Genomic DNA, 144,179 nt, shown 5'->3' with positions numbered 1-144,179 from the left:
ATTTCCATTGTTTCAAATAGAAAGGGTTTTGTGGGTTCTTCTTATTCCATTCTTTATTTTGGAGAAGATCTGGAATGAGGAATCTAACATTCATTTTTACTTTAATGACAGAAAGAAAAGGTACTCCTGGATTCCCAGCAGGGTTGGACAACAACAATTGTGCAACGTGTATATTTAAGAGGATGCCGTGAGATCCAAGGCAAAGATTGAAGAGGTTGCTTAATAAATCAAAATGAGGCAGTTCCATACAGCCACACAATAGCAAATATAAAACTTGTAACTACAGACAAGAAAAATTATTGTCCAAAAACTCAACAATATTAATGGCCTGATAACCTTAAAAATTAGGACTTGAAACTAATGAAAAATTACATTAAAATCCTTCATGATTTTACTAAAGGTAAATCATACCAGACCCCTTCTTCGATAAGATCACTGGAAGGAATCTGAGATGATTTTTAAGATTAAGTTGTCTCCAACAAATTTTCCTGTGTTCACAATATGAGACATCACTAGGTAAAATGAAGACAGGGAAATAACTACAAGAATTAAAGGTAGGGAAGAAACTGACCAAAAACAAAATAGTGAGTTGTTCTGAAAAGAACAGTTGTTGTAGTGGAATTCCTCATTAAACAGTCACCATGAATGACCACATGGTCGTATTTTCAGTACAATAACTGAAAAAAATTATATGGTTGGATGACTGGCAACTTGCACAGGAGAAATTATATACTAGGAAACAAACTGAACTTACATAGAAGAAGGTACAAAGACCCACAATCAGGGCATCACAAGTATTTCACAAGCCATAACTTGGGAGCTCATTGGTAGGAAAATACTTAGAAGGAAGGAAAAGAAATACTAACAAGGAAGGAAAAACAAGGGTGTCTTGAACTGTTGGTCAGTTTTAGACAGGATTTGCCTACTGCTGCAATGCCTTCATGAAAAGCAAACATGGTCCCAGGTTATATGAAACAAATCAGTATTCCTGTGGGAATATGGAAAATTACTGCTATTTTACCAGATGTCAGTGAGGACTTATCTAGGTGGACATGTTTCTTTTCAACAAATATGAACTTGAACTGGAAGGAATCTGAGATTATTTGGAGGCTAGAGGAAAAAAGTGCTACTAGGGAACACTACAAGGATTTAGCCTGTTTATCTTAGCAAAAAGAAAGTGAAGAGTGAATAAGATGGGTCTCTACATTAGAAGGATAAACACCAGAGAAAAGAATAATTAATGTGGACAAAATGCAACAAATACACTGGAATAAATGGATAAAAAGTGTTTAGGAATTTAATTAGGAAATTAGGACAGTTTTTTGCCTACAGATGAGTGATGGTTAAATTCAGAATTCAAAACATACCCTTCAAATCAATTTCTGGTTTAAGATACGAAGATACAGTGACGTATCTTTGGATTGCTCCTGTCTTCACGTAATCTTGCAGAACATACTACACCCATGGTATCTAATGGTCACTATGTCCACAAATAAGAATTTTATCTCCGTAAGGACAACAGGTTAAGTCCTTACCATATAAAAAGGAAGTATTTATATTTGAAGGAGAAAAAGGCTTACACAAATTGGGTATCAGGAAACTTACGTGTTAAAAATTCAGACATTTCAGGCTCCTCTAGTTCTTAGACTCAGTTAGAACTCACCAGCAAGTCCTCTGCTTTCTCAGTATTTCCTCCTAAAAAATACTACTGTATTGCATCTGTAAAATTACTTGCAAACTTTGTGGGATAAAGATTCAGTTTCTATTTCATTAACAGAGCCCTTTGTGAATCTGTTGGCCAAAAAAATACCTCTAGCATCCTTTGGCTGTTAACCAAACCATTTTTTTAATGTAATGGATAAAGTGTTTGTGGTATATTTCAAAAACTGTTGTGTTCATGTCCTGCTGGTGTTCTATTTTTATTTAAAATTCTTTATGTTTTTCTTTCAGTGTCAAAGAGTTGTCAACATACCCACTTATTATTTATTAAACATTTTCAGCCTTCCTCTGTTTTTATCTTTGTTTTTTTAATCAAACCAAACAAATTGTGTCAACACAAGAAAAAAGTATTAAACATGAGAACAGGTGAAAATATTCTCTCAGTGATTGGATGCCTGTATATTGCACACAGAACACAGTAGTCCATCTTCACTGATTAATATGATACACACTAAAACAAACAAAACAGGGCAAATAAAGTCAGAGACAAAACCACACAAAGTGAAGAAGATGGAAAAGAATGAATTTAACTCCAGGTGTTTGTCTAAGTCTCCAACTACAAAATCCATTTAATGAACTCAGAGGGACTAAGGTTCCTTAGCAATTGTTCATTCAGTATTCTTCTTTTTCACATCTCATAATCACCAAAAACTCAGTAAACTGCCTGTTGCATGCTATATAGAGACACCATTTGTTAAGGTCAAGTAAGTGTATTAGAATTATACTATGCTAGTAGCACACCAGAACTTTGGAAGACAGGGTTTGAACAAAAATCTACATGGTATTTCCTCCCCTACACCTTCAATCTCAGTCAGGTGGTTCAGCTTTTATATTATAAAGCCCCTGAAATAGCCAAGGCATTAAAAGATTATTTCTATTAAAACTGAATAAGATAGATATGATGGTCAAAGATTATTCCTTTTATCTCACAGGTTGCTCTTTTTCATTCAAAGTGAGCAAAATGTTTCTTCCCAATACTTGTTACGTTTTATAACTTTATATGTGTCTCTGTATACAGGTGCATGTGCATATATGTGTTTACAAATTATCCATATATATATATTTTTAATACATAAATTTATTTCTATATAAGCATCTTTTTATCATTTTATAATACTTGTCTGTGTGAACTTTGGAGTGTCAGTGGAAACTAACACTGTGTAGCTGGCAGTCTGTAGATCTAGTATCATTTTCAGAAAGGAGGGGATTTGAGTATTTCAGTGGCATGAATATTTTGGAACTTTATTCTGATGTGATATATCTAAACATATTTCCTTATTTAAGTACATCCTAGAGTTCTTGGCAGCTCAAGATAGGTGGAATCCAGGCCTCAGTTACTAACAGAGAGATATTTTTGGAGGTGTATATACACACGTGTAACAGCCAGTATTTTCTCAACCTTTTTCAGTTTTAACTTGAAACTTTCTCCACAAGGGATGTTGATACACTAATCTGTCCTTTATTCTACAGGTCCAATGAATACTGAAGATTAACTAGCATTCAAAGTCCAGAACCATAAATAAAGGAACTCGAGCATATAGGCATTTCATTTGTGATAGAAAATAGACATTTTATGGCCTGGTTCATTAAAAATATGATACCACTACAGCTTTAGAAGCCACATACCATCAGGGTAAGGGTAAGAAGGCACTCCCCATTTTTAAGAGTATTCTTGATTTTCTGAAAACATTGTTGAGGTAGGAATCACCCTGAGGTTTATCTAATCTCAGTAGATATAATAATTTCCATCTTTCTTTTCTCAGAGAATCTCAGTGGAAATACCTTCATTAAACCAATTCTCACTGTTTGGTGTAATAATGGCATTGATTTTGTGTGCTGGTTTTCCTGGAGTGAATTTTCTTCATAATAGCTAGCATGGACCTGTGTTTTGGATTTGTGCTGAAGACAGTGTTGCTAATGCAGAGATATTTTCGCTGTTGCTGAGCAGTGATCTGTTCTCCGCCCCCACTCCCCTATCGTCTTCCCCCAGCTTTATATGCTGAGAATGACAGCACATGGTCTGGGATATCCCTTGGGTCTGTTGGGGTCAGTTGTCCCAGCTGTGTCCCCTCCAAACTCTTTGTGCATCCCCAACCTACTTGCTGGTGGGGTGGATTGAGGAGCAGAAAAGACTTTGACACTGTGTAATAGCAAAACCTCTCTGTATTATCAACACTGTTTCTACCACAAATCAGAAACACAGCCCCATACCACAAAGCACAGTTACTGTGGAGAAAATAAACTCCACCCCAGCCAAAACTAGCACATTGAGATACTTTCATTTCCAATGTCCTTTGCTAAACCTCAAATTTGTATTTAATCTATCCTATATAGCAAAGAATTTTCTGCAACATTTGCACAAATATTATGTACACAGTTTTCAATGCATTCTCATAATTTGGAAACTCTGTCTTCATGGTTTTAGAAACAGCACATCTTCTGCATAAAACTTCTTCTTAATTTGTTGCATGCATAATATAGCTCACAGAACACAACAGCTGTATTGCCCTCAGTTGTCCCTACCAGCACTGCCAGCAGGATCTGGAAGACCAGCAAGGATTTTCCCTCTTTAATGAAACAGATTCTGTTATCTAATTACCTATTATTTGCCATAACAAGGGTTTAGTATACAACAATTTAGTCTGACTCTTAAAAGGGACGCTGAATTCCTGTCCTTCAAGGGTTAGGAAAAAAATCCCAACCAACCCTATCTTTTTTTAGTGCCCATCAGCAATGCTACAAAACATTCCTTCAAGCACAGTTACACTTATATTTATGACTTGTCCATATCTTGCCAAAATTTAATAAATCTGACCTGATTTACATGTCTAATTAGAGTAGTAAGAGGTTGGGCTTTTTTAGCTTACAAGCCAAGGGCTCTGGCAAGAGCCTTTGTGTCATAATAGATCAAATAAATTGAGTAGTAATTTGTGCCATTCACAGGTACCTTCTACACTTCTGTAATGAAGGTTCTTCAACTTCCTTAATTGTTGTAACTGTAGTAAATTCTGGTTTTGCTTACCAAAATGTCTTTATGGAGGCTTGGCAGGTATAATAGTTAATTCTAGCCAGCGGGTTGAATACTGTTTGTATTAGCACTCACTCAACATTGGGGTTTTCACCAGCATCACCCTTCCTTAATTTAATTTTAACATTTTTCTTTTTAAAAAATTCCAGGTTCACAGGAGGAAATTTCACTAAATCTTGGCATATCTACCAAATAATGCTATATGTTTGAATGTTTGGAATACATGAGAATATCCACAAATAACAGAAAGACTGCACCAAGTTTGTGTTCTGTAGTTGCAAAGAGACTGAATTAGAGGCTTTGAGGGGAGGGGGAGGTGGAATTATAAAATAAAAGTTGAAAGCTACCGTCGAACTGAACTCTTTGAGTTAGGCGTGGTTTCAGGCCAAATCCCCAAACAGTTATATTTGAGGATAAAAAACAAGTTAGCTACTGTAGTTTGAGTCTACTTCAGTCCAACTGAGTCTGTGAAAAAGTCTTGAAGGAACCTGTTTCATTCCACACACTTCATGGTAAGATACCTCCATGGCCTGCTGCCTTTAGAATGGTTATCCACTGGACTGATTTCTGTATTTAATAGCCTGCTCAAAAACATTATTTGTGTGCAGATTGTCCTAAGGAAATTTCTTCACACAGATTCTTTTTACATTCAAAGAGATTATAAATACCCAAATTCTCAGCTTCACCCAGACTTACCCTATAATACTCTATGCGTATTAAAGCTTAAAGCGCAAAAAAGCTAGTTTACGAAGATAAAGGTCACACAGTTAATTACAAACTTGTAAACTGGATTGCAAACAGTAAATTTATTTTAAAATGCATACGAAAATTTTAGCAGCAAAATGGTTTCTTCTTAGCTGCTCAAGAAATAATAATCACCCAAAAACTCTTTTTGCAGAAGCTAAGGGTGCAGAATTCATCAAATTACTCCATCTGCCGGCTGACTCCCTCCAATCCTGGATGATTTCTCTTAGACTGTGTATTCTTGTCCCTTTTTAATGCAAATGAAACATTCAAAGCTTGATCAGTGTCCTTTCAAAGCAAATGCAATATTCAGGATTTGCCTTTGATATTCAAAGCACTTCCTGGAATCATGACTCCCTCTTTTCTCTCTCCATTTCCAGTTTAAGACCTTTCTGTTGCAATTTTAACATATTCTTTCTTCCACAGAAGGCACAAGACAAATATTTTAACACTTTAGTGACTTTACTAGCTTTTCAATATTACACACCATAAAAAGTATAAATTATCCAACAATTTGACTAATCTTAGGATTGCTGGTGTTTTTCTGGTTGTTCTATGGAGAACATTCATGATACATTAGAAATAAAGATCTTCCGCTCTGTAACAGAGCACTCAGGCATTGTGGCTGTTTCCTATCCTTCACACATAGTTACCCTCCTAATGAATAGTCTTCCCTGGACCCTAAACTCAACTATTCATAGCAATTCTACTTCTTCATAAGCCTGGGTCTTCCTGTATCTTATATTCAGTCATGCTCTCCCAAGTATTCAATTAGGGCAGCCCCATTCACTCCCTCTTCAGGATTTGTCCACAGGTACACAATTTTCTGAACAGCCTTCTCTTCATCGTGCTTTTCTTATCCTTTTCTGAATACCACCACTGCCACCCATCTGCAAACACATTGTGAATTATTTTTGCACTGGGCCCATCCATAATGTCACATCAATATACTTGTACTTAACCTGATTGCACTTCTGTTTTATTCATGATGCTAGTGCATGAGTAAATAAAAGTGTAGCTCTAAAGAACCAATTGTGAAAGCTGGAAAGTATAATTTTCCATATTGAATTATCACAATCCTCATATGTTCTAATTTATATGAAAGCTTTGAGGGAGATGCAGCTCTAAGATCAAGGCTTTTGTGGTCACCAATATGTTTCCTTGTAATTTCAATTCCTGCAGGGCAGGGTATATTCTGCTGAAATAGCAAAATGCAATGAGCAAAAATATTTGCAGTCTTGAATCAGGATTAGGCAAAGTAACAACCAGAATTTCATTCTGGAAGTTCAAATTGATCATGGCAACAACTGCTAATTGCAGACACATAAGCAAGCTGCTGGAAGTCATCTGCTTCACTAATAAAATAACAGCACATTAAATTAAATGCACCTGGGCTTGAAACTGTCTGAGTGAATGCCTAGGTTTCTTCGGCATTAAAGGAATTTTGCAAACTACTTTGGTGTTTACTCATAATCACCTACAGACCTACCAGCCAGCAGTGGTGGAATGAGGTACTCTATCTTGCTTGATCTCAGTTCAACTAAGCAAGGTGTCAGGCGTCTCCTGATCTTCCTGTGCTGTTTTCCCATTGCAGTTCTGAAAATGCTCCCCTTACAGGCCATGATTGCTATGGCTGTACTAGAGAGGACTCTAGATAAAAATCACATCTTTCTACGGGTTTCATCAGAGGGACCAGGTTCAAAACACCACAAAGACAAGTGATCCAGCACACAGATAAGGCCTAGCCCTGAACTTCACAAACATTTTTATCATTTTATGTCCTGATGAGGTTGAGACCAACACTCACTCATATGGAAGATCTGGGTCAGTGTTTCTCTGCAAAGAGACTTGTGTAACCCAAGCTGTGGATCACATTACTTCAGGGAGGAAAGAAATGCAGAACACAGATAAGAAACTGAGTCAATATCCTTCCCTACCAACCCACACAGAGCAAATTAAAGCTGCCCTCCCATTTTACAAGCCACAGAGAATAGTGAGACAGAATCATATATATTGCCTTGAAATTAATCCCCTTAGCACACAGCTGGAGCAGCACAACAAAATGTAATTTATGTCTGTTACCGAAAGCCTGACTTAGCACAGCTCAGGGACGCAAGAAGATAAAAGTTCCTGACAGGAATTTTTGGGCAAGAAAGCATCCTTGTTCAAGTGAAGCCACTGCTACTTCTCTATGCACCAAAGGGATGGAAGAAACTTATTGTTGGGAAAGAAATATGGGGAAATTAAGACAGAAAACACACAGGGCAGATCCAGTGAGGGCATTTTATGTAAGAACTTGGTAGATTGCCTTCCACGCCCAAATAAGGGTAGCACCTATTCAATGGTGGTATTTCTTTAATTTACTGCAACAATTTTACTACATCTCAGGCACTTATCAACAACATACTGAATTCTGACTGTAAAACTCAACATTCTGTGCAGTTTACTGATCCAAATTGTGCAGAAATAATCTGTCTGTAAGGAAAGTATCTACCAGATTGAAGACAGCATATCAAGTTCACATGACAACACCTTTAACATCCCTTTGCAACTCGTCTTATGGGATGTAGTACATGAAATTGCATTTAAAACAGGTTTAGATGCAAAAGGTATGTTAAATATGAAGATAATACCATGTGAATTCTTCATAGAAATCTGTACTATAATAGTCTCTAACAAAAAGTCCTTGGTAGACTAGTTAAAGGAGAAGACGCTGAACTGGGACACTGAAGAGTCTTTCCAGTGTCTTTATTTTCATTTTACTTCAGGAAATTTGCATAATTGATTGAAAACACCCTCAATGAGACAAACTGAAACAATGCCTCTTCTTTGCCTAGGAAATGAGTGTTTTCTCCATTTAGTTTAGAAGGAGTAAAAAGCTTTCATTAATATTTACTGGTTGCCATGCTCAGGAAATATAAAGGACACATCATGTAAATGCCTCATGCTTGCATGTGCACAGATATGCGTGTATTTATAAAGTACCCCAGTTTCTTATACATACATAAATATTTCTGACCCAAACCAACAAACAACTTGCTTTGACTGAAAGGATGAATTTCAATCTCTTCACATGATCAATATATTTTCTTTTCCCAGAAGATCAAGTAGATTACATGTGAGTGAGACATTTTCTATTCCTGGAAAGGTCAGTGTCTCTGACCTTGCAAGGGGATCATCTTATGAGTATTGGACACTGATATGTCTGTGTATCACCAGTCCATCTGTCCATGACTACTACATGGACAAGGATTCAAGCAGTTCAGCCTAAATGGACAAGTCTCAATGTACCAGTGTGAACTCATCAGTTGACATAGTCAAACAAGGGCAGATTATGTAATGGTAGTAGTTGAAAAGAAGATCACTGGAGATCTTGGGACAGAACATAGCTATGGAGGATTGACTAATGAGCTTACAAGCCTAATACTTAGCTCAGTTTATACCTTCACCTGACATGAATCAGAAGCATCTCATATCCACCTAGAAGCAAAGTAATACTGAATATGGGTGAAAAGTAGAGTTGGCATCGGCTAGAAGAGGTGTGAAAGAATGTAGACTCAGGTTGTTCTAGTTTGTACAGAGGGGATTAGCCCAGTGGTAGTTCTAAGTCTGAGCTTGCTTGCTTGCTTTGGCAGCATAAGAATAAAGAGGAGGAAAAAGAAGCAGAGTTACCATGGCCTCAGAATGTCATGAAGGGTGCTCTCTGTACCAATGGCATTTACTCTCCTGGCAATAAATACACTTCTTCTCCTGGCAATAAATACACTTCAATTTCTGCAATTGACAAACATTCAAGTGCATCAAACAAGATTCCTTGACTATCACTGTTCAGTTGTCCTGTGTGTACTTCTTCCTGTCATTCATGCATACCATATGGTTTCTAAATGGTATCTTATCACCAGCACATCAGTCAAGCCAACTCCAAAATCATTTAACTAACCTTCTGAAAGGGAATCACCATGCTCTGCAAAAAGCTCATCTGCAGGTACTGAAGTGCACTGCATAAATAAAAGCTTTTCAGATCTACTACATGATAAAGCACTACAATACTAGTATAGTTTTCCAATTTCCTTTTAGGTAGAACCTTTGAGTTACACCTTTCCCTAGTGCAGTTCTTTAATTTAAAATTGATTTTCTCATCCAAAAACGTGGCCTAATTGCATAAAAGGCTCCTTAGTGCAATGAACAATTAGTAGTATTCAGCGTGTTTCGGTCTCAAAGCAGAAGATGTCAACACCCTTGCAGATTTCAGACTCACAAATCAATGACACCATCAAAAAACTAGAAAGAGCTTGGTTTATATTAGTCTAACAGCTAACAAGAGCTTAGCTTATATTTTGAGAAAAATGCACTTGAAAAGAACACATCATTTCCCACTTAGAAGTTGCATGTTCATTTCATTTTGCTCTTTACCTTCACCCCCAAGGAGTAAGAAGTAAAACGTTTTCAATAGGAAGAAAGGTGAAGTCTGCTTTAGGCTCTCAACATGAAGTCTTATACCACAGGTATAAGAAGGAACATAAGAAGCTGGACAAAAGGGCTTAGTAATAGCTTAAACCAGAATTAAATGTTAATAAAAGTGAAATGTTTGGGAAAAAAATTAGATGCTCCTGTTGGCAAGGAGGGATCCAGCTAAGATAAGCTGTGCAAAAAAAAAGTACCTTGTTATCACTAAATGTTCATAATTGGCAGGTCTAAATTGCTCTTTCTTTATCCCTCCTATATGCTGCTTTCCTGGTTGCAACATTATTGGCTGCTAATTTTATTTTTGTCCTGTGATAATGTATAAAAGTTACTGTGAAACTAATGTGACCATACTGTGAGTTTAATGTGCACTTCTTGCTGTTATTAGATGGGGCTGCAGGGCAGGCCTGCTTGGGTTTGCTGCTGATAGCAGCTTTAGATAAATATCTAATTGAAGATATTTTTCTGTCTGCAGGGGAAAGTAAAAAGCATTCACTATACACCTTGAGAGGGAAATAAACAGCATGAACTAAGGAGGATAACCTGAAAAGATATGTATTTTGTACACAACAGGACAAGCTAAGCCATCAGTCCTTTGCATTACAGAAGTTATAGACAAAGATTATAATAGGACAATGACAATAACAGGAGTTATTATGCAAAGATTTATTCAAATCAACCATTACCCAGAGATTCTCTATGTCCCAGTTTGAAGCTTTAGCAGACACTGATAAGTGTTGCCACCCCCTGACTGGGCTCCAGCTATTTCATAAAAGCTACATTTACTTTGCAGATTCCCTGTCCTTTCAAGTTCCCAGTCATAGGCACAATTTACAGCACAGTCGAGCTCCTTATCAGGACTAGATCCAGGCATGCCTCTAGTCAACTCTCAGCACTGCAGCTTTCACAGAGGGAAATCCAGGCATGCTGGCCAAATGGATGTTATCAGCTAAGCATAGCAGCAGGCAGTGCTGATTCTTGGCATTGCTGATGCTGATATTGTGTGTGTGGCAGTAGGTAAAACTCTGTTCCCAGTCCAAGTTTTACATATTCTAAGGAAAGCCATATCTGAAATATTAACCAAACTTTTAATATAAAGTGCAGTATTGCACTTTAAAGGGACTTTCTATATTCTGTAACATGCTGAAAATCAGGTTAGTAGCATATGAGTTAAAGAAACATGCTTTAGATTTGTAATTTTCACTTTAAAGGGACTAAAAGGGCAATATTAAGGGCAATATATAGTTAGGTAACAGTTCCAAAAGAAATTCACTAAAATTCTAGTACCAGTATCTTTTTGACATTTCAGCTTATACTATAAATTATCTTTGAAGCAGCTCTAAAAATATCACAGATTGCTTTCCTTTTCTGAAATGGTCTATATGAATTTTCCTGCTCTAATATATTTTCTTCTCTACAAGAAAATCCTTCCCTCTCCATTCAAATGTGAAAAATTTATCTGTTTTCATTCACATAAATCTCTTTCCAAATGACTGGATTTCTTTATCTACTATATAAGAGAAGAATTTCAGATCACCAGTGACCTCCTCCAAAATCTTTAAAATTAGGAATTACTTCAAGTTTATATGGAACAGTAGCAATAAAAGCAAACACTTTTTAATTTTTTTAATTGAAAGACTGCTTGAGATTTCTGACAAAAAATCTCCAGAAACTACATCCCACTGTTTTTTGGCAGCTGGGGAATAAAAATGGTAGTTTTGTTGTTTTCAAATAATTATTTTACTGTTATAACTAGAAAGGTTATTTTTTAGAAATACTGTTTATCATTTGCAGCCTGCCTTCCAGAAGGCAGTAGGTTCCTGTACCACTAATTGTAACACACAAGAGGAACAACGTTGTATAAAATACTTCTTACACTTGGAATAAATTCAGAATATGACATTCTGTGTCTTATCCAAAACATTGTATTTTGTCTTCCTTTTTTTTGTTAATTCCCAGCACCCAGCTATATTTTCCAATGGTTACCAAAGCTTTCTATATACACTTTAAGTAGATTGCATTTTTAGGAGGCAGCAAAGGAATCAAAAGTCAAAGTAGGCCCCAGCTGTCTTGATCAGATAGCAAGGGAAGATTATACCCAATCAGAAAGCAAAAAGAAAGGGGCTTACCCTCCTCTAGGGATGAGTCCCATTTGCTGCAAGGATGCTGGCAAGAACATGGTGGTGTTTTCTTAATTCCACAAAGGAATCTGAGCTCATTTCAGCACTCAGTTTCCCCATGGAGGGGAGAACCAACCACTTTGTCTCTTTCCAGCCTCAACTGGATATGCTCACAGCACATCCTTCCTCCACTTCAAGAGCTTTATTCATCCTACAGGACATGGGAGAGAGTGAAATTAATGCCACTGAGACACCCATAGGTTTCCTTAGAGCCACATCTGGCTAGAGAACTCTGCAGTTGCAGGAAATTCACAATAAAAAGTGCCATCTCAGGAAGCCAAATCAACTGTGCTGTCATTTTTTCCCTGTCACACAGCACAGAGGGAAAAGCACATTGATACAAGCAGAGCTAACAAAGGAGGCTACAGCCATCTCACACATATGTCCACCTCCAGGCATTTCCAGCACCCATTCCGGTGGGGAAGCAGCTTTACTAACTCTGAACCAGCTCTGAATTTAGCCACCCCAATAGTCCCAGTAGTCTCCTACTTGAAACTTTTATATGGCACCTTTACTCTGACTGATTAACACACACACAAAAAAAGAATTAAAATTATATAGCTCAAAAGGTGCCTCAGCATGAACTTAACAAAAATAGCATTTCCATGTGTCAGTCTCTGCAAGTATTTAACTATATGTTTCTGATATCTTCATCCTCTTGATTTCATTTCATCTGTTCAAGGTTCATCAACAGTTTTCAAAGAATTTAATTAGGCAAGTTAACTAAGTATTTGCAATTATCATTAAAACTGTACAGACATTCCAAACTGAGCTAATCTAAGAAAACTACAGCTGTGAGTCCTTGGAAGAACAAGAAACCCAAGCCACAGAAGCTCTGTAGCATCTTCATTTAATAAATTCAAAAAATTTATTATTCAGAAAGAGACGTGGTTCAAGTAAACACATTTAATGTATCTCATGTAAGTGGCTCCCCCAGTTGTCTTGAATTGTAGCAAGAAGAAAAAAAATTCTTATATAAATATACCAAAAACTGGGAAGACAGGAAAAGCATTTTCCCATTCCTGGTGTGAAATTAAAGGATTGCTCCCAGGAGCATAAGGATTGATTTTCCCATCCTCAACGTCAAGCTAATTTGTTTCTAATTTTAATGGGGTTAGTCTACACAAATTATCCATTGGTTTCTAAGAATACAGCATCTTCGAACACTGCAGCATTTGTAGGTTTATCTTCCAGCTTATTACAGGCTTAGAAAATAGTGGGACCTGATGAACATCATGTGATGCCAAGGAAATCTGGTCTGCATGGCCATTGCAGTTCCATTGCAAAGAAAGTTATCACACAGTGATGCAATTTCCCAGTTTTTTAAACTGGCTGGATCACATATTCAGTAGGGTACTGATTAACGGTGTTATTTAACCTTTTTTCACATGGAGGACCACTCACAGATTTGTTGAAAGAGGATTCTCACAACGCCTTCTAATTTTCAAACAAATAAAAATTAGGCTAAATCTTGAATATTCAGGTTTTAATTCATGTTTCCCACTATTTTGTTTGCTTACTTCCTTGTTTATATACAAGGACATTGTAACTGGTTTTAAACTACTTTTTTTCCAAGACAAGTAGTTGATGTCTTATAGATCAAGCGACCCATGCATTAGAAGTTGTGAAAAGTAACCATACAGATAAATTAATCTAACTTTCATATATAAATAGCCCTAGTTTCCATCATATATTTTACTAATGTTCAGGTGAAAATACTCAGAGCCAACAAAAGATTGGAATTTGACCTTGCCAATGGGCTAAACTGAGACACAAAATCTGAGTGCTTCAGCGATGACATTAATATATATGTGTGTGTGCTTAAAATTTTATATTTCTGTACAAGTGAGGAACAATTTAAGAACAGAAAAGGAAACTAAGCCCTAGGGCATTACTAGTTGAGGAAGAAGCTATCTGTTTAATTATTATTTTCCATAGAGCATAAATAGATTTTTTAGCTACAGTCATAACTTATAGGATAATAAAGGAAAGATGTTTTTAAGACAAAATCAGTTTCTGGGGCAAAAGAATGCACTATCATATGTGTTACTTAACTGCAACAACCCTGTAGGTACAGCAGAGGAAAGGCATAGATGATGTGCCCACATCATCTAGTGAACCAAACAACCTCACAGACTGCAGCTGACAGCACAGCATACACAGATTTCACCATGGTCTGAAGACATCAAATGTTGGCTGACCCCTTGGCTCCCAGAGCCAGGATCAGAAGGGCAAAAGAAAGGCCATTTAGACATGTAGAATGTACACTAGGAATGATAGATAAGCAGTGCCTTGGGTGTTCCCAGTTCAATTAGAAGAATCATCCGAGCTCTCTGTCATCTATTCTCTGAGTATCAGGAGAATATACCAAGGCAAAGCCACTCTTTTCCTGTATTACACACAGTTCACACAGGCCAACAGCAGGCTTTTATGAAAGAGAGAGTAGGCTTTCATCAAGCAGTGAGTTATTTCAGTGACTCAAACAACTTTTGGAGTTTTAGGTTACTTTAACATGCAGCCCAACTGGTAATTTTTTTAACAATAGTGGTCTTAAAGCTTAGGTGAATTAAACTTTTCTTTTAAACTGTTTATTATTCAAATGAAGGATTGTGTATTTTTACGTGTCTTCACTGCCACCTAGTGGTCAAATATTTTTCTTATTGCTTTTTTTAATTAATTATTTTTTATATTTTTTTTACAAGCTATACACAAAAAGCAATGTTACAAAACAAACTACCACTCAAAACAAACAAACAATTATATCCAGTATATCTAAAAGTATATCCAGAGCAGAAGAAAGTGCAAGATGATACAAATAGAACTTTTCAGTCTCAACATTTTCAAAGTCTAAACTAAAAAACAGAAAGGAAATAAAAGAAAAAAAAAATCAGACAAGAAAAAAGACTAAACCTATTTTATCCTAAAGTCAGTTACAGAAAGGTTCATTGCTGTTCATTCACAGCCCTCCTACTCTGATTGAATACAAATTTATAAAGCTGTCTCTGGATATGCTGACTTAAGAGCTAGTGTCTACTTGTTTTCTCTCCATAGATCAATGGCTCCCACTATATAACTGTTTTTTTCTGATGCTTAGCTACTCTTTCAGCATTATCAGAATTCACATTTGTTCTCTGTTAATGTACAGCAGAATCCTATTTCAGAATGAAGGCTCCTTGGTGTCACAGAAAAGCACATATAACGTTTTAATAAATTATTACTACCAATATATTAATATCAAATATAAACAACAACAGCTCTTAAAATGCAACCAGAGAAGAGTTCACTGTATACAGACATAAAGTGCTTATTTACGATCAAAGTATTTACTATTCCAATCAAAATGCACGATATTATTACATTTGTTGATTCCTCATAGTAACCCGTAATGGTCTTCAGTGCTGAGAAGCCTCAAAAATCATAGAACTGGCACTCAGTTCTCTCCCTTTACTTCCCGTAGTCTCAGCAGAGAAACACCAACAGTCGCTCTGGGAATGCTCCCTCAGGACACCACCCACCACAAGCAGTCTGCTGGCTTAGGAAACAGGCATTCAGCTGAGAAATGGCATACTCTGAAGTAACTGGGAAGCATTGTTGTTGGGGTTTATTCTTCTGTACGTCTTGTCTGGATAAACAAAGTGAGCATCATGAAAGATATCATTCTGAAATCTCTCTCCAGCATTAATGCTCTGGGATTTGTCAAAAGTTTTGATGAGCAGGGTATGCTGACTCACATGCTGGTACCTTTCTTTTCAGCATCTGATAGATAGGTGAATGTCTGTTCATAGTGCATTTATGAAGTAAACAGCTATTGTAGAAACAATAAAATTAAATAACCTCTGAAAATACTAGTTTGCTTTACTTCTTATTTTACCTTGCTGCCTCCTTCACATTAAGTTTAGGTCTCCCTTATGCAGTATTAATTACAGAGATTTCAGTGCTTAATTCTAAGTGTTTATTACTTCAGGAAGCCTGTTTCATGTCATCCTCTTAGTTTATAAGCAAATAAGATGTTTTCACTGTGGTTTTATTCTTGTTGGACACAACTTTACCCATTTCAGTAATTAGAAACAGATTTACTACTGCTATAAAAACCATAATTGATACAACATTTTTATTTCCATTTGTTGCTGGGAGTGGTATTTGTATTCATGCTCAGACTTAAAGCCTTGTTACAATTTGATAGTTCAGGAATATCAGCTGAGTTACGGTAACTTTATATGTGCCTGTTCTTAGTGCACAGCAGATGTGAGATATTGCAGCATAACATAAACTTCAAACTTCAGAGGGAGCCAGACAAACCCCAGCCTTATACCTCAGGTGCCTCTGCTGAGTGTCACCAAGGCGCTGTGTACAGCTACTTTATTGTCTAGTTTCAGCTTCAGAGGAAAGCAAGCATTGAGTCTGACACCAACCTTCATTTTGGAGCTTTTGGTGTAAGAGCTTCTTACAAAGGACCAGATTCAAAGTTTGTTGAAGACAGTGGAAAAATATTTGCCCTTGACCACAATGATCTTTTGATCAGGCCTTCAACCCTACAAAAACTATGTGCTATTACAGTGTGAAATTGGTTGGTGAAATAGTGACACAGCCTCTTCATTCCATCAGATGTCCCTCTCCAAGTATCATGTTCCATCACAACCAGCCTCTGGAAAGCAAGGACTACTGACTTTTCAAACCACTTTAACTGAAAGCTTGGCTGCTGCAAACTGGAAGTTCTTATGGCTATATTAGGATGTGGGCATGTTCTTACATCGTAGCTAATTTAATAATAGTACTGGGGGTGCAGAAAAAAAAGAACTTTTCAGACAACCCAAACTAGATAGACCCAACACTGGGTATTTGTTTGTTTCTTCTCACCCAGAGCTTTTCCTTGTATTGTTAGAGATAGACTTTGTGCAGGTTTTTTTTCAAAATACAGTTACCCAAGTTTCATTTTCTCACAGATAAAACAAAACATATGTATTAGGACAATGGAAATTATTTCTTCAGTTTGTTTTTAGTCTTAAACAATAAGAACAACAAAAAAACCCACACTGACATTGAAGACTTACTCACCAGGCTACAGAAGGTGGCCAAGAAGGAGACTAAAAGCTGTTTCCCAGAAATAGAGTAATTCACAGTTTCCAAAGTATGTTCTTCTGAAGAGGGAAGGTTGTCACAGGGAAACAGCTGGCCACATGTGGAAAAGCCAACAGATGGAATGAGGAGAGAAAATATACAGGAAGCAGTTGCTGTTGTTTTTTTTTCCTTTAGTCAAAATATAACTTTATGTGTTTCAGATAGATAGCTAGATAGCTGGAGGAGGGCATGTGTGTGGCTGCATATGTAAATACACATTCAAGCACACATACATTGCCTCAGCACTGTTGTGGCAGCAGTGGCCAGTAAAATATTCAGGATTTGTTAATGAAAGTAGAGATGGACAGCATGGCAATAAGGGGAAAAGCTATTTCGTGGGAGAGTTTTGTGATTTGTCCATACCATGAAACCTCTAAAGCCTTTCTAGCAGAAAAAGGGCCTGGTAGCATATGGATTAACATTCCAGCTGTGTATTACACCATAAAGTGCTGCTATTCAAGGGCAAAAGTTAAACTAAGAATATTTTTATAGAAAATTTTAAGAAGGACTGAAGCAACTTCTTTCAGTATTGAATATTCCATTATCTTAGACATGAATTACATTGTCCCATAATTTACTGAAGAATTTCCACAGAGGAAACACTATACAGGTAAGCCATGTTCTGTTGTGATGCTAAATAAGGAACAATTCCAGCAACAATGACACAACACTAGTATCAAGCAGATGTGATGCTGAATCAAGTCCACAACAGTAGAATTAGGCATCACTACCAATCATTTTCAAATTACTGATTTAATTTTAAATACAAGCCAACTTCTTTCTCTGGTCTGATGCAGATCCATTTATTCTAAACCACATGCACCGCTCTATACCAAACAGCTTCAGAGTTTCATTTAATACTTCTGACTCTACAATATAACTAAGCAGCAAGAAAGACTTGTATGGGAAAAGAGTATTTCTTTTTCTCCTGTATAATTCCTAGCCCTTAATTACAATTGTATGTATATACAGTTAATACTGATACAGTATTTGACTCATTTATGAGAATTTTTGCAACATCTGAATGTTCTGTGTGAAATTGTATTTGAAATTAATATATTACCCAGGGAATTTATTTCATTACCATTTTACTTCACTCTCCTCATCTATTTAATGTGTTACACCCCTCTTCCTTTCAAAGGCATTAGAAAAAAGACTGACCTGTCATTTTTTCTAGAGTTACGAATAGCTGTGTGTGCTTTATACAAATTAACTATGCAAGAACATACAAAGGCAGCAATAATAGGGCAGAACTCGGTATGAATATAACCAAAATTGGATAAATTTATATAATTTATTTTTATAACTTTACCAGCACCTTTATTGAAATGTTATAAATCCCTTCAACTATTTTTATACCAGTGACTTTTAGATAATATAGAAACACATATTCTGAGTTACTTTTAAACAAGATAGTCAAGATAAATAATGAAAACCAAGATTTCCAATTTCTGTCAACATAAAATACTCCTTGTGAGTTTTAAAATTTAAGTTACATTCTAGACTATAAAACACAAAGAATACTAAATTACATCTGTTCAGAGTACTTTATTCTAACTTTCCCTTCTAAGTTGTGTTTTGGGACTGCATATTAGGATGATTTTTGTTGTGCTGAGAGCTCTAAATTTACAAGAAATTGCAGTTCGTAGAACTGGGAAAAATTTGGTTGTGACTCAACCAAAAGGAGTACCTTCTTACAGACACAGATAAAAGATTTATAGTTCACCACACCAGTTTATCAAAGAACATTCATTAAATACTGCTACAGCAGTCACTTAGGCAAATTCCTCAAAAGACACTAAGGCATCCTTAAGAGTATCAGCTTCCTACGGTTTCTTAGGCGGGCAAAGCACCACAACATCTGAAAATCTGATAGATGTGTTGCAGAATGGAATTCACAAAGCTCCAGACAGTTGTTTTAGGCAGTAAGAAGAAAGTGGTTATAATCATAGGGGCACTTATTAAGTGAGAGTAAAGGATAAATAACAACACTCAACTCCTTCTAGATCACCTGATAATATTCAGGAGCATAATTCCTGTCTTTGAAGTCTCTATTTTTTTCATGAACTGTTGACTAAGGAAGTCAGAAAGATGACAGTTGAAGCAGATTAGGAAGGGGGAGTGGGGGAAATCATGGTGTAGCTTATGCCAAAGCCAGGAGTGTTACAGATCTGTATTGAAAATCAAGGAACTATAATAATAAATCTTTTCAAGAAAACTTTGTCTCCTTAGCTTTGCTGCTCTTTATGAATGTTCAGAATGAGTTTCTCAACACTGCTTCATCTTCTGACATTGCTTTTGAAAATAGACAGGAGAAAAGACATATGCAATTTTTTTACCAATTAGTTTGAAGACCTTCTGGCTTGACTCTCATCTTTTTGTGAAGGTATTGCCAGGAGTTAATTTGGTAGCCTGCCATGATTAAATCCATGCCAGTGTCTGTCTTGGCTTTCACTACACTCTCCCTGCCTCTACTTTCACGAATAATCTCAAGTAGAATTGGCAGCACCATTATTCTCAGAGGAACATTAATGCTAAGTTACCTTAGATCAACAACTGTAGTAAAACAAGTGTGCCAAAGTGAGTAGCAAAATAGCAGAAAACCAGACTTCTACTGTAGACTTCAAGTAAGGGCAATAACAAAACAAAAAATTACCTGAAAGGAGATTTCTGAGTACACTTCCTCTGACATGGAGTTAAAATTCTCATCAACCTCTTGCACTGTCACTCAACCTCTATATTCAAGGTAGTGCACTCTCAAGTCCAGTAGCTGAAACCATCCATAGCCACTAGGGTGGAGTTTGATTTCGGCCTTTTCACAATCAATGTAGTCTCAAAAATAGCTAATCCAGAATATTTCACTTAAGTTTAAATGGAATTTCCTGCAATTCAATTTGTTCCCACTGCCTCTTGTTCTGTCCCTGAGAGATGTCTGTCTCACCTTTACTCCCTGGTATTTATACACGTAGGTAAAATGTGCCCCTGCCCTCACTTTTGCAAGCTACGCAGTCCATTTTCTCCCATGTCAGACATTCCAATCCTTTAATTGTCTTTGGCACCCTTTGCTGGACTCATTCAAGTGCATCCATGTCTCACTCATACTGGAGAGCCCAGAACTGTACTCAGCACTCTAGATATAGACTGATGAGTAGAGAAGAAGGATAACTTCTTCCCTCAACTTGCTACCAATTCACTGCTTGCTGCAGCCCAGGAGACTGTTGTCCTTTTTTCCAAGGGTGCTCATTTTCATTTGGTGTCCACCAGGACCTCCAAGGCCTTTTCTGCCAAGCTTCTGTCCAGCTGGTTGGCCACCAGCCTGTTCTGGTGCACCGGTTCATTTCTTCCCAGGTGCAGAAGTTAGCTGAACCTCATGTTGGCCCATTTCTCCAGCCTGCTGAAGTGACTCTGAGTGGTAGCACAACCCTCTGATACATCCACCACTCCCCCTCAGTGTTTGTGTCTTCTGCAAAGCTCATTTCTGACAGGATGGCTGTTAGATGGAAGTTTATGGTTTTTCTCTGGTGTTTGCAGCATGCTAGAGCCTGCTGTTCTTGCTCTGCTTGAGTTCCCTGTCTCTGTTCCAGTCCTGCCTCATTTCCTGCTCCAGTTATTTCTTGAGTCCCTGCTCTGCTTCTAGAGTAGACCAGTGCCCCAGGCAGCAGGATTAAGTCCAAAGAAAGATCTCATTTTAGATATAATCTCTTGGATTATTTCTGGCAATTAACTTCAGCTATCCAGTGTTGTTTGTAGTCTGAAGTTAGTCACACAGAATAAGTAGCACTTCTGGATGACAGGAACATTTTCATTTTGACCATGGATAGTATTCTTGAACAGTCAGAATCTTAAACTAGAATTCCAGTATTTAGTTTTGGACAAAAGGTCTTCTCCTTTGTAAGTAAGAAAACTGTTTGGATTTTAAAATACTTTTGCTCTAAGAATTTATAATTGGTATAAAATATCAATATTAGTACTTAAATTGTGGAAAATTAGTTCCAAATCTGGCCAAATAACCAACTTAACAAGCTCTAATTAGCACAATTATTTCCATATCGAAGACATATTTGTAATTGTGTTGTCAGTCTTTGCATATGAGCAACAACCCCTTTAGCAGTCAACCATAACAAATGTATTAATGCAGTACTTCCACATAAAAAGTATTTTCCCAAAATCTGATGGGAGAAAACCTTGAAGCATATATTGCTTATTTAAATTAACTATGGTATTATTTGATTAAAGCATTTAAGTAATTTCAAATTTATTGGCAGGCTCTGTTCCACATTAGATTGTATCAAATCCATACTTACTGACAAACTCAGAGGTTTTTTTAAGTACCTCAGTACCCTTAACATAGCTTTTCAAGAATTTCTCCCAACTGCCCACTTCACAAAGACATCTTAGTAACCAAGAAATGACTTATAAATTCTGACAAAGCCAGTTCGTTGTCTTCTTTCAAATCCCTATTTAAAATTAGGAAGCTGTTGTTATTACAATGACATCCAGCATTTGAGACTGCTGTGATCACACTGGACCGTTATCACTACAGCCTGACATCCAAACTTCTGAGGTAGAAGACCTAGGAAAGAACACAGTTGTGGGAGGGATCCTACAACATTTTGACAGTTTTGTGGTCTCACCACATGCCTTCATAAATTCACATGGAAAATACAGTTACATTAGAATACCATTCCTAAACCACTGTGCTTGTATTGGCTGGGGTAGAGTTGATTTTCTTCACAGTGGCTGGTACAGGGCTGTGTTTTGGATTTGCACTGCAACCAGTGTTGATAATAGAGATGCTTCTGTTACTGCTGAGCAGCGCTTGCACAGAGCCAAGGCCTTTTCTGCTCTTCGCACCACCCCACCTGTGAGTGATCTGGGGATGCACAGGAAGTTGGGAGGGGACAGAGCCAGGACAGTGACTCCAGCTGACCAAAGAGCTATTCCAGACCATATGGCATCATGCTCAGCATATAAAGCAGGGGGGAAAAGAAGGAAGGAGGGTTATCTGGAGTGATGGCATTTGTCTTCCCAAGCCACTGCTACATTTGATGGAACCTTCCTTTCCTGGAGGTAGCTGAGCACCTGCCTGCCTGTTGGAAGTGGTTTTGCTTTGTTGGGAGAGTAGCTTTTGTTTTACCTATTAAAATGTCTTTATCTCAGCCCATGAGTTTTCTTTCTTCTATCTTTCTGATTCTCTCCCCAATTCCACTGAGGGCGAGTGAGCAAGCTGCTGCCTGTAACTTGGTTGCTGGCTGGGGTTAAATCATGCCAACCACAAAATCTCTCCAAGAGCCATAGAGATGAACAATAAGCCACACCAAACATTTTTCACAAGACACGTTCCAAAGCATCTTAATTTCAAATTATTCTTTTAGAAATATTGAAAAATATTATCTTTTTTAACAATTAGAGGTAATGAATACCCATATACACCACAGGAGAAACTATACCACTGCTATTTGCTATTGCTTTATCAGACTTAGGCAAAATGGTTTCCTGTAAAAAAACCTGCATGCCCAATATTGTCTCTTTGCTCAGTAACCCTTCCCCTGTGAGTCCATTCCTTTTCCTGTATCCTTTACATTTTGCAGCCTTGCTGCAGGGCTGTTGGTTTGTGGGTTTTTTTAATTAATCTGTATACAAATTATTTTTATTATCAGTGGTTTCATTATTTATAAGTATTTTAAGGTAACCAGCTCTATACTCTAGTGACGTGTGCAGTAATACGCTGAAATCAGCAAAACACCAGAGAGAAGTACCATAGCTGCTTCAAGGGATAACAGTACAATTTTAGATGTTATGTAAGCAAAAGTGACAAACACGATGGGAAGGGCAAGAAATACTTAAAGAGTATGTGATTATACACAAAGAATATAAATATAAATATACAATATGAAACAAATTCTTCTGTGTTGATTCCAAGCAACATGATGCATTATCAGAAAGGAATACTGTGAAAGGTGTTAGTTTGACAAATTAGGAATGGAAGTGCGTTCTGCATTTGTCTATAAATTACATACTTGAAATCCAGAATGTAATTTTTTTACAGTAAATGAGAAAACAAAATACTGCTATTCTCCTCTACTTGGAGTTGTGTTTCAACTCATTTAATTGAACTTTAACTGAAGCAGTCATGTGGTCTTTACTTGTACTTTCAACAATATCTAAAAGTATCACTTAAAAAAACATTTGAGTGTCATGTGGCTTTATTGATTTCTCATAATTCAAGAGAAGGAGTATATAATTTTGTTTCTTATGCATGTTGGACTAGATTGAACAGTCCTCTCAAACAATCTTGAGCCTCTGGGTTTTTTCACTGTATTTATTTTCCTCAGCTTCCCGTTACTTGGCAGCACTGACTTAAATTCTCCAGGGGAATTCAATTGTTTCAAGCAGTTTGAGTGCCACTTCTTTGAATCAGAATTTGTGTGAAAAATCCAGGCCAAGTAAGAATCTTGTTTGACTTTAACAGTGTTACTCACTAAGAACAGCTGGTCCTTTACTTCATATTCATTCAGCAGGGAATACAGCACTTGTCTACTTATCTGATCTCTTTCTGACATATTCCCTTGGATAAAGAAGCTTATTAAATGACAGTAAACCAATGACAGTAAACCGAATATGTTGTCTGGTGTCCCGGTTCTCAAATGGCCTTAGTCCACGAGAGACAAGCATTCCCTGCCAGGTGCATCTGCAACTCCCATTCATGATATGAACAGGGGGCACTTGCCACTTCCATTCCCAACTCAGCTGCATTCTATTTAGCAGTCAAGACTGTAGTTACTTATGCTGTTATTTCAAAAATCAGGTTAGATTTGATAGCATTTCAAAATAAGTTTCCAAATTCTTTCATAATTTTCCAAGTTCTTTCATGGTTCTTTGTAGCACATACTTTTTAATATTCCTTTTCAAAGACTGCTGGGTTTGGGGATTTTGAACAAGAGTCTTCTTGCTGTCATCTTACATATTTTCATAGACAAAAATGTTAGTGCAGTTAAATTTTGTGTTTGCTGTCCCACCCAAAGGAACATCCCTGTCAATACCAGAAGTCCTAAGCTGCACGAGGAAGAACATTGCTATCTGGGCAAGACAGGTGATCTTTCCCCTTTCCTCAGCCCCTCTGAGACCCATCTGCAGTGCTGTGTTCAGTTCTGGACTCTCCAGTACAAGCAAGACACTGATGTACTGAAATTGCCACTGTGCAGGTCACCATAAAGATGAGTAAGAGACCAAAGCATTTCTCCTACAAGGAGAGATTAAGAGAGCTGGAACTACTTAGCCTGGAGATCAGAAGGCTCATGGAAGCTCTTAACATTACATATAATTATCTGAGGGAGGAGGAGAGTTAAGAAGATGGAGCCAGACTCTTCTCAGTGAAGTCCAAGGAAAAGACAAGAAGCAATGGACACAATGAGGATTTTCACTATCTTCTCAGTGAAGAATTTTTCCCTAATATCCACCATAAGCATCTGAACCACAATTTGTGGTCCTTTACTGTTTTTACACTCCCTGGCACTACTAACAAGAGTTGGGCTTCCTCACCTTTGTACCTCCCCTGTAAGTGTTTGAAGGTTGCTACTATGCCTCCCCTTGGTCTGCTCTTTACTAGACTAAGCAAGCCCAGTTTCTCCACATCTCTACCCAGGGAACATGTGCTGTAAGCCCTTTAACACCTTGGTAACCCTCTACTGAACCCCTTCAAGTGCCACCCTGGAAACACAGTCACTGTTTAAACATTTCAATCCAGTTGAACCAAGTCCATTTTCATTTGGTTAAATTACAGGGAATGGTTTCCACCCTTCCACACCAGTTCCCCCTATGTAGCATCATTTCTGAGTCACTCAAGGGCATGCTAGAGTCATCTTGCTGACAGTAATAGTTACACTTAGCTTACTCAACAAGTTCTGAGCGAGAATGTTAGTATGATTATATGCAAGTCTGTGTGTTACTGGAAGACTGCATCACTTTTTCAGCCATTTGGCAAGTTGTTTTGAGAGCTCCTAGTCTAAAGAGCAGTTGCAGAAGCAGACAAATTGTCCCAGCCACAGACTTCTTCCCATATGAACTGTGGTGAAAATGTTATCAAGATTAAACCACTGTCAGGAAATCTTGTCAATGACGCAATATTTTGTTCCTCCAGAAAATGCAATATATCATTCCCTCACATCCTTTGTCAACATCACTCACAAACTCTGTCCAAAATACAGAATGAATAAAACACAGACGGGCTAAGATAGAGTCACCAGAGTATTTTTCTTCTCTGGAAAATACTACACTTCAGCAACCATAGAGGTATTAATCTTTCTACCCCAAATCCTGCAATAGTTAAGTAATACTGATGCTCTTCTAAATGTCTGGAGCTAGCCAAATCTGCACAGCTTTAAATTCTTGTCAATGAGATCATCCCCATTCGGCATGTGCCAAGAGAAATTACCTCACTTTGAATCAACTCCTGATTCTTGTGGTGTTTCCTACCTTCAGTCTCACACTTCTTGCAAAGCACTTTGCATAAATATCAGTTCAAAGCTGTGAGCATGCAGTGGTATCATCTAGGTGTAACAATCTGCAGGACTGCCACATAGTTTGCTTCCCAGTAACCACTCTAACACAAGTAGGTACTTCAAATGACCTGGAAGTCATGCCTTAGGACAGCCATGAAAGGAAAGATTTCCCTAGCATTTGAATGTATTTCCACATTATCAGCAGCCACACAGAATGAGCTTTCCATTTTTATTCACAGACAGGCACCTAATAGCACTCAGAGACTAGAGAGGGGATTGCTTGTCCAGAGGTACTAGAAGCATCTATGCAGAGCAGCTTACTAGGTACTTATAGCCAGGTTCACTTTGCTTGGCTTTTCGTCTCATCTGAGAATGCTCCTGCAGGAGCTTAGCTCTTGTGTGTTTTATGAAAAGGTTAACGATACCTTAAGGATATTCTATCTTGAGCTACCTTGAGCATCTTGAGCTATTTCTTGGTCTATAAATCTAGTCCCCATAACTCTAACTTACACCAGAACTTCTAAGGAGAGCTTTACCATGGAGTTCATTAGGAACATGTCAATGCTTTTAGCCCTTTGCACTACAAATTCTCCTTTGGCCGGAGTGTAGGAACGGCCTGGCACACATCGCCGCAGGCAGCCTCCTCCCCTGCACTCCCACCGCCAGGCGTCACCCTGATGATGCTACACTCCGGGAACTGGGAGAAATCCCAAAAGGACGGTGCAAAAACAGGAGTAGGAAAGAGAACCAAACGGCACTTTCCCAGAGTGAGAGCATACACAGGTTAGCAGCCCTTGCAAAAAAAAGTAACTAATGGAAAGCAAGTGGAAAATAGCCTTTATGAAAGACAGAGAAAAATTTCCTAATGAAGGCAATTAAAAAAAAAACAAAACCAAAAACAAACAACACCAAAGTTAAGGTTTTGTTTTAACACAGGAGATACAATTATTCTGTCTTCTATTTCTTCTAAGGCAATCTCCTCTTTTCTGCCAGATGTAGCATTCAGCAGGAGTCTCTGTCCATTTAACATCTACTGAAAAGGAGCTAAAAATCTACTCCCAAGATGCAAAGACATGGAACTTGGCATCATTTTTGTGAAGAAATCCTGAGGAGGATACAATGAGCTCTGCATGAAAACATCCTTGAGACAGACTGACCGTGTGTTCTGCAATGTCACTAAGGCACTAAATGTCAAAATATCCACTAAAACAGAGATTTCACAAGATAATGATAGTTCACGTCATTGAATGACTAAACTTTCAGGAGACATCTGCCTTTTCAAAATCGCCAGCACAGAGAAGGGAGGGGAAAAAAAAATAAAGGAGATCATGGTATTTGGGGAAAAACAAACTAAAGTGAGGACTGCTGGTATGAGAAGCAGGAATTAACAGAGCATTTTGTCAGGCTCGGAGAGTGACACGTTTGAAAGAACCGGCAGGGAAGGGAGAACGCACTGAAGGGAGAGGTGTCCCGGGATCCGAAGGGCTGCGGGCCGCTGGCGGGACTGGCAGCCCCCGGTCCCCCGGCGTGTCCGGTGCACCCACGCGTGTCCCGGCAGGGACAGCGGGGCTGCCGGCAGAGGCCGGGCTGGGGGAGGCGAAGGGAGCCCGTGGAGGCACCGCACCCCGGTGCCTCTTCCTCCTCCTCCTCCTCCCTGCGGCGGGGCGGGGAGGGCGCAGGTGAATGCGCCCTTTGTCCGGCCCAGGGCCCAGCGGACCCACGGGCGGGCGCTCCTTGGGGTGGCCGGGGCCCGAGGGGAGACCCCGAGGCCGCGCCGCTCTGCCGTCCTGCGGTGCGCGGCTCGGGACGAGGGAAGGGACAGCGGCGGGACCCCGGCGGCGCGGAGGGGAGCGGGAGGGGAGCGGGATGGGCGCGGAGGGCGGGGCCGGCAGGGGAGGTGGAGGCTGCGGCCGGACTCCCCCCCGCCGCTCCCCTCCTTAGAGTCTGGCGGGCGCTCCGGTGCTGATCTGGGGCAGCCTTGCCGCCCGAGCCGCACCGCTGCCCCGCTGCCCCGCACCGCTGCCCCCGCGGACGGAGCCGACCCGGAGCCGCCGCTGCCGCCGCCCCCCCGCCGGCGGGAGCTCCGGCGGGAAGGACAGGCCGGGCTGCCAGCGGCCGAGGTGGGTGAGCCCTGGGCGGCGGGGAGGGGGCGGCCGTGCCCGGAGCCGCCGGGGAGGCGGCCGCGTGGCCGCGCTGCGGCTGCGGCTGCGGCGGGTTCCGGGTCGGGCCCCTCCTGACCCACGGCCGGGCCGGGACGGGACGGGCCGGGCCGGGCCGGGCCGGGCACCCCGGCGGGCTCGGGCTGCCCGAGGGGCACGGCCCCCGGCGCACTCTGGCCCAGGAGAAACGCCGAGCGAAGCTCTGCGTGTCCCATCTGCCCCTGGGCTTTTATTCGGTTTTCCACCGAGCTCAGCAGAATTTCTGAGGAACGGTGAGGAAAGTTGTCGCCTCGCGTGCCGGGAGCTCACAGCGCCCTGCAGGATGCAGCGCGCACTTGGGAAGCGACAGTCATGTCGTGCCCAGCGCTTTCACGCTGTCATTTCCCGATAGTGCCAAGGGAGAGACATGCAGTCACTATCCCGTGCCTCTTCCATCACCTCATCCTTATTATCACAGCCTGTTTATTTTGTCCGTTTTATTTTTTTTCGTGGAGCCGGCCCTCAAACCCTTTACTCAGGAAAACTTGTCATTGACTTGGGATGATGTTTTCTCGTGGTAATGTCTACACAGTGGGGATCCCTGTTGGTTCTTCGTTACAACGAGCCTGTTTTATTGGTACAGAATGCAGTAGTGCGCTCACAGCGTTGGAAACTTGGCTTTCTGCAGCAGGACATCCTCTATCCTCGCTGACAGCTGTTTCCCAGAGCAGAAGGGGTCTGCACTGAGAGTGGACATAAATAAAACTGTTTTCTTTCATAACAGTTGGGACTTAAATGGAACAATAACTGATCAGCCTCTTTTCTCTCACAGGGCTCCTAATATTTTTTCTTCAGACGTGTTCCAAAAAGACACATGCTCTAGATTACTTCTTTCTGGCAATTTGTAAGGCATTGAATAGTGGAATTGTTTAATTATATGTACTTTTTTAGGGTTTCCCAAAACTATTAGTGTGCTTTGTTATTGGGAAATAATTTTGTATTAGCTGGTATCAGAAGCCAAGTGGAGTACCATGGTTTGGAACCTGTGTTTCCTTGCATGCAGTGGCATGGCTGTAACCCATATTTCCATGGATGACCACAGGCATTCATGCACACACACTTTTCTTTTTGTCTTCTGCTCCATAAACTAATAACACTGTATTTAACATGGTCTTGAACATTGTATCCCAAAAGAACTAATAAATCAGCTTTTAGGATCAGCAGCTGGCCGCCTAGCTCATGGTTATTTTTTTTCACATCATGTTGTCATTTACTACATCCTCATCAATACAAACCTTTAGCTAGAAGCTATTACTGAACTCTTAATTTTCTAAATGAAGAGTAATAGCAGCATGAGAATCAAGTGAATGAGGCTCTCCCTTACAGAGCTTCCCAGTTTAAATTATGCTTTTGGACCCCTAAGAGAGTGTGGTAGCTAGAACATAGGCCTCAAAAACAATGTGACTGCCCTTCATATTATGAGTTCTTTAAAAATAGATCTAGAGTTCCCTGTATTGGGGTTTTTTCCAGGTAACTACATCATACTGAGTTCTGTTTGTCAACTATTTGTCATTGTAACAGCTACAAATTCTGTATATTGAAACATATAGAAGTAGAAATTCCTAATTAATCATGGGACTGCGGAAGCTGAGGTTTTATGAAGATATCTGATACACCAAAACTTGTGGTAAAATTACTGGGACTAGCCCTAGGAATAGGGGGAAAAAAATAGAAATGTGCCTTCATCTGTCCATGCTTTCTTATGTGCAGGATATACAAACCCTCTATTAGCTGGTATAGGAAAGGGTTAACAGCCTGACCTTCAGACAGAAGCTCTTGTTGACCCTATTCTGCAACACTTGTCTGAAAGGTTATGCCCAAAGTGAGAGCTTGCTAGCAGGAGGGAAAAATCCAAAGAGAAATACTTAGGAAAGGAATACTTGGGAAAAGAATACTTCAGCTTCAGATGCCTGGTGACCTTAGCAGAGAGCAAACCCTCATAGCAGACAGTAGAATGTAAGACTCATCTACTGAAGGAACCAGACGCAGTAAAAGGGACAATTGTTGAAGTCTGATTTGTCCATATAATTTCCGAAAAGGTTTATGGATACAAAAGAATCAGTAGTTAGAAAAACAGTTTAGTAATTCAGCTGTTCAGTAGGAAGGTACATAGAAGAGGTACCTAGTCATTGTCTTAAAGGTACCAACAGAAGATCACTCTGTAGTGTGGCACCCTGAGCTTCCAGTGGTGTGGTGCCTCTCCTCATGCAGTGTGCAACAGTGTCGTGCACACCTGGGAAGTGCTTGTTGCAGGGTTCTTGCAGTCCTTGTAAAGATACTGTCTTTCCTGCTATTCTAGGATTTTCAGAAACATCTCTTTCTGTTTATCCATTCTCTTCCTTTTTTTTTTCCTGGCATCTGATTTCTTGTAATCCTTAGTAGCTTAGAACCTTTTCTGCTCATACCTGTCGGTGGTGAGAATACCTTGGAACAGCATGAGTGAAGCTCCACCTGAGTTTCTGGACAATCCTGAAGGGAGAATATGCCTCTAAAGCTGCAGAGTGATTGTCAGGTAGATCAATCCTAAAACCTAAAAAATATTAGAAACAACACATTTGCATGGGTTTCTTGCATCAGCAATCTCACGAACTTCCCAAAATCCATCTTTGTAATATTTTACCTGTTATTTCTGTAAGCTGTTTCAAAATTACTTATTGTAATTTAAAAACTTTCAGCCTGAATTGATTAATTCATTCCATTGATGACATGGAGATTAGGCTTAAGTATTATTTTTCATCAGTGATTGCGTTCTGTTGATTCATGCTCTCTCTTAGTCTCTGCTTTACCCAGAAAACAGGCTGAGCTTTTCTGTCCTCTTGTCAGAGGACAGACTTTCCTATCCCTAGTTTATTGTACCTTCTCCAGCAAATGTGTGGAGGAGAGGGAAGAAAACATTTTGAGGGAAAATAGGCCTTAAAATTCCAGTAAGGCATTTCAAAACCTGTTTTACATCCTATGTTTGTTTTGCAGGGAGTTTCCACAATGGAGAAGAAGGAAGGTGGTAACTGTGCTATTGATCAGAATGCAGATCAGAACATCATGCCAAGAAGAAATACAGGAAATCTTAACTACTTGGTAATGTTTCTGTAAAAAAGCAGCTCATATGTCACATAGAATATTGCAGTCTTTGATTCGATTTTGTCCAGAGACAGTGTTCCCATCATACTGGCCTATCATCAGTAGTTTTAAAGGCTTGTCACAATATTGACATGAAGAGATAAAAAGATAAAGAACATCCCATTCAATTTAATCACAGGCCATGACAAAAAAATACACAAAGTTTGGGACAGCTAAAAACTACGTGAGGTTAGCTGCTAATTGCATTTTACCAGATGAGCAAAATTCTGTAGAAATAATTTGGTGTTTTTATACAGGAATATAAAATCTATCTTTGGAGGAACCTTCGTGATTGTAACATTGCATTCAACAAGTTTTCCACTCCACATGAAAAAGTCCAGAAAAACAATTCACTCCAGCATCCTTTGCCTCTGCAACTGCAGATGCACAGAACTAGTTCAAGCTACAACTTTCTGTTCTAACATGAATTACCTCACAGGTTGTGAAATAATGAATTGGGCTTTGCAAACTATCTCTTCAAGAAATAGGTATGTCTCTGGATAAAACTTGGTTCAGATGTGAATCTCATTTTGTATAATTTATACCAACTTCCAGTTCTGCAATGTATAGTCTACACTATTCTTCACAGACTAGAGAATAAAAGTTACCTAGGCTACTCATTCATTGTTACAAATATATGGTGGCTATTCAGCTAAAAATCCTCATAAAAATCCTCATAAATCCTTTTAATTTTACAGTGAGGCACTGTAGGCAAAACAGTCAGACTTTGGGGGGGCTATCTTGTCTCTAATGAGGACTTTACAGCAAGATAGCAGTGTACATTTTTTATTTTCGTGTTCAAACAAAACCCTTCTGTATCAGTGAAGATGAACATGAGGCTTTCACCTACTTGCCTTTTTTACAAGTAGTACTCACAAATAATATTTCCTTAAAACAGACAATGCCTTTTTGCTTTCTGGACCTCTGGACACATCAGGCATTCTAAAACTGAACCATTGCAGAATTAGTTCAGTTTTACTTCATATTTCACAGTAATATTAAAGGGCCTACATGTTTAGTACCTTACATTATGAGTCCTCTGCCTGTGGTTGGCTCTCTGCTGCATCAAGTGCAGTGTCCTGCTGTTGGTACATGGATTTTTATTGTGTGTGTGTACTGACCATGTATCTTTTCCATGAACTAGAACTAAGGGATATTTTTAAAATACATTATCCCAGTTTAAACCAGTTTATAATATTACATTAAATTTTTTATACTAGCTTTGCCTCTTCTAAAGTCAGTGATAATTCTGCCAAGATCTGTGAGCTATTCCTACTTGGCAGCAGAAAATTTAGCTTTTTAAACTGAAGTACCTCAGCTTCACAAAGTTTCACCAAAGTCAAGAGGTCACTATTTGTGAAAGAGAGGAAGAAGACCGCAGGACTTGATGCTGGAGTTGACAGATGTGCAGCTGGTCTAACATGCTGGATCCAAAACATTTCTAATTGCATCCTTATTCCCCCATTTAAATGGCATTAAATTAGCTATGACAGAATGAAATATTTTATTATCTTTAGACTCTGAATGCTGTTACTGTGCATATTATTTGTGCTATATCATTAATTCTGTAGCTGAAATTTGACATTTGAAATCCCTAATTCATATCATAAGAAGCTGAAATAATGCTTCACATAATGTAATCCTTCTTCTCTTGCAGTGTAGTTAACTTCCTGGAATTAAATCTATTTTGAAATCACTGCAGATAATAAAGAAAGGGAAATCTATGCTAAAAGTGCCTTACTCATGTACTGACCATGCTGTTTGAAATAGTGCATATGTTTTGTATATGTTTTCAGTGCAGTGCAGTGTAAAAGCCATGATGGCAACTACTGTCGTTACTGAAGTTTTTAATCTTCTCTTGAACTCATTTTGTATTTGCTTACTTTCATTTCCAGAATGTGGATATGCAAGTCACCAATCCACCAGAAGCAGCTGCACTTTTTGATTTACATCAAGCACACCATTTTGGTGAGTTTGAACACTCTTCAGAACAGCACTGCAAGCAGGATCTGTTCCCTAAGTGGCACTTGCCAATGAAGATAGCATCTGTGATCTCATTATTAATATTTATTTATACTTCTATGAGAGACGTCATATATCCTTTTATAACCAGAAAGGAAAACGTTTTCTATAAAATTCCAATCCTTGTCATAAACAAAGTTTTACCAGTGGTTTCAATTACCCTTTTAGCACTAGTATATTTACCAGGAATATTAGCTGCTGGTTTCCAGCTGTACTTTGGCACCAAGTATAAAAGGTTTCCCCAGTGGCTGGATAGATGGATGTTATCAAGGAAACAATTTGGACTTCTCAGTTTCTTCTTCGCTTCAATGCACGCCTGCTATAGCCTGTGCTATCCAATGAGAAGATCATACAGATACAAGCTGCTGAACTGGGCATTCCAGCAGGTACGATGGGCACACAAACACCAACCCTTTTGTATTCAGAAAATCCTTGGTTTGGTCATTCAAGCAAATCCAGATGGGGGAAAGCCATTTTCATTGCCTTATTTGATTTTGAAGTAGATCCCCAGAGAGCGCTGTTAAGGGACGGAGCAGGACCTAGTTATTAAAGCATGTAATAGAGAGTCAAGAGTCATCACAGCTATGCCAGTGTGTATTAAGTAATTTTCATTATTTGGGGTTTTTTAATGTCTCTGTAAAATGCACAAAATTATAACTGCCTCACAGGAACATTTAAGTCTTTGGCACACTATTAGTTTTAGTGTGGATTAATCTTCTCTGGACCAGTGGAATCTACCAACAAAAACTGACCACTAAACACACCACTTCTAGACATCTTCTTTGCAAAGTGAATAAGCCAACAGTGAAAAGGGCTGAGCTAAATCTCAATAATCTGTATTTGCCACAAACTAAATTTGTGAACACTGATTGCTTCATAATTGGATTGATGCACACTACCTTGTTAAAAAATAGAATTTCAGTGATGCTTCTGAGTCGTGGGCAATATTTGGCTTGAAAAGCTCTCTAATGTTCTCTGTGACTAGAGAGTTCCTAATCCTCATTTATCACTTTGAGTGCTGTAAGTATTGCAGTATAAAGAGTATTCCAATATAAGGTATAGACTAGAAATGCACGTTTTTATTACCTCCAAAGTCTGATCTAGAGTTTCATTAAAAGCACAATATGATGTTAGCAGCTTTTTAAGAATTCTGTGAACAGTCAAACTACCTGTTGAAAACTGACATCAGCCTTACTGGTAATCTGACTTGAATGGATTACCAGATATTTCCATAAGATTCCAGTTTCCAAGATGCAGAAATTACCATATTTGAAGCACATTTTGCTATGGTGATCACTAGCAGCATCAAAGGGCTAGTGCAAGTAGTCATAAAGAGGAGAAGCTTTGACAACAGTTTATTGAAATCACAAACATTCCAAGTTGTGTTTTTTAAAAAAATAGAGCTAAACAATTTCCCTGGCAGGATACTACCGTTAAGAATGCCTGCTGAATTAGCTCCCTGAAATAGTGCTGTTAATATGTTTCCTATTGTTATAATCTTCCTGATATGGTATTTAGCCATAGATGGATTATTTTTTTTTGTCAAAGTTAAGATTTATCCTTCTGTGAAGGCACGCTAACAGGCCTCAGAGCTGGTCTCTCCTGGGTCACGACACTGATGAAGTCTAAATTCTTCTCCCTCAAGCTCACCTTTGCTCTGCAGTTACTGGTTGGAGACTTTGTCATCAGGAGTAAATAGCAGTTACATTCAGAGACATTCAAACAAACTAAAATACTGCGTTTCTTGGCTTATTTCCTGGATATTGTGGTGAAAATAGTGAAATTGTATTTCACACAAATAGCCAAGTGTGCCAGTCTGTAATTTTAAATAAGGTGTTCCTTTGGCAGGTCAAACAAAAAAAAGAAAATGCCTGGATTGAACACGATGTTTGGAGAATGGAGATTTATGTGTCTCTAGGAATTCTGGGACTTGCTTTGCTGGCCTTGTTGGCAATAACATCAATTCCATCTGTCAGTCACTCTTTGACCTGGAGAGAATTCCACTACATTCAGGTGCGCATAATGTCATTACTGCACGTCATTAGCCCCATTTGTAGAACTGTGTGTTATCAGCTAAGACCATTAGGAGTTACAAATATCAAACACAGAGGAATTAGTGAAACCAATCTAAAAGTTTGTTCTGTACTCTTTGCTAATAGCTTTGTGAGAAATGTTCTTTTTATTTGCTGTTTTGTCAGGAGGACAGGCTGTGGTGTTCAGGGTATAAAATGGGACAAAAGAACACTCCAAACCACTTTTTTTCCTCCTCTTGACTTTCTGCCCTATGTTCTGCTGAATTGCAAGTAGGTGGTATTAAACCAGTAAATGTTGTTCCCATACAACAGGGTGTATTCTGAAAAGGAGGCATCCTAGAACAGGTGCATAATCAAATCCAGCCAGTCTTGAGTTTACTACAGCTGTGCTTGTTTCCTTCACACAAGGTTTGCTCTTAATTCTCTTATAGCATATGTAGTAATAATCAGAGGTGTTTCTGCTGACATCAGTATGATCACACTAGAGTTAAGCAAGTGTTCAGTCATGCCCCTGAACACCAAAGCCTGAAATTCAATAACCTAGTAAGCATCTGGCTTTTGAAAATTTGATTTAAATTTTAAAAGTAGATCTGAAGTGTCTACAATTAGTAGATTTCATGTTCTGCGCACTCTTTGAAGTCCAGAACTTTCTTTGTAAGGGAAGTTTTCAGGTATATGGAGAATATGGACAGGTGAGGAGGAGGGAGTTTCCAGATGCATGACTCCTTCAGTATTGAAAGACAATGGTGAAGAAACCCAGAAAAGTAGCACTACTGTGTTAGACTTACTTTATTAACAAATAACCTTTATACTCAAAAATCATATTCTGTACATTCAGTAGTTTTTGATTTTGCTGATGAGTACAAGATTGTTAAGACATGTTAAGTGACAAGAAACTCAAAATTACTAGTAACTCTAGCATAAAATTTCCTTTACTTCTGAATTTGATAGACAACCTCAGCCAAATTTATCACTGTATGTGAAATGAAAGACTTGAGTTTCCTGTAGTTGTGCAATTGCTTGTGTCATAGTACTAGACTTAGTAGTTTGTGATTTTAATTTAGCTTAAATTTTTTCTTTGCAAGTAATCAATTAAGCCCTTTATATATCTCCTTTTGAACTCATAATAATTTATAAATAAAGTAATTCAGGATACAGATGACATCTATAAATTGAGATACTGAGAACTGACCCTTTTTCAGGAATAGCCTGTAATCCCCTCTGTATGTTAGCTAAATATCATAGCGATATTTGAAAAATGGGCCTCATCTGTTTTCTTTTACAGTGGCATAGAGAGGTACAGTTGGATTTTTAAATTATAGTTCTTATATTTTAGTTTGAAGCCAATGGTCTCTTTTCTTTGACTTGCATGTTGTTGGTTGTGACCCTTCCTGATTTCCATACTTGCTTAACAGTACTCTTTTTGCCAAGTTGGGAAAAAATAAATAGTTTACTGTTTTCTTTCTCTTTTTCAGAGCAAGATGGGATATGTAGCTTTGCTCCTATGCACTGTTCATGCACTGGTGTTTGCTTGGAATAAGTGGGTCGATGTTAACCAATTTATCTGGTATACACCACCTTCATTTATGATAGCAGTTTTTCTTCCTATTGTAGTTCTGCTTTGTAAATGTATACTGCTCCTCCCATGTTTTAGGAAGAGGATAAGAATGATTAGATGTGGTTGGGAAGCTAACACACAAACCAATCGAACCAGCATGACTTCCAGACTGTAGATCAAATATGGATCTATGTATGTAAATATGCTCAAGACCATGAAATGTTCACTCATGAGCTCTGTTTTCACATTTTCCGTAGATGTTTCTTTTTCACATTTCATTTTGACTTCAGGACTACGGTATACTTGATGCAATTTTGACTTTTTCTAAGACAGAAGATGGAAACATTTATTTTACACTTTAATCTGTGTTTTGGTATTTGATCATTTCTTTCTTCTGACTCACTGCTTCGAGAATCCAAGGGTTTCATTGTCTCAATCCTAATTCTTTTGTAGGCAAAACCAAACATAAATCATTGCTCCAGATGACCACACAAACTAAAAAAATTATTACAACACAGAACCCAGGAATGCTTTTTGCTTCTTTAAATCTCAGTATTATAATGGGACAAAAACCATTCCCCCTTATCACCTGCATCCTGTGTTACAGTCTGCAGAATGGGGACCTTGGCACATGAGCCAGACAGAAACTGTGTATTCCCTCCAAGTCTTGAACTTAGACAATTGGGCAAGCAGAATTACAGGGAACTTTACAAGGTAAATATATCCTGAGGCTTGGGCACAGTTTTAAAAAAGAGTTTTTAAACTCAGATCTCCCTCTTATACAGGACTAGGTGTGTCTCTGTTTACTTGAAACCATGAAACATTTCCCATTTTTTTATTCCATGAACAGGTTCTTTTGTTTTTGATGCTGGAAATTTTCCATGCTTTGGACCTAATCCTGCAGCCCATTACATGTGCTAAACTTTATTCACACAAATTATTCCAGTGGGATAACTCACATCAGGTAAATGTGTTTTACTGTTTACTCTAGGGCCAGCACAATTGTGTGACTAGAAGAAAAACATTAAAAATAGACATTTGAACCTTGCCATTGATTTGGTGAGATTTCCATGTAAAATGGCTTCCAAATGCATTTGCTTTTGCAGAAATGTTCATAATAACTTATAATAAGCTTATTAAACCTCACTTTCCTTATGTTACATAGGTCTGGCTGAATGTTTTAAATGAATAATTCATTTGTTAGTATCTATTTAAAAATATGTTATTCAGTAGTTAATATTTTCAGCCAGCATCAGGAACATTTCTGCCAGTCTCCCTGAAGGAGCTGACTGGGATGTGGACTGCTGCTGCCACCTATTGCTCTAATCATCTGAATGAGAATTATAATTGGTAGCGGCTCTGGTATTAAAACAAACAGGAAAACAATGTATGCCTGGTGCTAATGATTCCGTTGTACCTTTGTGGACTTTCACACTGAGCATAAATAACAGACAAATTAAATAGCTACAGGGATATTACATTTTGCCTTTCCCTGGTTATTACAATTCAGTTATTGCAACTTAAAAGTTGGCCTTATTTGCACATAGTGTAGCACTGTGAAAATAACTGGGGAAGTGGTGGGCTGTATAATGTAGAGGGAAATAAGTGGCATTGTGTATCAAACCAGTAATGCATGACAGAGGCAAAAACTCTAAAATACAGGAAACTAGTCTGCAATGTTAATCTAAGCAATTTCTAACAGGAAAAATGTGGTTCTCAATGCCTTTGCATTTACATTTCTATAAATGAGCTAAATCAAATCTTTTATAAGTCATAAGCTCTATGCACTTGTTACAGAAGGTAGTGTAAGCTAGCATAACTTCATTCATTTCAATCAGTTAATATGGGTTCAATTCCTAATATAAATTAAAGGTGAAAACCAATTTCAAGATTGTGACATACCATCCAGACTGACCCATCACATACTATCCAAGCTGGTCACCATTCAGCTGGGGACATTAAGCACACTTCAGACTTTTCTCTCTAGCATTGTCCAGGGACAAACACAGAAGTGTCTTCTATCAGCTGAAATTTGCATACAGTCTGCAAAAACTGTTCTGAAAATCACACATGACATCCAAACATTCAAGCATATTTTTCCCTACTGATTGTTTCAAGTATGAGCCGGGTTTTCTGTATCACATCTAGCCATTTCTCGAGGAATTACCACTGAATGCATATAGCCAGAATTTGAAACCTCTTGTCAAATCTTCCCTGCTTGGTTAGTCTTTCGTAAACTACTTCTAAGTAACTCACTTCCCAGTCTGCAGGCTGCCCAGGGAAGTGGTTGAGTCACCACCCCTGAAGGTATTTAAAAGAATAATGTACATGTGGCACTTAGGGACATGGTTTAGTCGAGGGCTTGGCAGTGTTAGATTTGTGGTTGGACTTGATGATCTTAAAGGTCTTTTCTAACCTCAAAGATTCTGTGATTCTATTTTCAAGCTTTTAAGGCATTCAGATATAACAGTGAGGGAGGAAGGTCATGTAGGCTTTATAAAAGGTTACAGAAGAAAATGGTATTGACAGTATTTAATTTCTCCCTTTGTAACAGCCATGATTTAGTTTGACACTAATTAAACTAAATGCATATGTACCTTTTAATTTATGTTTATGTACCTATTTCAGAATTCATTGTATTAGCATGCCTATACCTACTATAACATGTTAAATCAATGTGTGTGCACATTTTAAGCATTTATTTGTATAACACTAAATACTTTTATAAATCTCTGCATCAATAAATGCTTCAATGTATGCTGTATCTGCCATTGTGTCATATACATCCCAGGTGGAAGGGTAAAAAGGCACAGCAGACTAGAAAAGCTGCTGATATGAACAATACAAATGGCTTCAGTCAAGGAGAACCATTCTCTCCATACTGGTGAAGAGCCTGGAGCCTCCAAAGAAGACAAAAGAATCTGTCACTCGAGTGGAAGTGGTTTTGCAATGCCTCTACAAGGCCTGCAAAGTAGTTGTTACATGTCTCCAGTATATTTAAGTGAGAGACACAGAATTCAAACTGTGGAGGTACACTCATAAATTGTTGAAGGGGCTCAGGAATTTTATGCCAAGTTCACTTGGGCTAGTCATATCCAGAATACTACTCCCAAGAAGTGATACCAACAGTCAGCGGTCGGGGAGCTAAAGCCAGGGCTGTGCTTGCTGTGATTTAATACAAATTCCTGTTAACAGCAGCATTTACTGCAAGCAGTCACTCCCTTTGGCCACTCTTCTCTCAGTTCTGCAAGCCTTTAAGAATGTGAAGTTCATCAGACCAAAGCATTGGATCCAGTCAAAAATTAAGGGAGAGAAAAGAATGTTTCAGCCAGATCCATTCACGGGTCTGATTCACCTGACAGTCATGCACATATGGCAGCAGGGAGGATGGGAAGAGGAATGGCCTAAAGAGGCACTGTAACTGAAACCAGCTTAAAATGCATTGTTCCAAGTGCTCCTAAAAGTCAAAACTTAAGTTACTTCATCCTATTTCAGTAGGAAGAATACTTCATTGCTTCACTTATTGGTCATGTTCTTAGTTTTCCGTGAATCAGTGGGCAAAAATGTGCTCTAGAAATTGTCATCAAAAACCATATAAAACTGATTGACCTCTACATGACTGTAGGCTTTGTGGTTTCATTTGTAGAGTTTATCTCACATCTCCCCATCTTTTCTTTTATATCCACAGTTTCTAGTACTGTCCCTTGATAACACAAAATGTTATGTTAACCATTTTTGAAATTCAAACTGCTTTCTTTTAAGCTGATTTTCTTTAAATGAAATTAAATGAATAATTTAAAAGAAAAAACAAAAAGATCAGTTTTTGAAAACATGCTGCTTCACCCATGGAGAATGTAAGCTGCTGTAGTCACTGTAATTGTCTGACAATGGCTGACCAATGCCACTGATTTTTTTCAGTAGTGAGAGGAGCTTTTGGTCCCATCAGCATGCTCTGTTGTTAATGGCAAAATTATTTCTTTTGGTGAGACTTTGGACTCCTTAAAACAAGTCTCATTGAATTCAGTTGCATCAGGGTTCAGTTTATGCATCTTTTGACCTTTTCTGTAGGTTGAATGTAACACTTGAATGGGTGTAGTGAGGTTAATTTATTAAGTTGGCATAATAAATTTTCAGATATTTTGAAATGAAAATATATAAAACCAATCACTGGACAAAATTCTATAAACATAAAAAAGACCACAGCTACTTCCAATAATGATGATGAAGCAGAAGATACAGTTGGTTTGTCTTTTTTGTTTCTTTTTATGTATCTTTCATCTTCAGAGCATGAAAGTATATTGCTGAGATAAATATGCTGTCTTTGACCTAGTTCAAGATGTGTAGTCTCTGTGGGACTGGTAGAATACTACCACTGCTACTGATAGAAGTATTTAGTCCTTAAATTTATTTATCTGTCAGCTCATTATTAAAAAAGTAGAGAGACAAGTGTGGGTTTTTTGAACTGGACAGTCAAATTTGTAGTTTACAATCGAGAGCAGTCCTTATATACTTGCTTACACTGTTTTGTTTAATGTACTTTGCTGAAAAAGAATTTTCCATGTGAATATCTCCATTACTTGAAATGCTGACAAGTATCTTATTGCTGCACTTAAGGAATGGCCACATAACTATCTCTAACTGGCCACATAACAATCTTTAATTATTTCTCTGCCTTTTTTTTTTCAGTCACATAGAGTTGCATTTCTCTCTTGTCTGTACCTGTGCACGTACCAGAATAACTTTTGAACAGTGCACCTCATTCATTCAAAAATATTCTAAATGCTCTAACAGGAAATCCCTAAAAAGCAAATAAACAAGAAGCTGGAATTGGAAAAAAACAAGCCACTTGCAGGGCTCCTCAAGCATCTCCATAAAAATTTAGGAGTTTAAAAATTGTTAGATGTTAGCCATAAAGTAATGACGACTTTCCCTTGTGCCTTCTACTTTGCAGTCAACTTAGTACATTCATAAGGATATGAACATCCTAAATTATTTATTTATTCCCAGATAATTAATGACAGATAAGAGGGTATTCTGGGGCAGAGGCAGGTTGGGACTATGAAGCTATGCAAAGCTTATTTCTAAGTACCTCCCTGAAAACTCTTCCATATAATTGAGTTCTTACACCTTTCTGATACCGAGGTGCTAAAAGAATAGGGTGATGAGGAATGCCAATAGCAAGGAAGAGAAAAAGGAAGTACATTGGGTAAATGGGAATGAGATACACTTAGATCCTAGAATGAGGTGAGGGTGGGTGGGTGAATGAATTAGGGGGAAACTGTGAGCCTACAGAAAGTTTGAGAGTTGGAAGGGGGGTATTATGTATTGACTGGCCCTTTTAATGCCCCCTTCCTCTGTTTTCATATTTCAATCTGATCCACCTTGATCCTCTCCCTTCCCCCATTTTTGGTCCTTTCTCTAAGCATCCCACAGTAAGTCTTGCACATTCTTAAATAATAATTTTCAGACAATTCTTTTCCCCTTGTGTACTATATCAAGTTCCACATGCCTTTAGAAAAACACCTTTTCAATTCACATTACCTTTCAGGGGAAACAGTTTCTTGCCTTGATCACCTTGCTGCATTTTGCCCCAGGGACAATGATCTGATCATTCCCCTTGGATGGTCTTCGCAGTAGGCAATTTTGTTTCATTTTCATTGATTAGCTTGCTGGGATTCCTTTGCTTGTTACTGCTCCTCTGACCCTCCTTAGACCTTTGTGTTTGCCATGATTAGCTTTTGATCATTTAACCCGACAAAACAGAGAAGAGCTGCTCACATGATCAGGGTATGGAGCCGCTGCTTTACAGGAAGAGACTAAAAAAGTGGAAGCTCTTCAAATGAGAGGAGAGAAGATGGAAGGTGACAAAATCAAGGTTTACAAAATACTGAGGAAAGTGTCCAAGATAAATACAGAATTGTTATTCACCAAATCCACGTTATCAGGAATAGAGAGGATTCAATTGAACTAGAAGGAGATCAGTTTACAACTGATTAAGAAAGTGCATCCTTCTGCAGTGGACACACAAATTCTGGAGCTTGCTGCCACGAAGGGCCATGGAGGCAAACAGCATCAGCAAGTTCAAACGGAGGTTAGACAAACCCAGAAACAACAGCCCCCAAAACAACACCAAAGGGCTTTGCAGGCATGTACCCTATGACATCACTAGGGTAAATATGGATTTAGGAGGAAAGTACAAAATACAGTGGCCAGGCTTTCACACTCTCCTTGAACAACATTTTGTTTTGCTGCTCTTGAATGTGTACTAGTGGGTTAGACAGCCTAGTGGTCTGACCAAGTATGGTGTTTCTTATGTTCCCTTACCTCAAGAGGAAATCTCTCAGACTAACACTGGCTGGAAAATAAATATGTTGGGAATGACAAATCCTAAAGAAAAGACTACTGCCTTCATATTGAAAAAACTGCTTAACTCTCAGGCTCTGTAGCAACTCATTGGTCTCAGTTCATAGCTGTGGAATTAACTACATAAATCTTCACAGGACTGGGAACAGAATTAGCATTTAATTGCTCTGTAAAGATAGAGATTTTCCTCTCACAGTGCTGAGTTGCTGTTGAATTATCATGTTTTCATTTTTGTTTGCCAGGGAATATTTTACTCAGCTGGCATGATCCTATTCAGTGAAACAGAATGTTCAGAATCAATTAACTGAAGACCTAACCTAATAATGACAAGGTACATGTAATAAGGAGATTATAAATATTTTACACGTTAAATGACATATTTCTACATTTTCACCACCATGATGATGCATACTACACAGAGCAGTACCTGCTGGGGCCCAGCCTGCTGGAAAGCAGCTCTGCAGACAAGGACCTGTGATCCCTTCCAACCTTATCAATTCTGTGATTCTGTGATCTTAATTTTTATTTCACTTCTGCTCTCAGGAAAAGCTGTGATCTGCAGCTTTGTGATGGAAATTTGAATTCAAAGAACTAAAATCCTATTAGTAAAACACACTAGTCCTAGGCTGTCAAATGGTGGTCAAACCACAATCCAGCCTATGCTACTCTCAGCTACTTTAGTATTCAGGGAAGTATTATCGTCTTTTGAATGAGTTTTTCAGTTTTGCAGTATTCCTGGATGCAATTGTTTGCATTATAAAAATAATCTATTTTTTCCCTGGCTTTGAGTCTAACAATTATTGCACGCACAAGATCACCCTTTTAGAACCTACTGTCTCATTTAATAGATGCCTTCTAAGATGTGCAGACACAAACCAAGAAGAAAATTTCTAACCTTCTAATTCTTACTCCACAAAGCAAATGTTGTTTCAGAGAGAAGTGGAAAGCTCATACGTGATTTTGTGCTTCCCATGAAGCCAAGAACAAAGGTGCTGAAAGCCCTCAACTTAGCATCAACAATAGTTATGGAAAACCATAGTCAGAGAAAGCTAGGAAAGGTTTCCTTCCTTCAGCTTTTTTCTGGTGAATAAAATTTATCTGATTAATCATAAAATCAGAAACAATCCTCACTGTTTTTCTACTGGAATTTTTATTTTTTTTTTTTTTTTTTACAGGGAGGTGTAGAACAGATTGTGGAGCAATCATCTACTTTGGATTAATTGCCCTTAGTTTGTATTCTCTCTTGTGAAGAAGGAGATACTTTGTGTTCTTTCCCATGCCTTGCCAGTATTTCTCAACTACAGCTTATTAAATGTGCTTTTCTTCTCTTTTCTTCATTCTTTTTTTTCTCTATTCTTTTTCCTTTCCTTTTTCTTTGTTACATTTTCTTCACTTCACTTCTCTCATCTTCTCTCCAATCTTCTCCTCCCCACTCCTCTTTTCTTCTTCTCAAAAGAATATCTAAGTGTTTTTGTTCATCTACTTCAGTTTGTGCTTCTTTCTTTGCTTTTGGCTACTGAAATTTAGATCCTACAAGGTCTGAAAATGTAGTGATATCCAGAGAGCTAGTGAAAAGGGGACATAAAAATTGATGAAATCTAAAGAGTGAAAGAAGAGATTTTAGTTGAGGCATTCATTTATTTTTTATTTTTGTTTAATTAATAGTTAGGGTGGTGGGGTTTTTTAATTTATTTAACCAAAAAAAATTTTTTCAAGTAAACAATTACATCAGATCTCTGCAGATCCATTTTGTCCTTATAAAGAATGGGTAAGAGGTATAAGTTTTATTTTTAGATTAATTGCAGGCTGCCATAAGAAAAAATTAGATGGTCTGAATGTTCCTGGCTGGGAAACACTGTATTTTTCTGCTAAGTTACGAAATTAGCTTTGTTGAGGGTAGTATGCCAAAAACTATTGTATTTGGGTTTGTTGCCCTGAGAGGAAGCAAAATTTTTTTGTGTTTGTTTTCACTCTCTTGCCATGGGGAAATCCCCCGGGCTTTGCTTTCCCATTGCCAAGAGGAAGAACCAGAATATCTGTTCCATTTGCCAGTTGGAAAGTCCTTTGTTATGTTCCATCCCATAAAGAAAGAAATAATACTACTACCCTGGACTTTGATAAAAAAAGAAAAACACCTGCTAAAAAAAAGTAATCCCCTTTTCTAACAGATGGTTTAAGATACCCGTTTAACAGGGTATCTGAGAATTATGCAGACATAGATCTTTGTATATAATTTGAGATACCTGTAACTATCCAATTTCATCCTCTCACTAAAGAGACATAGTCCAATTTTGCTGTGAGCTTAAGTATACAAATGGTATTTATATACCCGCTGCTCTCATGCTAATCTCCGTGCAAAACAGGGCCATCTATGCTTTTCCTGATTGAATAGATCAGCATTACACAGCAATGGAAGGAAGGCTGTAGTTGTTTTAGTCCCGATTTCAAACAAAAATTTTCAAACTGCAAAACCTCAAAAAGGTGCAAGGAAAGCACAGGAACAAGTTAAGTCCATCAAACTGCCTTGATTTTAATTTCTGAATGTACTAGAAACCACTTTAGTGGTATCTGTTCAACAGGCTGGTAAATAAATGACCATGATTTAAAAGTTCCCTCATTTACCACTGTTCCAAAGGCTAAAGCTGGGTAGATTTTCACACAAGAAAGGAGAAACAGCTGTAGAAGAAATTAACATTGTAGGTGACAAGTGACACTGAATGACACCCGTGGGAACCCAAGTGGGTTAGGAATGAAGGGCCAGAGTCAGAACTGGCACACCCTACGTAGTGCAGGCTGGAAGGCAGAACCTGTGATGCTTTACCAAGAAAACGCAGCTCATGAGAGCTCACAAGCCAAACAGCTTTACAAGAAACAAGTAGCAAATCAAGGATCGTTAACCATATACTACCTGTGTAAGAAAAAAAGCTCCCTCCTTGTTAAAAAATAAACACAGATCTAATGTATTGTCTCCTAACAGTCTGAGTCTTCTGTTCGAGACTTTATGCTGCAGTAATAATGTAAAAAAAATCCTGCAGGAAAGCAATGACAAACATTCAGGTTTACAGCCTTCTTATTAAGGCTTTAATTCAAATAAATTAAGAATTATAAGATTGTGACTACTCTGATTGTGTACGATGCATCGTCATTTCGAGGTGCATGAGTTAGTCTCATGACTAAATATGCCCATTTTAATGTAAATAACCTTCTGGTAACAAGAGTCACATAAGGTAGCGTATCAGCCACAAATAATGCAGGAAAGAAAAATTATGCCTTTTTCTTTTGATACATTTGTTGGCTGGACTAAAAATTTTTGAGCTCATACTATTATAGCTGTGCTGGCTACTGAAAAACAAGCCTAGAACGACAACCTTTGAATCAATAGCAGAGCAAAGGAGAATATTAGAGCAAGAAACTGAAGAGCTGACATGCTGGTTCTCACCATGGAAAAGGCCGATTCCTTTCTGAGTAGTCTGTCAATGGAGTCACCTTTTTGTTTACTTCTGTGGGGTATTGACTCAGTCCTCAGTGTCTTGGAGCTGAAAATGCAGTTTGGAAAACTAGGCAACAGAATTTCTGTGCTCCTGTTTACCAAATAAAAAATAATTTAAAAATACATGTTTTCAATGTCAAGAAAATTACTTATTTAATAATTGGGACGGGAGAAGAATGGCTTCTGAACTACAACAGGAAAGTGTCTCAGCCCTCTTTTCAAATTCTACAGCATGGTTATCATGACTATATATTGAAACAAATGTTTGAATTGATTATATGGTTCATTCACTTAATGCACTATACAAAGTCAGTATGCACACACAGAGGATGAAAAGAATTAGGTTCAGTGTTTCAGTGTGATCATATGGCTTCTTTTCAATCATCTGTGCATGTGTCAATTTTTTCGCTGCAACATGAAAGACATACATCTTCACGTAGGTTGGTCAGTTTTATTGCAATAAATACAAAGGGTTGAGGGCTGTGCATTGTCACATATACATACATCTCAATGAGAGATAGAATTTATTTGGTAAATCAGAAAATATTAAAATAAGAAGCTGTGCTTTTTCAGAAAAAAGCTCCATTTGTCTTCAGCTGGAAGTTTCCTTGTCAAATAATGTAGAATTCAGATCTTGAGGATAGCTTTGCTTTTATATGGCTGAATCCTGTATTTCTGATTTTGCGTAACACTGAAATTAGAGCACAACTGCCACCCACACAGAGTACAGTGGTCACACAGTGAAACACTCCCCACACCCAGGAAGGTGCTCTGGGCCATAGGGACACTCAACATCCCCCTCAGAAATTACAAGGGTGATGAAAAGCAGGAAGAGGTTGCCCAGAGAGGTGGTGGATACCCCATCGTTGGAAACATTCAGTCAGGTTGGAAGGAGATCTGAACAATCATGCTCATTGGGTTCCTTCCAACGCAGCCATTCTGTGACATAGGATGGTTTAATCCCTCACCTGCAGCCCTGCAGCTGGAACTGCTTGCAGCAGCACCCTTCTGCCAGGAGAGGATAAGGAAAGGAGGCTGGTGGTGGGTTCCCACTGAAGAACCACCTGGGCCAGGGCAGCTCGAGGCAAGGCAAGGTCTGGGAGGTGCATTTTGCCCTCAGGGCTGTGAGCTCCCCTGGAGACTGGCCAGGTACCCGCACTGTGTCAATGGGACCCAGGTCTGGCTCTGCCTGTGCTGGGGATGTTGCGCAGGCTAGAGGGGTTGGGGCTGGAGCAGTGATGATGGCTGGGGCTGAGGGCACTGCGAGGCCACCCACGCCCCTCTCCCCATGTGCCACTGACCCCTGGTACTGTCACGAAATCACAGAAACATAGAGTCGTTAGGGTTGCTTGGGACCTCTGGGGATCATCTAGTCCAACCTCTCTGCCAAGGCAGAGTCACCTAGACCAGGTGACACAGGAACACATCCAGGTGGGTTTTGAATGTCTCGGGAGACTCCATGATCTCCCTGGGCAGCTGTTCCAGTGCTCTATCACTTCCTTGTGTTGAGGTGAAACTTTGTGTGTTTTAATTTATGAGCATTGCTCCTTGTCCTATCACTGGGCATCACTGAAAGGAGTCTGACACCATCCTCTGGCACTCGCTTTTGAGATATTTATATGCATTAATGAGATCCCCTCTCAGTTTTCTCTTCTCCAGACTAAACAGGCCTAGCTTCTGCACTCTCTCCTCATAAGAGAGAAATTCCAGACCCATAATCTTCTTTGTGCCTAGCCGCGGGACCTCCTCCAATAGCTCCTTGTCTTTCCTGTATTGAGGGGCCCAAAACGGGACGCGGCACTCCATATGTGGCCTCACTAAAGCCAAGTTGAGGGAGAGCATCACCTCCCTCAACCTGCTGGCCACACTCCTCCCGATACCACCCCAGGATACCAGTGGCATTCCTGGCAGCAAGGGCACACTGCGGACTCATGGTCAACCTGTCACCCACTAGGACTCCCGGCTCCATCCCAGCCTCCCGCCTGCCGTGGCGGAGCGGCCGCAGGGGCGGGTCGCGGCGGCAGGAGAGGCACCGCCTCCCCGCCCGCCCGGCACTGCGGGGCCGGACAGTGCGGAGGAGCGGCGGCGCGGAGCTCCTGCCGGGCGGGCGGAGGTGAGAGGCGCCGGGGCGGGACGGGCCCCATCCCCGCCGGGCGCTCCCCGGCCCGGCCGAGCGGGGCTTTCCCCGCTGCCCATCGTGGCGGCGGCTGCGCCACGGCTGCCCCCGGCTCCGGGCAGGTTCTGGCGGTGCCGGGCCCCCGCGGAGCGGACCGGAGCGGCCCAGCCTCCCTCAGCCGCGAGGGTGCCGGGCAGCCCCCGCCCCGCGGCGGGCGGGCCTGGCAGCGCTGCCCCGGCTGTGCCCGGGGGCGGAGGGGCCGGGCGGGCGGTATCACGGCGTGTTGTCGTTGCAGCGGGAGATGCCGGCCCGGAGCAGGGCCCCGCCGAGCTGCCCTGCGCTGGATCCCCGCTCCGCCAGCACGCCGAGGGGACGCCGGGCCGCCCCCGGCCTGCCGCCAGCCCCGCGCCCCGTAAGTGCCCGCCCGGCAGGGTCACACGCCCGGTGCCCGCCCGGCTTGCGCTCGCTCGGTTTTCTCCTCCAGCAGTTGTTTTTCCAAGAGCAGGCTCTCACGAGTGTCACCGTCTGGCTGACACAGCGTTGTGGTGGTCTCTTGGCTTATCTAACAGCAAAGGTCAAATTTATGCAATTCTTGTTATTTTTTAGAACTCTCAAGGCATATATTTCGTAAAAGAAGGTTGTTTTTGTTGCAGTCTGTTCCTGAACAACCCACCTCAGCTACTTCTTATCATCTGCTTCCCATCTATTTGCAAATTGCTCAGTAACTTGATGTAAAATCTGTCCAAGGGCTGAAGTTAGGCTAACAAGTATTCTCTTTCCTCAGTCCTCCTCCTCCATTCTTTTAATGGAATGTGCTAGTCTGCCTGTCTTGTCCTGTCGGGTTCTCAAGATGTCACTTTGATTGGCATTTTAAGCATCAAGAGTTGGTTTCATATGTATCTGCTGACTTTAAAATCTTTAACTTTATTCTTTACTCTTGACTTATACCTTTTTTTGACTTTGACCTCACCTGTCTTCCTGTAAAAGGAATTTCATTAAATTGCCATTCACAGTTAACTTTTCTGTTGAGGGCCAAAATAAGGAAGTTTAACACTTTGTCCTACTTTGTATCACTTATCATTTGTTCCTTTTCCTCTGAAGTTATAAACTTTGCCTTCTATCTTCTCTTTTTAATGTATATATGGAACCTTCACTTGTTACCATTTATGTTCTTCGGTAGTTACAACTCACTTCTGTACCATTGTTCTGATTTTATCCCCACATGATAGCACTGTCTCTTTAACTCTTTATACGAGTTCCTTAGCCATGCACACAAACCTTTTATTTATTTTTGGTGTGATTTTTCAGATCATTAGGGCTCCTCTGTTTTAGTTAAAACAGTCTTAGACACTCTTTCTTCTGAATTGCTATTATGCATTTAATATAGTCCCTTTCAGTTACTGCCAGCTCTCTGCTCTCTTCCATCTCTTGGACTACTTGCCTTAAAATCACATCAGCCTATTCTCTGAGGTTTTTGTATGAAATCTATTAGTTCTATTCTGTTACTCACATTGTATTTTCCTTAGAACAGGCAGTGAGAAGCTTCGACCAATGGGCCAAATTCAGCTCACCAGAGTAATTCATCATGTCCAACTCCTATATGTGCACTCTCCTAAGGATCCTTTGGACTAAAACTCAAAGTAGGCTGCAGCAGGTTAAATGGTACTGGTAGCCCATTTCCTCTTCGCTGTTTCTTTTCAATCCCAAAGTTTTGTAGCACCTTCATGTCACATGGCATGAGCTGAAGTGGGCCTCTATAATCACATGGTGAACACATTCATGTTCTGTCATATCCAGTTATATCTTGTATCTGATCAAAATACAGCCATTCTCATTATGTTCCTAGGTGTTAATCCGTCATGGTGCAGGAAATACTGATATTTTGGTCATGTGTTAGACACATTCCAGGTCACATGGTAAGAAAGAAGTCAAGGCTTTTTTCAGTGCATACATAAAAATCTATGTGGTCTGCCTCTGCCAGAAAGGTTCATTGATAGAATCTTTTCTTGGTATACTGACTTTGTGGTCAGTTTCACTCTTTCCTTCTTTAGCATCTGAGTTCAGTTTCAGTGAGTTCTTCCCTTCTAGTCAAAGCTGAAATGAAAAGTACCCATTCTTTTAGTAGTTTCCTTCAATTTCTGAAACACAGAGCTACTTTTAATTGTGGGAGATTGTTCACCACACATGCTGTATTCCTAGCTATTGGCTGGGTAAAGTACCCCACTGATGATTAGGTACCATCATATCAGCTCTTGGATGGTGGCTCAGGAAGAGGTTTGTTTGGTTCCTCCTTTCCATGTGGTCTGCTTTTGGTTGTTCCCAAGACAGCAACCTTGTGGATTCTCTTTGCTGCTTGTTAGCCTGCCTTCCCTCACTGCCTCCTTCATTTTCAGAATTCATTCCTGTTCTAAAATTGTATTGGGTTGGCCTGGCAAAGCTTTGGTAGCGGGAGAGGGGTGGAGTTCTATAGGGGTGGCTTCTGTGAGCAGCTGCTGGAATCTTACCCTGTGTGAGATGGGGCAGTGCCAGCTGGGTCTGGGAGGGACCTGCAGCTGGCCAGGGCTGAGCCCACCAGCGATGGTGGTAGCACCTCTGGGATAATATAGGTAAGAAAAAGGTAGTTGTGGCCATGGAAGAGAGGAGTGAGAATATGTGAGAGGAACAACAGTATAGGGACCAAGGCCAAACAAGAAGGAGGAGGAGGTGCTTGAAGCGCTGGAGCAGACATTCCCCTGCAGCCCATGCAGCCCATGGTGGAGCAGGCTGTCCCCTGCAGCCCCAGGAGGTTCATGGTAGAGCAGAGAAGGGAGGAGCCCCACACCAGTACAAGTGGATGCCCAAAGGAAGGCTGTGATCCTGTGGGAAGCCCACTCTGGAGTAGGCTTCTGGCAGGACCTGTGGAGGCTTCCTGGCAGGACTTGTGACCCTGTGAGGGACCCCTACTGGTGCAGTTTGTTCCTGAAGGACTACAGTCCATGGAAGGGGCCCACACTGGAGCAGTTTGTGAAGAACTGTAGCCTGTGGGAAGGACTCAAGTTGGAGAAGTACATGGAGGACTCTCCTGTGGGAGGGACACCATGCTGGAGTAGGGGAAGGACTCTTCTTGAGGAGAAAGCAGCAGTAGAAACAGCATGTGGTGAACTGACCATAACCTCTATTCCCCATCTCCCTGCACTGCTTTGGGGGAGGAGGTGGAGAATTGGGAATAAAGTTAAACCCAGGAAGGAGGGAGTGGTGGGGAAAGGTGTTTTTTGGGAGGATTTGTTTTGCTTCTCATTATCCTGCTCCAATTTTGATTGGTAATAAATTCAGTTAATTTTTTGCCTGTGACAGTAACTGGTGAGTGATCTCTTCCTGCCCTTATCTCAACTCATTTTTGTTACATTTTCTTTCCCTTGGCCAGCTGAGGAGGGGAGTGATAGACCAGCTTTTTGGGCACCTGGCTTTCAGCCAGGGTCAACCCACCACAACAGTGCAGAACCACTTAGGTCATAACTGTGGTTTCATCTGAAGACTTCCGTAGTGGTTTGGGTTTTTTTTTTAATGTCTTTGTTACAGCTTTATTGCAGTTCTGTGACCACTTCTCTCCAAACATACAGTAGTATTTGTTTTATTTTTCAGTGAGCCTTAGTCTCTGTCCTTCTTCAAAGCATCCCTTCCTGCACTGAATTTGAGTCTTAAAACTATCTTCCCTTTTATTATTGCATGAAATGTGTCTCTTCCTGCTATTATTTTTTTTGTGGAATGCCGTCCCATGTGTTTATGTCCAGGACTTACTTACCTGGTTGGAAATTCCTGTTAAGCATATTTGTGACTCATGGCCTTGAATCCTTTACCCTTACATCCACATTTAATCCATGGCCAGGCCTAGCAATCTGACCTAGAAATGTCAATAGTGATCTCACGACTAGGCCTTGATGAATTTCCCTTGTTGTCTTTGCCATTGGATCCATGTGGGCAGCCCATTTCCCAGGCTGACAGCTGGATGTCTGTCATGGTGGTAGCCATGACATTTGCAGCTTTAAGACTTTTGCATCCATTCCTTCATGACCAAAAGAGGATATCACAGTAATAACTTGATAAGCTTTTAAAGGAGTTCAACTTCCATGAACTCACTGTCTTCATGCCAATCCCAGGCCAGCACTCTCTACCTTCTAGCCTTTTCCATAATTATCCAGTTTTCCTAACATGTTTCTTCTCATTTTTCTGTTGACTGTTAGTTTCAGGAGCACAAAGTTATCTTGTGGTCCAGCATTCCAGGGTAGTGGAAGGTAGGGAATGGGAGAAGATGGAAGAATTATAATTTACTAATGGAGTTGTATTATTGAAGTGCTTTAAGTGTTTTATATTTCTTATTGCTTCTTCTATTAGTGACATTGTAAAAGAAAGTTGATAAGCACATACATTATTAAGAAGAAAATGTAATATGAAACTTAGAACCAAAGGTTTTGTTTCCAGAGGTGTTTATGGATTCTGATGCCTCATAATTGTATGATGTTGCATTTTTCCTTCAGTTGTTTTCTCTTTTTTCTCTTTTTTTTTTTTTTCTTTTTCCCTGAAGAAATCATTGTAGGTTTTGTGTCTTGGAAATATGGAATCAATCTCTATGATGGGGAGTCCCAAGAACCTCAATGAAACTTTTCTACCAAATGTTGCTAATGGCATCAAGGATGCCAGTAAGGTCACAATAGGCATCATTGGAAGTGGAGACTTCGCTAAGTCATTGACAATTCGACTCATCAGATGTGGGTACCATGTGGTCGTAGGAAGCAGAAACCCTAAACATGCTGCTGAGTTCTTTCCCCACGTGGTTGATGTCACTCATCATGAAGATGCAGTTGCAAAAACAAACATCATTTTTGTAGCCATACACAGAGAACATTACACCTCTTTGTGGGACCTCAAACATTTACTTGCTGGTAAAATTCTGATTGATGTCAGCAATAATACAAGAGTAGACCAATATCCAGACTCCAATGCAGAGTATTTGGCATCACTTTTTCCTGATTCCCTGATTGTCAAAGGATTCAATGTCATTTCAGCTTGGTCACTGCAGTTAGGACCAAAGGATGCCAGCAGACAGGTAAGTGCTATTATTTTTATTATATTATAAATTTAACTTTTTTGTAAGATGCAAATGACAGGAACTGAGTGTAAGCAGTCAGAACTCAGGGGATTCATTCTGCCTGACTTAACATACCTAAAATGCTGGGCCTTTAGCCTATGTTTTAGTAGCCAATAAAACTTTCAGAGTCGAGTTCATCCCACTGTAAGACATATAGAGTAAGTGGTCTGAATTTTTCCCTGAGTTGCCTGTTTATCTTTAAAGATTGCAAGGGAAATGTGGATACCAGCTTAGAGTAGACAGATGACCTTTAGATGACTACAGACAGATGAGAGGAGTTGGATCTTAATGTTTTCTGTAGGAAATATGTTCATGTCTATCCTTATGCTTTATACAAGGATAGAGACAATCTTTCCCAGTATATTTGAGTTTCAGTATTGGGGTAAACTATTGAAAAAGATGCACAGAAATCTGAGCTCCTGATCCGAGGGCTTAGGAGTCAGCTGTTCTAAAAATACTTGCTTCAAATAGCAACAAAGGGATTGAAAGAAATTATGTAGCTTTTAGTTGCCCCAAAATCATAAGTATGAGGAAACAGAAGGAGGCACACATATTTCTAAGATTCATTGGATCCAGGACTACTTGTGAACATCACGTTTAAATTCCTTCCCAGTATGTTCCCCAAATCTATCCTGCATATAGAAAAGGCATCTTTATGTTCTTCATGCTTTGCTGAGGTGATACAAAGGATTTAAGCCTATGCAGGAATCCAGTCCTTCACAGCTTTTTGGACTCTGAGAAATACATGAGAAATGACTGCTGTAATGTGACTACTTTGAGAGATTAAATTGAGTTTTCTGTCTCTTCAGGTAGATTTAAGTGGAATGCAATTAATGCATAATTAGCATAATTTTAAGAATAACCTTGCCAGACTTGTTTTATCCCCTTTTGGAATAGCACTGCACTGTAATTCAATTCTGTCAAAACAGATCATGTTTGCTCTAATGCAGATGATCAGCAAATAGTGTTGGGCAAACTATAGCCTACTGTAAATTTTAAAGGAACCTTAAAGTACATAGCAGTGCATTTTTTTCCACTGTGTAATAAACTGGTCTTTAGAACTCATTAGTAGTTTTTGTCTTTGCTGTTAAACATTCAAAGCTGGAATCTGTGAAAGTCTGGATTGTGAAATTAAGCTAAAATTGTTACATATCAAGAGATTACATAGTTCTCTGCTTTGCATTCTGTTTATGCTACAACTGTTTTAGGGTCATCATTCAAGATTCCTGTATTTTTGAGAGAACTTGTGATTTTCTGAAATGCTTTTAGCCTTTGTTTCAAGTTCAGTCCAGTCCTGTAGACATGGGGGGTTTCAGTGGGCAGATTGCAGGACATCCCACAGTCAGCTCATTGGTAACAATTTGCTTTATCTTTTTTTTGTTTACTCTTTTGCTAAATCAGTGTGCATATTTGAACTTTGGCTGGATTTTTATGTGATTTCATTGTCATCATGGTGATATGAGCTGGGATAACAGTGTACAATTTTAGCAGTAGTGTCATAGTTTTGATCTGGAGGACCGTAAGGTTTTTTTCGGTTTTGTTGCAGATTTTTAACCTTTGAGTCTCTTTCTGTGACTACAGACAATTGCCTTGACTTTCCCAACAGGTCTATATATGCAGTAACAATGTTCAGGCTCGCCATCAAGTTATTGAGCTTGCCCATAAGCTCCGTTTTATTCCTATTGATTTGGGGGCATTGTCATCTTCAAGGGAAATTGAAAACTTGCCTCTGCGACTGTTCACCCTGTGGAAGGGGCCTGTACTGATTGCCATTAGCCTGGCAACATTTTTCTTCATCTATTCCTTCATCAGAGATGTAATCCATCCATACCTGAGACACCAGCAGAGCGACTTTTACAAGATTCCCATTGAGATCGTGAACAAGACTCTGCCAGTTGTTGCAATCACTTTACTTTCTCTAGTGTATTTATCAGGACTTATTGCAGCTGCTTACCAGCTTTACTATGGCACTAAGTATCGGCGGTTTCCGCCTTGGCTGGACAGCTGGCTCCAGTGTCGGAAGCAGCTTGGGCTGCTCAGTTTCTTCTTTGCTACAGTGCACGTGGTGTACAGCCTGTGCTTACCCATGAGGAGATCGGAGCGGTACTTATTCCTCAACATGGCCTATCAACAGGTAAGACAGTCTTCAGGTCAGTGAGCCAAAAATGTCTTTGCTATGTGCATATGGCTCCTGAATACAATATATGTTTTCTTAATTTGTTCTAGTGTTTTCAGCACAGAATGTGATGTGTTATCTTATTCATAGCTGGTGCCTAATAAGGAGACTAAAAAAACATCTGTGCATTTTGCTCAGCTTATGGGTCAAACTGCAGGCACATTTGTGTGGTAGGGGGAGTCAAGGACATCTCCTATGGAAAGCCCTGATAGTAATACACAAGGAGACTGTAGGATAGACAGGATAAGAGCAACAGCAGGAAAATTCTGAGGTGTGTTCCTCTCTATGTATACTTAACGTGGGGGAAGTGTGTATATGGTAAGTGCATTTACAAGTATGAAAAGTATAAGGGTAGCTACTGTAATCATTATTACAGATACATCTATGTTAAAAAAAAAAAAAGGAAAAGAAAATGCTGATACTTTTTAACATTTTGGACCAGTGGTAAAAATACTTTATTTATTTTAAATTCTGTGAACATCATCTGTTGCAGGCAATAGAGACTGACTCACAGTTCCCAGGAACAATTGGTCTTGCATAACCCTGAAACAATCTCCGACAAATCTGTCGTCCTTTAGAAGGGGGTCTCATGCTCCTGTCTGTCAGTGAGGCAGCTTACTGTCACCTTTAAAGTAGCAGAGAAGCAGCATTGCCAGAAAAACAGCATTACCATTCTGCACATAAAATCTGTGGGAATGAGAGATGTGATAGAACAGAAAGGAAGGCACACTTAAGGAAATAAAATCAAATGGAACAAATTAACAGAAACTGAGTCCACAAACTCTGAAAGGGCTAGCGTGAAAAACTGAGCTTAAGGGAAAGATAGGAGAGGCAAAACTATGGAAGACAGCAAGAAACTATTGTTCTTTACACTTAGACTTAGTAACACTAAAGGATCCACTGATACTTTAAAAGAAATTATCTTACTTTTAATGATATTGTAAAACTCTCACTTGCTAATATTGCTAGTGAACCTCTTTCAAAGTGTGTTCTCCTGAAAGTGGAAAATAATTTAATATCCAAACTTCTTAAATGTTAAGGTCCTGAGTTGTTTCTTTTTCCTGGTAAAGCTCTCCAGTGAGAACCCTGAGACTAGCTCAGCTGGTTAGAGCCTGATGCTAATAACACCAAGATTGTGGGCTCAGTCCCTCTATGAGCCATTCATTTAAGAGTTGGACTTGATGATGCTTTTGGATCCCTTTCAACTCAGAATATTCTGTGTATCTGATGGCAGTAGTGAAGGAGACAGACTAGCTTGGACTAGGGAGATAAAGCAAAATTGGGAAATTATGTTAAACTATTTCCAAATATAACAAACTAAAAACAAATTGCAGATTTATCCAATTTGTGTTACAGAATTTAAGTTTGAAGAATACATCTCCTTTTCTACTGTGCATAGGAATGTGAAGAATTACCTGATTTTATAACAGAATTGTTGTAAATAGCTTATAATGTTACATTTTTGTTTAACATCTCATCTAAATTTCCTTGTTTAATGTATTTTTAATCTAGCAAGAACCAGTACCAGCAGTAAGGAAATAGTTGTTTTTCTCCAAGACATGAGGAAATCTCTGAAGTATTTGACCCCATTTTATAGTTGCCCTGTGACTGTGGACTTTACATCAGCAAAATAACTTCTGTTGGTATTTTTAATATTCTGTAGAATGAAGTTCTTCCTTTTTTCTTTTTCATCAGGTTCATGCAAATGTTGAAAATTCTTGGAATGAGGAAGAAGTGTGGAGAATTGAAATGTATATTTCCTTTGGAATAATGAGTCTTGGATTGCTTTCTCTGCTGGCAGTAACTTCCATCCCTTCAGTAAACAGTGCCTTAAACTGGAGGGAGTTCAGTTTTATTCAGGTGTGTTACTTTTTGAATAATGCCGGTTTGTTGTTAATAAGAATTGTGATCTCGATCACAAACAAAAGCAAACTGCAACGTGACGAGCTTTTTTTTTCCTCTCTGGTAGTTTAATAAAAACAACATATCCTTAGTTAGCAAATATATTACCATGAAGGCACATTAAGCATTTCATAAATGTTGGAATAGGACTTTACATTTTACACTTGTTGGTCTTAAATAACTAACATAGCTAAAACCAAATGATCACTCATCTATTCCTTTTCCATTGTTAAAATTTCTTGCTAAATTCAAATCAGATAAATTTAGACAAACTTTAGCTAAAGGTAGTGATACTGATGAGATACTACTGATGAGATATGTAGATGCACACAATTGTTAAAATTGAAGACTTAATTTGTCCTACAGGATTTTTATTGCACAGCTGTCTGACAGCCATGGTGTCATTAATTTAGTTTTGCTTCCCTTCCACTGTGTGGGACTTGACACAGCTTTCAACTGCATTATTTCCATTAGCTGAAAATACCCATTAGTAAAACATGAAGACAGTTTATTAAAATCAGAGGCTTTTCCAGGCCCTGGCACACCTTCTGCTACCTTCCTTCCTTATACAAATATCTACAACAGGCAGGCCTAACCAGCATAAAATAGCGTAAAAAGCCCATATTTGTCAGTCCTAGAAGGAGCTAGGAGACCAGCAGAAAACCTGGAATTGCTGCAGGAGAGAGCTGGCTACTGTACAAACAAAGATCTGATCACTTCATCATGATTCAGAGAGAAACACTCATAACATCCAGACAGAGGAGCCACAAAACTAGGCAGTGATGAAGAGTTTGCTCAGTAGGAGATCCTAGATGATGGAAATTTGGCATGAAACTTTGCAGGCATTGAAGCTTACTGAGAAGAGCAGCAGGGAAGAAAGCTGGGGCTGATAAACTAACGCATTAGTTTTCTTAAATGCCACTTCAATACTCTTCTTTTTTTCTTCTAAATATATTTGGATAAGGAACAAAGGTAGACATGGACAAGAAATACAAAAGAATTCATATTTTGCCAGAGCAGGCAAAATAAACAGCTTAAACCAACACACTGCAAACAGAAAAAGGAATTTATTGAAACCAGTCCTTGAGCAGTCACATAAAATACAAGAAAATGGAGAATGTGGTCTGCAAGAAGTGCTGCACTGGACCTTCAGTCTTCTGAGGGAAGTTAAACTGTAAATATATAATGTGAGCATATGTGACTGCTGCTTTTGTTTTCCAGTCTAAAAGTTGAAGTCAAACCCATCACTCAAAGTGGCAGTGGACAGAGCAGACTTGGAAAGCTGAGCTTTATGTTTTTTAGCAAAAATCAGCACAACTCAACCATTTGTGTAATAGCAAGCCGACCTTTGTGTAGACATTCCTTTTCTCTGCTAGCACAATCCTAAAGTGTTTAGGAGACAGTATTACTAAAACTTTCCTTGTGCATACCCTTTGAGGAAGGGCTGCCCTGCCTCAAGAATAGGATACTTCTTCCCCAGAGTAAAGAAGATTGCAACCTGAGTATTTTGCAAGTTTATGGGTAAGATTCCACTCAGACTTGCTACAAGTGGTTTATAACTCTAGCAGTATCCTGTTACTAGGGGAATCCAAAGTATATCTTGCATAAATGTAGACTTTAAAAATATGTTTCGTAAATATAAATTACTTGGAACTATTCGACCATTGTGAAGGTAGAAATTCCTGAAAAAGATTTGCCCCACAGCAGATTATTGTCTCTCTATATGTACATTTTTCTGATAACATTTTAGGGATTTTTCTCTTTCATCTTTTCTGCTCCTCTAACTTTTGTTGGTTCTTTTCCCAAACAATGCCAGTTTGCCCAGTTTGTCAGTAGTCCTGGCTGGGAATCTCCCATATTGGTTAAAAGACTGATCAAGAAGAAAAAGAAACAAACCAGGGAAGACCTAGAGAAAAGCTACATGGCTGGGGAGTCCATAGGAAATGTACTAAGCTCTTACTTAGCTTTCAGGAAACACAGTATTATGGAAGATAAGGAAGCAAAGCAACCAAAGATAGTCTTCCCCTTTTCCCAGCAGCCGTCCTAGAGCCTAGGCAGAGGGTTCCCAAGATTTACAACTGATGTTGCTGCTCTCTGTCCAAGGTGAATTTACTAGTGAATAAAAAGTATTGCTTCTTGCTACTTTCAGAAGTCCTCTGCTCTTAAAAAAGTTACCTGCCAGTGCCCAGTGGCACTGGTAGAAGGGCCTGGTAGAAGAACATAGCATCTGTAGCTGACAGAAGCTGCTATAGGAATGTCTTTGTTAGATTTTTAGATGTGTGGTTGAAATTGTCCAGTACACACAAACACGTACCCTACCACCACTTCAAAGAAGCCTGCCACAGGGCAAAAAAAGAACTTAATAAAGGTGCATCATGTGTTTTTCTTGTCCTTGTGTTTTTAGTTCAAAATATATTGATGTACTTCTTAGCTTCCATTCTACCATTAGATAGAAAGACTTATATAGATGTCTCAAAACTGAAGCTTGGAAATTGAATTTAAATAAGCACTAAAATTAAAAAAAAAAAAAAAAAAAAAAGGAAATGACTGTATAAGAGTTCCCTTCTGTTTCTTTTACAAGAATTGTTATAGTTCTCATCAGTAATCTTGATGAAGAAATGAGGGATATGATTCACTTGTGCCCTTCTCCCTGTTGGTGGTGATATAACAACTATGAATTCAGGACAGTCATACCAGCAAAAATCTGCAATAACATATTAAAGGATCAGGTTTGATAGTATTGTTTGCTGTCCAATCTTCTTACCAGAGCTTCCGTCCAGATACTGCAGATACTGTTTTCATATCCAGTCTTTCTGAATGTGTTCTGTTTCTGGATGTGTTCTCCAGTGTTTCTCTGAGTGTTCTGTTTCCTATGGAATATTTTGGGAGCAAATTGTTCCTTTTTAAAAAAAAGGTGTGCAGCATATCTAAAGCTTAAAAACAAGGCCCTGAAACAATTGGCAAAACAGATGCATAAATATTGGCAAGTCAAAGAACATGGTACCAATTCCAAGAAATTAACAAAAGTATTTTCCTTTTATGCCATTATATAAATCTGTGAATCCTTGCAAATAGAATTAGCTCAGAAATTCTCCTTTCCATAGAAACTGCTTAATCTTGAAGTAGATGGAATTGTTTCTTTTACTAGCCTACTGTAGACCCATAGACTGTAATTATTTTTTTTTTGTCTCTCCATTTACTGGTAGCCACTTACCTTTTGTAATACTTTTTCAGTTTCAATACTTTTCTACAAATGTTTCCCAACCAAGTTAGTCATTACATCAGTTTGGGCCAAAAAGAATTTTTCTTCATTTGATCACCACCAAAAGTCAAAGCATAAGTTGTCTTTTTTTAATCATGGTTTGGGAAAGTTAACGTTAATACGTTAATAAGTATTTAATTGAAATTTGACAATTTAATAATTGTCAAGTCTTCAGAGCATTGCAACTACAGGGTCCTTAAAGAGGCAGATTCCCAGAAATGGTGAGTGACCCCTATTGTCACCCCCTTCTGTGGCATGCTCTAGATTCCATGATAAGAGATCCTCTGCAGGGTGCTGTGGGAACCTTCTACTTTACCTTTCATCCAGCACTGCCTGTTTATGATAAACTGCATCACTGTTTTGTGCTGTTAAGCCCAAGCCCTGCAGTTCAGATATTCCCATTAACCAGTTGGCAACAGCTGATGGAGAAAAGTAAGGCTTGGTTTGTGCTAATGTCAGGCAAGTGGATTCAAGCCTCTGTAAGGAAGAAGTAAGCTGCACATCTCAGAGTGATAAAAATCTGCAGTGTTAGGCCCAAATCCCTTCCAGCAGAATTGCATTGTTCCCTAATAAGGCATTTTGGAAGTGATCTATTCTCATAGTTGAGAAACAGGAAACTTAATTTCCAATCACAATGGCTGTTGTTCCAGTAACTACACTGGAGTTGTTCCTTATTTGCATACGTATCCTGAAGTTGAGTTCCATTACTTAGGATTTGGGCAGACATCATTTCAGTTTTGACTGAAAAGCCAATAGATGTTAGCAGAGATACACTGTAAATCAGTGCTCAGTTCAGTCTGTGATTTTCAGAACATGTGAACTTATAACCACATATTGCTAATTTAATAGAGTGAATAGGTAAGAGAATTTAACATGATGTCTAATAAATGTTAAAATAATGAGTTAGAGCTGTCGGATGAAGGACCAAGTACTATTATGTCTCTCTTTTTTTCTTGTTTTTTTTTCAAAGTCAACACTTGGATACGTTGCTCTGCTTATAAGTACTTTCCATGTATTGATTTACGGATGGAAAAGAGCTTTTGAAGAAGAGTATTACAGATTTTATACACCACCGAATTTTGTTCTTGCCCTTGTTCTGCCTTCTGTTGTAATTCTAGGTAAGATCATTTTACTTTTGCCATGTGTAAGTAGGAAACTGAGAAGAATTCGAAGAGGATGGGAGAAAAGCCATGTTATAGAAGAAGTAAGTGGGTCTGTTCCACATCTCTCCCCAGAAAGGATAACTGTAATGTGATTATTTTTGTGATTATTATGTGTTGTACACCTGGGTTTTTTTTGTCATAAACTTGTATTTTTAGGAGTTTAGTTAAGTAGGAGTAAAGTCACTTGTTTGGTATATGGTAGAAACTGCGATACTACCAAACTATGAGAAGTTTATAACTAGATGACTAATACTTCTGATAACTACAAAAATATTTTTGTTTTGAATTACAGAGAGCAGATTATTATGAAATAAAAAAAAATTTTTAATGTTCTTTTCCACAGTTAAATCATAACAGTATTTTATTATAACTATGCTTTTCAGATACTTCTTTGACTTAAAGCATGTGTGTCAGAGGGATGCTGATTAATACCACATTTTCTGGGCAGTATTTCTTTTAGTAAAACCACACTTCTGTTACTGAGTTCAGAATATAGACTAATAAATAATTTAGGACATAATCATGTTTTGCAACAAATTAATTTGTAGTGATCACAGAATTATGTAATCACAGAACAGTTTGAGTTGGAAGGGACCTTAAAGATCATCTCGTTCCAACCTCCCTGCCATGGGCAGGGACACCTTCCAATAGACCAGGTTGCTCAAAGCCCCTTCCAACTTGGCCTTGAACACTGCCAGGGATGGGGCATCCACAGCCTCCCTGGGCAACCTGTTCCAGTGTCTCACCATCCTCACAGTGAGGCATTTCCTCCTAATTGAGCTAAACCTACTCTCATTCAGTTTGAATCCATTCCCCCTTGTCCTATCACAGCATGCCACTGCCCTCTCCAGCTTTCTTGAAGGCTCCCTTCAGGTACTGGAAGGCTGCTATAAGGTCACCCCTAAGCCCTTCCTTTTCCAGGCTGAACAATCCCAATTCTTTTAGCCTTTCCTCATAGGAGAGGTGCTCCATCCCTCTAAGCAACTCACTCCAGTAGGTCCTTGTCCTTCCCATGCCAGGGACCCCAGAGCTGGATGCAGCTTTGCAGGTGGTGTCTATAGAGGGACAGAAATCAGCTCCCTTGCCCTACTGGCCATACTATTTTTTGTGCAGCCCAGGATACAGCTGGCTTTCTGGGCTGTCAGCACACATTGCCAGCTCATGTCCAGCCTCTCATCCATCAACACTCCCGAAGTCCTCAGCAGGGGTGCTGTCGATTCCTCCATCCCCTGGGCTCTATGGATACCAGGGGTTATCCTAACCCAGGTGCAGCAGCTTGCACTTGGTCAAGTGTATTGCACATGTACAGTTTATTTGTTTCTGTGTGGTTTTACACCATTCTGTGATTTTAATATGCAAACCTAGTTTCCATTATAGTGTGGTTGTACATCTTGTAAGCAAATAGTATTGTACTAGCATGGTCATTTATTTTCAAAATATTACATAGTATTTTAGACCTTTGGCATTTCTTTATTTACAAGCATTACATAATAAAGACTCAAACGTGCTATACAATAATTAGAAAGATGTGTGCAAGTAACTAGTTTTTGATTTTTGAATGAGTTTGAAATATCAGGTAATATTTTAAAACAAAAACAAAAGCTGCGAATTCAGCAACAATAAATATTTATTTTCACTGTGAAACTTCCAATATGTTGGAAGCATCACAATACTCATGTTCTGTATGTGTCTACACTGGAGTTTGTTATTACATATGAATTTCCCAGCGTGTGTCTTAAATTCTTAGTATCTTTTTGTGCAAATCCAATGTTCTATTTTTATATAAAGGTCTAACTTTTACAATGAGTGTCTCTGGAATATGCCTGAAGTTTTGAGAAATAAAATTATTATTATTATACTTAAAAATTAGTTTATCTCTAAAACTTGGCATTTGCATTTCCTGATGGATTCTAAACAACATTCACAATTATTTATTACTGCTGCTGTCAGTAGTAATTACTCTTCTCTGACAAAATAGCCAAGCTCAACTCATACCTTCAGGCTACTCCTGCTTAATTGGCAAAACTTTTATTTCAGTGAATCAGAATGTGTATTTAGTCCTAATTTTCTTTACTTGTATGTAAGTCTATTTTTCTTATCTATATTTGCACTGCTTAAGATCTCTGATTTTCTTAGATGAGCGTTTATTATTTATTACTCTGGAAGAATTTGTCATAATCTATATCATACATAAGAAATATACAGTACTTAAGCTTGAATTTATCCTTAAACATCACTAGTCCTGTAATCTCATTGTCTCTGCTTGTAGAGAAACCAAAAGCTGCACAGAAAAAGAATATTCTAGAATCAAACTCTGCCCCCAGTTACACCAACCTAAAGCTAAAGAGTTCATGTCAGTTGTTCTTAATTTCATTTCAAATTCAAAATATCTGCAACAATTTTATTTTCATTCTAGTGTCCCAATTACCCAAACTTGCACATCAAGCCTGTGTATATTCTATATACTTGCTGCAAATTGAGAGACAGTGAAATAATCTTTTATTTTAAGCATGTTCAAATTTAGAGGTGAAAACTAAATTATTTGCATTCTTTTTTTCCAGAATTAAAGCATTTGTATATGTCTTTAAACAGGTTTTGTATCAAATGAGAGGTCAGTAAATTCTTTTTGGAAATGGAGGTTTGTGAAAACATTTTTTTTTTTGATAAAAAATCAACTATATGTTACATGTGTCAACAGAAATTTAATACCTTTTTCAGTTAACATATTTTCAATTTCAAGTAGTTGGAAATCTCAGATTTATCCTCCTTTATAAGCTTTGGGGATGGAATCAATTGGAAGGAAAAAGTTATGCTATTTCACCATTTTTTGAAAAGTAATATAATAATAACAGCTATAATTGGTCAGGTTAAGGTCTTTGAGACTTGTCTCCAATAGCTGACAAGTGGCAGATGCTTCCAAAAAGAAAGCACGTGTCCAGTGACCTTTTTTTCCTGACATAACCTCTCAGCCTCTTGGAAATCAATAATTTAGGAGTTATTTGAGATAGATGCTGCCTTCATAAGTATGTCCTCCAAAAATTTATTAAACCTTTTTAGAAATTTGAAAGTTCCCCCTTTTTTTTTTTTTTTTTTAGAAAAATAAAGAAAAAGAAAAAAAGTTTATTAAAGCTATCAAATAAATAAGGAATGTTTGCATTCTTTATTTTTTCCAAAACCAAATCAGTTTGTTTCAGGGTACTTATTTTATTGTTTCTCCTCCAATATGCAGCTATTTCAGTGATACTTTGGTGATACACAAGTAAAATACTATTTTATCAGACATCCTAGACATTAAGTGAAAAACCTGTCATTGCTGAAGACAGATGAGAGCCTAATCTAGTACAAATGAGATTTTCACATAAAAATGAAGAACAAGTGACAATTACAATTTCTAACTTACTTTGTCTATAAATACATTCCAGTACCAAAACCTGTCTATTTCTTGAAAGGCTTGCAGGATTAGAGTTCCTGGACTATTTCCTACTCCTATATTGCAGAGCAAAACCACACAAAGTTGAGGCATTGTGCTTTGATCTTGTAAAGAAAGTTAATTTTAAAAATCTTAGAATACACAAAGTCTTGGAGAATTTTAATGGGATAAATACCATGCTACATTCTACCCCAGTCCTGTGCATGAAACCTGATCAAAATCTCTAGAATGGGATAACTGAGAGCAGAATTTTGTACCTCTGAACAGATTTAGGGCAGAAACTATTACCATTAACAATCTAACTACATTTCAAAATTAAATATGCTGCTCTTATTTTATAGTAACTTTACACTTCTGTAGAATGTGTAGTAGTGTAGTAATGTTCCCTACACTTATCTAATTATTTTGGTGCAATACTGATAATGTTGCAGAAAATTACTGTTAAAGTCCATATACATTGTACTGTAATGCAACCACTGACAGTATATACAGAAATGTATTGGCCCTCTTTCCTATGCAAAAAGTTATTTCCTCATTAAATTTATTTGAGAATGTTTAAACTGTTAAATTTTAAACTGCCAAAGGTGTCTGGAGAGAATAATGATATGTCATTCCTTTTTTCAAACTTTGTGTAGAAAATTAAAAATGTGTTTTAATTTTATATGTTACTTGAAAGGTTGAAATATTTAAGTATTAATAAATAGATAATATTTTTAGATCAAATATATGAAGACATTTTGTGAAATATTTGTGCTACAAAAATTATATATGGTTTCCTGTTAGGCCATGTATTTACTTCTAACTGGAATATCATGTTGACTTGTGATTTAATATTTTGTAATGTTCTTTAAGGACCAATTCACTTTAACAAGACATTTTTAAGTCTGAAGGTGAAATGACGCTCACGCATTTACCACACGTTGTATCATGCTTATGTTTAGTCACATAAGGGATCTTTATTCATGTGACCAAACACATTGATCTCTATAGAAGAACTCACCTTAGGACTTCTCACTGGAAAAAGACCTGAAACTAATAGTTTAGTGTCAACTGCCTAAATATAAACAACTAAATTAATGTAGACATCCTGGTTACCTTGGAGAATAAATACATATTTTGAGGAATAGCCAGCTAGAAAAATATTTTTGTGTAGCTTTATATAAGTTGCTTAACTGCCTAAGGAAAAATAAGTAATGAAATAAGTTTTATTTCTGTTTATTACTGTACAGTTAAAAACGTAGTGCTTAATATGTGATACAAAACTGTACACATCATGTTATAAAATGGAGACCTCTAGCAACAGGTTATTTGTATCCTATGAATATTAAGGTAATCTTTCTTAACATTGTCTAAAGTAGAGTTCTATTATAAGTTCCATGTGTCTTTAATTTTATCTTACAATTCTGTTAACTGTGGCAACTATGTACAAGTTAATTAAGTGCCCATGTTCCTGAATTATTTAGAGATTAATTATTTTGTAATTGTTTTGCAAGTTCTCTCAATTGTGGTAATGGTTACTGTGAATTGGTGCCACATTTAACTTTCTGTTCCAACACTGTGAACTATATGATGTGCCAACATGAGAAAATACATTCATATTTTTATTTGGCATTAATTAATTGTGTGTCTGTATGTTTGCGTCTATATGGTATTAGCTGCCCAACCAGCACTAAAGGAAATTATTGATTAATATAAGGAAATGAGTTCCCAAGTGGCTATAAATTTCACAGGTATGAATATAGTTAGGAAACAGCTTTCTTTTCAAAGTTATATATATCAGGTGCATAAAAATTAGATATATTTTTTCAGTATAATATTTTCATGTGTAGTTGTAGTGGATGCACATGCATAACTCCTTCAGACAGTGCATCTCCTAATACATAAGGTTTTGATTTCTTGGCTGTTCATCCTGTAGTATCTTCTATCAATATAATGAGTAATGTTGCAGTACTGATATTGTATTGTTATATGATACTGCTTTAATTAATTAGACTATAACCTTTAAAATAAGTGACAAATTGAACTGACTTGAAAAATGATCTCTATTATTATATATTGTTTCTCATGCCTTGCTGGCAGTGTCTTACAGTGAGCATAATATGTCTCCCATGTGTAATATTCTCTTTGTAGTTGTGTTTGTCAGACTGTTTGTGCTGTCTCTCTGAACAGGGCTATTATAAATTATTAGTAATGCTCTTATCTATTTTTCCACAGACTGTGTTTTACACAAAAATCAATAAAAATCAATGTAAGGTATTTTGCTTTCTCTTCTGTGCTTATGCATAGTAGTTTTTAGCTTGTGTTTCTTTCTAATACATGGGTGCTCTGATGAACATTTTCTTTGAGAGATAAAACTTGAATACGAGTTCTTAAAAATATTCTAAGAGGGAATTTATTTTTTTTCCACTAGCTGGATAACAGATTTTTCACACAGACACACTGGATAGCTCTATTCCATATCCTACTGTGAGATATCCTCCATATTTTCAGAACACACAAGTGAATACTACAGTACTATCAGCATATATTCAATCCACTTTTCATTCAACAAGCAAAAAGTTTGACCATGGTGAGACTGCTAGGCTCAAGTAGTTTGCCAGGTGTGTCTGGTTGTGTATATGAGAAAGCAGTACTCTTTAAATGAGACAAACAGGTGAAGCACTTTGGAGTCCTTCATTTGGAAATACATAGCTCTTTTCCTTAAGAGACTTATGCCACTGTAAGAGCAAAAAGGAAAACAATACATGAGAGGTAAAATCCTGCTCAGGTATAGATCAGCAGGATAAACTGTTCTGAGTTCAGAGAAGTAAAAATGCATGAGTTAGTGGAGCTGGCAGCATTTGCACTGCTTTCACATTAGGTTGCATAGCCTTGCCAGATTCCCAGATGGAATGTAGGTATTTTTAAAATTCAGAATATTTAACAAGTTTGTACATCTCTGTATCTCAGTGCTTGTTCTACTGAATGTTGATACTACACCAGCATCTGGGACCCCAGACTTACACCTTTGCCCAGCCGTACCTTGTACAAAAGTGTAAGTTCTGTCTCTTGTGACTTACTGCATTTCCTTACAATAACAATCAGAGTGAAAGTCCCCCTCAAATCCATACCACCCAATGACCTGAACAGTGTACTTTAATAGTATAGGCAGGTAAATTCAGATGTTGGAAGCTCTGTTGACTTTACAGTTTAAGGGTGAGTCTACTGCCAGCCACCTCACAGGTCTTCTTTTTTCTGTGAATATCAAACACAAGAGGTCTGGCAGAACAGACCAGGGGGAAAAAAAGAAAGAAGAATAAAAAAGAAGTCAAGGAGTCAACAGACTAATTCTTAAAAATATTCTGGTTTGTGTACCATAAAGACCTCAGTGTCATATTTGATAAATAGTGCAGGTGGCTTTGGACAGAGTCTACAGGTTCAATACAGCCAGGGAAAGGATATCACTTGACTAGATCTGAAGACCCCCAATGCAGCATATGAAAGGTGTATCCTGTACTGATTAATAGTCCTTCAAAAGCTTGCAACATGATTTGTTAAGACCGCAAATTCAGAGGGGTAGAGGAAGTAATTCATTCAGCAAAGTCAACAGGAGATTAATGGCAGACCTAGATTTGGCATTTTGATCTTCTAACACACAGCCGTGTCCTACACACACAGTCTTATGGTTTTATGGAGTTCAAGTTTACCTCAAGAGCAGAGTCTGCTGAACTGTGTCTTTACACCAAAATAATTATCCTCAATCAAAACAAAAATCCTCTCTACATTGTTTACTTTTTAAACATATTTCTTAGCATTTTTAAGACTTAAAATTCAATACTCTCAGAAGTAAGGCCTTGGTGTCTCAAATATTATCTGTTACCAATGGAAGAGGTAGATGTGATAAAAGTACAATATAAGCCTAATTGGGACAGAAAACTGTTAAGTAAATATTTTCACAGTTGATTGCAGGCTTTTGAGGATGGACATTTGCCATTTGCCAAGGGCAGCAGAATCACAGTAGTCAAAGTTGCACATGTAGCTTTCATCCCAAGTTTTAAAAGCTTAATTTTGAAGAAGGTGAACAGTGAACAAATGCAGCTTTGCAATATGATCTTTGGAACAGTGAACCAACAAATGGCATGTGACCTAAGCTTATAATTTACAGACTAAGTCGCCCAGTTTATGTATGTTCTCTATATATTTGTCATTCAAAACACAAGCAACAAAACTTCAAATCACTTAAGCTACAATGAAAATAAATGTTAGTGCTTCTTTCTTTTAATAAACTTAAAAACTTCAGCTTATACAACTTCAGTTACTATCTAGGCACCAAGCAAAAAAAAAAATACATAATCTGGTTTGTTCAGTGTTAACTGCCTGCAGACATATAAGCATTGTCAGTACAATTAATCTCAGATGCTTAACAGAAAATCTTGTTCCATCCAGTGTAAGCCCAGATACAAAACAGAATGTTTGCAGAAACAAATGGTTAATTAGAACATGGAAGGGCCAGTGAAATGGTTAGAGTAATGGAGAGGTATGTGTACATGGATGGATGGAAAAGTGTCAAACACCAGCTCCAGGACTGGCAGATGAACTGTCACATCAGGTGAAGGCACTACATAATGTCCTACAGGTCCTACCTTTGTATGACCTGTGTTCCTATGATCGCAACTTGGGATGTTATGGATGTCAAAGGAGGCATAGCATTCTCTAAATTAGAATCCCGTACTATGCTAGGCTATATTTTTGCTGTCATTTTGGAGTTGCATACAGAATGAATTTTTGCTAAATACAGAGAGTGGATGGATATTTGCGTGCATATACAAATACAAAATATGTGGTATTGTGTATTTTCCCTTTGATGGAAAGAGAGCTCTATAATATATGGGAGTTTTAAACATGATATGCATCATTTCTGAAGAAGGCAGGTAGGAAATGGGAGGGGTGTAGAATGTAACTAAGAATGAAACTAAGAACTGTGTTGGTTACAGTCAGAACCATAAAGGTTTCTTCCTTGTTTCTGTTATCAATCAATTCTTTTCATATAAAAGCTGTCCGGAGATTCAAACACCCATCTTAGCATTTAGTATAAGCATTTAATAATAATATAGCATTTAATATAATATAATTTAATAAATTCATTCACATATTCAAATGTTTCTTTGGAATCAGAGTAATTATTTGTTAATGAAAACTGAGATTGGTAACAACAGTGCCTGCAGTGGAAGACTTCGGATATGTTCATGTTCAAAGTTATGTATGTGCAGTTTGTCCAAAGTGTATCCAAATCCTGTTATCAAGTGAGGACCGTAAGAGGTGTGTCCTCCACGAATCCCGGCTGCCGACTAAGCTTCCCACACCTGCTCGCTGTGGAACATATCCATATCCCCATATGCTTCTGTCCCCGCCTTTATTACTCTTTCGTATTGGTCCATGCAGAGAAAAGGTTCCTTTCCCCATCTTCCCCGCAGCCAGGCTACCATGAGAGACCACCATGAGAGACCACCAGGACAAACCCCAGGCAGGACAGTCCCGCCTGGGTTTGTCCTGGTGGTCTCTCATGGTGGGTTTTCTCATGGTTAGACGGTACGGATCGACCAGGCTCTCCCTCCTAGCTCCCTTCCACTGGGAAGCTCCCGACACCGCGGCGGTCCCACGGGCCGGCTGAGCAGCCGCTGCCGCGCCCCGGGACTGCGGCCCCGGCGGGCCGGGCCCCGGCTGCGTGAGGCGGCACCGCGCCCGCTGCCATGGCAACGGCGCGGGCCGCGCTGGCGCCGCGGCCGGGCGGCACCATGTCCTACCTGGCCGCGGCCGAGCCCCCTGCCCCGCGGGCCGCCCCCCGCTCCCCCGGCACCGGGCCCCCGCGCAGCGGCGGGGAGCGCCACAGGAACGCCTCGGACACCGCCCAGGTGAGCTCTCCCTTGGGCAGGGTCACCCCTGCCCTGCCCTGCCCTGCCCTGCCCTACCGTGCCCTGCCTTGCCCTGCCTTGCCCTGCCTTGCCTTGCCTTGCCTTGCCTTGGCCAGGCCAGGCTACTTCGCCGGGCTTGAGAACAAGCCCTGGTCTGTGCTCCGCACACAGCCTGGATCTACCCATCCCTGGGTAGATTCGTGTTGGTTCAACGCGGCTCTTTCGCGTTTTAAGGTTTAAGCACCTTTAAATATAAATCTCAAAAAAACCAACCAAACAAAAAAAATCAACCAAACAAAAAAAATCAACAAAAAAACAAAACAAACAAAGAAAAAGTTTAAAGTGTCTTTTTCAGGATACACAGTTAAGATCAGTGGATTTGGATCACGTCATCAAACTACTTGAAGGTTCGGACTCAGTAAGTAACGCTGATACCTCATTATCTCAGTGACAGGTAGTAATGGGGCAAAGACAAATGTTTTGTAACAGTTACTTTAGCACCTGCACTAAATAAATCCAAGTGGGTTTATTATATGCAGCGCAGGTGGCTGAAGCTACAGAGCACAAAGCTGAGTATTTGTTCCAGTATTTGAACACTTCTAAAGATGGTCATTGTAATAGAAAATAGTATAAATTCTGGGTTTACATTAAAACGTACACATATATATAGGGAGAAATAAAATCCAGTATGATTTTATACAGGCACTTAAAAAAAAAAAAAAAAAAGACACATGTGCATTTAAAAACTAGACATGCAAAATTTCTATCTCGAGAAGTTTATAGAGTACTAAAACCTACAGCTGAGAAACAGAAATACATACAACCTTATAGGAAGTATGTAAAGAATTTATGTAATTTCCCAAGTTAACTGCAAACAATTCTCCAGGGAGGTGATATAGGAGAAATATACAAAGTTCAGTGTTGAAGAAAAAAATATGACTACCTAGACACACAGGAAAGCAACACCTCATGGGCTTCCACAGACTATTTTTGGTCTCCACAAATTTACCAAAGTTAATTTTGATCCAAAATAAAAATAATTCATATTCTTAAAGCAAGAACTTGATTAAACATAGTACATTTTAAGTTAATGCCTGACAGATAAGTAGTTCATGTCTTTCCCCTCCCTTTTTTTGATGCGGAGCTGATGGAATAAACTTACTGACTGCAGAAAAATGTGTTGGGTGATACTGTTTACTGCTTTTGTAGAGAGCATAAGATATATGATAAAACGCCATATGATAAAATGCTATATGATTCTGGGCTTGTAGATTCCTGAAACAAATTCCTGGCCTGCCTCAAACTGCAGGTGCTCAGAAGCACTGGAATGAACACTGCACATCCCTGGCACACCCTGACACACCCTCACTTCAGCTGTTTTCAGCTTTGAATTTGAATGCTGTTTCCTAGTGGCACAGAACAAAGCCAGTTAGAGCTATATGTGTACACATTTCTGTCATGAGTTACATAGGTTTGGTTTTCTCAGTTGCTTTACACAGAATCCCAAAGAATTTAAAAGAAAGAGCCTACACATTTGAACAAGAGTTTTTAAAAGCCTCTTCAGTTACAAGAGAACAGATTTCATACTTAGAAATGAAACTTGATCAAGGAGTTAATTCTGCTGCAAAGTACTTTCAGAATTTCATTGTGTCTTGTGATTTTTTTAATTTGGTTTCCACCTTCATTTAAAGGGGATAAACATAATTGTTTAATGTTCCAAGGCAAACTGCAATTAAAACCTGCTTTTCATTCTTTTACTTAAGAAAGATTTGGAAAAAGAGCAGCTGAAAACTCTCAAGAAGGTAGTCAAGCATTTTGAAAACGGGATTGTATCCTTTTTGCCACTGAAGAATTCTAAAGTCATGGTGTTTTATATGTGGTAATACTCTGACTTCTCTGCAAAGCCTGGAGAGCAGGGATGGTTCACATACATCCTCATCTTTGGCCTCGTTGTGCACTCACAGCCAGGGTTGGTAGGATGGCAAGAATCTTGAATAATAGATTCATATGCCACAAAATTCAATAGAGGGATCTCACCTGTACAGTGGTTGAAAATGTAATTGGTGTACTTTACAATCAGAATAGACAAGCATAGTAATTATCGCTACTTAAGAGGCAACAGATAAAGTAGCAATGGCTTCCAGTAAGGAGACATTTTTTTTAAAAATTGAAGTCAGACTAATTTATCTGAAACTTTTTTTCATGTTTACAGTACAAATGGAATATTCAGAAGTACTAGGGAGGGTGTGGTCATATGGAAAAATGTGATTAATTTCATACAGTTCAGCTAATTGCACAGTGATTTGAGCTATCCCATTATTTCATAATTGAGTTGTGGCAAAGTAGTTACAGGCAGTTTCTATGAGTCAGTGGGTTAGTAGTAGTTTCTCAGTCTCAGTTATCTGTTCAGTTTTGATTTTGTGCCTCTACCCTAAATTAGATAGTATGTTTTTGGGTCCAGATTTTCAAACTTCACTTAGTCGCTTGGTACTAGAGTAGAAAACAATTTAAATACCACAAGGCTGTCTCAGAATTTAGATAGGTAAATCTGATACTGTGATGTAAAAACTTTTCACCCTACAGTTTTAGAAATTTAGTGCTGAGCTTCCAGTGAGTTCAGCTAAGACACCTAAATCAGATTTGCAAAAGTTGTACTTCTGTAAAAGGAGGGCTGCTTCAAAAAGCCTCGGTATTGACTCACATGCTTCTTTTAGAAATCTAACTTTGAAAGCATTGATCTTGTTTTTTCTTGGTCATGTCACTGAAGTTATCATGAATACAGTTTTGAACTTTTTCTTCTGATTCATAGCAGTACAGACAGTCTGATTTCCTTAATTTTACATTAAAAGCCCCTTAAGGATTTAGAACAAATCATCAAAATTCTTAACCTGTGTTCAGAAAAAATTAAGGAACAAGAAACTTTCACTGAGCCTTTATGTGAACTTATTAAATTATTTGGGTAAGTATTTCAGCCCCTCTTCTAGAGATCTAAACACTGCTTATTAACATGTTTTTACATTTTCTAAGGCAACTGACATATCCATACAGCATCTATCTACAAACACCTGTATCTGCAAGGTATCCTTTATGTCACCTTTCCTTGTTATGAACTGTGTTTTCCATGTGTCAGATTTCTCTTGTCATGAAGGAGGGACCCAGTTTAGCAGTTCAGTGTCTGTGGAGCTTGTTATTACATCATTCAAAACTTATTGAATGTGTCTTATTGCCTAAGTCATTCTGGGACTGCTGACCTCAGAAGATTCACCATCTAAGTAGTGCTGAGGTATGTTTTGCTGTTTCAGACAAGCTCCATAAGTGAGTTTATGACCTAGGGTGACACAAAGACAATGTAATACCTGAAGGTAAGTTTTACAAAATGACAAACCATATTGCAGAAGAGTATGAACCACAGCAACTGGAGGATGTAGGATTTGTATTTACTTTAAAAATGTATTGCATGAAGTTTTGGGCATCTTCATTGTCACACTGTACCTTAAATAATCTGGAGAATAGAATTTAGGTATTACCCGCACTTGTCAGTAGTTTCCTCCTCCTCAATAATTCAGTAAAATTACTTATGGTATGCTTGTAACTACAGTTACTTCTGCATTTAATTACAATTGAGGAGAATAAGGATAAAAAGCCCCCATCAGAGAGAAAATTAGTGGCAGATATTCAAATACATGGCTTCCTCTTGGCTGTTAGTTTTAATAAACATAGAACTTATCAACTGAATCTTTTAGTTCCCTAGAGCACCATCAGTGGTACAGCTTTTCTTTGCTACCACACAGTGGAGAATGAGAAGGTACATCACAGAGTTTCATTTTCTTCGGCATTTGGTAGAAGCATGACAAAACTGAGAATGAGTGTATGAAGTCAATAAAATGTAGCTGTGAGACTTTTCGTCTGTTAGAGCAGTTCAGCAATAATTGTGGTTTCTGCAATGAATATATTTTGGAAAACTGCACCCTTGGGTTTTTCTTTAATTTCTGTACTGTGGAAATTCCACCACAATTCACTGCTACTTCATATGACAGAGAAGTCTATAACTAGAGGCAGAGACTGTTTTTCACAGTTTCATTTCAGATACATGAACTCCTGTAGTAAAATATTCCACTCTTTCAAAACTGCCTCTGTTTACCAGTCTTCTTTCCACTTTTTTTTCCAGTGTCCGCTTTTCCCTCCCCCACCTCCTGCTACATTTCTTCCATTATTTGCTCTTTCCTTTCTTTTTCTCTGGCAGTGTTTGCAGAGGTAAACCTACCGGAAAGCTGCTTCTACAGTGTGTGGTGCAGAGACCTCAGCATAATATTGCAATGTTTACTGTTAGGCAATTTTTAGCACTTGCATGTTTATGTCATATCTGAGTGTTTTGAAAATGTCATTGAATATTTCTTAATATCCTGTTTTTTAAAAATAAATTTGTTTTGGGGCTATTTGGAGTCAGTTTATTAGTTTTACTTTTATCCATTTCAAGAAGTCTTGCCCAGGGAGGTGATCCGGTTTTTTCCACCTTTGCACATGTGTGTGCATAACCTAGCTCTGCAATAGCCTGATAGTGCCTAGCTTCCAGGATTTAGTCTTCCCCATTTAGATGACATCTGTTTATTCAGCATTTCTTGTTGCAGTATATATGAATTATGAAAATATTACCTGTGGACATGCAGTACTAATTGCCAACATGTAATTGCCAGATTATGAACCTGGAACATTCAGTGAAGAATCAGCATTGCAGAGAATTTGTTCATTGTCCTTATTTGCAAAAATTATCAAGGAAGAAGAAAAAAAACTGTTGAGCTTTTCTTGTGACTAGATAAAAACATAGTTGTAATATTTTTAAATTTCATTTTGCAGGTTACCATTTCAAAAAAAGAAATCATCTGATGAAGTAAAATATTCCACTGCAGTTTCAAAATCCATTGCCCAACTGGGTGAGTGGAACCTGATATGCCACAATAAAGTCAATGGTATTATTAGCGTGATTTTAATTTCTTGTTACCTTCTTACTAAATGTAGGTAATTTCTTTTAATTATTCATTCAGTCCTCTCTGCTTTTTAGTTAGAAACCATTCTCACTTTGCTGTGCAGCTAACCTGAAGATTAGCTAGCAGAATTACCTATTTGCCACTGTCAAAAGCTATGTGAGATAAGTTTATCAGTACAGCTGCAAAACTAAACCTGTATATAGCCTCTTTCATTTCATTTTGATCTGAGAAACTGGTGTTTTACTATAAACACTGAAACCTATGATAAGAGGAACATGTGTCCTTCCTGCTTCTTTGACATCAAGTGGAAGACACAAGTGAGAAACAGTCACTTCTGACTCCCAGCTCAAACCTTCAAAACCCAAAAGCCTGAGACCTGTCACCTACAAAGGCAAAATGCAAGGCAGTTTAATGCCATGCCTTATTAGGAGTAGTAGTTTCTGGCTTCAGCCTCCTGCTGCATATGAGCCATGAGCTTTTATGTTTCAGAAATATGTTTTAAGAGTGCTGTTAAGGAAAAGGTGTCAAAGTCATATTTTAGTGTCACTGGACCTCTTAATACCAAAATATCTTTTTACGACCCTTTTACATCTTTTTATGTGTCACATTTGTGATTTAAAAAAAAAAAATACTGTAAGCACTGTAGGTCAGAAAGGATTCAGGATAGAGCAGGAGTGATATATCAGCTCACTTAACAGTGAGATTTAAATGGTAGAAAGGTAGCACAATCAGCCTATCATACATGAAAAACAAAATTATCCTTCCAATAGGTAAAAAAATACTTTTAGAAGTTTTTATTTTCACAGATTCAGGTAGAAAGCAGAATAACCACCTGGTTTCAGATAGAGGTTCTCTTCAGAGTTACATGTCCAAAAAAACACTAAAATCTGAAAGATTGTTTACATTGTCCATACTAGGCACTGGTAACTGCCAATGAAATTCTCTTTATCTTGTGGAAAAAGATCTCTTTCTGTGCTCTCTTGATTTCATAGCTGCTAGAAGCAGAGTTTCTGACATGGCAGCGATGACAACAGCTTAGTGTAGTAGCTTTCTTTAGAATTCCACAACTTCTGGAATAACGTCCAGTGTCTCATAAGCATCTGTAGCCATAAAGCAGAGAAGATAACTTTTTGATTAAACTTATGCTACTTCTCCAAGACCCCTTTGTCCTCTTCAGTGTGGGAGTCTCTATCCCTTCAATATTTTATAATCAAAATTTGTATTTTTTATATATACAGATTTGTAAGGGGTATAACTAAAGGAAATGTAAAGAGAAGTATGAAGAATACTGCTATAATGCTTGTAAATTACAATTTTTTTTCTGTTTCTGACAGGTTATTTGATGAGAGTGCCAAGCTCTCAAGTTAGAATACAAATTTGTAAGTCTGTTATTAACTTTTATAAAATGGAGCTACCAGGAAAACTACTTTCAGGTAAAACACAGTGGTTTTATTTTTTTATGATCCCAGTTACTTTGAAATGCCTATTTTAATTAGCTGTGGGTTAATTTTTCTTTATAACTATGGTTACTGCATCTCATATATTAAATTTATGGCATTGGCAAATGTGGAATTGACATGTTTTTGTAGAAATGTATGCTCAAAATCTGAAATTAGTTATCAGTGTATAAGGAAGTATTTCTTACGCTTATGGAATTAAATGGCATCCAGAAAATGTGGAGTGCTCACAAGTTCTCTGAAATGTGGATAATAGGGGAAAAAAGAAAAGTTTAGCTAGGATCAGAATTGTAAGAGGAAATGTATTTTTCAACTTTGTATATGTAGCCTGGAGAGAAGCAGCTCTGTTTTCACCTGTTTGTGAGGGATAGATCTGAGCCTATCTAAGTTTGGTTGAGTTCATATCATATGGATACATTTGAGCATAGGCTTTGAATAAATTCTGTGACTTGTCTCTGCAGAAAGAAGCTACAGAGAGCTTAGGCATGATCCTCTGGCATTAGGGATAGGCGTGCAAACTGTCACCAGAATCCGCTATTACTTATTCCTTTGACCCGTGTGATGGTGCCAGAGGCTGTTATCAGGCAAAGTCAGTCATGGATCCCCTCCCACCGGATGACGTGCCCTGAGACAGCACTAGATTTATAGGCAGCCAAGTCTCAGGTGAACATGGTCACAGTGTGGATCCAGAGCGCAGGTCAGGGAGCAATCTTGATGTCAGTGTGCTCCCCTGCTGTGTTCCTGCAGCGTGGCATTGGTTCCTGTGCCCTCTTGCTAGTTTTCATTTATTTTAGGAGGCCTAAACAGGCTTCAACTGGTACAGCCCTCACAAGATTCTAAAAATATAAACACGTTCAAATCTGGTTTTACCTTTCAAACAAGACTCGAATTTTGCAAGCAGCTCTGTGTACATTTAGTTCTGTACCTGTAAATAATTCCATTAGGATAAGTGAACATTAAATATTGAGAGATTTTATTCTTCTTCAGATTTAGAAAATAAGATATGTTATCATGAAATGAAGCATGTGTTTCAGTCTGATTTTTTTTAAGTCAACTTTTTTATCTCTAAGTATATGTATAAATCTTGCCAAGTTTAATCTTGCAGGGTCCTCATATCTGTAAAGTAATATCAACTTGGAGCCTATCAGAGTTTATCCTTAGGTGAAACTCATTTCACTGCATGCATTATCTGTATTTATCAATCCTGTATTTCATGATGTTTGACATATATATATATTTATACTGTTTAAGGTAAACTTTATTTTCATAAGCTACCATGTATAAATATAAATTTATATTCTCAATGCTTCCCCTCCCCCCATGATTCAGTAGTGAAATACAGAATGCATATGCATGGCCAAGAGTAAAATCATGAACACATTAGAAAGTCAAGCTTATAAATCAAAGATTGGATGTTTTAAGTAATATGATGATAGAAAGCATTAAATCTGTAGTGACCAGGCTGCAGAAGAGAACTAGACTGTGCACCAACAACTTATTGCATGACTGAAGAAAGTTTTTCACCTCTCTATAAGCCTGCTTTTACTTTCATTCTGTAAATTCTAAGAAGCAATTAATTTGTTTATATAACATTTAAGTCTGCATGAGGGTGAGTGTTGGATATGCTTTAGGTCCTATTCAGATGTAAGAAAAGCAGGTCTTATTGTGTACTGGATTTTTTTTTTAAGTGCTTTAAGACTAAGGAAATAAGATACATGGATGGTTCTCAATCCTTTCTTGAGAAAGGATGAATATTTTAGGAAGTAACCAAAATTTTGAGTATTTATTGCATTATAACTAAAGCTATTTTCTGTGCAGGTTACCAGCCAACAAGTGCAAATTATAAAATCCAGATGGCTGAATTAGGAGGATTAGCAGAAACTCTTGTTTTGTCACTAGCATTAGTTGAAAATCAACTTACTGAGAAGTTATGGGTACTTAAAGCTCTCCAGCATCTCTCCAGCTCTGGTTAGTACAAACGGTTCTTTCAACAATCTCATTACTGCTGTTCTTAGACCATTTGTTCTCTGAACATGCCTAAAACAATTACTGACCTACAGGGAATTAATTATTCAGATTTTCATAATTTCAGGAGAAAATTGCAGACTAATGATGAAGGCCCAAGCAGCCAGCAGGCTCTGTTTGTATCTAAATGCTCCGGATCCCTCAGGACAGCTGGTGTTCCGCTCCTCACATATCCTATGGAACCTACTAGAAAACGTCTCTAAAGAAGAAGTTGTTAATCAGCTCAGTAGCTTGGAATGTGTTCAGTAAGTACCGGGAAGCATTTTATGAATTAGTATTGTAATTTTTGGAGACATCTAAAGCATTGCTGTTGTGCAGCATTTTGCTTGAAATTAATTGAGAGAAAATGCAAATGGGGAATGGAGGTCTCTCATGACATCCTCATTAAATTTTCAGTATTAACACAGTTGTTGCTGTTATAGGGCAAGAACAAGGTGCTCTACTGCATACTGCAGGAGGAATAGCCCTATCTAGTGCTTTGTATGATGAAAAAGTTCATTGCAGCATTTTCAAGCTCACATGTTAGTCTCAGCAGGCCAGTATTCCTTCACTGTTGAAATGCTTATGTTATAAAATTAGTAGGCAATTCTGTGCTGTGATATCCAAGGCTCATTTCTAGATCTTCTACTGGAGTAAATAACAGGTTCTTCCTTACTGAGTTACAGTGTTTTAACTGTTTAAGTTTAGACCATTTCTTGTCAGTAATCATTGAACAATGTCTGGTTCCACGCTTGAGTAATCATTAGGTCTTTCTATTAATTATTTATAACACAAACAGTGGAAGGTGTAATTTGTAATGCATGCAACTGGCATGTATACTTAAGATGGATGTCTAGTGGTACACATAAGAATCCATCTTAAATTAAAGCTCTAAGTTATGTCTCTTCCAGTTAAACCCTAAGGCTTTTTATCCATGCTGAATGAGAATTGATATCCGTAGAGCTGTCTAACATAAGAATATGAAAGGAAAAGATAAAATGCATTTAATTTTCTTTAAAGTGCTCTGAAAGAAGTATTTGTAGATGCCCTACATGGTTTCCGGCACTGTGATCATCAGCTACGGAATGACCTCTTGGTGATTGCCACATTACTAGCTGAAAACCCTGCAGTACCTTTGGTTGTAAGTATTTATAGTTATATTCCAGAGACTATCCTTTGTCATTATATTGCTCAATATTTTTCCCCACTAGGGTTCTAATATTTGTTCTACTGTGTCTTCAGTGCTTTCTTCTTTCTTGAATTTGCTGGGCAAGAAAGTATTCTTAATGAAAAAAAGGCAATTTTCTTTGCCTCAAAGAGACTTCAAATCTGTAGGTTATTAGGCCATAGTACTGACATCAACCTTATTTGATACTTAAAAAATTACACTAATGCTATTTATGTGCAAAAGTTAATCTTAACTCTTGTATGCTTTTACAGATTCTTGGATGTGCCATTCTGTTACAATGAGTTTTTGCACTAAATCTCATTTGTTGTTTGAAGATTTAGGAGTACAGTCTACATTCAGATGGCCCAAATTCAATCTGTGCCTCATAACCAGGAACAAGAAGGGTCATCCAAAATCAGCTCAGAAGCTCTAAGTAAGATGCTGGGAAAATAATTACTTAGGTCCAGTTAATGAGAGGCACATTAATTCTTTTTAAGACTAGATCACAAAATGCTCTATCATGACTTGCCTGAAATGGAGATGATTCATTCTTCTGTAATATTCCAGAATTTTTATGAGAAACTTGAAGAAAAGTTAACTTTTTATAGATGTTAATATTCCTTTCCTCCTCTGTTTTACAGTTGAGATTTAGAACTTCAAATGAAGTTGTGACATAGGTACTGAATAATCAAGCAATCAGATTCCTTTAGATCTGTTTGCTGTTCAGGAATATGTTGCTTTCTACTTGAGCAGAAGTTTTCCGATCAGCTGTATTACTAAACAGATTTCATAATGTGTAATGAAAATTACAGGTTTTTCATTCAAGCTTTCCATTTAACACTAACTAGTATGAAATATCTGTTATACTACTGCAGGAACATACTTGATGTGTAAAACATTTAAATTATTTATCTGGCAGTTTTTTCCTATAAGATAAGTAAAGAGGATGCATATTTTTAATTGCTTACACTAAAAGGAACAAAAATTGTTTCCATGCAAAGAAAATATTAAAATAAATTAAACTCTGTACTCTCAGCCTTCCTAGAGATTTTAAAGGATATAAATATTGGGAAAGCATTTACATTACCATTTAATCCTGCCTTATAGACAATACCAGAGAAATTCGCTTCAGAATGCTCTCTTTTTTCCTTAATATACCATCCAGGCAACTTCAGAAAAGTCAGTCTTGTATTTTACGTAGTTCAGAAATCAGCACAGCAACCTGACCCTTTGAAAAGGAAAACAGTTTTGTCACCACAAGCAAACTGGAAAATATATGTAAAGTAAAGCTAACTATGATATTAATTATTATTATCTCTGTGTTAGAACAAAATTGTCTATTTGCTAATTGCTTACTGGTTTCCATCAGAATTTAGTACTGCATTAATCATCATGGAGAAAACATTAGTAAATTTTAATGTTTTTTATTTAATCACTTTGCAATAGCTTTGTACAGAGAATATAGACCATAGAGACAAAAACTTACAGGGGATATAATTGTATACTTCAACATTTTCTTTAAAATTATTTTTGTGACATTTTTCTGATTTTTAAAATCTTTTGAGTGGATGCTAACTTCTGGAACTAGGCTGAACAAATTTGATCCCAGCTTTTTGTGGATGAGTCTGAAAAGATGCTGTGAAACAAGAACTGCTTGATTCTGTTGGGATGTCTCTGCAGTCTTTCATGAGCTCTGCTCCTGTTGGGACTGGTGGAAAGCTCAGTGGTGATTTTGCCACAGTTCTGAGGCCAACCTAATGTATTATGTTGCTCAAGTGGTTTCTAATCATCTCAGAAACAAAGCTCTTTTGCCTGTAGTGTTCTGCATAGACACCTTCTAGCCTTGGTCTTATCCATAGTTATATTAGACGTCGCTGTCCTTCTGTTAGCTCTCTAAGAGCTATGAATTACAAGATTTTATTTTCTGAACTTTTAATATGTGGTATTTGTAAATGCATGTGGATCATACATGCAGTTTTTTCATATGTTTACTTGTGAATGCACTGAAGTAGAAGTGTAGTAATATGCACAACTGAAGCCACAAAATTATATGTACTGATGACCCTGATGTAAAAACATGCACAAATGCATTTTAAAATCCACAATTATAAGAGTACTGAGAAGAGGGTTTTCTTGGGTGGTAAATTATAGCAGTGCATACATGCGTTTGGGAATTCCCCATAGAAGTTCAGACTTGTACTGAATGAAGAATGGATTTAACTAATTGTACCCGTAGGGCTGTCGTTGTTATTGTAAACTGTCCAAATGGCTGATCTCTGATAAAATTCTGTTTATTCTGCCATAGGATACATTAAACTCCATGTTCTAAAGAAAAAAAGAAAAACCTAAATTAAATTATAGGTCTTAATTTTGCTGCAACTGAATTAATGTATGTTTTTCAAATGTCTATTAGGAAAGTGGATTTGCAAAGCTCTTAATAGCACTTGCAACATTTAATGAAGGTAAGAGATTTCATACTACATAATTACATTATTTTTGCTTTTGATGATGATTTTTTGTAACTCATTTACAATTTACTTCATAGTGAAAATTCCCAATCCATTGGTAAAAGGTCTTAAACTTACCTACTCTTATGAGGACTTTGAGATGAAGAAGTTACTATTTAACATAATAGGAGTCTTATCTAAAAATCCATCTGCTGCACAGGTAAGTTTTAACAGAACAGAAGATACAATAAGTGGGAAAAAAAAGACAAGGGAATTGCATGAATTACATGAACAAGGGAATTAGCTGTCTGTCAGGCCTAGTCTAGAACACTGAAATCAGCTGTTCTCCAATTGAAGAATTCATACGTAGCTTTGGTCAAGTCCTGCTGTTTGAAAGCAGCATACAATTTCTATTTTAGAAAAGTTAGAAATTTAGACATACTAGGAGAATTGCTGATAAGTGACTGCAAAGTATTATTGAAATGCACATGAATAACATAATAAAGTTTAATAAACCACTATCTGTGGGAAAGCTACAGAATATAAAGAGAGATTGCCTGTACTTGCAGTGTTCATGACATGCTTTCTCAATAAAAAAATAATTTTCTTAGAGTAGGATAGATAAAGTTTACTCATTGCTTTAGATTTTTCTTATTTGCTGATGAAACCTGCAAGATGTCTTTCTTTCTGTTTGTCTTAACTCTGCAGCTCCTCAGTGAAAGTGATGTGATGCCAGCTTTGCTTTATTATGTAAAACCAAATCAAAAGCCTGGATTTTATGACTGGTCCGCTGCCCAATATGAAGAATTGCAGCTTCATGCAATTGCAGTTTTAGCTGCAGTGGCTCGTGTGTTAATAGATAAATATTTGTCCTGCCAAGCGAATACTCTTCTCCTTGTGTTTCTAGAATGGTGTATAGGCCAAGGTCAGTACGTGCTCATGGCTTTCACACACAGATAACCTCAAAACACACTTCAACTGTACTTTCTTTCTTTGACAGGAAGGGAAAATGTAAAATTCATGAATTCAGAATGATTCTTTTTCGATAGGTCACTTAGAAAGCTAATGTTTCTTTAAAAAAAAAAACCAACCATAGTTTTTTTCTACTGAAGGATAAGCTGTTGCCTCTTTTCCCGTGTACCACTGTATTGATATTCCTTCAGCTCTGTGGGCAGCCAAACACCTCTGCTGCCCATGTGTTAAGCCAGTCAGATACTTCTATTCTGGCAGCAAGTCCAACCAGTAAATCCTGCCATGAGGGAGGACATGTTAACTCAGAGGTGTGCACAGTAAAACAGCTTCCAGATTAAAGCTAGCTTGTGGGCATCAGCTAAGTGTATGGGCTAAGCAAAAACGTAACTAACTGCACTCAATTTTAGCAACTGGATTGCTGGGGGTAGATATTGTTATCATAAAATTGACATTGTATTTGGGCCAAATGGAGACCAAAAGGCTGATATTAAATGTCATGCTAAAGCAGATATTTTCAGTTTTGAAGACTGCTCATTAACCTAGTATGGTTAAAAATGTTAAAATAATTTTAAATGTTCACCAAAATCATACCTTTCTTATGCATGTACGAAGTATAGCTTTACACAGAAAGACTTTTTACTACAGAGTTTTAAACAAAAATCCTGTGTAACTTTAAGGGGGTTTTTTGTTAATTTTTAGCTTACGCTGATTTTTTTTTTCCCCTGAGAACATTATTATTCTGAAGATACACTGTGCCAAACCCAATATTCGTTGTGATTGCTCCACAGATCCTTTCTTTGCTCAAGGTAACAGTTTCCATGGAACAGGTGGTCGTGGCAACAAACTTGCACAAATGCGCTACAGTCTCAGAGTGCTGAGATGTGTTGCCTCCATTTATGATGATGCTGTGAACCTTAATTTGTGTGACCAGGGAGCAATTAGCCAGCTACTGGGTAAAGCACAATTTGTATTGCTGTACTTAGTGCATTTCTGTCAACACTAAGACTGTTCGTACTTTTTGGTGTGCTGTGCTTTTAGTGTGTTATTCCTCTGACTCCTGAAAAACTGAAAAACCTCTAATAATTAATCCAAAATATAACTGATTTTTATTTTAATTCTTTTTAATTTTTTTTTTTTTTTACATTACAACATACATTGAATGAATTAAACAAAACAGACAGCTTTAAAAGTCCAGGTATTTAATTTCAAAGCGAAAGCTGTCCCTTCTCCCTTTATGATATTGCATTTATTGCATCTTGTATTTTCATTGTGGTAGTCCCTAGGAACTCCAGCCATGAGTATTTTCCTACATAAGTCTTATTATGGTGTCACTTTCCACAACTCCTCTTTAGAGTAGAAAAAAATTAATAACAATGTACCTTTATATAAACAACATGAAGAATAAGAGGAGAATAAAACTGCTTATCTGCTGCTTCTGCAATTTTAGAGCATTTTCATGTTCAGTAACACATGCCTACTGTTAAATTTGGGATTAAGTTCAATACAAACTCATTTAAGTTTGTTTCTTACAATAATAAAAAGTTTTCAGTACTCTGAGTAATACTGAAGGAAACAAAACAGAAAAGATCCTTTGGAATTCAAAAAGTATATTCTAATAGAAAGCCTAGAAATAAAGTATTTTATAGCCTCAGTTGAACTCCAGTGAAAACTGCGGAAACTTACAGCTTCCAGTGAAAGCAAAATTAACACTACACCTGACATACCAGATTTAAGTAGCTTTTCTTGCTTTGGGGGAGTTTTGTGTCTGAATGTCTTCTTTCTAGTGGTTCAAAGGCTGATTTTGTCAGCAGCAGTGGTATTTTATGTCTCTCCTACATTTCCTCTGTCAGTACAAATGTTTATGAAGCTGTGTAGTAGGGCAAACCAGTAAGTTTGATGCTTTTTTTCTGAGAGTTCCTGAATTCAGATCAATTCTCTGAATTCTTTGCTCTGGCCCAATACAAGGGGCAGCACAGAGACTGATCAGTGCCAACTGCTATTGAAACTCTGCCACCAAGAGTAAAGGCCGTGAAACTACAGCATCAGAGTGCTGCACTTCTGTAAGTTATTATAAAACATGGGAGATAAAACTGAACAGGACAAGTAGGTTACTTTAAAAATCCCTTGGTGTAAATTTGAGTTTTTTGAAAAGTAGCAACTGTAATAGAATTCCAACTGGTGTATTGGACATTCGCATAAATAAAATATATTCATTTGCAGAAATCCTAAGGTATGCAGCAAACAAATCTAAAAGGAAAGAAGATGCCATTCTACTGGAAATCCAAGCTGATACATTATTTATTTTGTCTGTTCTCTGTGAAAAGGATCTCCACAGAAAGGTATGTATCTTTCTACCTTATACTGTGCAAAAAATGTCAAAACTTGTTATATTTTCATTGAAGGGATACTGATTTTTTTTTAATTCAAAAGCAGATGTCAACTGTAGTTGATTGCTAACAGGTTGGGTCTGGTAACTGGTTTCTGTGACAGCTAAAATGCAAAACCACTCAGAAATCCACTAAGAAGTGTTGAAGCTATTTAACTGCTAATCCACATGATTTTGAAATTAATATATAAAGGTGTGTAAACAAATGAGATTAGCAGTTTGGAAAACCTGAAAATCTCTTTTTCTTATGTGTGTCATAATCACTATATCCTGCTCTAACAAGTGGGCCAAAAATATGACAATACAAATGTTCACATTTCCCAGTTTCCATTGTATTTCCTTGCATATTTCCTATTTAATAAATATTGTTTAAGAAAGATATTGCTTTAATTAAATGTTTCAACAGGAACTCTTCAGCTATGAAGGAATTGGTATACTTATCCCATTCCTTAAGATGGATCCAAAGGAGTTATATAGTGGATTAGGCCACAGTTATCTCCTCTTCAGTGCACTCGACTGCGTGTGGTTAGTAAAGTATTTTAGCAGCAGTAAGTCTGAAAAATGTCAAGTCTTGTAATTTTTAGGCCTGCTATACTATATCCTTTCTTCTATTTATAATGTATAAAAATCCTTCATAAAATTTGGCTAATTAAAAATGATGGAAAAGAAATTGAATGTTCTGCATATAAGGTTTTCTAAATAAGGATTCAGTATGACAGCCTGACTGCCCACACAGAGTGACCTCCTGACATGCAGAGTTACTCAAGACTTTCTAAGAGAGGTATATGGTTAGAGTCTGTAAATAACTTCAGAGAAGTAAACAGAAGGCAAGAACAGACCAATATTAGCAGAAAACTGTGTAAGCATAAGAAGTGTTTGTAAACTGGCTATATTGGGCTAGAAATATTTTAAAGATTGCTATTAGAGAATGCCAATACATAGGATGATAATAAAATGTTAATTTGTTTTAAGGCAGAGGTTGGTAAATATATTGAAAACCAAATATGTTTGCTGGGAGAAAAGACTGATACAGGAGTTCCCTTTAGTTTCTCTGTTAATGACCATAACTGAGGAAATAACGGAAGGAGGCAATTTAAGGAAGCAATAGCAACAAGAATGCTGGCTTTGTGATGATTTTAAGTTGGGAGAAGCAAACCGTTGCCAAAAAACACAACTCTTGCTTGTCTCATCCCCTTGATTTTGCACAGCCCTGCAATAAACCAGATCAGGGCCATGATCTAGCTAAATTTTAGCATCTTTTACTGAGTTAGTTTTAGTTCCAGTACACATTCTAGTCCAATTCACATGAACTTACCAGATTTCTTGGGCTGGTACACAGGAAGGTGTGGCACCGGCAGGAGAAGAAAAAGCAGTCAAGCAGGGTGTATTTAGTTATAAAGTATAAATGAAAAGGCATATGAAACATGATTTTTCTACTCCCTGAAGGTATGAAGCATATTGTGTACCAAATATATTTGTGCAATTCAGTAAAATAAATGAGATGCTTCTAGAATGTTATAAAGCATGAAAGTGTTTCTACATGGTGAAATTACCTCTGTTTAAGGTCCTGTGTCATTGGATGTTACATTGCAGAGGATCATTTTCTTGAAAAACAGGGCATTTTTCTCCTTCTGGATTTGTTGGCAGTAGGTATTTTTATTATTGTTTTTATAGAATGAAAGAGTAGGAAAACAACATGTAAAACTGCATTATTTTTGTTACAGTATCTCCTAAGACTATTATAACACTAATAAAAAAATCAGTATATTTAATTCCCTGAGACAGACCTGAGTATCTGCTCAAAAATTATTGTAGGATCTTCCATGTATCTTTTTTTTATTTTTTTAATAAGTATTTGACAGAGGGAGTTCTTAATTTAACCAAAGTATACTATTTTTGAAAAGAAAACCCCAGCTGTGCTCTAACTTTCGATGACATCTTTGTTTAGAAAAGCACCTCAGTCTTCTACCTTATATTGAAGTTAGTAAGAGTAGAGTTAGTATACATTTCATGGCCTTAGAAGTTTTTATATTTAAAGTTACTTTGTGCATGTATTTTGTCTGTGTAGCTTACTTCTGGGCTGGCACAGATATTTCACCTTTTACAAAATAAAAATGCACCTTCCTTGGTTCATTCCCTCCTCGTGCTCACTGGTTGTACTGTCAGCCCTTGATGTCCTTAAGGCTGCAGACCCTTAAACTCACAGAATCATAGAATGGCCTGGGTTGGAAGGGACCTTAAAGATCATCCCGTTCCAACTGCTCGGCCATGGGCAGGGACACCTTCCATTAGACCAGGTTGCTCAAAGCCCCATCCAACCTGGCCTTGAACATTTCAGGGATGGGGCGTCAGCAGCTCCTCTGGGTGACCTGTTCCAGTGTCTCACCATCCTCACAGTGAGGAATTTCTTGTTAGTACCTAATCTAAATCTGCCCTCTTTCATTTTGAAGATCTTCCCTCTTCTCAGCTGCTGCTCAGTGATCTGCCCTCAAACCAGAAGAGGAGCTGAGTGGTACCGCTGAGCCACTGCCTTCATAGGCTATTTCTTAAAACAATAAATCTCAGTAGCAGTATTCTCTCCAGCATGTGAGCCTGGAGGCACGTACACAAAACCTGCTCTGTAATTCTACACACAGGAATGCACATCTTATATGATCCTGCACTCATGCCCCTCACGTTCCTTGATTTATGGAGCTTTGTGTGGCAGGATTCCAGAAACTTGAAAGATTTACAAGTTTATACAAGTTTTGTGCGAATAGTAGTGATGAAAAGCTTGCGGTTACTTGATTACATATTACACAATTTCTCTGAAAGGAGACATCATTGTGTTTTGAACAGTTTAAAATGTTTTTTTTTCGTTTTCCCTTGACCAAGTTAAAGGAAAAGAACCTGTGCAATATAATTCTTAGAATCTTGGTTGAATTTTGTGGCAACCCTAAAACCACTTTGCACATCAATACCTGGCGAGGGGAGAAAGCTCAAACAGCAGCTAGCCTTCTAATACAGTTATGGAGAGAGGAGGAGCTGGAGCTGGGAGTCAGACGCGATCAATATGGAAGGATTGTTGGTAAGTTTTATGATGCATGTGAAACTGTGAGCAGTTCCACTGATTAGGTAAAATAATGACAGTATTTGCTTTTGTAGTCTGAACTTGATGAAAATACATAATGGCATTTATAGCTTTACACTGTAATTCTTACCAAACCCTAAAGATCTTCTATTTTATTTATTTTCTATTTTATTTTATTTATTTATTTATTTTCATTTCTTTCTGGCCACTGTGTCGTTTCCTACATCAGCTGGGAATGAACCAGATACTGGACAAAACCATGACCAGCTTTTCTAATGCTAGACAGTTAAACTACTTAATTTTTCCAAGAAAGGCATTGTGTTTAGTTATGCGTTGTAAAAAGCAGTGAGTGCTGTTCTCACAAATTTTTAATCATGGCAGTTAAAATTTCCTGGCCTGAATTATGTTCAAATTGTTGGCCAAACTACCAAAATGATTTATGGTGTGTCCACAAAGTAAGTTGGATTTCCTCTAAGTTTGGGAATATACTACTTCTTCATTTTTCTACTCTGGTTTTATGTTTTGAAATTATTAGACATGAAGAGACCTATTGCTAGCAGCTTCCAGAGACAGCAAAAGGTCATTCCCGTGCCTGCCAGCTGTCCCAGCTTTGCCATCATGGAAATTTCAGAGAACATGCGGGCAAAACTTTATTCATTATTTTGCAAGCTGGGTAAGACTAGTGAATTGCCTTGTCAGTGTCTTACTTGTCATTAAACTGAACTTGTTCACTGGTGATCAATAAAGTCCCTATGAAAAAAAAAATAAAGGTCAATGGAAACTTTGTGATGCATCGTCAATACTGTTATTACTAGATAATTGTTCATTCTGTTCTTGAAAGTCCCTATTGATGGGGATTTCTATGCTTCTCCAGTACTTTGCTGCCTGTACCATTGGGGGTATTAGGAAAACTCCCCTAATTAGTCTCAGGAATTATTAGGAAGAGCTTTTGTTGGACTAAACCTGAAATTTGCTTGAAATTCTCTGTAATTTGTTTTCCCACACACAATATCTCTTTCACATAGTTTAGCACTTTTACATTTATTTCCCTAGATTTAGAAAGACAGTACTCAACTCATTTTCTCTCATTTTCTAGCATAGCCTCTAATTACTTTTTTTTCTGGAGTCTTTCCAATTGATTCAAATTCTTCTTGATCTGTAGTGTCCCAAAATTGACAGTACTCCAGCAGAAGGCTCACAGCCAAATACAGCTATGTTACTCTACTCATCTTGTAAATAAACAGTCAGACATTAATGTAACAATTGCTGTATTTGTAGTAGCATGATATGGTTTGCTTATTCAACTTAGAGTCTTGTTCAGTCATCTACACTCCTGGATTTGTATAAATAACTATTCCTACATTTAGAATTTTTTATTTGTCCTTACTGAATTAAATTCTGTGTGTTTAGGTAATTTTTCAGATTGGCAAGATTAATTTGCATTTTAATATTTTCCTTCAAAGTGCTGCACTCCCTCCTAATTCTTCATTGTTTGCACACTGAATATGAATACTCATTACACTCTTGTCTTAAAACCTAGACTGAAGTCAAGATAAGTGATAAATTCTTCCACAACCATAGGATTTTTTTTATCTGTCTATGGAGAAATGTTAGGTCTTAGTTTTTGCTAATTCCTGTTGGATATTAATTTTTTTCACTGTTACCATTTAGCTGCATAAACATTATTTATTATTGGTTTCAGGTTTGGGGTTTTTTTCAGGAACTGAACAGAATAAATATTCTCTAGCTTGTCCATTTTCCCTTTTAAAAATAAGCCTCATTTTTGTGGGTTTTTTTCACATCCATCCTCCACAGGTTCCAAAGTAATCAGTAATTTTTCTGAGATTGCTTCAACCAGTTCCCTGGGTAACTTAGAGAATGAACTGGTTTGGAAACATCCTTAGGTTCTCTAATAATCTATAACTAGTGTCTCCTCTGTTGTAACCAAAGTTCTTACTAATTTTCATTAGCATTAATTATGTTAAATGTTGGATCACAGCTGAATTCTTTACTAAAACAAAATGGCATGAGATTTTCTTCCAGCTTTCTCCTATATTCACACATGCCTTTTATGTTAGTCATATATATTATAGTGTCTCCTGTGAAGTACTGAAATGACATGAAAGCTGATAATATAACATGGAAATATTTTTGTAGTCTTTCCTCAGCATCTTCTTCTTACTGTTAGGCCCCATAACAGCCAGAATAGTGATCCAGAAAAGCAGTGTTAAATGGTTATTATTTATGGCATTTCTTAGCTTCAAAAGATGATGTAATTATACTCTATACAGATGCTACATTCCCAGTTAGCATGCAGCTGGTATGACGAAGTCTAGAAAGAAATTTGATAGACTATATATAGATTTATCTTTTTTATTAAATACAAATAACATTCAATATGCAAAAAAAAAAAATTAGGCATAGTCTCAGCAACTACACTTCTCTACCATATTGTTTTGCACATAGTGGAAACATATTTCTTTGAAGATGGAGTCATGATGCTCGCAGCATTATGCTGAAGGTACAAGCCTATAAGATGGAAGACACCCTCATTATAGAGCTTTGAAACAAAACACTAACATAATTTTCCTGTTGACTGCTTCACAGTTAAAGCAAACTTGTCCTGAGCTGCTGCTTTAGCAACCATGACCAGTAGATTCAAATGTTTTTCTGCTTTAACAGAAGATTCAACCCTTACCACAAAAGTGTAGCAAATGCAGTACTATTCTGGCCTTCCAAGTGACTGAAGGTCAGCAGAGCCACTCCTAATAAAGATTTTAGTACAGAGAATTTATTATGGAGAAAACAGGGTTATTTTATCAGTTAAAGGCTGCTCAGGATCAAGAATGACTAACTGGTGTATCTGTGATGAAGATTTTGCATGTGATTATATGATAACATCTTTTTTTGTAACGTTATATTTTAAGATAAACTCATAATACTGTTAATATAGAAATTATTAATATTCTTTTAGGTTTTGAAAATTTACCTGGCTTATCTACTGAGGATTTTGTTACACTTGCTATCATTCGACGTTACATTGACTTTAAAGTGAGTATTGTTCAAGAAAATATTACTGCTGTATCTGCATTTCCAAAAATATTAAGTATATCTCAGGGTATGGCAAACAATCCTTCAAAAGCCATCCCCTGTGTCACAAGTCACCCATAGTTTCACAGAGTATAAACCAGTGTTTTCCATCAAAAGAAACAAGCCCACCTCCAGCATTGCAACAATCCCCAGAGTCCTCCCTTGCATTGCTACAAATCTTTGTGACCACACAGAAAATAAGACTAGAAACTAATGGTAGTTATGGTGTTCTAATAATGTCTGCAATTTAAGATTTTAAGAAGAAGGCAGTAGGACACAACACTCATGTAATTTGATATCTTAGAGTTATCTGTATTTCTTCTGAATTTCTGTACTTAACATTCTGGTTACTCCTCTGTGAAATCAAGCTTGGGCTTGGGAAGGCTTAGGGAGCAAATTCATTCATGAATAAATTTGGCATAGCATTAGTTAAGGCTAACCTTGCATAAAAATTCTGGGAAGTCAAACAACAGCAAGAAGGCTGCTCTGTTACGTTTTGAATGATTGAATAATTTTGAAAAATGAGATCAATATCAAATAGTGTGGTGTGTGTTTCACACACAGGTGGGAGAAGTTTGGAGTGAAATATGTGCAGAAGTAGAAGAAGAATTCAAGCCTATTGCGTCAGATGAGGATGCCTTGGAATCTATTTCAAAGGTATCGGAAGATACTGGAAAAGCAGTTAATGCTCTACAGACTCAACTGATTGAAAGTCAGCTCCACCAAGAAATCCAAGAAGAGAACCAAACATTTAGAAAAGTAAGACAAGGAGTATTTAAATATGTAAATAAGTAAAGCCTGTGTAAGCTTTTTTGTCAATTTATATGCAGATTTTCTTATTATATAATGTTGAGACTTTTATACATCTACATTGCTTGAAAATGGTGTAATCTGTCTCAGCAGCAAAATTTTACCTTTAAATTACGCTAGGTTAACATCAGTCCTCCCAAATAGTAGGATTTTCCCAGTATTTAGAGGGTAACATTAAAAAATGAAGCAGTGTCATCAGTGATGCATCAGCAATGGTGTAAGGAGGAATTATCATTATGTTGCTATAGAGTTGCAGCTGGGTTCATCTGTAGCAGATAACAACTAAAAGTACCTATTACAACTACATCTGCTTCTTAAAACAAAATGTAAGCCTCTATTATAAGTTCCCTTGGCTGAATATTCACAGAGCTTTATTACTTCAGAAAGCAGAGCTTTGGGCTTCCCAGCATGCTAAGGATGAGCAGGTATAGGTATTTTCCAGCTTTGGTTATAAGGCAAGTGTTTGGCATTTTTTCTCATCTATTGGCTCACCTTCTGCTCTCTGAGAAGTAGGATCAGTTGGTCCAGTTGTCTAAAATCTCATGCTAGTGTTTTTTAGGGATTGTCACGCATTGTGATAACTGCACTTGTGTTACCTGAACTGATTCTATCTGTCTTGTTCAGCATTTGAGAGTAAGAACATACAGAAAGTATTCCTGAAAGAGCTGGGCCTCTTCCAACATGTGTGTCCAACATATGTGTTGCAAGAGAGGAAAACGAGCTTGCACAGAGAAAGTAAGCCTCTTTTTGTTTTTAGAGGCAGTGCATAAATGAAGTTTTTAAAGGACAAATGCTTTACTACAACATTATCATCCAATCTCAGGTGAGAGGGATGATCGAAGGTAGCTAAAGGGGCGTAGGTGAACGAAGCTTTCAAACAGCACAAGCCAAGAATTCAGAAAAGCTCATGAGAATTATTGGGTTGTATTGTAAAAGAGGGTTGTATTGCCCCTTGTAAATCTCATTTATATTACAGATCCGAGCTACACATAAGCAGAGGGAAATAATAAATAAATCTTGGGAAAATTTCTTGGCTCGGACATCAACCTATGAGGCACTGAAGGTAAGAAATCTGATGGAGGAAAAAATTTACATTCGCGATGTCGTTATAATGGCAAAGTTCCAGAGACATTTCTTAATGAGTCATGAGGTTATTCAAGTAGAAGTTATGGTAAATTTTATATTCACACAGACATAGAAGAAGCAACTGTAAATGTACTCGCTTTGATCCTTCTACTTTTCTGATTAAAATCACAAACTGAGGATCAACCTTGTCACTTGCAATTGAGGGGGTGTGTATATATGTGTATTTGTCCTGAAACTGTTGAAACTAAAAGTCTGTTCATTCTTACATTTATTAATTTTTTCTTAATTTTTTCTAATGCTATTTTTAGTACAGCAAACTTCTTTCAGGATGAGAAATATTTTATGAAGAAAGGAGTTCCTTCTAGCAATATTTGTGCTTTCCCTAAAAGCCATAAAAAATACTGGAGTACTCGTTTGGCAATCAGACTAACTTATAGAATGAATGAAATCAGACTTAAACAAAACTTTAGCTTCTAAATTTAATTTTTCCTGATTTTCCCAAGATGTAAAGGAAAACAATTTTCTTCCCATGCAAACAGCTCCCTGGTCTGTGGTAAAGATCTATGTTACAATTAAAAATGAAAAGGGGCCCAAAAAGGATTTGGAAAACTACAGACTCATTAGTTTTAACTGAGTCCCTGGGAAGCTATCTTAGGCACATGAGGGACAAGTAGTTTGTCTGTCATGGATTAACCAAGGACAAGTCATGCCTTGCCAACATGGTTGCCTGAAAAAAATTATTTGTCCTGGAGAAAGAGGAAGATGGATGTCTATTCTTTTGGCTTTAGCAAGGTTTTTGTCTTGTGGTAGCCTTCTTGTAGCCAAAATGAAGAGATACAGACTGGACTACATACAGGTGGACTGACTACAAGTTGGATGAAAAACTGTCTGGACTGATGGGCTCAAAGGACAGTGGTCAGTGATTACAGTTTAACTAACAGTCAGTTTTGAGTGATATTCCTCAGAGTTTATTATAGGGTTGATAATATAGGGTTGATTTTACATTTTAATTAATGACTTGGATATTGCATCACTATCCATCCTCATCACATCCCCATTCCAAGTGTGCATGACCCATCCCTGGAGGTGCTGAAGGCCAAGTTGGACGGACCTCTGAGCAACCTGTTCTAATGAAAGGTGTCCCTGTCCACAGCAGAGGGGTTGGAACAAGATGATCTTTAGGGTCCCCTTCCAACCCAAACCATTCGGTGATTCTGTGATTCTATGACACTAAGCTGGAGGAAGCAATTGATATGCTGGGAGGTGGGGTTGCCATTAAAAAGGATCTTGACAAGCTGGAGGGATGGGCTCACGAAGTATCAGGGAAAGAAACATGAAGTCATTCATCAAGGATGTATTGAGGTTGTGTTGCGATGCCTCAGAACAGCTGGGGACTGAAAGGCGAGGTAGGTGTGTGCTGTGTGTGGGGTGACAAGCTGATCATGAGGCAACAGTGCGCTCTTGTGGCGCTGAAGGCTCACAGCACATCCGTGTATTGGAATACAGCCCGCAGGTCACAGCAAGCGGAGATTCCCTTCCCGCCCTGGCAATGCCACGTCCATCTATTCTGTTTTCAGGTCTGCAGTACAAGAAAGAGTCAGGAGCTGGAGGGATGGTATTACAATTCAAGGAAATACAATTATCACCTCATTTATTTTGTCATTTTGTTAGTATATTTTTGAACAAGTGCAAATGACACAATTCAGATTAAAACAATTTTGCCTTTTTTTATCTTTAGAAAGCAAAAAAGCTTCAGGAAAAAGCAATAGAGGCTTCCAGATCTAAATTAAAGACTCAAACTGGAGCATTCCATTCTACTAATATTGAAGGCTTGCATACAACAGTAAGTAATCTTCAGTGACACTGTTTTATTTTCATTAATGTGAAAGTGGTTTGGGGTTTATTCTGGCTGTATATGTGCTGCTGCCTATGCTTTCTTTAAGAATGTTTATGTTGGCAAGCTTCAAGTATATAAGACAGAATCTGTGTCTCCTGAAAACCACCATTTCCCATTCTGACATACCCTCAGGCAAGTAGTTGGTCAGAATGAGATTCAGATCTGCAAATTACTCTGAAAAAGTGTGGGCAAGATGGTCCCTGTGCTACTTGTCATGTACCTCTTCTGAGGCAGCCACTCATGAAAACCTTGCTGAGGTCAAGGTCTCCTTCATTTATTGTTGGATAAGTCTGTGTGACCTCTAATACATCCACAGAGCGGTCCTTTGTCAGTAATGTGTTCCTGACTGTCTGCAGATAAGCCAGTTATTGTATCTGCTGAAAATTTTTTTTCTCATTGCTATCAGTTAATTGAAGAGTGAGTAAATAAAAGCCATTTTTAAGATCTCATTGAGACCTAAGAGCATGTTTAGATGTTTGGTTTCGACAAGATGTGGTAAGACATGGGAGAATCCCCATTCTAGTCAATAACTGCTTTAGAGCTGGCTGGATTATTTCTGTGTAAGCATCACAGCTAAGGAGGATTTAAGGGGGAGGGGTAGTTTCTTGACTGCTTGTAAGTTACTCTTACATGTAAGGAGAAACAAGCACAAACATGAGGTGCTGTTTTCAAACTTGTACAGGATGAGAGATTCTATTATCATGGGCTCTCTGGCATGAATGAATAATGACAACTAAGGTGGCTGCAACTTAAAAAAGTAAAGAGGCAATTCATGTTTGATGTGATGAAGAAGAGATAAGCTTAGTAAGAAGCAAGGGGATTGTCTCAGAGTGCTGGACTAGGATTTTTATCAAGTTATCTTTGTCCTAAACTTCAGAAAGATATGGAGGGAAGCATGTGTGAATGCAAGATGGAATGCACTGGAAAAATTTACTTACTTGCATATACATCATTGAGACTGTTAAACAGCAATATTTTGCAGAAAGTATCGGAAAAATTTAGATATAAACATGGGTGATCTGGCAATTATTAGCAGAGAGAAATATATTGTTAGATTCTATTTTAGAGACTTGAACCTCAAGCCAAGATTGTTCATTTCTTTGAGGGAGAGGATTTAACAAGAAAATATCTTCATGATTCTGTAAGAAATATTTCAATAACTGTAGATAAAAATGGGGAAAAGGTTAGTCCATTTTGCAAAGTAAGTGTATTGAGAAAATGAATATATCAGCAACATCATATAAAATTCCTTGGGTACATTGCTTAGAAGAATTACAATTGACAGATATGGCTGGAAAGTTTTTTTAATGCACCAATTTTCTTCCCTCCTCTCTGCCAAACACCCTTAGCAGGAAGAGATGATGATTAGGCTAAGATAGTTGTTGCAAACTGGTCAAGGTCTCATGGACTCAAAGAGTTGTATTTTTTGTTTTAGTAGGTTGCAGTTAGAAGACAGATCACTCAGGGATTTTTGTTCAAAGACCTGAACCTATTCAGTATAAAGAGTAGTAATGAGACTATAAAGGGTATACCTCTTTCAGTCTTGGAGTTTTCCTGGAGCAGTACTTATAGGCAATTGCATTCTGAGAGAAAGAGGGTCTGTTCCTTTTTTTTCCCTTTGAAGTATTAATGTATAGTGAAATTCTGACGACAAAATCTGTGGCTGATATTCTATACTAATTCAAATAGCATTGCACAGCAAACTTCTATTGTAAGAAAGGCTTGATTTTCTTTTTTTCAATTCATAAGATCAGAATGAAGGCAGAAAAGCAGAGCACATACAAATACCTGCTGAAAAACACTCCTTTTTTTTTTTTTTAATTGATGGGAACAAATTGTGAATTTAGTGTAAAAGATAGTTTCAGTGGGCCTCAGAACCTCAGAGGCATCTCCACCAGCTGAATAATATATTCAAAAGACAGTTAATGATTTAACTCTCATGTCATTTTGAATGCTAACATGACAGTCAATCAATGCATTTATTTTGTGTTTCAGATCGGGCCTGGTCGCTTGGTAACTGTTGAAAGTACACCTCGTCAGTTCATTCAAGGGCCACTTGCTGGTACAGATCTTGCTCTTGGAAGGCCCTCTTTTTGTAAAGGAGCCTCAAAAAAAGATCAAAAGAGGTAGAACACTGAACTCAGTCAAGAAAAAATCAGTACCTGTAGAACAGACAGTGTTCCAAACAGTGCTTTTAATATTAATATATAGTTACCTATATGTAGATACAAGATGAAATCTATTTGTAATGCTTTGATAAATTGCTTAGAACATCTTGAGAGTAAAATTGTATTTTCCCTTAATTAATATGAATATGGGGATGTTTTACTAATATAGTACCCTGTACAATATGGTAGAAAGGTATGTTGAGTCTAATAATTTTGTGAGCTAGTATCCACCATCAGTAGGTCCGGTATTTATATTTCTATCTATTGCTGACACAGTCCACACATTGCAGTTTAAGTATCTCGTTGATCAGGGTGATAAACCTTCACATAAACACATTCAGTTCTTCATTTTCCTGGATACCATACCCACGTGGTTCTTGTCCAAGTCCATTTGGTTTCTTGCATTGCCACCCTTAGCATCAGGACTTCTGACACCTACTTCTCTCAATCTTCATCTAAACTCTCACTTAAAAGCTTGTTTATGCCAACAGTTTCTCTGAGCCTGTTGGAGGGACATGCTGAAATGTCCCACTCCCTATGCGTTGTTCACAGCCCTTTAAATTATCTTATTAATCTAATTATTTGTTGGGCTATTACTCATATTGTCTCCAACAAAAACTCATCCTCTTCCACCGTAGCACCTCTAGAATACCAACACAAACTGGTAAGCACCAGACTTTTATTTAGATAACTCAGTTTCTAAGCTATTTTCTTCTTTTTTAATTTGGGCAATGCCAGAATTTGCGGTATTACAATAGAACAGGATTCCCTGAAGCTGTTACTTCATTTTAAAACCAGTTACTACCCATTGCTATGGCATAAATTTCTGTGACATTGCAAGCTTGTATGCTGTGACATACAAACTCTCATTTTTACCGGTAAGCAACATCTTGAGAAAAGCACAAGCTTTCACTTTGTTAATTGCCAACTTGAAAACAGGAAATAAATTTGAACTAAACATATTCCAAGTCCCTTTTTACTTCATGAAAGAGGGATGGTATAGAGGGGTGTGCATAACATAATGTTGTAAAATTATGTTTGTCCCTATAATAAGACATAGCAGTGGTGACATTAAAAATAAAGGTAAATAGTTTTGTTTCAAAATAGTCTACTTAGATTCTATAAAAAGAAGAATCCTAAGAAAATAATGAAATAAAATAAAACAGCTGTTTGAAAAATGATACTGGAAGTTTAGAAAAGTCTCTACATGTGTAGTTTCCAAAGATCAGAAGTGTTTTCTTATGGGCAGCTCTGTTAAACATCCCTAGAGTAAGGGGTTAAACATTCTAGAGTAAGAAAGTAATCTAGTACTTAAAGCCAGAGAAATTAAATTCAGCTATGCTAATGGAATGCAACTTTTTATGCTGGCCTTTTGCTGACTGATACTTTTAAACTATAATCTACTTTCATTATGACATTTTTTCCCAAAATTATCTGTATGAAGTTTAAGTATGTTTTATTAAAAAACCCTGAATGTGTATTTCAAGATATGCAAGAAATGTTAGCTAAGGTATATAGATATTCTCTTACTGAAGTCCTCTGTGTCAAGTAAAGTCTTGCTCAGTTATTTATCTTTATATTTCTCTGACAGCTCTGCAGCAGCTTTGCTGCTTTATTACTGCTTGAGAGATTGTATGCTCCGTTGTCTTTTCACAATTAAAACCAAACAATAAATATTTTGCAGGGAGACCAAAGACTGTGACATTTAGAGGGGTTTTCACATGCTTGCACATATGTGAATGTGTGGGTGACTCATTACTACTGGCAGCAAGGCAAAAAAAAAACAAAAACGTGGAGGACTTCTATAAGTCCTTCTAATTTGTGAGCAAAGGCTACAGCAGTACAGTGTAGCCAAGCTATGGATAAAGAAGAACTTTTAACTGGAAATCAGTTTTGCTTATGTAAAAACTTTAAATCAGGCACAAAGTGAGCACCACAGTATATCTCCCCCAAATGCACTGTGCTTCTGCTAGCAGACACCCTGACTGCAAGCAAATGCTTTTGTTAATTGAGCGTTAATGTTAATTAATAATGGCTGGAGAAGGAAGGGGACAGAATTCCCCCAAATGCTTACATTTATACTTAATAAATTAATACTAGCCCAAGGCTCACTGCAGCACAGACAGCATTTGATTCTCCCAGCCAGCCATGGACCATGGTCTGGCTGTCGAGGGGCAGAGAACACGACACCCAAGAAACTGGGCTTGCTGTCCCTGCTGTAACCTAGGGATGGAAAAGAGCGGGAGTACTGGTGGAAGAAAGGACCATCCCATTCCTTCCATGTTAATCTCTCGTGCAGATATCCCTGGAGTATCCAGCTGTGACTTTCCATGGCTCTGTCATAGGCATGTGCATCATAGTATGTCCACCTGGAATTTGTTTGCTGCTGCTGCTGCTTGTGGTGCTGTGTCCCTGTGGTTCACAATCACCTGCCCCTTTGGCAGACACCACAGGGTGACCATAGCACAAAGTTCAAAACACAAAAACATTCACCCATCCAGTGAGAAAAAGGCAAGATTGGTCGATTGCAAGGCAGGAAAACAAAAGTGACAGTGTGGGGGCTCATGTACTTATCAGTTTAGCAGTGATTAAGAACTTTATACAAAGAAAAGAAAAAAAAATTGAACCATGCCAAAGGATTTGTCTAAGCATCTACAATATATGCTGTGCTTTTGTGCTCCTTTGTTGGCGGAGAAGCTCACAGAGAACAAACGCACGCAAACCAATATGGCTTAAGCAAATGTTCCACTTTATTTACATAACCTGTATTCTTAAATACCCTCAGAGGTATTTAATGCTTTTTATTAGTTAAGAACCCCAACAAATCCCCCCTTTTTGTTTTGTGGACAAACCATACACACTAATAAAAAAATGAATAAATTCATGCAACACCCTTTGATTAACAAAAAAAAACCAAACCACCAACTTTTCTAAAACCTATGTAATGATTATTAAACCTACAAATATATATGTAGATATATAAACTCACACAATACCTCTCTCTTGCACACAACTGTCTTCCAAACATTCAAAGGTGGCTACCTCATACATACTCTCACCCCCCCCCAAAAAAAATTTTTTTCTTATGTAAGTCCCCTATGCCCTAACAACAGAAAAGATTATTTACAATAGCTCCTGGTAGGATTAACAATAATTATTACAGCATTAGCCCTGTCCTGCAGTATCCCCTTCTTTCCACAGTTTTATCCATCGTGCAGGTAACCATCGGATGCCTGAATCTGTAAGAATACAAGCATATCCTCTGCCCGTCATTTTTACCTCTGCAGGCCCCTTCCAGTCCCCTGTTTGTGCATCTTTATACTGAACCTTTACCATTGCTTGTTGAATTACCAACCCTGACTGCATAGAAGTATTATGTATGACAATGGGGGAATCAGTTCTATCCCCTGTCAATCGCAAAAAATTCAAGACATACAAAGCTTTTGCAAGTCGGTCATGTGGACTGGATAACTCCTCTCCCCCTTTCTGTTTTCCCAAAAGTGCTTTAAGAACTCCATGCGCTCGCTCGATGATAGCTTGTCCGGTGGGGGAGTGAGGAATACCAGTAACATGATAAATACCCCAATTCATACAGAATTTACGAAACCGCTGTGAGGTATAACTTGGTCCATTGTCTGTTTTGATTTCTGTGGGGACCCCTAGGGCTGCTATGCATGCATACATGTGATGAATAACATATCTAGCACCTTCTCCAGCTTGAGCAGAGGCCCAAATTACATGAGAAAAGGTGTCAATACAAACGTGCACGTATCTCAATCTTCCACATTCACTGATATGTGTTACATCCATCTGCCAGAGCTGTAATGCTTGTAACCCACGAGGATTGACCCCCAAGCCAATACCCAGCCCGTTCTTGTGACAGGCTGAGCAGGCCTGTACAATGCCTCGAGCATCTGTTAAAGTTAATCCAAACTGTCTGGCTAGCACATTTGCAGATTGATGAAAAAAGTCATGGGATAACACCGCCTGTTGAAATTTATTCACAGCTGGTCCAACCCATGCAGGTGCAACTAACTGATCTGCCTTATCATTTCCAATAGCTAAGCCCCCATTTAGTTTCTGATGGCTTCTAATGTGAGTAACAAAACAGGGTTGTGTTCGCTGATTCAACAAATATTAACAACTGTGTCATGAGTGCAGCTAAAATCTTATTTTTCAAAGGTTTAATCATTGCCCGCTCTAACCTTTGCACTGTACCTACCACATAAAGTGAATCTGAGACTACGTTAACAGCTTCTTCCTTCCAGAAATTCAAGGCCCACACAACACCTCACAGTTCAAGGATTTGTAGTGTGTCTCCTGGAATTCCTGGGAGCAATTTATGCTTCCACTCTGATCCTTCCTGCCAGGTGACTGCCACCCACTGAGATTTTCTTCCTGCATCTGTAAAAACAGTAATTCCATCAACTGGGTTATCTGAAAGCAACACAAGCTGCTCAATTGTTTGATGTTGCAGTAAAGGCAGTAATTTATCAGATGGATAAATGTGTCATTATTGTCTTTTTGGGCTGATATGGCAAAATACCCATTCCAAAATCTTTATGTTGGTTATTATTTGACAGATGATCCCCAATGGATACTTTCAGCTCCCTCCAGAGTTAACAATTAAATACTGCACTGGTTGATCTTCTATCATTCTGCTAGCATATCCTGCAGCTATTTTTCCTGAAATGTTGATTATAGCTGCCTTCTGACTCTCAGACAGCTTTCTTTGCTGATCTGCCTGTGCATCTGCTCCTAATAAGGACATCAAAGGAGCCAGATCATCGCTGGTTATTCCGCACACTGGTCTAATCCATTGTATGTCACCTATTAACTTCTGTACATCATTCAAGGTCTTTACATCAGTATTAATGACTAACTTTTGTGGCCTGACTATATCATTCATAATGACTCCACAGGCTTTCCCTGTGGAGTCTATTCCTAACATCACCTCAGGGGGACCTGTCGAACTAAAACCTGCATTCTCCCTTATCTGTGATTCTGCATTGGGCACTGCCGATTTAAAAAGTACTAATTGAGCTATTTTACTATTAGCAGGAATATAAACAGGTGGGGTCAAAGTATATACCATTATTTTGATAGTGCCTGTAAAATCAGCATCTATCACTCCTGGCACTACATAAATTCCCTGACGAGACAATGAAGAGCGTCCTAACAAGAGTGCACTCAACCCTCTCCCTGTAAAGTAGAGTCAATCAGGTGTACTTTCTGGGTTTCGATTATGGTATCTACTGCTGTTGCCACGTCCACTCCTGCACTTCCTGCTGTGGCTGCGGTGCAGCTACCCAAGCACCCCGATTTGCTGTCGTGGCGCGGGAGTGCTGCACGCTCTGTTTGCGGTTTCCCTTTCTTCTGCACTCATTGGTATTATGACTATTTTTTTGACAGTACTCGCACCACTTTGGGGACCGGGCAGCCTCTTGTAAAGGCAATGCCTGGCATTGAGATCTAATATGCCCCTTCTGACCACAATTGAAGCATTTCATTTCTCTTTTTCCCATACGACTTTTCCCCTTTTCAGATACCAAGAGCTTGACAACTGCCCCCACTGCAGTAGCTACAGGGGCTGCTTTCTCCTGTTCAATCATCCTTTCAGCTGCCTCGAGAAATTGGGCTGTGGATGAACTTCTAGGCAATGTGCTTAGAACTCGTTTTGTTTTGTCATTTGCATTATGAAAGGCTAACGTGTCTAGAAATTTTAGTTTCATGTTATCATCCATATCAGGGTCTGCCATTAAGGCTTGACACAGGCGATCAATAAATTCACCATATGGTTCTGCAGGACCTTGTTTAATCAAGGTATATGAAGGGCTTGATTTTTCATCCTTTACTGCTAGCAACGATTTGTAAGCCAAATCTTGGCTCAGCTGCAGCACCTCACTGACAAATTGTGCTTGCCAATCCGTTCTAGCAAATGGGCCTGTTCCTAAGAGCATCTGAGATGTCACACCATACAGTGGATCTCCCTGTTGCCTTGGTGTAGCAGCAGCCATATAGCAACTAGATTGCCACTTACTAAAAAATTGCAGCTGTTGTGATGGAGAAAGCAGCGTGTTTACCAACATTCGAATATCATACGGTGTTAGTAAACTGGCAGTGAAAAGGTATTGTATAACCGTCTGTGTATACCCCGACCTTAAACCATATTGAGCAACTGCTGTTTTTGCTTTTTTTACGATCTTCCAATCTAAAGCTTCCCATGATCTGCTACCCGCCCCGTCCACCAATGCATGGTAAGCACTGATTTCCAGAGGCGACAGGTCTCCCTCTATAACTGCTTCTCTCAATATCTTTTTCCACCTTTGCACAGGATTAACCGCTCCCCCCCTTCCCCCCACTCCCTCCCCCGGTAAAACCGAACAATCTCCGAAAGAATTCCCCGCCCCAGGAAGGTCTGGGAAGGGAATAAGGGGGAGAGGTGCCCCCATCCGTGGCAGGGGTGGGGCATTAGAAGCAGCTGCATTCTGCGAGGCGAGATGCTGTTCCGATAACTGAGTTTCTAGTTTCTGTATACGCTGTAACAACTCATTCATCTGGGAGGACATTAGAGCAGTGACTGGTTTCTTGCTCTCATTATCCGAGTCCTCACTGCTCGATGAGGATGCAGAGGAAGAAGGCGCAGGATGTGAATGTCGTGTGTCGCGATGATCCACGGATGCTCCTCTCTCCTTCCGCGTTATCTGCGCTGCCGTCGTCGCAGGCGCAGGCGCAGGTCGAACAAGCGGTAGTGCGGTTTGCGCAGGCGCGGCTGGCGGAGCCGGCACAGCCCCCGCGGCGAGCGCAGCTGATGTGGGCTCTCCGCCAGCCAGAGCCGCAGCCGCCGGTCTCTGTGCCTCCGGGGTCCGCGCCCTAGGTCCTGAGGGTGCTACCGCTGTCCCGAATGTAAGTTGTTCCACCGAGGATTTAGAAGATAGCTCGTCAGTCCCCGCCAGCGCTGCGAAGGCAAACGCCGCAACCTGGCATTCAGTCTTTAAGTCTTGCAGCGACTCCCTGACTGTACGCCACAAAGTGGGGAACTTTCTTGTTTCCTTAGACCCTTTTGAGGTCTCCTCCCACAGCTTCTGGCCAATATTGTCCCATACGGACACGTTAAATGCATCTGCCACTGTGGGGATTAAGCCTGTTTCCTTGGCCCATTCGAGCAGCCCTCTAAGAGCATTAACATCGACTGAAAAGTCTTTCTTAGAAAGCATAAAGTGGAGGAGCTTTTCGGCAGCCTCTTCCTCTTTGGATGCTGCCGTCCCCATTCTCGTCCCTCCAGCCGCTCACCTGATCAGGGCGAGATTCCAAAACAGCCGTGCACGCACCTTTTAAAACTCTTGGCGCCGGGGCAAACGCCACTCAAATTTCGGCTGGCCTTGGACCTCTCCTGTCGGCGGTGTCACGTCCCGAAGAACGGCGAACCCAGACCCCACGTTCGGGCGCCACCTCTTGGCGGAGGAGCTCACGGAGAACAAACGCACGCAAACCAGTAATGGTTTAAGCAGATGTTCCACTTTATTTACATAACCTAGGCTCTTAAATACCCTCAGAGCCCTGCAGCGCGTGAACACCTTCAAACCATTGGTTAAATGTTGTAAATCACGAGGCAAGCATGTATCTCTAACCCCCTTATCATTGGGTACTGGCCGCTGTGCACGTGACATGAAAACATTGTCTTTCTCCAAAAACTCCTCCTTATTATCTCAACAGTTTACATTCTTGCAGCCTGATATCAATGCCAGTACTTTTCCCACTACCTGCAAGCAGGCCTCTTGCTAAGACAGACTGAGGCCTATTAGTATGGTTTGTTCATGCTGCTTTTTATTAGTTAAGCACCCCAACACTCCTTCATTTTGATGTTGCCTTGCTGAGGTATCTTAATTTTCTCCCCTTTCGGCCTAAAATCGGTTGGTGAAAGCAGACCCTGCAAGATTATGAAAGAAAGGTAGTTATTGTCCAAGCAATATGTTAGGAATGCTAGGATTAAATCATCTCCATGTTCAGTCTGAAAACCTAAACTGTCTGACTGGATACATCAGAAAAAGACGTCTATTGCTGGGGAGGAGGGGAAACAACAAACCTAGGACTGGTCAGTAAGATGTAAAGCCAGTACATGATCTTAGTTCAGACTCACCCCAGACAGTGATGACCAGAATCTGTCACTGTTTAGTGATTCACAGTGGCCATTAGTTCACATTATGTGCCAGTAGTTTTAACAGGAAGAATAGGGTTCAAACTGTCTGGGATTTGGTCTTCTCTTCTCACAGAGGGATGATTCCTCAAAGCTGAGACTAAAGTCTGAATACCAGGAATAGCATTGTAACTATTGTATTAATGTATTACCATTGATATGAACACAGTGATAAACAAAGAATTCAGCATCCATTTCCACACACTCCCACGTGCATACCCAACATCTTTTACTCTTTGTTAAAGATAGAAATGTAGTACCCTAACGACTAGTGACTAATGTATTGTCAAAGTAGCTACCATTGAAAGATGCAAACACTTCTGACAAGTAGAGATAGAAAACTGGAAATTACTATATTGAGTTGTCTAAACAATCAAGGACGAGGTTAGAGCAGTGGTTCATTTTAATGTTAGTACATAACAGACTAACACCATATCCTATAATTACCTTCTAAAGTTCTGTGTGAGTATGTGGAAGAATATCTGGGAGATGTTAACTGCCTTCTGCCCATTCCATGGGATCTTGAGACCACACAGTCTATGTACATATCCCAGAAGTTCTGGGCTAAATCATTGAAGAGTTCATTGTGCTTGAGGTTAGGAGATTCCTTTAGGAACATCATGAAGTCCCACAGAGCAATGACTGTATCTGCTACCTTGAGTTTCTTCATCTCCACCAACCCATGGGAGGATAGCTCCCAGCACTGATGGTCAATCTCACCCAGGCTTGGCGGAGTTTCTTTTTGATAGTCCAGATTGGCATAAACCAAATTCACTATCAATATACAGCCCAGCTGAAGATACCACCTTCGTTTCCATACAAATTCCATACTTCAACAAGATACCTGAAATGAAACATATAAAATCACAGTCATTCTACCATTATGTAGTTCATTCTCACATCATTTTCAAGGGAACCCCAAGAGATTATCCATGCATATATACAGAAAAATACATTTTTTTTTTCAAACCACGGAATAAATATCAGTCAATGAACCCTGATGCTGAAGCTAGGTTGGAAATCTTTAATGCTGTTTAGAACATGAGACCCTGAAGCAGAAAGTTTGAAGTGACCAGACCCTGTGTCAGAAAGGCTCCTTGGGACCAAGACTTCTTCCCTTAAACGCTTGCACTTGGATCATGAGTAAAATCAGGTTAACAGCAGATGTTTAAAGAATCCTAGTGGTATGCTATCAAACAAGTAACAGAGCCATAAATAGCCAGTCTTTCATGGAAAAGCTCAACTCAGAGAGATGGTAAATTGTGTGAGCATAGACAGGTTCTGAACTCATTTAGCAAGTGTTGCAAGACTGGAAAAAGGCAAATTCCTTTCTGACTTATGTTAGAAAATTAAGTAAACTTTTGGCACAATTATTTCTACCATATATTCAAAACACAGAAACCATCTGGAGAAATGGAGATGGAATGAGCAATCATTCAGGAGGCATAATGAGAATTTCAAATGCTACAGAATATGTATACGTTATTACACATGGATTCCCTCTGGGAAAATGCAGTTTTCCTATGATGTATATTCCATATCCTTGAAGCAAGTATAGACAGAAGATCACTAAAACACCTGATAATTTATTTTTTTTATCAATCCTTCCTATCGGGATAAAGTACAGTGGAACAGCAGACTAAAACAAACAAAAAAAACAAAGCCAAAAAATGCCCAAATGAGCATAAGAAGTCTGAAAAGACAGTCAAGGCTCTCAGATAGTGCCCCTTATATTGGTGTCCTAAATCAATTCTTTGTCAAGTAGTTGGTGCCATACTCACCCCCACAGTTTCCAATTCAGAGTGTAAAATACAATTACAGAATTATGTGAAGTTTTGTGCAGATAAAAGGCAACATTTTCAGCAACTGTGCAAATTTTAGTGGGAACTTGGCCAGAACTGCAAGTGTGCTCTCCCACTCTGAATATCTCTGGCACTGTCAATATGAAAAGTTAGTCTGTGATGTCTTCAGAGTGTTAACATACTGATGTCCTTTCTGCAATTCCTAGTGATGCAATTAAAGAGAGGCCAATCCACAGATAATACAACATTTATGTGAAATGTCTGTAAGAATACAGAGTGGAGGCAACACCATGGAGTTCAGGTCATACCAAACCAGCTCAGGAAACAGGACAGCTAGAAATGGGCCCTTTTGCTGTGGCCTCCGGGTCCTGGGGTGATTTTTAGTTTGAATGTGTAATCACACTGCTGCAGCCATCTGAGGTCCCTAAAGTCATGTATTCCTTTACCTCAGCTTCAGAACCCAAGGAACTGAGACAAACAGATACTCCCCCAGCCTAGCTCCTTTGTAAAACACCCTTGGCCAGCTGCATTCCAGAAGGCAGCAGGATTACCTGCTTCAGCATCCCAAGAGTTTATCAATATGCAATAAAGTTTCTCTTCCTTGGGCTTTACAAAACTTGTTCCAGCAAATAAGTAGGGATGGAAATGCTTCTCTTCTCACTTCCACTTCACTAGGCACCAGCCTTCAGAGAAAGGATACACTCTCAGTTTAGCTACAACGTAGGAAAAAGGCAATCAGGAAACCACCAACATTTTGAGTTGTTTTGATTTCATGTTTTGATCCAGCTAAAAACTAAAATGATAATGGTCCATTTGAATACCTCAAACAGGAGCAGAGACCACAACAGACCTCTTTTAACTAATAACTCCTACTATTCAGTACAAGACAGATGAATTTCACAGAGGCAATAATTGAGAAGACACAGCAGAAGTTGTACTTACAGTGTTTCTGTGAGGAGATGGAAAGCAGTAGCCTTGAAGCATCAGAAATCAGCCACTTGGAGAAAAAGAAAGAAATTCATGAGAGGGCTGCAAGTGCCTGGCAGCTGCTGGATGCTCCAAGGATGCCGGGATTACTCTGCACAGGGATGACTCTGCCACTGGCAAAGCAGCAGCAGCAACAGCTGAACTCAGGTCGGTGGAAGGGTGAAGGGAGCTGTGGCTGTGGCAGCCCCACCTCTTTCTGCAGCAGTCACCAGTGTCAGCCCAGGCTGGACTGGGGCCGCACCTGGAGAGACAGCCTTTGTGGGGGTGTGTGGGAGGGAGGGGGAGAGGCAGAGGGCTGTCAGAAGGAGGAAAACATAATGGACAGCAAATCTTTCTCTGAATCAGTAACATGAACACTCATTTAATGAACTCCCATTTCAAAAACCTAGGTTTCCATCCATGTTCCTGTTTGCCCACCAGAACATGTAGGAACAGTGTTCAAAGTAATGGAAAAGAACAAATATGTAGTAAAATTTGGTCTGTAAGGGTTCATAATATGCTTTGGTGGACTTCAACAGGATAGGAACAGTCTGTTATTTCAAGTGGAAATATAGTGATTACTATCTAAAACCCACTATATACAGTACTTAAACCACAAATATAAATCTGCTCTAAAATGACAGAATAACTAGGTATCTTCTGGAAGTCTTTGCAGCCCAGCAATGGCAACACTATTTCAAAATCTTGCTTCAAAAAGTAAGACGTGTTTGAACCTACACATTCATATAGACATAAATATCTGGAAGACTGGAATGCAGTTAGTTTTTCTCTGAACTCTTTGTATAATTGAAAGGAGCTAAAGTGCTATTAGATGTAATTAATCCTTGAAATTCTAAGGCAGCTTCCATAACCAAAGAGGTTAAAGTATTAGGAAGGCTGTAGAAAGAAACTACCTTTAAGAAAGCTCCTTCGTATCACTAATAAAAAGTAACAATAAGTTTTCACATTAAGAAAAGCTTTTCCCTTTTAGTTTGCTTTATGCACTATCAAATTCTTTAGTGTGATCAATCTCACAGGGAAACAGCCAAAATTTCTAAGGCATTCAAAGACATGTCAAGAAGTGGACAGTCGCACAGCTGCTTGGCCAGGGCATCAATTCCTTCTTCTCATTTCATTCCCACTTAAAACATCTAGGAGTAGTAGCACAGGATAGTGGGGCAAACGCAGTGATTTCATTTTACTCCAACAGCCACTGATGGCAGCCTTCAATCACATTTCTTCATCTTACAAGCTTATTTTTATCATTCTCCTCTTGCTTTTCCTAATTTAGTTAATAAATCCACCATTTTTAATCTTAAAACAAGGTATTCCTAGAACACAATTACAGAAATCAAAATGCTAAGGAGCAGATTTTTCTTAGGAAAATCCTTTTGAATAAAAAGATCTCTTTTTAAAATGCCACTTCATAAACAATGTTCTCTTAAGAATCTATGTTAAAATTCTTTGATAATATCTAAAAAATGTGAAAATGGTTCTAAAGGCTGACTTTCATATTTCATTTTCCCTTCTGGTGTTATGCATCTTGTCAGTCAAGCACTGAGGGATCATCATCTGTGGGAGAATGCCACCTGGAACAAGGATGAACCCATGAATTTAGGTTAACAGAGATCAAAGTTATTGGCAACTAATAATCCTGTGGAATGTTATGTGAAGTTTGTAGGACAAAAGCACCACAAAGACAGACACTGATCATGTTTATTAAGTAAGTATTGTTATTACAATTTCTATTTCAGAACAAGAAAGGTCAAGGAAAGTCAATCTGTGACCACCTTTGTAAAATCTAATGTACCTGAAAGCTACATAAAAACTTGGGCTGAAGGGAAAATCCCTTAAAACCAGGGACCCTGTCCAAGGACTTGGGAAAGCAGATTTAATTTTTTGTTTTTGTTTGTTTGTGTTTTTTGTTTTTCTTTGTGTTTGTTTTTTTGTGTGTTTGTTTTTTTTGTTTTGTTGTTTTGTTTGTTGGTTGGTTGTTTTTTTTTTTGAGCTAGTGACTAAATATAAAGGGGATTTAGAGAAAAATTGTGTTGTGTTCTTCATCTGCAGGGGTTCAGGAAGAATTCCAAAGACGCAGCATATGCCACATGTAAACCTACAGCACAGCTAAGTTTTATGAGATGGCTCATATGGCTCATGGCTCATAGTAAAAGTGACTATTTCTTTGATTTTTAATATTTTAGAATAGACAAACTTAGGCAAGATAAAATGTATCCCTCACAATTCTGCCAACATTGATAGCTTTTCTATAGCATGTATTTTAAACTATTGTACTTCAGCTTAGTCCTTTCATTATTGCAGCTGAGTTGCCTCCATCTAGTGGGACTTTATTGTACTGAAGAGTGTATCCTTGGCATTGGTTAGATCTCCTTATCTTTTTTAATAAAACTTTAAAATTGTTTTAGAACATTTGGACCTTGGGTATGTTGGCATAGTTATTTCTCTCAGTTACAAAGACTTTTATGCCAGCTTCCCAGCATTGCAATGAACCATGCTGTGCATGTTCAGAAAGGCAAGGACATGAATACCTGACTTGCATTTTTTAATTATTTCAACTGTACTTTAAAAAAAGCTGTGTTGCTAAAAATTTCAGCTTAATTTCCACATATTTCCATTGAAGTTAGTTCTTTTCTAGACTGAGAAGAATAGCACATATAGCAAAAATTGCAAAAAACTGCTGGTGGAAGTTTCAAAATTGTTGGGGAAAGAGATTTTATGGCTTCCTCCTGTTAGAGTTGATGACAGCACTCTACCTAGTGATTTATATCATGAGAGAAAAGAAACAGAGTGGTAAAACTGTGATTTGATGTAGTTGTACCCTTGTGATTTTCAAGCAACCATATACAAGTATGTGAAGTACACTGTAAGAACAGAAAAAGCAGGAACTGAAGCATTATTTAGCATGGAACTCAGAATACACATTGACTATGTATAAACCCTTTTGGGGACCTTTAAAATGCTATCAGCCTTTTGTGTGACTGAATTATAGATATCTCTGTGACACAGGCACACTCATAGGTAAAAAAGATTGATTCACTGAAAATAAAGAATTGAGTCACCCTCTGCATCACTGATTAGCAGCTTCTGAAGCAAAGAAATAACAGTGATGTTCTGCCACCAGGTTTGACAGTGAAGTGCTCACAGCCCTGCTGCTGAAGATCAAGTATGATACACACACTAGTGATAGAATCAGTGCTGCCCTGGCATAAGAGAGAGTCTCCTCGGAGGACCAGATGCATTTCTGAGGCAAAGTATTTAGACAATGAAACGTCTAAATATCCTCAGACTTCAGAGTTTTATATTATTCCATTTCAGTAATTCTTAACATCATGTATGTGTGATGAGGCACTTAATGGTATAAAAGGTTTCAGAAAATGCACAGTAGCACATTTCAAATTAAATATTACTTAATTCCCTGATGGTATGAGCTTGTTGGTATGAGCTTGCTCTGTGTTGAAACAAATCTAGTATTATATCAATAAATTTAACACCTTCAACTCATAGCATACAGCTTTTCTTTATTTCTCCTTTTTGAGGATGAGTCGTGGATTGATTACATAAGTTGAACTAACATTGGTGAGTAGCTCTGCTGGCATCTCTGGGCCAGTTAAGCGGTTAGCCTCATGCTGTGTATTAGGGAAGTTCAGCACACTGATTTTAAGGCTCTGCTAAAGTGGACCAGCTACCGACCTGCTCTGTACAGTTTTAATGATTCCACATTCAGAGGTCTAAATTCTGAGAGTATGTACCACAAAAGCAGAACAAAGCATGAAAACAAGGGATAATTTCCTATATACTTGTATTGGTATCCAAGAAGAGCTCTGGGGCTATGAGTTTACTCTTGAAGAATTTTGCTGATAAACTTGCCATCTGCAGCTTCCCTGCACTTTCTTCATCTGACTTAAATGTTCTTTTGCTTATCTCCTTTTTTTCTGTTCTTTTCTACAGAATGCTGACATCATATGCTTTACCCAAGTCACAGTAGGTCAGCCTAACTTTTGCATATGTAAAGACTTCTGAACCTTGCCTACCATTCAGTTTGACTGAAAACTCCTTCCGTACTATGAATCATAAATCTGGACAAAATGTTCTGTTGTTTGTACTATGAATTGGCATGGTAACACAGAACAGGAAGGTCCTCCTGAATGACAGGGCCTAGTTCCCTGCCAGTACAGAAAGCTCTTTTGTACAATCACCTTGTACATTCATGAAGGGCCATATTAAAAACAGGTATATTTTTGCTCCCATTAATTCCATGAAAAAGCTGTTTCATAATTCGATTGCAGTAACGACTAGAAACACTGTTCTAGTTTCCTGATATATTTATTACTGAATAGTACAAATCTGTTTGTTCTTATGTTTTTGCCCTGAAAATTAAATGGTTTTCATCCTTCATGTTTACCTTCCTGATATATTTATAGACAACACTTGTGTCTCCTCTTTGGTTTTGTTTTATTGAAGTAAACAAGCTGAGCCATCCTAAAATGTGTTCTTATGAAAGGCTCTCAAGCTCTCTGGTGATGCACCTAATTTTCCTCTGTCTCTCTTTCACTTCAACCTTAGCTCAGCTATAGAACGATTGATTAGACATTTTCACAGTACCCCAAATGAGATTTCATCAGGACCTTAAAAAAATGACATTAATACCCCCCTACTTTAAACAAAATACATCTCCTGAAATAATCCCTTGTCATGGTTTAATCCCAGCCAGCAACTAAGTACCACGCAGCCACTCCCTCACTCCCCTACCAGCAGGATGGAGGAGAGAATCAGAAGGGTAAAAGTCAGAAAACTTTTGGGTTGAGATAAAGACAGTTTAATAGAGAAAGTAAAAGCCATGCACACAAGCAAAGCAAAACAAGGAATTCGTTCATCACTTCCCATGGGTAGGCAGGTGTTCAGCTATCTCCAGGAAAGCAGGGACCAGTCACTCATAACAGTTACTTGTGAAGACAAACACAATCACTCCAAATGTTCCCACCCCTTCCTTCTTCCCCAGCTTTTATTACTGATCATGATGCCACATAGTATGAGATATCCCTTTGGTCAGCTGGAGTCAACTGTCCCGGCTGTGTCCCCTCCCAGCTGCTTGTGCACCCCCAACCCACTCTGCTGGGTGGGGTGAGGAGCAGAAGAAAAGGCCTTGGCTATGTGTAAGCACTGCTCCGTAATTGCTAAAACATCTCTGAATTATCAACACTGTTTTCAGCGTGAATCCAAAACACAGTCCCATCTTAGCCACTGTGAAGAAAATTAACTCTATTGCAGCCAAATCAGCACATTTCTGTACTTAGGATGATTCCTAAGCATCTCTCATGTTGAGATTTCATGAGTATGCACTTCCTGATTTTATCAGGACTATAAAAACTATCAAATAAGATATCCTATAACAAACCCTTTAAGCCTTACATTTTCCTTTTCAACTTTATTTGTGGCTATCTCACTTCACAATTTCTTTCCTAAACCCCATATTCTAATTCCTTCTCAGGTGATACTGTATCAAATGTTTTAGAGTACTAATATAGCAAATGTGAGTTTTTCTAAAGCTTTGCGATGAGATTGAGACAAGGTATTAGGGTCTGTGGTTGGCCAGGTCACTTTTCTTCTTTTCAAAGATAAGCAATTACAGTCCAAGTTCAGCCCATGTCACTTCAAAGGCTTAACAGAGAGAGATGGGCATTCACAGGCAGCCATTCATGATGTAGCTTGTCCTCTGGAGACCGCAGTCACCAGCACATACAGGAGTGTAAGCCAACAAGCCCTCAGCTGGGACCTCTCAGTTGAATGCCTCAAGGACAAGGCCAGACCCATGTTTGCTTTTTTCAAATCATAAGACTCTTTAACATATCAGTTCAAAATACCTGCTGCTGGGTTTTTCATAATACCTGTTTCAGAACTGCAAATGAAGTCCCCATGATCTGAAAGCACGACAAGTGTTTTGCGCTTTTTTTTTCTGCTGTAATAAATTCTTTTCTGCCATTCACATGATCCATCTTGCCATGCACCTTGGGGTGAAGCTGCTTTGGCACTGAGGAAAGGCTCACATGGAATTTGGGGGACTTGACTTAGGCTAGACAACAGCCACATCGTCTCCTGCTCTTCTATTTATATCACTGAAAGATTTTCTGCTCTAAGCATTCCAAAACAGCAGGATGCAAGCATGTCCAATGGGCAGAAATTAAAAGCGTTTTGAGCTGGAACAGAGTATGTAGTTGATTGTTAAAAATAACATGGAGCGGTAGAAAAAGTGGGTCAGTAATAGGAACAGAGTGCAAAGCCTATGAGCGTGTTTAGGCTGTGCAGTCCCAGCTCGGTCCCGCCGCCCGGAGCTCCCCCGGGCCGGGCCAGCTCTGAGGCGGGGGAACGGCTGGGCCAGGCCGCGCCTGCGCACCGCGGGGCGGGAGCGGGAGCGGGGCCGGCTCTGAGCTCTTCGGGCGGCAGCTCCGGCAGCTCCGGGAGCACTCGCTCTACCTCCCTGCGGCCCTTCCTGTTCCCGCAGCTCGCGGGCCCGGGCTCCTCCCGCCATGGTGCGGTGCGGCGCGGCGGTGCTGCGGAAGGTCAGTGCGGCCGGCCTGAGACACGGGCGGGCGGTGCCGCCGGCGTGGCCCGGGCGGCGAGGGCTGGTCCCGCTCCCGGGGCCCCTGCGGGAGTTCCCGTGCCCCGGACCGGCTCAGGCCCCGGCGCTTGGCTCCGGCAGGATCCTGCCGCGCTGCCGGGGCGCCTCGAAGGGGCCGGCGTGGCCGGGACCGGGTCGTGATGCCCGCGGTGATGCCCCACGCGTGTCCGGGGCTCGGGGACTCGCCCGCCCCGCCCCGCTGCCCGGGGCCCTGCGGGCCGAGAGTGTCGCTGCCGGGGGAGATAATGTCAAACACTCACTGAAAAATATTTTGGATTTTTACGCGCCTGCTTTGTGGACTGTCGTTTGTTGCCATTAGAGTTCTATCTAAGCCGTTTTACACACATTTTTGTAAAGCAAAATCTGAACAGAACATAATACTGATATTGAAACTTGTTTTGTTAGTATGGCAGCTTCATAGACGATTTGCGGGTCTATGTGAGAGGAGGAACTGGTGGAATGGGTTACCCTCGTCTGGGAGGGGAAGGAGGAAAAGGTGGTGATGTCTGGTTTGTCGCCAGAGAAAGAATCACCTTAAAGGGCATTAAGGAGAAATATCCTCACAAGCGATTTGTAGCTGGAACAGGAGCCAACAGCAGGTAAGAGTCAGGTTGATAAAAGCTGTTACACACGACTTTTCCAGAAGGCAGAATTTCAGCTTAAGTTACTAAGTCCGGTTTAATTTTTCCCAGTGTTAAAGCTCTAAAAGGTGAAAAAGGAAAAGATTGTGAAGTTCACGTGCCTCCTGGAATTTCACTTCTTCTTGATGGTGGCAAACAGATTGGTAAGAACATTTGCTTTATTTTAATGTATCTAGTATTTGTCACATTTATTAATAACATTAGCAGATTTCTAACACAATGATGTTTTAACGCTAAACATTCCTCAAAATAGGTCTGTGTTTTTCTTTGTTTGGACAAAGAGTTGACAAACAAATACACTGTAGAAATTTTTGGAAAAGCAAGGACCTCTTCCAGAAATTAGCAGTAGTTAGTTTGTGTCACTAAATGCCACAGAAAGAAAGTTACTTTGCAAAGAAGTGTTAAAGTCTGGGAGCCATCGTGATCCCCCACAGATGCATTCATGATCTCACAAAAATTATGTCCCCATAAACCCAGGTAAGTGTCCCTGTAACTTTACTGAATTATGACAATGCCTAGCAGACAAAGATCCTTGCTAAATGTCAACATTTCAGGTTACTTAAAACAGGTAACTGTTTTTTACTCTTTGTTTTAAAGAATGGTGCTCAGTAGTAACCAGGAAGATCTCTTTCAGCACAGTGTTCTTGAAATAGGTGGTTCCTTTGCCATTTTTCAGAGTTTTTCTTCTCATACTGTTTAGAATTCAAACTACATTTGGATGTTTAAGTAAAGGTATGTGGCAAGAATTGTTTATGATGAAGGCATGTCAGTGTCTAAAGGTATCCAAATGTTGCCTTTTTTTTTTTATTATTCTGACCCTAAGGGAGATACCTTAGCCTGCATCTTAATGAAAAAATGCAGCAAACTCTTCAGACATTGTGTAGCCACAACTCTATCAATGTAGATTTTTCATGGTATTCTTGAATTCAAATATTGGAGGCTTCACACCCACCATCACCAACTTGGCCATACTTTGCCTGCCTGTGCTTAGCACTTTTCTTGAGGTGATGAACTGCATAACAGAGGGGAATGCTGGGGTGTGATAGCTTTCATTTGTTTCCAAAGAGGAAGAAACACCATGACCTTGAGGGCACAAATCTTGCAAGGAAGCATACAGAAAATTTTCATGTAATCAGAGACATTTAAGGGGAAAATCACAACTAAACTACTGCAGGGGATTGTGTTTTTTCACTACTGAATTTATTTTCAGGAGAACTAAATGCAGCAGGAGAGAGATTCTTAGCAGCCCGTGGAGGTCTTGGAGGCTCTTTGGCCACAAACTTTTTGCCTTGCAAAGGTCAGAAGCGAATTATTCATCTTGATTTGAAACTTATAGCAGATGTTGGTTTAGTTGGGTAAGTACTGTAGTTTAATATTAGAAAACAGAGTAAACTTCAAATGTGATTTCAAAGAAATTTGAGAATTTGGAGGATGAATGTTATTGTACATTTGCATTGTCACTTAAATTATTTGCAGTTTGCAAAAATCAGATTGAAGTAATTTTAAAATTTGTAAAATATTGGTTATGCTTTTGTGGGCGAAGAGCTTCATGAATCGGAGTAATATATAATTAGTAATACAATTGCATTTAGCAATTGCAGTGATTATCAAAATACTATTAGCTAATGTTTATGAAGTAAGTAGGAGGTGCAAAACAGAGCCAAGAGCACTATCTGTATTGCATGCTTGACTTCATGGTACTGGCACAAGTGAATCCTTTCAGCAGTAGTTTTTAAAGAGAGTTCCGAAGGCTGTGTTGCCTACTCTCCCCAATAAACAGCTTGGAATGTAGGAAGACAGTAATTACAAACAGTAACAAACTAGTTACATCTAGTTACAAAGTAGAACAGTAGGACCTACTTTTCAATGTTGCTCTTTATAGCAACACAGATAAATTTATTTTTATTTGGAGAAAGCTGTCAACAAACTACAGTTGTAAAAGTGTTGGTCTACTCAGCATCTGCTACACATAGGTCAGCTCCATGGTCCTTATCAATAAAAACCAGATGAAACATGAAATAACAAGGAGTTTGAGTGGAAGTAGTCTGATTGGTATATACCAGTAAAGAATGGAAAGATGCTTGAAGATAGCATGATTTTCTAGCTATGTTTTTCTCTTTTTTCTTATTAGAAATAATTCGGTTAATTTATATAAAATATTTATATATTTAAATTATTATATAAAATATATTCAGTTAATTAATATAAAAGTTATCTAAAGTTATATAATTTTTAGTCTTCAGTAATTACCGAATTTTTTTCTTGGTTTAGAGTGTGTGACAGTACAGGAGTTCTGTGACACTGATACTGCCTTAATCTTGCATTTTGGCTTGTATTTTAGCTGACAGTTTCATTTGAAAATGGATTAAAAAAATCATTATCAGTCAATTAGAGAAACATATAATTTTCTTGCTGAGAATATGAAATCAGCCTCTGATAGTTTGTGGCTGTACTTTGATCTCTTTGTGTTTGTTACTTTTACTTTTTCGCAAGTGGTTTGCTGTTAGATCAGGTAAAAACAACACATAGACTCGAGAGAGCCCCATCAGGTTTGAGTACAGGTTGTGATGTGTTAGACTAGGTTGCAATTTAAATTTCAAAGAACATACTGCACCTCAGTGGAACCAAAATGTTCACTCAAGGAGATGACCAGAATAACCCTCCGGAATGTCTTTTAAGCACCTTCCATCATCAGAGTGCATTAAAACTACCCTCAATAGTTTCCATGTTATAACAGGAGTCATTAGGTTGCTTTCTTTTTTTAAGAGAGATTTGAGTACATCCCCTTTGTAAAGGCCCTTAATGTAAACCAATTTTGTTAACAGGACATGGTTCTGCATATTCAAGTGGAGACTATATGGTTTTCTGGGGGACACATGCCTTTGTGTCTTGTGACCAGCGTTCAGTTGCCTGTAGACACAGTGTTCTTTGATCACTGTTCCACTGAAATACTGTGATGAACATCTGTCTGTGAATTTGACTGGAACACAAGTCATGTGCAGCGCTACAGGCTGGGCACAGAGTGGCTGGAGAGCAGCCAGGTGGAAAGGGACCTGGGGGTGCTGATTGACAGGAAGCTGAACATGAGCCAGCAGTGTGCCCAGGTGGCCAAGAAGGCCAATGGCATCCTGGCCTGCATCAAGAACAGTGTGGCCAGCAGGAGCAGGGAAGTGATCCTTCCCCTGTACTCTGCGTTGGTGAGGCCACACCTTGAGTATTGTGTTCAGCTCTGGGCCCCTCAGTTCAGGAAGGATATTGAGGTGCTGGAGCGGGTCCAGAGAAGAGCAACCAGGCTGGTGAAGGGACTTGAGCACAAGTCCTATGAGGAGAGGCTGAGGGAGCTGGGGTTGTTTAGTCTAGAGAAGAGAAGGCTTAGAGGTGACCTCATCACTCTCTTCAACTACCTGAAGGGAAGTTATAGCCAGGTGGGGGTTGGTCTCTTCTCCCAGGCAACCAACAACAGGACAAGGGGACATGGGCTCAAGCTCTGCCAGGGGAAGTTTAGGTTAGATGTTAGGAAGAAATTCTTTACAGAGAGGGTGATCAGGCATTGGAACGGCCTGCCCAGAGAGGTGGTGGGTTCACCATCCCTGGAAGTTTTTAAAAAGAGATTGGACATGGCCCTTAGTGCCATGATATAGTAATTAGAGTTGGATCAGGGGTTGGACTTGATGATCTTGGAGGTCTTTTCCAACCCAATCTATTCTATGATTCTATGATTCTATGTGTCATCTTTCTGGAGGAGGTGCGAAGAATAAGGACTATGGTCTATCCTTTAATGTCAGCATTAACTTCAAGTTTGACATAGATCGAGGCTGTTGTGTCTTTTAGAGCTCAGTTTAATCTTTAAAACAAGTGTGTGCTACTGAAAATTTCAGTTTTAACATGGGTTACTATTTCAGTTTTCTGTGAAGAAGCTTTTATAAAAGGTAGCGTATCCCTAAAGGAACATTTTTGTTGTGATGTGCAGGTATAACTGTGCCTTGTAAACAACAGTCAGGTCTGCACAGACCAGCTCCAAAATCTTCACTGGTGCTCTTTTTAGTTTGCCTGGTAACAAAGCAGGTTAGTGCTAATTTCAGGATCCCTCTTACAACTTTGATGCCCTAAAAGCATACACAAACTTCGCATGTGTGTGTCTCTATACACAAAGTCCCTCTCTCTCTCAAAGAGTTGGTTTGCTTTGCTATATTAGCTAAACTGTAGCATAGATATCATTGGTACTTAAATTGTAGGATTTCATGAACCATGATTGGTATGCCAAAATAAGTCCAACTGATAAGATGTTCTTGCATTACAGGTTTTAGAATGTAACTGTAATTTACAAAATTAGTTATAGCACATGAAGGTTGAATTCAAGTAGACCTGGACGGACGGTCATGCTGTATTTCTGTCCAAGTGACTTTGAAAGATTTACCTTAAATCCACTACACGTGTATTTACATAACTCACCTGCCTGTGTTCTTGGGAAGTATTGTTGGATTTAGAAAAATTATTCTGATTTGATTTCAAAAAAATCTGGGTAGTAAATGAATGCAAAATGAGCTGATAGCATTGAGTTTCAATAAGATAATATAGTGCATTTGGAAATAAAGTATGCAGGAATCACTTAAGTGTTTATTCAGTGTATAAATTCCAACTTCCTTTCTAGGTTTCCAAATGCAGGAAAATCATCCTTGTTAAGCAAGATTTCTCATGCCAAACCTGAGATTGCAAGTTATGCATGTAAGTTCATAGTCTTATTGTTAGAGCAGTAATATTTCATGAAAGCAGGAAGTCTTTTCTCTGACTTGGTCTGCAGGTTTATAATAAAGAATAGGGGGTGAACATGTTGCCTGATTTTTAATTACATTAAATACTTGAAAGAAATACTTGCTGTTTCAGTGTCTAGTTCCTTTAACCACCTCAGGTTTTCAAGTGTACAAACCCTGTCACACTCTCATAGTGTTTCAACCTGTGAATGCAGGATCTATTTATTTTCATTTCAGCTCATTTTATTCCATCTGAGATGCACCATCTCTGTGGTGTATAATATCCTCAGTCTACTGAATATGTACCGTCAAGTTCCTTTGCATGTACATCTTGTATGCTTTGGAATTAGCTGCCACCTGTTTTTGCAACAGAGAAGATTTTGAATCTATCCACCGAAAAAGGGACAGAAAATTTTTATTGTTTTTGTATTGATAAATTAGGATTAGTTGTCTGATCTTCATTAATTAAAAAGCAAGGGTGCAAGTACTGATAATTCTTACTGACCTTCTTGCACTACTCCTGATTCTCTACAGCCTTTTTCTCAGTTTGAAGAGTCCTATCTCACTTTGCTTTTCATTATTTTTCCCTGTTTAGAAGTTATTGTGTAGTCCAGATAATAATTTTTGTGTCTGAGACTTCTCTAGCTTCACTGTTCCCTTTTTGCGATGATGTAACAGAACTGCAGACACAGACAAGGTGTGGTTTTTTGAGTGGTCTGTTTTTTCTCTCTTGTTTTATGCTTTCCCTATTCTTTTTTCTAATTTTTTGCTACTGAGCATATGTTTAGTTTAAATATAATGAGAAAGTCCTACAACGTTTAAATGTTTTGTAACATAAAATTTTTTTAGATGTTAAAACCAGTTTTGTTGTTTTCTCTTTGTCTTTTTTCCTTTATCACAGTTACAACAATACAGCCTGAACTCGGAAAGATCATATATCCAGATTATAAGCAGGTTGGCATGAAAGTTCACCCTGGTTGTTTGTTAAAATTATATATAATGATTATATGTTGATTAACATAATTTCAGAAATAGAATGAAAACTTATAGTTATTTTCATATGTGTATCTATAATTGTACATATCAAATGCATTTACATGGACATAACAAGGGTTTTTGGAAAAAGTACTATTTTATGAAGTAATAATAAGAAAACTTTATAGCCACATACAGTAATATGACATAGAGCTGATTTTGAGTCACTTTAGTCAATGGCTTCTCATTTTCCCTTGCCTCCTTTCTGTGGTTCTAATCCTGCTTTGTAATCTTAGAGGCCTGAAATTGTTTATGGAATTGAGATTGCTGTGTCTTAGTATACTATTACTAAATTCAAGACTTTGAAAAAAAACACTGTTTCAGAGACTAGCTGTTACTTTTATTTAGAAGCAGCAAATTTTCTGCAAGTTGAGAGCTCTGGACTGAATGAGTCATTTTCAGAATGGATTGTAAATAGTGCTAGATTTGTCCAATAGCTGCAAATCTACAGTAGTAAATGATGGAATTTTGTGAATATAACCTAGCTATCATAACTTCCTGTTATGGCTTTCTAGATTGACTGATCTAACTTACTTTTGTAGTTTGGTTTTTGCCTTTTTGTTTTTTGTTGGTTGGGGGTTGTTTGTTTGTTTTTAATAAAAAACTAAAATAGTGTGACATAATAGTGATTGCCTGAACGGCCAGGATAGTGCACTACCTGAGAGGTGAGGTACCTGGGTCCAGTTCCTTTTGTGGTAGGCGGGAGAAGGGCTGGTGGAGCTACTGCACTACCACCTTAATTTTTGTGAACTGTGTTCCACCCAGCTTCTTCAGATAAAGTTGTCAGATAACTGTGTGGTGCCTGGAATCCTTTCTGCAGTATCCCCTTGAGGGAGAAACCAGTCCTAAAAAATTAAACTCTTAGATTTTGGACCCCAACTTCATATAAGGTTACAGCAAACATTTTCTTTCCTCAAGCTTGAATCTTCTTTGATGTGCTTTTATGTTATTTTTGAAGTGTATGATACATGCAGCACTGGAGTCATCACTTCCAAGATAAAAGGCAAACGCATAAAAGGGTTTCAGATAGGTTAACCAGAAAAGCATACCCCTCAGATGTGAAGTAGGGATTCAGTAGCTGATGCTTGAAACCTTCATTTAACAAACTTCAACAAAGCTGTGTATTAAAGGAAGTAAGTCTAGTTTGTCAGATTTGCCCTTAGATATGTTGCATCTCTACAGGCAAATTTTTTTATATTCATTTTTTCTTCAAGTTCAGGGTGGCTTATCCTAGAAAGCTCTGCTGAAAATAAACAGGATTTTTCATAGCCTTCTTAAAAAACTGTCTGCCATGAACGAGGACCTCTTTTTCTTACTAGTGTATTTTGCTCCAGCAAGAGATCTACTTGCTTTCCTGGCTTTCCTGTTTGAAGTCTGTTTCTTGTCATAGACAATGACACTTTTTGTTGGCTATTTTTACAGTTCCTGGTTTTTATACTACAGTGTTGGGTGCTATATAGGAACTATATGGACAAAATACCTCTTTTCTAAAGTCAAGGGAACTAGTGGTTGTGATCACAGGGAACATCTGTGAGTAAGAGGAAGTACTCTCAGTATTCAACTGCTGAAATCAAAACAACATCAGCAACATAATTACGAGCAATAATTGAGGTGTCTTTCCTGCATCACTCAAGGGACAATGACTCATTATTTTTCCTACAGAAGATTGATATATTTAAAGAAATATATAGGAATTTGCTTATTTTATCTTGGTACATTATACAGAAGAAAATACGTGCAAGTTACCTGATGCTGTCTGTCATCTCTTCTTGGAAAATAAAAGACACAAAAGTAGAGGATCTGAGTTTGACTTCGGTTTCAGGTCTTAGTACTAGATTATGAAAACTAGCAGAAGCATTTTCACTTTCTACCAGATTATCTGAGTCACCTTCTGCAATAGGTGAGAGATTGGAGTTATTGTATGCTGGCTTTGAGCATTGTTTAATTTAATCCAGTTGCTGTCTAAATGGGCATTAGATAGATTTGAAGACCCTACTTCTGCTCTTCTTTACTTCACTATTTGTCTTAGCATTCTGTGACTTACTGAGTAGCTGTTTTGTGAGTTTTATTATTCTGCTCTTTTCTGGTCTGTCTCAACTCTTCTTTACAACTGTGTACAACCCTCTCAACCAACAGAGAAAATTGCAAGGTCCCTGTCCTTTGGGGCAGTCTTTGCTGGGCTCTGGTTGGAAGTGGATTGACTAATCAAAATCTCATTTGAGCTGAAGATCAGAAGTCAAATTCTTGTAGCTTCTCACACTCAGGGGAACAATGTTAAGTGGGTTTGTATTTGGAGTAATGATGCTCTGTAGCCACAAGGAACAGACTTTATTTTGTTTTCCAGTGACAGTTTGAATTCTATACAAATGTGATAGCCTAATCTTCTTGCCTTTAGGAGTCTGTTTTATTCTGAGGTAATAGCTAAATTTTTTGAGACCTCTGCTGAGATCTGTTTTCTAATTTGCACACAGCTATAAATAAATAGACAGGGGAAACATGAGAAGCACATCAGGTCTGTGTAATAGCAGCATTTTGTTTGATCTGCTTCTGATGAAAGTTGAAGCAGCCAATACGTATTAGTTTACGTTTTGTTTATATAAAATGATAATTGCTGTTGATAGTTTAAAATCTCTGGTTTTCCTTGTAGGAAATATTTTGTTTGAAACTATTGTTTTCCTAGGTTTCAGTAGCTGATCTCCCAGGACTGATTGAAGGTGCACATGTGAACAGAGGGATGGGCCACAAATTCCTCAAACATGTAGAAAGAACCAAACAGCTGCTTTTAGTTGTAAGTTAAATGAAATATACAGTTCATTAAAATCAAAGGCAGTACAGTAAATAAAATGCATCTTAATTGCAATGTAGTTGGAATTTAGGAAATAATTTGTAATTTGCATGTTTTGTGATAAATATAGCTGTGATAGTGCTTACAGAATGGAACACTCAAACAACTGATAATAAATCCTTAAATACAATTTGTCATGGAAAATTGCCAATTAATTTAGATCATGGAAGTATTCCAAGCATAATTAAAGCATGGAGCAATTTTTTTCTTTCTTTTTTTTTTCTGTAAGAATGCCTTAAGAGATTTGAAAAACAGACCTTTGAGAAACACTGCATCAGTACTAACCAGTTTGTGTTTCCAGTGTTGATGATGTTAGTTTGGTGTTTAATTGCCCTCTATTATTTGCCCAGGAATGAAGGCATGTACATGGACTTCCACTGCAAAGTAGTTGATGGAGAGTACCTTGATACTGTAACATAATTTAATACCACAAATCTTATTTTTGTGTAACTTTTTCAGGTTGATATTTCTGGGTTTCAACTGTCTATTAAGACTCAGTTCAGAACACCCTTTGAAACTATATTGCTTCTAACAAAGGTAAGTTCTCATTTTCCAATTTGGCAGTTGTAGTTACACGTTGAGCCAAGAAAATGGCTCAGTTTTGATCAAGAAATTTTCAAATGTTAGTGTGTCTTCTGGATTTATAATATAAGGCCAGTTAACGAGCTTAGGATTTTCCAAAATGATGAAGTCTTTACCTGTTCAGGTGAAACCACTCCAGTTTATGTTGGGCACAACATAATGAATAATAAAATTCATTAATCTGTGCAGCATATGGGGTATTTCTTACAGTCAAGTAAAGGTAATAAGACACATCATTTTCAGTTCCCCAGTCTGGTAGCATTTTAGGAAGCAGAAATACATGTGTGCAGTTAAATCCCTGCCTTGGTGTCCTGACTGCACAGCCTAACAGAGCTGAGACATCAGGCCCCAGTTTTGCAGACTTTCACTGTTTCTGTCTCTTACCTATGCTTCTGATTAAAATAATACATACCATGTAATTTCAAATTTATTTCTGTGTGATTTAAGTTGATGAATCTTCTGAATTTCAGCTATTGCTATTTATTTTTACTTTATTCATGGTTGTGATTTTCTGATATTAATTGAAGTCCATTAAAATGCTTAAGAATCAGAAGACTTTCCCAATAATTTTCTTATACATTTTATAGGTCTGAAGTTTTCCTGAAATTGATTTTGTGCTTGTGGATATCAGAAAAAAACCAAAAACTAGAACTGTCCTCTTAATAAGGGGCCATTTCAGAATGAGCTAGCCTGTTTACCTGAAATCTGTCTTTGAATAAAAAAATGACTGAATCACTTATTCTCTTCTATCAGACTGCTTTAATATATCAGCCTTGAGCACCTGAGTCAATCTCACAGCTGCCTAGGCATGAAAGGCTATTTAGGCAATTAAACAAATGAGAGAGGAGATGTAAAATTGAAGTAGCACTTGTGAAACTATAAATACTAATTGAGGTGAATTTGCTTTTCTTTTAAGGAACTGGAGCTGTACAAAGAGGAACTTGTAACAAAGCCCGCACTTCTTGCCATTAATAAAATGGATTTGCCTTGTGCAAAGGATAACTTGAATGAACTTATGTCACAACTACAGAATCCTCAGGGTAAATGAAATTACAACAATAAACTTTGACAAAAGTAGCATTAAGATTTCATTGGGTAACTCTGCATTGGCAAAGAGTTGTTTGAAAATGAAATCAGGTAGTAAATTTATTATTTGAACATATATTTTAAAATCACTTCCTGCATTTAGAGCTCTGTTTATACTCATTGGTAGTGGCATTGGTTTCACTGTTGGGGAAGGATTTTAATAAACTGGAAATATCCTAGACAATCTATCCCAACTATGAGATGGGAGAGTAAGTTTCCAGTCTAGGTGTCTTGAATAAGAGTAACCTGCATTGAGGTTACTTGCAGACACTGACATACATACAATTATATATATATACACATGAAAATTCTGCACAGATCTATGTAGATTTACTTCAGTTTTGCAATTACAGTGGCATGAATTACTTTCTATTTTCTGGAGTGTGTAAGAACTAGAAAGGCTGAAGACCATTGATCTTCCATACCCTACAGCTTGGGATTTCTTTATACTCATTGGAAGTGTGTAGTGTCTTCTCATGGCAGCATTAAGGATGACTGCTGTGATACTGCTTGTCTTCGGAGGCTTTGGCTATTTTTTAAAAGACTAATTAAACAAATAATAGCTGTATACTAATTGCAGTTATGTTTATTACTGTGATTTATTGAAGTTTATTTTCTATATTTAGTGGGATTTTATGGGCTTTGTAGTGATACAGTATTTGGGGATTGTACTAACTCTTTCAATATGATTTTTCAGACTTTTTACACTTACTAGAGGAAGAAATGATTCCTGCAAATACACTTCAATTCAAAGAGGTAATTCCTATATCTACGTATACTGGAGAAGGAATTGAGGAACTAAAAGCATATATAAGAAAATCCATATATGAGGAAGCAGAGCGGGAGAATGAAGAATATCAGAAAAATAAACTGCTACTTTTACAAACTTCCCAAGAAGAAAAAATGAATAGAAGATAGCATTTCCTGCATGGATCCAACACATTTTAATATTTTTAGTATGTACATGAAGCTGTTGCTATGCAGACCTTCTATTTATTTGTTCTCTCTGCCATCACTGCAGAGTTCCCTGCTCCCTTCCATTTGTTCCTTAGGCATTTGGGTACAGTGGGTAAAAGGGCAAGTTTTTTTGATTTATGTTATCTACCTACTTAACAGAGTAAAGTAGGTAAAGTAAAGTTAGTGATTAAAGTTTGTCCAACTCAAAGCACAACTCAACAACTGATGATGCCTGGACTATTTTTTGCCAAATGAGATGAATGGAGGGAATGTAACCTGCATAGATAGCAAAGGAGCAAGTTCAACCACTCTACATCTTGAGCCACAGGCATCAGAAACACAAAGGGAAATTTCTCATGGAGAAATTTGTCAGGGTCTGGTGTTCCTAAGGTGAACCAGTTCTGCTACTGTGACAGGCATTGGATTGTAGGGTTTTTGTTGCTTTTAAGGATTTTAAGAAAAACACAAATAAATGGCTGCAAGGAAATGACTTGTAGAAGCACAAAAGGCAAGGCTGATATGTAATGTTGGAAGGTTTCTTGACACCTGCTGGTGCCTATGTAGTCCTCTTAATTGTATAAATCCTGATTCCAAATTTCCAGGCTTAATTTGTGATTCCCTCCTTTTATGGAGTTGTTAGGTATATTACTTTTTGGTGAAGAAAATGATTGCTTTTCAATCAGATCTATAAATTTTGGGGAATAACTGATGTTCTAGATTTTGTATTACAAAACACACACTCTATTTTTTTTTTTAATAAAATGTAAGTCCTTTATTGTCAGGGTGTTTTCTACTTCAAAGCTATTAAATGGATAGCAAAGCAAAATAAGACTGAATACATCAAAGTCTTCTTAGTTTGGTCTTGTTTTGTTTGGTAAGTATATGTATCAAACCCTGCTTCTCTAAATTTCATTTAAGCAGTCACTGGGAAGAAAGGTACGGCTTTTCATACATTTCTTTTATCTTTGGTGTTGGATCCTATTCTGATTTTCCTCTAGTTTTACTGTGTTTGAGGCTAATATGTTTTCACTAAAGCTAAGTGTAGGCTGTCAATTTTTGATACTCCATTTCAAAGAATCACAGATTCAAGTTGGAAAAGACATTTGAGATTGAGTCCAACCTATGACCCAACACCACCCTGTCAATTAGACCATGGCACTGAGTGTCACATGCAGTCAATATTTCCAGGGATGGTGATTCTACCACCTCACTGGGCAGTCCATTCCAATGTCTAATAATCCTTTCTGTAAAGAATCTGTTCCTCATTCCAAACCAAAGTTCCCTGGTGCAGTTTAAGACTGTCCTCTTGTCCTATTGCTACTTGCCTGGGAAAAAGGTCCAAGCGCCACCTGGGACATTCAGCCATGCTGGAGAGAGTGCTTCAGCCTGTCCAGCCTGCTGTAGCTAAGGAATTGAGCCAGCTCCACGTGGATTTTGGGTCTGTTTTGTGTCCTCCCTGCCAGGAAATCCAGGAGGGCACTGGTTAAGTTCTGCCAGAAGGGCATGGAAGGCAGGCAAGAATCCTGCCAAAACCCCGTGCCAGGTGGGTGTGGGGGGAATGTCCTGCTGCAACGAGAGGCCTGATCTGGGTCAATCATCAAAAGGAAGCTTGAAGTTACTCCATTCAGGAGCATCCTAAATGCTCCTGGTTTAGGACCATTTACCTGGGGAGATAAAATTTGTCAGCTGAGGGCTCTGCAGGCTGGGAGATGCTGATGCAATGGGATGAAAAAAAGGGGAAGCAGTAGTATAACATTTATGGTGAGACTCTGGCACAGGTTGCCCTTGAAAGCTGTGGCTGCTGCATCCCTAGAAGTGTTTGTTCAAGGCCAGGTTGCACAGGGCTTGGAGCAACATGGTCTAGTGTTGATTCTGTCAGCTAAGTAGTGGATTCATCATCCCTGGAAGCATTCAAAAAACGTGTAGGAATGTGATATGGGGGCATAGTTTAGTGGTGGGCTTGGCGGTGCTGAGGGAGCGGTTGGACTTGATGGTCTCAGAGGTCTTTTCCAATCTTAGTGATTCCACGATTCCATGCTGCGGCTGTCTGCTGCTGATGGGAACCAGTAGTGCTCTTGGGTAGGGGGAAAGGCTGCAGCGTGTCTCTCCTGCAGACTTGGCTAACAAGCCGCACCCCAGTGGGCCTTCTGGGTGCTGGGCAGTGGGACCTGGGAGTGCAAATGAAAGTGAAAGTCTCTGGGAAGTGGCAGGAGAAGGGGCAGCCTGGGAGCATCACTGCAAAAACCCAGCGAGGCAAAGCACACCGGGCAACAGGCTGGGATGTGCTTTCATGTTCTCAGAGAAAGATCCCTGTGCTGCAAGATGCTCCCACAGCCATCCCTCTAGGCACCCTCATCCCTGATTCCAGCATGTGTTTGCACTGAAATTCCAGCAATTGCTCCTCACAAGAGGAGCTCTCTGCGAGAGCGCAGACATCAGTGCCCGTTGGCTTTGGCTGCCCTCTGGCAGAGAAGTCCCCGGGAGCACAGGGCTTTGGGGCAGGAGACGGGCACCACGCTGGCAGCACTCGGGGTGGCGACAAGTGACTTGTCGAGGTGAGCGCGATGACAAGCGCTGCCTTCCACCTCTGCCCTCTCGCAGCCGCAGCTGCTCTCTTAGTCGGAAATAACTTTTTTTTTTTTTTTGGTCAGGCTTTGTGAACACTGGTGTTAATCTCACACGCAACCGAGGGAGTGGGGGTGTGTTTAAAAAAAAAAGAACCAGCTTGGTTTGAACGGCGCTGGCCGCTTTGGGCAGTAGCTGAGTGCCGTAGTCAGGTTCCTCTGGCTGCGGACAGCTGGCGTATTGGCAGACTATGTTTCAGAGCACCGGCTGTCCCAGGCAGGGGCCGGGAGGTGCCTCCCGTCCCGCTCGCAGGCGGACACAGGGCGGGACGCTGAGGGGCCGCCGGGAGCTGCGGTGCCGGCCGGGCCCGCACTGCGCCGGCGCCGCCGCCCCGCCCCACAACGCCGCGCGCGGCCGCGGCCTCCCCAGAGCCGGGCGGGAGCGGCGGCGCCGGGGCCGGCGGCGGGCACAGAGCCTCGGCCGGGCGGCGGGAAGGTGAGCGGCGACACCGCGGGGAACCTGCCCGGGGCCAAGGCCCGGGGCATCCCGATCACCGCGGCCTTTCCCGGTTCCCCCTGCGAGTCCGGCATCACAGTGCGGCAGGCTCCGAGCGCTCCCGCGGGCGGGGGTCGGGGGCGCTCCTCGGGCGGGCTCCGTGTGTTCTCTTTCTGCTCTTTCCAGATCAGTCGGTACAATAATTACCTGTGTTCCAGGTTTTTCTTGGAAGTCCTAATCTATTGGCTAGGATTGTTAGTTCTAACCCAGTACATCTGGATTTAATATTAAAAGGAGTTTTGTAGAATTGGAACTGCGTGATTGATTTCCAGAAGAAAAAAAAAAAAACAACAACAAAACCAAATGAGTGGTGGCACTGGATCTGAAGCAGTTCCTTCCAGTTACTTTGAAACAGGAGAGCTGTTGGCCTTTAGGTTTTGGTGACCAGTTATCCAAAACTCATAGTAAATCTTAAACTGCTGATGCTGTTGTGGATAGTTAGAGAGCCCATCTGCTTATAAATTGTGTTTATCAGTTATATTGTGACTTGTCTTCTATAGGGCTTTACAGAACAGCAGTGGCTCGCAGACCGCGGTCTTCTCAAGGCCATGCAAGGGAACAGAGCTGGTTTTACTCACCTCTGAATTACATCTCTAGTAAATGTCCTTTTGTTTTCTTTGCTTCATTTTTTTCTCTTGTGGGCCATTAAGATCTATCAGTTTTTAACCAGCTTCAGCTGGCATCTCTAGTTACAGCAACATGGATCGTTAGAGCAGAAGTCATGGTAAAATCTGTCCCTGAAACTGTATATATACAGTACAGCTGTAAAATCCTTGGGCCTAGAATCTGAGGCAAGGCAGGGTTTCATCTATCCTGGCCAAAGTGTGCTTTCTTCTCTTGGACAGCTAGTTCAGAAGTGGCTGAGGTTGTTCAGCACCGCCAGTGATAGACAGTAAAATCAGATGGACTAAACAGACAGAGGAAAAAAAACCTTAAATGTCTACAGAAATTGGTGGCTTTCTGAGTTGAGTACTGTGGAATATTTACATAGCTGCTCTATATCTGTTTATTACAACAGCTGGTGGCCACAGGTTTCATCATTTCATGGGAGGGACTGCTGGGCTGGGCACAGCTCTTTCTGACAGCTTTGTTTGCCTGTACTAATTTTCTACTTAATTATGGTTGTTATGGTTGTTTATGGGTGTGAACCTGCTGAGGGAGGTCTGTGTGTTTATCTTGGCTTCAGTTGCTGGGAAGTGCGCAGAGAGCTTGAAAATTAGTCAGTGATGTTAGTGAACAAAGCTGCTGCTCCAAGCTGTGCAGTCATACTTTTCCGTTTTTGATATCCAAACTTAAAAAAAAAAAAAAAAAAGGGCACGCTATGTCTCCAAATGCAGTGGAACGTGCTGATGCAGTTAGTTTTCCCAAACTGCTTCTTGGCTTGATGAACCTGGCAGTGGGAATCCCAAGGGATGCTTAGTTTGATTGTGTCTGCATTTTCTGTGTATTATATGCCATAGGAATTCATATTGGAGGGCTTCAGATTTGGAGATTACTCTCTCAGTGAAAAAATTAAGATGCATGAGTGTGTGCTGTAAGTTCTTATTCTTGGCTAGATAGTTTGATAGCAGAATTTCTTTGATGCTGCGCCCCAGGAGCCTACGTGTATATGAATTTTATAATATTTCATGTTTTGATATAGGTAATTTAGAATATGTCTTTGTACGGGTTAGTCCAGCAAGCTCACCTTTACGTTGTAGCATTTAACAGTCACGTAATGACACACTTGTAGGTCTGATGCTTGCAGTGGAAAAGGGATTTTAGTATTATGCCTGCAGAGTTGCTCTTGGGACTTAGATGTGGGGTTAAAGAGAATCCACAAGAGGATCCTTTCTCTTCTATGGAAAAGCTGGACGGCCATTGAAAAGACATCATATGTGTTTCCTGTCTTATATTTCCTGTCTTATATTTCCTTGAAACCTTTGTGTAGAAACCAGGAAGGAATAGAGGACCACAAGTTTATAAACAATTTAGAGCCTGTGTTTTGTTTTCTGACATTAAATAATCATTGCACCTCTTCCTCCCTGCTGGTTAAGCACAGCCTTGAACCTAACATCTGAAATAATCATTCTGTGTGATTTTTACATGGATTTTTCTGCTAGAAACATAAAATTTAGAGTGTGAATATCTGTGTTCCTCAGAACACCATAAGAAAGGGAGTTTTATGATCCTTTCTTATCTCGTAAGACAAGTAGGTAGAAAACAAGCTCTGGGGAAAAAAAAGGAAGAAAAATAAAGTAGTTTGAGTTTTGTTTTTTAAATAAGAGGAAATTGTAGCAAGGTGATGGAGTTGACCTCATGCAAGCATGTCTGATATTCCTAATCTCTCAACTGCAGTGTAAACACTGTTGCTAAAATTGTGTGAGACAAATGTGATGCTGACTTTCTTTTTTCTATTTCTTAGATGCAGTAAGACCTTTTTTCCTACTTCTAAAAGTTGCTGAGATTTCTCTTAATTTGGACACTCTGCTGGTAAGTACTGGATCCATTTAAGACAACATCAGTTTTGTTACTGTCTTAATCAGGGATCTGTAAATGCAGCTATATATACTATATACAGCCAGCAGTATTTGTAAGATGGGACAAGTCTCACCTGATGTGGGGATCATAGATAACTTACTTATTTGCAGTAATTTACTATTGTAAATGAATTTTCAGAAGCAGTGGGTTTCTGAAGCTGCTCAGTCATGTGTTTATTCCAGCTGCTTCTCATAGAGCTCTGTCTTGGAGAATGCCCTGTCTGCAGGGCATTCCTACCTGAAAGTTTTATCCAGGTAAAGGCAAGCTCTTTATGGAAAATCAAAAGTATCAAGCTTGAGGAGAACAAAATCTGATGCTATATTAGATTTACGCCTCAAGCTCATTTGTTATAAGTTCAATTTTCTTGCAAGTTGATTGTGTTGACCTTACTGAAGCTGAGATTAAGCATAATATTAAATCAATTATGATGGCAGTAATTCTCAGGTCCCCCTACCCAGGGGTTATCCTGCTAATGACCCACCATCTGAAGAAGCTACTGTCATGAGAACAGTGGCTTGTCCACACTCAGCTACTCTTAGCAACAACATAATGCCATCTTTTTGATGAATAAGGTACATTTTTAGCATAAATGTTCTTGTCATTATTTCTTTTCGCTTCAGTGCTTCTAAAGAAGAGTATGATCAGCACTTAAGTGGTGCCTTCAATCAATTGCAATCCTTTAGGGTTAGGTGGCGTAAAATAAATTACTAATAGTTTCTTACGAAACAAATTAGACTTCATTTTTTGTCTTTAAATAATCAATAGAATGTTGGCTATCTATATGGCTTGTTTTTAATCTGTTTCCAGTATACATGGGAATTCCTTATCTGAAAACTGGAACTCCCTGGCCATTTGATGTTTGCAGACGTAGAAGGAGAGGGGGGGATCAGATTCAGTTTCCTCTTTGGCTGCAGCCATTTCTGTAACCTTTCTGCAATACAGATACTCAGTTACTTGTATATGTGTTAGGTAAAACTTCTCGTACCTAAAGTGTTTTATGACTTTAGACAAATACGCACCTTGCAGTATAATGATTCAGAAGACATTTCAGGAGGAGTTTATAACAATTTGCAAAGCATCTGCTCATTTTTAGGTACTGTAATTCTTAGTGTCCAGCTTCAAGTACACTTTGGGGTGAATGCTCAGTGCCTATTATGAATTAGGCTTCTTTAAAGTGTCTTGAGCTTGCAGAGAAGGGATAACTTGAGTCTTTTTTTTGTTTAGTTTCCTTTGTTGTTTGGTTTTTGAAGACCCATCATTGAGACTGTTTCCCAAGATCTCTGCAGGCAAGGACTGCAGATACTAGGGGCCAATACTAGGGACACAGACAGTGGTTATATTGAAAAGGAAGCAGTATTCTTCAACACTTGGTCTGAAGAGGGAAAGGTGAAAAGTTGCCTGCTTTCTGTAATTGTTTGTATGCTTGGACAGTTGGTTTCGAAAGGCAAAAGTAGTGTGGAAGAACTGTCAGTTGCTTTTGAAAAATTCATAGTAAATTCCTCAGTGGAGCCTCCACCACTAGCTCACAGCTCTCTCAACAGTTTGGCCTATATAAAATGTGTATAGCTGCCTACATATGCATTCCGTGCCAGTCTAATGATGCAGGTTTTAGGCAGCTCCCTTTTACTCACATGGCAGCGTGGTAGAACTGATGTACTCTGATACTACATCTGGGCTGAAGAGAGGGAGCTGCCAGCTGAGGACAGGTGAACTTAAATCAGGCTCACTCAGTGATAGACCTTCTTCACCTGGACTCCGTGACAAAGTCCATGCAGTGACAGAGGGTGAAAGGCTGCGTAGACTTGCACATTGAAATGTGCTCCTTTTTCATCTTGAACACAGTGAATGTAGCAGTCTGTCAGCTGAGCAGTCACAACAGTGTGAAATAATCTGACGTTTCATTAAAGCATGAATGTGGTAGTGTTACTGCTAAGTGTGTCAGACAAAGAAGGTGCCACAGAGTTAGTGCCTATCAGCTGCCATGTAAGTTTATTAACCTGCCACTAGTCAACTGTAGTTCGTCCTGTGTCCATAAGCTTTCACCCACTGATTTTCTTTTATATTTTTCTTTTTAATTGCAGGAAACAACTTCTGTGGGCAAACATGGGTTGCCGGGATGTTCATGCAGCGACTGTACTGGCCTTCCTCAGTGGAACAGCCTCAGTAGCCGGACTCCTTGCAGCAGTTCTTCTTCCAAACTGGAGGCAAATGAGACTGTACACATACAACAAGAATGAGAGGAATGTGACCGTTTACACTGGACTCTGGATTAAGTGTGCTCGTTTTGATGGGAGCAGAGACTGTGTGATCTATGACCCACAGTGGTACACTGCTGTCGATCAGCTGGATTTGCGTGTTCTGCAGTTTGCCCTTCCTCTGAGTATGTTTACTGCTGTTTCAGCTCTGTTTCTCTGCATGATTGGCATGTGTAACACAGCCTTTGTATCCACCGTGCCAAACGTCAAATTGGCCAAATGCCTTGTGAACAGTGCAGGCTGCCACCTCGTGGCTGGCCTCTTGTTCTTGCTTGCCTGCGCCATTTGTCTCACTCCGTCCATCTGGGTCATTTTTTATAACAATTATCTGAACAGAAAATACGAGCCTGTCTTTAGCTTTGACATCTCTGTGTTTATTGCCATTGCCAGCGCCGGCGGTCTGTTCTTCACCTCCATCCTGCTGTTCCTGTGGTACTGTGCATGCAAAAGCCTCCCTTCCCCGTTCTGGCAGCCCCTGTATTCCCACGCCCCCAGTATGCACAGCTATGCCTCGCAGCCCTACTCCACACGCTCCCGCCTCTCTGCTGTAGAACTTGACATTCCTGTTGTGACACATTCATCTTAAGGAGACAAAGTCTTGGAAGCTGAGCTCCTGTGCTCATTCAAACCATGAAAATTGCAGGCTTGATTCTCTCTGCTGCCCTGCACTGAGCGTAATCCTTTTTAAGGTCAAGTTTCCCAGGGCGCAAAGCAATGGAGATCCAAATTCAGCAAGTTCGTTGCTGTTCTGGTCTGTTTGTTACTTCTTGAACAACTTGGTTTTTTGGGGGTTTTATTTCTTTTTTTTAACTCTGAGCTCACTACAGACGAAATTGCTGCTAATGCTGGGACAGTACACTAACAATAGTATGGGTCCATCGTTTTGTCTACTGACATCAAAGCAGGTTTGAAACCCTTAGATATTTGATAAGCTATTACTAGATGCTGATCCTGTTGTAAATCCCTTGCACCCATGTATTATCCAGATGCAGGCAGTGGAACTGAGTGCAGGAGATTCACCGACTCTCCTGTTCATCTAGACACACATATTTTATGATGTGGTGTCTGAAAAGGGTATTTGGCAGACTAATTCACTTCTGTGCATTGTTCTTTGTTTTTCACTGCACACAAAAAGCTACTTGCTTAGGAACTTCTCTAGCAGAATTAATGCCAAATTACCCTTTATTTTTGAAGTAGCCATCAGAAGGAATAAAATTGATTTAACTAAGAATGTTGGTTTTTGTGCTGTAATAGCATTTTGTGAATTACTGGAGGCTAGAAATTTTTTGCCAATTTTATTTCTAGTCTGTTTTTTATAAGTTAGCAAATTCATTAGATCTATTTTGTGATTAAAACAAAAAACACTACTATTTAAGAATTCTGTTTAGAAGCTTGAATGTTTTATTTGAAGGCCTTCTTAAAAATGGATTTTCAAGTAGGACATAAAGTGTTCAGTTCTGGAGAGAAATGTCACTACAAAATGGATTAGGAAAGCCATGAAGAATTCTGAAGGCTATGGAAGATTCTTTTGGAACACTTTACACAAGCTATAACAACATCTCTCTAGGAAGGGGATTATATCCCTGAGGAGATATTTTTAAATCTAGTTTTTTTTTTTTTTTTAAATGTATATACAAGTAGCAATGAGCTTGTGTGTTTTTCAGAGTTGATCTTTATGGTTGTTGGACTTTTCATGCTGTTACTTATTTAATTAGTGATTAAGGCTTTATCTTTTCAGCCTTGTTCTTCAGCACCTTTCAAATTCAGCTATTTTAAAATCCAGTTATTTCCTCTACTGCCACCTCTCAACTGCCAAAAGTTTCCCATCCCTATTTTCTGTAAGATGAGGTTTTGAATAACTTGTGAGCTTCACCTTGTAGCTCTGCAAGGATGAGGAAGGACTGTAAATTCCCAGCCTAGGATGTCTTTAAATCACTTCTTTCCTTCTAAAATACAGAGTGGCAGGTGAGCCCTAACGATCAGAGCTCTGCAATGTGGGCTTTGAAATTACTTGGAAATTTGATGACAGTGAGTTGAAGAGTGCTATAATTAAGGCAAGTATTTGATTCTCTCAGATTTTGGCAAATTGGGATCTTATGTTTAAGATGTCATCCCAGTAAGGAAAGTTGTTTTGATTGGTGGCATTCTGGAGCTTAGTGGATATTTGCATTTCATTAATTCCAGAATAAATTTGCTTTTCTAAAAAAAAAATCAAGTTCTTTAATTCCAGTTCTGAAAAATCATCCAAGGTCCTGAAAATCAGTTAGTTTCCTCTTCTAGGTATTAGAAATGGGAACAAATACTGTGCTGGGCAAATCTTGTTCTGTTAAATAACAGTATGTTAAGAGGAATCATTGTGATTTAGCTGATAGACCTCAGACTTCAGTGGATTGAGGGAGGAAGCTGATCTCTGTCATATTCTCAGCATAGTCAGTGAAAAGACAGTCCTTTTCTGCAGAGTGCTTGATTAAATTGCAGTCTGTAGATGATAAAGAATACTTAAAGAAATAGGCCTCTAAAGTTACATGAGTTTAATATCCTCTTAGGTTTACAAGGTATGAGAGTATGAAGGATCTTTTTTCTTTTGTATAATGATGTGCAAGACAGCTTTTTTTCTTCAGAACTGAGCTTTGCTTTACTGTTACTCTCATTGTCCAGCCATAGATACCATTGCTGTTTTAGCTGCCCATATCCTTGGAGGCTTTGTAAGGTCAAAGCAAGGGGGCCACGGGTTTATGATTTCACAGCAGCTTGCTTCCCCATCACTTCAGTGTCTTTTCTTCTTTGTGCCTTGCTGAAGTTATGAGTTGGTCAGTAAATGTTACTTTACTGTCAGTGTCTGATAGCTTTTTGAGCCTGAATTTACAAAGCATTTTGATCATTTTGGAGAGATGATCAATATATTTCTTGGTGATTTTAAAATGAGCTGAATCTTCAGCATCTCCAGAACAAGAATGGCATCCTGGCAAACTGTTTTCTACAAGAATGTAAGTAAATGCAGCCAGTGTTGTTTTCTGTGCACTTTAATAGCAGGTGTCTCTGACAGCTCTTTTGTATTCTGACTTTGGTTTTTATGCACAAAACTTTCAATGAGTATTTACTGCTGCCTAAGCTGATAACTTGTTGCTTTGAAAATTGTGTCTTTCCAAAAGCCTGAGATGAATGATTTATGGAAAGCACAGATCCAGAAGTTATTGGATTCCAGTGTAGGTCCCAGCAAAAAGACTGTTGAATCACGTTGTATCACCAAAGCACGGCTGAGTTTCTTTCAACAGTGTTGTTAATGTGAGTTTCTGCTGGATCCTAAGTGAAGTTATCTGGAAGTGCTGTGCTGTATTTTCTTTGTTACAGAAAGAGGTGGCCAACCTGTGACACTTGAGCCAGCTTTCTCTTGCTAAGGTTGCCACTGTGCCCAGCTCCAGGGCTGGGGAGTGACAGGCCTTCCTGTTTGGAAGAGAACGACACATGTATCCTGCATGTGTCTGCCAGGGAACAAACAGCCTCTGGGGAGCAGTTAGCAACCCCTTCTTCTGACCAGCTGCCCCTTCCTGAGCACTCTGCTGAGTGCAGGACAAGCACTCTGGGTCTTGAACACAGATTTTAATTTGTGGCTCATGCAGTCAAAGGTTGGGTGCTCTGGGATTACAGGAACCTGTATTTTTTCAAGTAATTCCTGTCCAACTTCTTAAATTGTGTTTAGTTACAGTGTTGGTTCTTTTTATGTGAAACAGAAGATATGTATTTTTAATAAAACAGTCTCATACAGATGCAGTTTGTGTTGATTAATTTTGTGGAAAATGGTAACTGCTAGAATATGAAAGACTTTACCTGTTTTAAAAATGATCACCAGATGCCTTAACTGGTTTAAAATGTTGTGCATACTGCATTTTAACTCCCTAATTTTATAGAACTCCTTTAAACAAAACAAAATAATTTTAAGAAGCACCAAAAACCGCAAACAAACCCATCTAAAAGCTTGACTGATATTTCTAATTTCACTTTACTGTAAGCCAGTCCTAAGAAGTTCCAGCATCCCTTGCCCCTTTAAAAGGACAAGATTGATTTCCCTTAGTCTAGAGGATTCCCTTTCTCTGCCTGTGGCCAGAGTGTGGCCTGGGGGCCAGGATATGACCCAGCCCCACAAAGAGCCAGAGTATCAGCGTGGCACAGCAAAGAGCACAGTCCTCACCCTGTGCCCAAAGCCCCATCTTCTCCCCGTGTCAATTGTGCCACTTAACCAGTCCATCTTGCTAACCCAGCTGAAAACTTCCACGCTGGGATAATATTTCCAGGGACTGATGAGATTCATGTTGTGTTAGTGTCACACTGGAGGGGGATTGTGGCATAAGCCATGCTCCTGCCCTTCCCTTTGCTGTGCCAGCTGTGCTGTCAGCTGGAGAAGGTGCTGCTGCCCGGACACGTGAAGGTTGTTTGGGCATTCCAAGGACTTGCAACAGTCCAGAGCAAGGGGGATAGTTCATGATGCTTCACTTCTGTTGTGTGCTGCTTCTGGCAACTGCAGCTCAGCAGCACCACAGTTACTCAGTACTGAGCCTTTCCTCACTGTTACGGGGCAAAGTAACAGTGTTAGAGTGTTAGAAATGCTGATGCCGTAGTGCAAGTTCACAAAACCTGAATTATTTATGCAGAATGGAGTGAGGCTTGCTGGTAATTCCTCTGGATTTTTAGTCTTCTAACCTGGCATTCTAGGAGGTTGGGTTTTTATCTGCTTGGGAAAGTAATGGTTATATGAGCTGTCATGGAGTCAGCACGGTATAAAGCAGTTGTCAGTACCAAAACTCACTTGGGGGTGAAAAAATGATTTTATAGTCTTCTTCATTTCCTTCTTTGCTGTCCCTTTCAGACAGGCCTCCTATCTCTATGAGCTGATATAAATTTAGGGTCTAGTTGGATGTTGATATTAAATACTGGGATGCAGAGAGCTCGGTTTCTCCCAAAATGTGAGAATGCCTCACTTTTTAAAATTCCTAATTAAAATTCCTAAAAAACTACCCCACTTATTTGTGCTCATTGAAAACAAATCTCTTGCCTGTTTTTTTCCCTTGTTTTATTTCACAGGACTGGAGTCACATGTGGTTCATCAGGTATGTAATGTTACTTATCCCTTCTTGTATCTACTGAGCAGGCAGGTAACGCACCTCAGAAACAGCATAAGCTTTTTTTTATATGTTTTTTGTTCCACTGCATTCATTCTTGATGAATACTGCTGCATCAGAGGGACATACAGAAGCCTTATCAGAAGGTAGTTTCTGATGTCAAAACTGCTTTTTATCTGTATTCTAAACAGTCAATTTGCTTATTCAGGTATTAGACTGTAGGTATGGGAGCTTTGTCTTTTGGGTGTGGCAGATGCAAGGAGTTTTAACAGCTGAGCACAGGGCAGCAGCAGTTGTGCGGAGCTGTAGGGCAGGAATGATTGACTGTTTTGAGGAGAGAGAACAGACAGCTGGACTTCAAGAGTAATTAAAGCTCAAAATATTTGAATAAGCTTTACTCAGCACCAGACTCCCAGAAGGTTATAAGCAAACTTTGAAAACACAGCATAAAAGTACTGCCCAAGGAGTATGTGTCCTTGGGGACCACAGATGTTGACCAAGTGCTCAGCACCACTTTCTAGCTATATGCCATGCCAGAAGATGCTATTTAGTCACCACTGCCAAGGCTGGCATTTTAGCACCAAAGCCTGGTGCTCTTCAGTCCCTCTGTGATCTCACCACCCCAAATTACAGACCTTCCACCAGTCAGAGGGGTCTGTAACCATTGATATTGCACTAGTTTTCTTCCCAAACCCACAACATATTTATAAATAAATATGTAAGATCACTTACAAAATCATATTGGACTTTAAATAAATACTAGTAGTTATGTCAAAAGTAGGTTGTTTCCTAAACCAGGTCCTGGTACTGCAGACACTTTCTGACCTAGTATTCAAAAGGCTTCAGCATGTGCTTTTTGTTTTTTTTTAATGGACTTAAACAGATGTAAATATATTCTGCTACCAGAAGATGAAATCATGTCTTATTGCTCCTTTTGCTATTTATCTTCTCTGCTTATTTAGTTTTCAGCCCCCCAGGTGGCTAATTTAGTCTGCCTCCTGGTCACAAGTGCAACTGCCAACACAAATCTGGAAGTAGAAGGGCAAGATGGCAGCTTTAGGTTGATTCTTCATGAATCCTTACTTTGATGCCTTTGTTTTCTCACTTAAAGAGCAATTTGCATAAGAAAGACTCTGTTAATTTGAAAAATTTTTAATGTGGTTTGTGTTTACTAATTGTCGAAGCTGTTGAAAAATACTGCATTTGGAGAAAAATGTTGAACATTTATTAGCAAGGCAAAAAAATAATGTTTCAAAACATTTCAAAGTTTTTCCTCTTCAATTCATCCTAATTCACTTAGGAAAAGATAGTATGGCAAGGAAAAGAGGTAGTGAAGCACAAAATTTCTGAATTTGAAGATTATACTGCTTTAGATTATGTACATATGAAGAAATCTCAACTGCTAATGATATTAGTAAGACAAGAGGTAATTTTTAATCGATTATTAGTGCCAGATATTAAGATATTTGCATTAGCTTATAGGTTGTATGGGAATGGTTTAGTGTTATCTGTAGAGACTCAGAACCAGGGGTTACTATTATTTCACTGTTTTGACTCAAGTCAGCAACAATAAAATGCTCAGGTTTTTTCTGTTGTTGTGCTAAGATGTTCTATAGACAGGTTGAACTTCCTGGCAAAAGTATCATCTTGGGAAGCATCTGAAAAGTAATTGCATTCTCACAAAATGGGCTTAGTGGAGGGCATGTTTTTACTGTACAGCTTCAGATCAATCAGACTGCACAAATTTAGCTGCCTTCTGTTGCTGACTATTCTGCTTGATTCAATTATACATCTCCCAGGAAAGGCCTTGAGAATAAGGAGCCTAGTCATCAAAAAAACATATTCACCTTTCTGCTCTTTGTTAGGCTTGTGGTGCGGTCACTTTCAGGTCTCACTTGCTATCTGCAACTCGGACTAAATGGTGCTGACCTCCTCAGCTGCAGAGGTGAGGACATCTCCCTTACAAATAATTGGGAAAGTCAGCCTAACAGCTGGGAAAGAGCTGGCTCTGCAAGCTTGGGGGCACTCAGGCAGTCACAGCACATGAGGTTTCTGGCACTGCGGCTTAGCAAATACCGCGGTGCTGGTGGGGCTCTCAGCAGTTCCTGCGTCAGCTGCTGCTGCGTTATGGAGTTCAGCGTTCATTAAGGTACAGCAGTTCCAGTTAGTTTGCATGTACGCTGTCAAACACCGTGTGGCTGCACCTTAATTAACCAAGGAGTTATGAGAAGCCTGAGAACCACTAATCTTGATGGCTGATGCCTCACTTGAGAAGTCCTCTGAGAGCTGTAATTCTCTCTGGCTCTCAGTGTTAATCTGCTTAGAGCTGCTGTAGAAGATCTTGAACAGAATAGAATGGCAGAACAGAATTTGCTTGGAGTAGATTTCGCTACTCATGGTAAGATTCAAACACATCACAAGGACTTCTTGGTTTAAAACCCAGGAAAAGAACTCAAAAAGGTTAGATAGATAACATGAAAACAACATAATTTGATGAAATACGCCCCTGAGCTGCTCATGTATGCATGCTA

General features: G+C 38.9%; 6 protein-coding genes across 8 annotated transcripts; 5 read left to right on the top strand and 1 right to left on the bottom strand.

Moving 5' to 3' along the window:
- Window positions 1–27,859: 27,859 nt before the first annotated feature.
- Window positions 27,860–39,498, top strand: STEAP1 (STEAP family member 1). 2 transcript variants are annotated; one of them, XM_050324181.1, is made up of 5 exons: window positions 27,860–27,874; window positions 30,923–31,027; window positions 32,965–33,477; window positions 34,940–35,104; window positions 36,600–39,498. In XM_050324181.1, the coding sequence occupies exons 2-5, from the start codon at window positions 30,935–30,937 to the stop codon at window positions 36,855–36,857; spliced, it is 1,029 nt and encodes a 342-aa protein (XP_050180138.1). In that variant the 5' UTR covers window positions 27,860–27,874; window positions 30,923–30,934; the 3' UTR covers window positions 36,858–39,498. The 2 variants fall into 2 exon arrangements, with proteins under 2 accessions (XP_050180138.1, XP_050180130.1); XM_050324173.1 differs by lacking the exon at window positions 27,860–27,874 and adding an exon at window positions 30,339–30,464.
- Window positions 39,499–48,598: 9,100 nt separating this feature from the next.
- On the top strand, window positions 48,599–67,965 carry STEAP2 (STEAP2 metalloreductase). Of its 2 annotated transcripts, XM_050324143.1 has the most exons (6): window positions 48,600–48,648; window positions 48,947–49,063; window positions 53,213–53,734; window positions 55,383–55,910; window positions 57,648–57,812; window positions 62,087–67,965. In XM_050324143.1, the coding sequence occupies exons 3-6, from the start codon at window positions 53,243–53,245 to the stop codon at window positions 62,369–62,371; spliced, it is 1,470 nt and encodes a 489-aa protein (XP_050180100.1). In that variant the 5' UTR covers window positions 48,600–48,648; window positions 48,947–49,063; window positions 53,213–53,242; the 3' UTR covers window positions 62,372–67,965. The 2 variants fall into 2 exon arrangements, with proteins under 2 accessions (XP_050180108.1, XP_050180100.1); XM_050324151.1 differs by lacking the exon at window positions 48,947–49,063 and having other exon boundaries at window positions 48,599–48,648.
- A 3,473-nt stretch (window positions 67,966–71,438) lies between these two features.
- On the top strand, window positions 71,439–101,169 carry CFAP69 (cilia and flagella associated protein 69). Its single transcript, XM_050334853.1, has 23 exons — window positions 71,439–71,600; window positions 71,956–72,018; window positions 73,364–73,429; window positions 74,450–74,559; window positions 76,455–76,531; window positions 77,920–78,018; window positions 79,861–80,010; window positions 80,135–80,312; window positions 81,067–81,187; window positions 83,628–83,676; window positions 83,760–83,881; window positions 84,370–84,586; window positions 85,422–85,586; window positions 86,854–86,972; window positions 87,426–87,544; window positions 88,584–88,665; window positions 89,894–90,086; window positions 90,625–90,762; window positions 93,064–93,140; window positions 93,744–93,938; window positions 94,966–95,052; window positions 96,814–96,918; window positions 98,968–101,169. The coding sequence occupies exons 1-23, from the start codon at window positions 71,439–71,441 to the stop codon at window positions 99,100–99,102; spliced, it is 2,829 nt and encodes a 942-aa protein (XP_050190810.1). The 3' UTR covers window positions 99,103–101,169.
- Window positions 101,170–106,876: 5,707 nt separating this feature from the next.
- FAM237B (family with sequence similarity 237 member B) lies at window positions 106,877–108,166 on the bottom strand. The gene is made up of 2 exons (XM_050312630.1): window positions 107,785–108,166; window positions 106,877–107,070 (listed from the first exon to the last, which is right to left on the bottom strand). The coding sequence occupies exons 1-2, from the start codon at window positions 108,164–108,166 to the stop codon at window positions 107,045–107,047; spliced, it is 408 nt and encodes a 135-aa protein (XP_050168587.1). The 3' UTR covers window positions 106,877–107,044.
- An 8,372-nt stretch (window positions 108,167–116,538) lies between these two features.
- Window positions 116,539–129,465, top strand: GTPBP10 (GTP binding protein 10). Its single transcript, XM_050312615.1, has 10 exons — window positions 116,539–116,680; window positions 117,145–117,338; window positions 117,432–117,523; window positions 118,591–118,735; window positions 122,032–122,105; window positions 123,033–123,085; window positions 125,847–125,954; window positions 126,471–126,548; window positions 127,510–127,633; window positions 128,377–129,465. Exons 1-10 carry the CDS (start codon window positions 116,648–116,650, stop codon window positions 128,595–128,597), a joined length of 1,122 nt encoding a protein of 373 aa, XP_050168572.1. The 5' UTR covers window positions 116,539–116,647; the 3' UTR covers window positions 128,598–129,465.
- A 2,137-nt stretch (window positions 129,466–131,602) lies between these two features.
- CLDN12 (claudin 12) lies at window positions 131,603–140,298 on the top strand. The gene is made up of 3 exons (XM_050311549.1): window positions 131,603–131,696; window positions 134,161–134,228; window positions 136,358–140,298. Exon 3 carries the CDS (start codon window positions 136,380–136,382, stop codon window positions 137,115–137,117), a length of 738 nt encoding a protein of 245 aa, XP_050167506.1. The 5' UTR covers window positions 131,603–131,696; window positions 134,161–134,228; window positions 136,358–136,379; the 3' UTR covers window positions 137,118–140,298.
- The last annotated feature ends 3,881 nt before the right edge of the window (window positions 140,299–144,179 follow it).

This window comes from Myiozetetes cayanensis, unplaced genomic scaffold (assembly GCF_022539395.1).
Source record: "Myiozetetes cayanensis isolate MyiCay16 unplaced genomic scaffold, myiCay2020 scf1, whole genome shotgun sequence".
NCBI classification, from domain to species: Eukaryota; Metazoa; Chordata; class Aves; order Passeriformes; family Tyrannidae; genus Myiozetetes; species Myiozetetes cayanensis.
The sequence above is the reverse complement of the archived record's forward strand: the minus strand, read 5'-3'. Positions and strand labels throughout refer to the sequence as shown.

Excerpts from the sequence above, each read along its gene's own strand:
- FAM237B (XM_050312630.1), bottom strand. The coding sequence starts at position 108,166 with ATGGAATTTGTATGGAAACGAAGGTGGTATCTTCAGCTGGGCTGTATA. Across the intron at positions 107,071-107,784 it reads CTCACACAGAACTTTAGAAG|GGTCTGCTTTCACCAACCGA; the intron begins GTAATTATAGGA and ends ATAATCTTGCAG.
- CFAP69 (XM_050334853.1), top strand. The coding sequence starts at position 71,439 with ATGGCAACGGCGCGGGCCGCGCTGGCGCCGCGGCCGGGCGGCACCATG. Across the intron at positions 83,882-84,369 it reads AAAATCCATCTGCTGCACAG|CTCCTCAGTGAAAGTGATGT; the intron begins GTAAGTTTTAAC and ends TTAACTCTGCAG. Across the intron at positions 84,587-85,421 it reads AGAATGGTGTATAGGCCAAG|ATCCTTTCTTTGCTCAAGGT; the intron begins GTCAGTACGTGC and ends ATTGCTCCACAG.
- CLDN12 (XM_050311549.1), top strand. The coding sequence starts at position 136,380 with ATGGGTTGCCGGGATGTTCATGCAGCGACTGTACTGGCCTTCCTCAGT.
- STEAP2 (XM_050324151.1), top strand. The coding sequence starts at position 53,243 with ATGGAATCAATCTCTATGATGGGGAGTCCCAAGAACCTCAATGAAACT. Across the intron at positions 53,735-55,382 it reads CAAAGGATGCCAGCAGACAG|GTCTATATATGCAGTAACAA; the intron begins GTAAGTGCTATT and ends CTTTCCCAACAG. Across the intron at positions 57,813-62,086 it reads GGGAGTTCAGTTTTATTCAG|TCAACACTTGGATACGTTGC; the intron begins GTGTGTTACTTT and ends TTTTTTTCAAAG.
- STEAP1 (XM_050324173.1), top strand. The coding sequence starts at position 30,435 with ATGCCTCTAAAGCTGCAGAGTGATTGTCAG. Across the intron at positions 31,028-32,964 it reads CAGGAAATCTTAACTACTTG|AATGTGGATATGCAAGTCAC; the intron begins GTAATGTTTCTG and ends TTTCATTTCCAG. Across the intron at positions 35,105-36,599 it reads GAGAATTCCACTACATTCAG|AGCAAGATGGGATATGTAGC; the intron begins GTGCGCATAATG and ends TCTCTTTTTCAG.
- GTPBP10 (XM_050312615.1), top strand. The coding sequence starts at position 116,648 with ATGGTGCGGTGCGGCGCGGCGGTGCTGCGGAAG. Across the intron at positions 117,339-117,431 it reads GGAACAGGAGCCAACAGCAG|TGTTAAAGCTCTAAAAGGTG; the intron begins GTAAGAGTCAGG and ends AATTTTTCCCAG. Across the intron at positions 123,086-125,846 it reads TATATCCAGATTATAAGCAG|GTTTCAGTAGCTGATCTCCC; the intron begins GTTGGCATGAAA and ends TTGTTTTCCTAG.